The 122,877-nt window shown below is 50.3% G+C and overlaps 1 protein-coding gene across 3 annotated transcripts; it reads left to right on the forward strand.

The window, feature by feature from the left end:
* Positions 1-12,001: 12,001 nt before the first annotated feature.
* Positions 12,002-120,387, forward strand: LOC135177483 (serine/threonine-protein kinase TNNI3K). 3 transcript variants are annotated; one of them, XM_064147509.1, is made up of 27 exons: positions 12,002-12,154; positions 12,255-12,422; positions 12,779-12,871; positions 27,244-27,352; positions 33,120-33,205; positions 36,062-36,159; positions 37,618-37,728; positions 53,502-53,600; positions 56,626-56,764; positions 63,473-63,617; positions 63,710-63,814; positions 66,194-66,288; positions 67,050-67,199; positions 69,232-69,318; positions 70,894-70,950; positions 73,430-73,522; positions 73,603-73,660; positions 75,252-75,446; positions 76,093-76,197; positions 95,046-95,098; positions 96,215-96,267; positions 97,155-97,287; positions 99,837-99,946; positions 107,739-107,798; positions 110,659-110,828; positions 119,229-119,308; positions 120,090-120,387. In XM_064147509.1, the coding sequence occupies exons 1-27, from the start codon at positions 12,076-12,078 to the stop codon at positions 120,164-120,166; spliced, it is 2,808 nt and encodes a 935-aa protein (XP_064003579.1). In that variant the 5' UTR covers positions 12,002-12,075; the 3' UTR covers positions 120,167-120,387. The 3 variants fall into 3 exon arrangements, with proteins under 3 accessions (XP_064003579.1, XP_064003578.1, XP_064003580.1); XM_064147510.1 differs by lacking the exons at positions 12,002-12,154; positions 12,255-12,422; positions 12,779-12,871 and adding an exon at positions 25,499-25,557; XM_064147508.1 differs by lacking the exons at positions 27,244-27,352; positions 33,120-33,205; positions 36,062-36,159; ... (19 more) ...; positions 119,229-119,308; positions 120,090-120,387 and adding an exon at positions 15,074-17,027 and having other exon boundaries at positions 12,041-12,154.
* The last annotated feature ends 2,490 nt before the right edge of the window (positions 120,388-122,877 follow it).

A 122,877-nucleotide genomic window follows, 5' to 3' on the forward strand; every position in this document is an offset into this window, starting at 1 on the left:
CTGCAGCCCAGCACACAGTTGCTGTCTGGGCTGCACTCACACTGCCAGCTCATGTTGAGCTTTTCATCACCCCAGACCCCCAGGGCCTTTTCCTCAGGGCTGCTCTCAGCCGTTCCCCACCCAGCCTGGAGTTGTGCTTGGGATTGTGTCCACCCAGGTGCAGGACCTTACACCTGGCCTTGTTAAATGTCATGAGGTTGGCTGTTGAATGTCATGAGGTTGGCCTGGACCCACCCCTGCAGCCTGTCCAGGTCCCTGTGGATGGATCCCTGCCCTCCAGCAAGTCACCCGTGCCACACAGCTTGGTGCCATCTGCACACTTGCTGAGGCTGCACTCAATTCCTCTGTCCATGTTGCTGAGAAAGATGTTAAGCAGCACTGGACCCAGCACTGACTCCTGAGACACTTGGCACTGGTCTGTAGGTGGACATTGTGCTCTTGATCACCACTCTCTGTGTGTGACCAGCAGAATGGTCTGGGTTGGAGGGCACCTCCATAGGTCATCTAATCTAAATCCCTCTGCAGTAGGCAGGGGCATCCTCAGATACACCGGGTTGCCCAGAGCCCTGTTGAAAATCACCTTGGATATCTCCAGGATGATGGGATTGAGAGCAGCCCTTTAGGTTTATTGGAAAGCTGGGTTTGTTAGTGGTGGAGCATCAGCCATTCTAAATTAATTTAACCCAGGTATTCCTTGGTCTAATGCAGAGATGGATTTAAACCTCTCACAAATGAGAAAAACAAGCTTGTTGTTTATAAAAAGATGTATTTTGTCCTGAAAGCTTCAACTCTGGGCTATTACAAAAACAAGTTTAATCCAATGAAGCTCTGTCTGGAGGAGATCTTGACCTTTTCAAGGAAACCCTGGACAGCCCCAGTGAATATTCAGAATAAATGTGTAATTTGTACAACCTATCTGCAGTACTTCAAAAAGATTGACAAAACATTATCTGCAGAGGACTTCAATTTAACTTCATAATGGAACAGCTTTCAGGCCATTATGGAGGCAGGAGGTGTCCTCGGAAATATGGCAATAAAGACCTGTAAAAGGCAGCAGCATGGAGAACAAAAGCGTTCAAGGTCCTGGTGTTGAGCAGCTCTCAGCTTCAGAGCACTGCTGGGTTAGGGATAGCAGCTGCTGGCTGACAGCCATCAGGGCATTGGCACCCTCTCCCTTCTCTGCTGAACCACGAGAGGACAATCCCACCCAGATCCTCCTTGGAACAATGGCAGCACGCACAGAGCCTCCCAGCTAAGCGTGAAAGCAGGGCAGCAGTGTTCTCCTTCCACAGCCACACACACCTCAGGGGTGCTGATAAACCACCCTCTAAGCGTGCTCTGCGCCCAGCTGCCTCGGGGCTGGAGCTGTTCTTCCACCCTGCCCAGCCCTGTCTCCTGCTGCTGGTTCCACCACCCTGACATGCTCTCTAATTCCTCTCCCCTGCCTCTCTGAGGAGAAAAGGCTGAGAGCCCTGGGGCTGTTGAGCCTCTAGAAGAGAAGCCTGAGAGGGGATCTGATCGATGCTCAGCAAGAGATAAAGGACCTGTGGGAGGCAAGAGGCTGGGGACAGACGCTTTTCAGTGGTGTCCAGGGACAGCACAAGGGGCAATGGGCACAGAGTGGGATCCAGGAGGTTTCACCTGAACAGGAGGAGAAACTTTGGTGTGAGGATGCTGAAGCCGTGGAGCAGGCTGCCCAGAAAGGTTGTGGAGTTTCCTCTGGAAAGATTCCAAATCCACTTGGCTATTGTGATCTTGGACAAGCTGCTGTGGGTGCCTCTGCTTTAGCAGGGGGGTTGGACTGGATGATCTCCAGAGGTCACTTCCAGCCCTGCCATGCTGAGATTCTGGGATTCTTCCTTACCCTCCTCTCACCTCCATCATTCTTCTGCTTCCTCTCCTGACTGTGTCCTCCAGAGCTTCTCCAGCACCTCCCACTAATTCAACACACACTGCCAGGTGGGGTGAAGGGACACTGTGCTGTAACCAAGGTGCCAGGCTTGCCCTGCCACCTCTACCACATGCTACTCATCCTACATGAGGATGAGTAAGGGGATGGTCAGTTCAGGAGTTGCTCTGGGCAAGCTCACCCCAGAGCACACCACTGAGAGTGACCTCCCAACAACCCCTAGCTTAGAGGGCTGCTCTGATGTCACAGTGCCACTGGAAATCAACACTAACTTTGCACCCTGCTTGTCGCTGGCAGTGGTGGTATCTGCTCCTCATTGCTAACCATGAGTTATAAAAACCACAGACTGTTGTTTTCCAAGATTGTTTTGTAGAACCATAGAATACTTTGGGCTGGAAAGCACCTTGAAGATAATCTACTTCCAACTCCCCTGCCATGGGCAGGAACACCTCCCAGTAGAACAGGCTGCTCAAAGCCTCACCCAACCTGGCCTTGAACACCTCCAGGGAGGAAGCTGATTTGAAGTTACCATAACCCAAGGATTATCCAGAGGAGGCCATGAAGATGATCAGAGGGCTGGAGCACCTCACCTATGGGGACAGGCTGAGAGAATTGGGACTGTTCTGCTTGCAGAAGAGCAGACTCCAGGGAGACCTTAGAGCAATCTCCCAGTACCTGAAGGGGGCTACAGGAGAGCTGGGGAGGGACTTTTCACAAGAGCTTGTAGTGACAGGATGAGAGGCAATGGCTTTAAGTTGGAAGACTGGAGATTAAGAAGCAATTCTTTACATTGAGGGTGGTGAGACAGTGGAACAGGTTGCCCAAGAAGGTCATGGATGCCCCCTTCCTAAAGGTGTTCAAGCCCAGGTGAGCTGAGGCTTCAAGCAGCCTGGTCTCATGGGAGGTGCTCCTGCCCATGGCAACAGGTTGGAACTGGATGAATCTTTAAGGTGCCTTCCAACCCAAACCAGATTATACAGAGTAACAAGCAAACCAGGCAGCCTGCTGCAGAGGACCAGAACATCCTGAAGGTACTATCTCTCCATTTTAACACTTCTTCCCCTCAGACACCCAGAAGAGGCTTTTAGGAGCTGCAGCAGTTAGTGAAGTAGCGAGGTGGCCTGCCTCTGCTAACAAAGACTGCCGCTCCTCAGATACTGTGCATCAAAGAGCATGAGCAAAGCCCCTTCCCACCACTTCAAATGCAGCTTCTGAGACACCAAAGGAAGCTGGCGAGGTTCCCCAGGTACCCACATCGGTGCTCTCATCGCAGCATGAAGGCTCACAGCCACCTCCAGCAGCTCTCCCCTGGGCTGCACGCTGCTCTGCATACCCACAGCAGCGCTCTGCCCAGGCTGCTGTTAATTAGGGAGCTGGAGTGAGAAAATGTCACTCTCCCAGAGGAAAAAACTGATCTTTCACAAGAATACAAGACACTGTCACTCCTCACAAGCTTCATACCTCAAGCAACTGACACTGGGGCACAGCTGTGTTTTGTTTTTTTCCTCTGTTTTACTTATGCACTAAGTAAACCCAGACCAAAGTATTCCTGAAACAAACAGAAACAGGAAGGATCAACAGGCAGAAAAATATACAGTGCTCCTAAGGAATAGTCACACAACAGAAAGACAAATCCACATTGCTTTTGCATCTTCACACAGTGTTGTTCTTTCCCTGGTGTGTGGAGCCTCCAGCACACCACCAAGGGGGTCAATGCTCACAAGGGAACTGGTACAGAGGAGAGCCAATTCAAGTGAGAAAGGAATCATGGAATCATAGAATGGCTTGGGTTGGAAGGGACCTTAGAGATCATCCACTCCAACCCCCTGCCATGGGCAGACACCTCTCAACTAGACTTGGTTGCTCAAGGCTTCATCCAGCCTGTCTTCGAACACCTCCAGGGAGAAGGCATTCACAACCTCCCTGGGCAACCTGTTCCAGTGTCTCACCACACTCATACTGAAGGACTTCTTCCTAAGATCCAGTCTAAACCTACTCTCCCTCAGATTGAAGCCATCTCCCCCTGTCTTATTGATAGACACCCTCATGAAAAGTCTCTGCAGCCTTCCTGCAGGTTCCCTCCAGGTATTGGAAGGCAGCTGTAAGGTCTCCCTGGAGTCTTCTCTTTCCCAGGCTGGACACCTCCAGCTCCCTCAGCCTGTCCTCCTGTGACGGTTTGGGTGTTTCCCACCCCCCCACACTTCAGAAATCACCCAGACTAGACTCAGCCAGCTCTGGAAATATGAATGAAGTGTTTATTTAGAGCAGCACAATATACAAGCAGATATTTACAGTATATACAGTTATAGACAGAAATAGACAAGGTAAAAGGTAATACAGAAACACAACTCCCTTCCCAGAAACCTGAGTTCCCAGGAGGGGCTCTCAACCACCCCTGCACCTTCCCCCTGCCCCTCTCAACCTTACCCCAGTCCTAAAGAAGAAAGGAGGTTCGGCCAAGAGGTTATGAAGCAAAGTGGGTTAGGCCAAATGGAAGGTGAGGTTAGGAAGTAAGATGTTGCTCAGCCAGCAGCCCGAGCCAGAGTGAGAGAAAATGGTGAGATGTTATCTAATGTTTTCATTTCTTCTTCCCAAACTCCTTAGCGAGACTCTGAGGGAAGCAGACATCACCACTGTTTTCTTTTCACAGCCTGTAATCTACTTCTTCTCACCCAAACATTCTACCCTGCTGCAAACCAGCACACCTCAGAGCAGAGGTGCTCCAGCCTTTGGATCACCCTTGTAGCCCTCCTCTGGACCTTCTCCAGCAGCTCCATGCCCTTCTTCTGCTGGGGACACCAGAACTGGGGGCAGCATTCGAGATGGGTGCTCACATGAGCAGAACGCTGCAATGCCCCACATTCGCTAGACGCAGGACTGTGACCTGGCCACACTCTGCAACCAGGTCCCCTAACTTCTTTACCTCAGGCTTTGGGCAAAGATTTGTTGACATTCAAGCATCAGCATTTTGGAAACAGAAAGAAGATGCTCAAGGGTTACCTTCCTCATGATAACCTCCCCTCTTTGATTCCTCCCTCAGAGACCCACCAAAAGGAGAATACAAAGGCTATGTGCAAGGCTATGCACTCAGCTTTAGAATGAGAACTTCAGATAACCAAAGAGAAGATTCAGAGCCTTGTTATAACACTAGTTATTAAATACTGTACATCCACAGGGGAGGAAAAATGCCACTGGCACTATTTTTTTTCAAGTAATACATACTGATGTGCCTGAAAGAGAGCTGGGGAGGGACTTTCTACCGGGGCTTGTAGTGACAGGATGAGGGACAATGGCTGTGAGCTGGAAGAGGGGAGAGTTAGACTGGAGATTAAGAAGAAATTATTTACAGTGAGACATTGTACTCAGCTTGAGTCCTGTGTCCAGTTCTGGGTCCCTCAGTTTAAGAAAGATGCTGATATGCTTGAAGGTGTCCAAAGAAGGACACCAAGGCTGGGGAGGGGACTGGAGCATAGCCCTGTGAGAAGAGGCTGGAGGAGCTGGGGGTGTGCAGCCTGCAGAAGAGAAGGCTGAGGATAGACCTCATTGCTCTCTACAGCTACCTGAAAGGAGATTGTAGCCAGGTGGGGTTGGTCTCTTCTGCCAGGCACCAAGGGACAGAAAAAGGGGACACAGCCTCAAACTGTGCCAGGGCAGGCTCAGGCTGGATGTTAGGAAGAAGTTCTTCACAGCAATTGGCATTGGAATGGGCTTCCTGGGGAGGTTGTGGAGTCACCATCCCTGGAGGTGTTTAAAAGGAGGCTGGATGGGGTACTTAGTGCCATGGGTTAGTTAATTAGAAGGGTTAGGTGATAGGTTGTAGTCAATGATCCTAAAGGTCTTTTCCAGCCTGGGTAATTCTGTGATTCTGTGATTGTAGAGATGCTGCTGCTGGGCTCTTTTCACAGGTAATTAAGAGACAGAACAAGGGGGAATAGCCTCAAGCTGAGACTGGGCAGGTTTAGATTAGGCATTAGGAAAAAAAATGTTTTCATGGAGAAAGTGGTCAGGGACTGGAATGAGCTGCCCAGGGAGATCGTGGAGTCACCCACCCTGGAATGTGTTTAAGGGTGGTTTGGATGTGGTGCTCAGGGCTATGGTTTAAGGTGACTCTTGTAGAGTAGGGTTCTAGGTTGAACTTGGTGATCCTGAGGGGCTTTGCCAAGCTGCATTTTTCTGTAATTCTGTGGTGAGACACTGGAAGAGGTTGCCCATGGTGCTTGTGGATGTCCCCTCCCTGGAAGTGTTCAAGGCTAGGCTAGACAGAGGCTTGAGCAGCATCAGCTAGTGGGAGGTGTCCCAGCAATGGTGCAAGGCTGGAAGTGGATGATCTTTTGAGGTCACTTCCAACCCAAACCATTCTACAAATCTATGAATATTCTGGTGCATCCCTCAGCCTGGCAGAAAACAGGTAACTTGGTAGTTTGCCACCAATTCTTTAGAAAATAAGGGAAATTCTGCAGCTGAATCCTGTTTTTGGGATCCCCCAGGAGTACTGGAGTGTAGAGACAGTTTGGATGAGGCCTTCATCAGCTTGGTCTAGTGGGAGGTGCTCAGAGCAGGGGGGTTGGAAATAGATGATCTTTAAGGTCCTTTCCAACCCAAACTAGTCCATGAATCTCCATTTCACATGAAATGAATCTCTATTTCACATGAAATGCTGTGTTCCAAAGGGTCACAGAAAGGAACTGACTGACTACCACCAGGATTCCACAATGCTCCCAGTTTGTTTCTCCATCACAGGTTCTCACACAAGCCCAATCAGCTGTATACTGATCCACGTTCTCCAGCTGACACAGAGAGGGGCTGCAGACCCAGCCTGGATACTCAGTTTGTCACCCCCCAGATGCTGAGGGATGGGAAAGATCAGCATAATCAGCTGGGAGGTGAGGAGCATACAGCAACAGACAACAGTTTCCTGCTGGTTTGTAGCCACAATTTCCCTAGAAAAACCAAATCTGGGGACTGAGATTTCAGTGAAACACCAGTGCAAATAGCTCTGCTGTTGCAAAAGCTCTGCTGGGACTCTCTGCTAAGCACAGTGAACACCTCTGCTTCCATCAGGCACCAAAATGCCTCTCCTGGAGCAGTTCACTGACTCTGCCTCTGAATCTCATGAATCACCAACATTGTTTCATCTGTTATTTGAAATTCTGAGGGACAGGTCAGACAAAAACCCATTATTTCCAGGAATTACCAGGTTAAATGATTCTAAAGCCCTACTATCAAGAGTATGAATAACCACCCAACTGAAATAACTGTAAAAGAAATTATTACCATGAGTAGCTGCATCCAATAATTACTCTCGACTTTGATTATCTCAGAGAGGGCAAACAGAACTGCATGCATTAGGATGTCTGACTAATGATGAACAGTTCAAAACACAAATTCTGTTGCACTGCAGCAATCCTTCATTGCCAGCATCAGGGCCCCAATTACAGCTTCAAAGGCTCGCTGCAGTTAAAAAGAAATTAGTATTATTGTCAGTAAACCATTAATTACTTTGTATCTCTAGTCGTTCCCTAAATGACTTGTAAATTATCATGCATTTTTAATCACCCTGTGAAAACTGTGTCACTGCTGAGTGAAAAAGACGTGAGCCATAAAAGATACCTCTCCCAAACTGCATTTATTATTCATAGATGCATAGATTCACAGAACGGGTTGGGTTGGAAGGGACTTTGAAGATGATCTAGTTTCAACCCTCCTGCCATGGGCTTTGACACCTCCCACTAGCCCAGGTTGCTCAAGACCTCATCCAACTTGGCCTTGAACACCTCCAGGGAGAGGGCACCCCACAACCTCCCAGGGAAGCCCGTTCCAGTGTCTCACCACCCTCACTGGAAAGAACTTCTTCCTAATATTTCTAATATTGTATTGCATGCATTGGGTTAGGGCACACAAGTCAGAGTGAAATTAGAAGAGCACAGTGACTTAAGGGGAAATCTACCACAGCAAAAAACAAAGATTTGCCAATTTCATAGAATCACAGAATGTCAGGGGCTGGAAGGGACCTCCAAAGCTCATCTGGTCCAGCTTCTCTGCCAGAGCAGGATCACCTAGAGCAGATCACACTGGAATAGCAGTTCTTGAATATCTCCAGAGAGGAAGACTCCACAACCTCCCTGGGCAGCCTGTTCCAGTACTCTTTCACCCTCACATCAAAAAAATTCCTCCTCAGGTTCACATGGAACCTCCTATGCCTCAACGTTCACCCACTGCCCCTTGTCCTGGCACTAGGCATCACCAAGAAGAGGCTGGCTCCAGCCTCCTGACACTCACCCCCTACATATTTATAAACAATAATGAGATCACCTCTTAGTCGTCTCCTCTCCAAGCTCCTTTTTTCTCCAACTCAGAAAGCCAGGAATTCTTCCTTATAGATAAACGACTCAGCAGGGCTGGGGCACAGAAGAGAGTGCCAGTTCCCAGCTTGCTGAAGTACCACTCATTCTCCTGACTTAGAAAATGTTTGCATAGGTCCAGAGCGTTTCTGATGTAAAGAGAATGCTGCAGTTTCTAACCAGGCTCATGAAACAGTCAGTGGATCTGTATCACAAACCCCACCTCAGCCAGGAGGCAGGTAAGGGGGAAACAGCCTTAAGAGCCCTGTAGGAAGCAGTGACCCTTCACCTGCTGCCACTGAACCTTCCAGCTTTACATCTGGACTAGGGATCCAGGGACTTTCTCTGATAGAGGTCAGCAGAGCTGCTGTCAACAATGAAATCTCGACACAAAAGCAATGAGCAAAAGCAGAGCTCCAACCAGACAGAGTCTGCTCCTCGCTGGAGTGACTGGAGACCAGAAGGAAGGATCAAAGGGGTCTTTGTGGTGTACATCACTCTGATTAAGGCTGTTATCACTTGCATCACAGAAAAGCCCCAAACTGATAAAGCAGCAGTGAAGTATTAATCTTTTTTTCCCTTTAATCTCCTCTGTCAGCAGTTTACAATCACGAAAAACTCTGGATTTGTTGCAACTTTTTTCTGTTTGAAACTTGCTAAATTCTCCTTTTCCGTAGCTCCCACAGTGCTCTTGCAGCTACTTTTTATTGTGAGCTCTCTGTATAATGAGATCTTATCCAGACAAATCCTCCTTTCATTTTCAGCTGTTTGTGTTTGCTATCTGGAGTCTCAGCAGACTCTCAATGCAGGAAGACAGATGAAGCCCACAGATCGAAAATCACAATATCCAGGGCAAAGAACTGCAGCAGGGAAAAACCTTCAGCTATGTGAGTACTGCTGGTAGATAACAGATAATTACAGGCAATAAAGAAAGCCCACGGTAAGCCCTGGTAGGATCAATTGACCAAATCCAAGCACTGCTCAGCTCAGAACTCAGCAGATGTACTCCAGGTGTGGCCAGGGGGTGCCCCAGCTGATGCGAGCAGGTCAGGCATGGATGAGGAAGCCTTGAGCAGGCAAATTCACATGCAATCAAGATTCCTTTCCTAATTAGATTGCTAAACCAGCAAGCTCACTCATCCTAAACCAGCAACCTCACTCATCCTACCCTTCCTGTGCCTGCCACAGAGATGTCACCTCGAAACTACGATCTGTTCCTACAGACAGCAGCCTGAATGCATCAGCCCCAGGGGACACCAGCCCTTCAGATCCTGAGCTCCACAGGGGAGCTGCATTTTGAGGCAGCACTGTATGACTGGATTTGAGCCTCTGTGTGTGCTTTCTACAAGCTGTGTAACAAAAAAAGAATGGGAAAGAGATTTCTTTCCTTAAAAATCCTTCCTTGCATTCAATGACCCAAGGGCTACGGCAGATGCACACAAGCTTTGGTTCGGTTGGCCCACGGGAGCGGAGTGCTTTCCTTTGGAACAAAACATCACTTCGGACACAAGAACTGAGAGACCAGGCACTGCTTTCCAAAAAGAGGGGGGAAAAGCATTGAGTGTTTAAGTAGTTTAAGGCCCTGGAGGTCTGGGGTGATGAAAAGCTCAACACGAGCTGGCAGACAGCAACTCTGTGCTGGGCTGCAGCAAGAGCAGTGTGGGGAGCAGGGCAAGGCAGGGGATTCTGCCCCTTTGCTCTGCTCTCCTGAGACCTCACCTGGAGTCCTGTGTGTACACAAGAAGGGCATGGAACTGTTGGAGCCAGTCCAGAGGAGGCCACGAAGATGCTCAGAGGGCTGCAGCAGCTCTGCTATGAAGACAGGCTATGAGAGCTGGGGCTCTGCAGCCTGGAGAAGAGACGGTTTTGAGGAGACCTTGGAGCAGCCTTCCAGTATCTGAAGGGGACCTACAGGAGGGCTGGGGAGGGACTACTGACAAGGTCTTGTAATGACAGGATGAGGAGGAATGGGTTTAAACTGGCAGAGGGGAGATTGAAACTGGATGTTAGGAAGAAGTTGTTTGCAGTGAGGGTGGTGAGACACTGGCACAGGTTGCCCAGCAAGGTTGTGGCTGCTCCCTCCCTGAAGGTGTTCAAGGCCAGGTTGGATGAGGCCTTGAGCAACCTATTTTAGTGGGAGGTGTCCCTGCCTATGGCAGGGGTTGGAACTGGATAGGTTTTGAGGTCCCTTCCAAGATAAACCATTCTATGATTCTGCAGTCACTACAAGCTGTTGTGAAAAGTCCCTCTCCAGCTCTCCTGTAGCCCTCTTCAGGCACTGGAAGGTTGCTCTAAGGTCTCTCTGTAGTCTGCTCTTCTGCAAGCTGAACAGCCCCAGTTCTCTGAGCCTGTCCCCATAGGTGAGGTGCTCCAGCCTTGATCAACCTGTTCTAGTGGGCAGTGTCCCTGCCTGTGGTGGGGGGTTGGAACTGGATGATCTATGAGGTCCCTTCAAACCTAAACCATTCTATGACTCTGTAACTTACACAGGAGCAGGGTAGATTTAGCTTGGGCACCAGGAGGAGGTTTATTAAAATAAGGGAGGTGAGTCTGCAGAAGAGAAGACTGAGAGGGGATTTAATCAATGTTTATCAATATCTGGAGGGCTGGAGGTCAGGAGGGGTGGGACAGGCTCTGCTCACTTGCTCCCTGGAATGGACAAGGAGCAATGGATGGAAGCTACAGCACAGGAGGTTCCAGCTCAACACAAGGGGGAACTTCTTGACTGAAATGGTCTCAGAGCAGTGGCACAGGCTGCCCAGAGAGGTTGTGGAGTCTCCTTCTGTGGAGCCTTTGAAGGCCTGTCTGGATGTGTTCCTGTGTGACCTGAGCTCGACTGTATGCTCCTGCTGTGGCAGGGGGGCTGGACTGGCCGATCTCTTTGGGTCCCTTCCAACCGCTGCCATCCTGTGAGCCTGTGAAATGCTGGAAGAGGTTAGCTGGAGAGGTGCGTGGGGTCCCATCCCTGGAGACATTCGAGGTCAAACCATGTGGCCCTCAGCAGCCTGCTCCAGGTGGAGGTGTCCCCTCTGACTGCAGGGGGGATGGACAAGATGACCTTCGCGGGTCCCTCCCAGCCAGACACGATCTGCGGCGCTGTGAATCTGTCCTTGTGATTTGCTTCGGCCTGGCAGAGTGCTGCCTGGGGACTGTGGTTGGAAGTAACCCATGTTTTGGGTAGCTTCTGAGGGGTTTTTTTTGGTTGGTTGGGGGTTTGCTTGGTGCTTATTATTTGTTGTTGTTGGGGCTGGGGGGGTGAAGGTCCGGGTTTTGTTTGGGTTTTTTTGTTTGTTTGTTAGGGGCTTTTTGTGAGGGTTTTTTTTTTGGGGGGGGGTTGGTTGGTTGGGTTTTGGTTGGTGTTGGTTAGTTGGGGCAGGGGGGGTGTGGATGTATCTCTGACAGTTATAACCCTTCCAGCAAATCCTGCTAAAACTGTGTCCTCAGCTTCCTGATCGGCTCCTTGAATTCCTGACAGGCCACCGCCTTCTCGTCTCCAGACTGAACAACCTCAAGTCTCCCAGCCTGGCCCTTCAGCAGAGCGCTCCCAGCCTTCCCGTCACGGCTGTCGCCTCCTCTGCCCCCGCTCCAGCGGGCGCTATTCTCCCGAGCTGGCCCCAGCACTGCAGGCGGAGGTCTCAGCAGAGCGCAGCAGAGGGGCAGAATCCCCTCCCTGCCCCTGCTGCCCAGGGATCACCTTGCTGGGGACCAGCCCAGGACACGGCTACCTCCGGGCCGCTCCCACCACGGCCCCGGGAGCGGACCCGCCCCGGCCGAGCTCGGCGCCGGCGCCAGGCTCCGCTTCCGGGTCGGTGTCCGGGCCCGGCCATGCCGGCGGCAGGGAAGCGCAGCCAGGCCAGGCGGGAGGCCACGGCCCGGCGGCTGCAGCGCTTCTCGGCGCTGCGAGGTGAGGCGGAGCTGGGAGGGCCGGGGCGGGGGGGAACCCATCCCGGGGAGGCCACGGCGATCCCCGCCCGAGCTCTGAGGCAGCCTCGCTGCACCCACAGGGGCGGCGGCTCAGCCCGGCGAGTTCTGGGACGTGGTGGTGGTGACGGCGGCGGACGCGGAGCAGGAGCGGGCTTACCGGGAGCAGCTGGCCGAGAAGCTGCGGAGGAAGGAGCTGCCCCTGGGGACGCGGTACCATGTCTGCACGGATCCTCCCGGGCCCAAAATCGGTGCGCAGATGTGGGCGGTTGTGCCCTGGGCGGTGGCAGGCTGTGTGTGGTAGAATCCCGGTCTGGTGTGGGTGGGAAAGGACCTTAAAGGTCATCCAGTCCAACCCCCCTGCGCACAGCAGGGACATGTACAACTAGAGCAGGTTGCTCAGAGCCCCGTACAACCTGACCTGGAATGATTCCAGAGATGGGACATCTCTCTGGGCAATCTGGACAACCTCTTACCACCCTCCGTGCCAATCATGTCTTCCTTCTCTCCAGTCTCGGTCTCCCTCTTTGAATCATAGCATTATGTTACCAGAACCGTGTGTTGCTGATGTGTCTTTGCAACAGAGACTAAAATACTTCATCTTCAGGAAATGGGGGATCAACACTTCACACTCTGCAGTGCTTGGAAGAGCTCTATGGTGATAAATGGACTTCTTTTACTGTGCTGCTAATTCATTCTGGTGAGTTCTGGGTTCTATTTCACACTCTCGGATTGTATGGCTCTTTACTTTTTATTTCCTAAAAATAACCTGTTGGCAAAGGAGCTGGAACTCTGAAAAGGCAGTTCCCTCAGCAAAGCAATCCCAAGTGTGTCTGATCAGATCGCTTGAATTTAGAGTGATGCTTAGGAGGTGTTGCTGGCACTTAAGCATTTCTTTCCAGCACTTAAGCTGATCAAACAGTGGAGAAAGAAATGTAATTCGGAGGATCTGAGTTAAGGTTCTCCCTTCAGATACCCATTGAAGGGTCTCTTCTCTCTATGGGGACTGAGGGTTTCTCATGGCTACAGGCAGGCTGGATAATTGCCACGTTCTCCATTCAGAGCACCATCAAAAGGAGCATCAATTCCACCTTCCTGGGAGGTGGTGGAGTCACTGGCCCTGGAGGGGTTCAAGAAATGTGTGGACATGGCACCTGGGAACTTCGTTTAATGGTTGTGGCAGTGTTTAGTTGATAGTTTGACTCCATGATCTTAGAGGGCTTTTCCAACCCAAACACTTTTGTGATTCAGTGAAGAAACCAGGTTATCACAGGGGCTTGTAGTGACAGGACAAGAGGAAAAGGCTCTGAGCTGGAGGAGAAGAGATTTAGACTAGAGATGAGGAAGAAATTCTTTCCAGTGAGAGTGGAACAGGTAGCCTAGAGAAGTTGTTGATGCCCCCTTCCCGGAGGAGGTCAGTGCCAGGCTGAAAGAGTAACCTGGTCTAGTGGAAGATGTCTCTGCTTACAGCAGGAGAGTTTGGAACTAGATGGATCCTTAAGGTCCCTTCCAACCCAAACCATTCAATGAACTTACGAAGTGTTCTGATCAAGCCAGTACTTATTTGATTTATTCCTGACAAGAGTGTGAGAATAGTCCTCTTTTTAAGCAAAAAGCAGGTGTCACTTGTTTTCTTCAGCAGTGGTGAGTGCTGCATATTCCAGCTCTGTGGCACACTGAAGGTGCTGAAATCAAGCATAGTTTTTAGAGAAACTGTTTGAGGCCTGTGGAGTTTTGCACATGGGGTCAGATCTGCTTTGAGAACTGTTTGGGGAGAGTGATCATTTTTTAGGGGTTTTTGAGAAATAATTAGCAGATGCTCAAAGTGGGTGGTGTTTTTTATCCCTTTGTGTGTATGTAAACAGCCATTTGGGTTTATTATTCCTTGCATTTGTGCAGTGTCCCTGAGTAAAGATGTCACAGAACCATAGAATTGTTTTGGTTGGAAGAGACCTCTAAGATCCTCCAGTCCAGCTGTCAACCCAGCACCACCATGGCCACTCAACTGTGTCCCAGAGTGCCATGTCTGCATATTTCTTGAACACCTCCAGGAACAGTGGGGAAAATCTAATTAAAATTGCTAGACTGGAATAATAAAGTGTTTAGACAGTTTTAATGACAAATATGTAATTTATGGTGCTTTATAAAGCCTCAAGTCCAGCCATCAACCCAACACCACCGAGGCCATTAAACCGTCTTCCCAAGTGCCATGTCCACACATTTGTTAAACACCTCACACAGAATCACACAGCAACAGGCAGGTTGGCAAAGCCCCTCAGGATCACCAAGTCCAACCTAGAACCCTACTCTACAAGAGTCACCTTAAACCATAGCCCTGAGTACCACATCCAAAACATCCTTAAACACATCCAGGGTGGGTGACTCCACCACCTCCCTGGGCAGCTCATTCCACTCCCTGACCACTCTCTTCATGAAAAACTTCTTCTTAATGTCCAATCTAAACCTCCCCAGCCTCAGCTTGAGGCCATTCCCCCTTGTTCTGTCTCTTAACTACCTGTGAGAAGAGCCCAGCAGCAGCCTCTCCATAATGTCCCTTAGAGTAGTTGTAGACAGTAAAGTCACTGTCCCACCTCCACAGACAGTGACTCCCCCACCTCCCTTGTCAGCCTGTTCCAACGCCTGACCACTTTTGCAGGAAGGAAATGGTTCCTCATGTCATAGAGTCAGAATCATAGAATCAGTCAGAGTTGGAAGGGACCACAAGGATCATCTAGTTCCAACCCCCCTGCCATGGGCATGGTCACCCTACCCTAGATCAGGCTGGACAGAGCCTCACAGAATCGACTCATAGAATCATAGAAACATGTCCAGCCTACCCCTCCCCTAGCACAGTTGCAGGCCATTTCCTCTCATTCTGCCACCTGATGTCCTTCTTTTCCAGGTGGCTACAGCCAACGCCTACCAAGCGCTAGTGCCCTGGGGAAGATTTTCACAGCAGTGCCCCTGGGGGATCCTGTTTACCAGATGCTGGAGCTGAAGCTGGCCATGTACATTGACTTCCCCAGGCAGATGGCCCCAGGAGTTCTGGTCACCTGCTCGGATGACATCGAGCTGTACAGCACTGGCGGGGCAGAGCCCCTCACTTTCGATCAGCCAGGCTTCACCGCCTTGGCCCATCCATCTGAGCTGGTGGTGGGCACCACCCATGGGGTGTTTGTGTTGGATCCATCCCATGTCTCAGGGAGGGGAGGGCTGCTGTCCCTGCCATGCCAGCGCTTCCTGCACAAGCCTGATGTGGGGATGATGCGGCAGTGCGGCGCAGTGCTGCCGAGGCCTAGCTGTGCTGGGCCCTGCTCCTCTGGAGACCGCAGTGACCTGGGGACAAACTCCGAGTGTGTGTATACAGACAGTGTGTTTTACATCCACCACAGCACTGCCAAGGAGCTGCTGGCCTTTTACAAGCAGATAGGCTCTCTGAGCTGTGAGATAGATGCTTATGGGGACTTCCTGCAGGCCCTGGGACCTGGAGCCACTCCGGATTACACCACAAACACCAGTAATGTCACTAAAGAGGAGTCCCAGCTGGTGGAGGTGCGGCAGAAGCTGTACTCCCTTCTGAAGGGAACTGCACTGAACGTTCTAGTCTTGAACAACTCCAAGTTCTACCACATTGGAACCACTCAAGAGTATCTGTCTCACTTTGCATCAGACAGCAAACTGAAATTTGAGCTTGACTTGCTGCCTGTCGTCTTCAGCATCTCCTCTGGCACCTTGGATCCATCAGCCAGTGTCATCCAGAGCGTGCTGGAGCCAGGATGTGTTATTGGGCCTGGGTGTGTTATTGAATACTCCAGAATTGGGCCTGAGGTCTCAGTAGGGAAGAGCAGCATCATTAGTGGGTCACACATAGATGTGAAGGTAAATGTACCCTCAAACTGCCTCCTAAGCTCACTGAGTGTCAGAATGAACAGCCAGGTGAAGTATGTCAGCATGGTGTTCAGTGTGGAGGACGACCTGAAAAAGAGTGTGAAGGCCTTGTCAGACATCCACTCACTCCAGTTCTTTGGAGTCAGCTTGCTGGAGTGCTTGGACCTTTGGGGTGTGAAGGTTTCCCACCAGCTCTTCTCTGGTGACAACACACGTTTGGGGTTGTGGGCTGCCAGGATCTTCCCAGTTTGCTCTACTTTGAGAGAATCTGTCAGAATGGCCTTAGAAATGCTGAGCTCTGTGCAGCACAGATCAGCCTTTGAACTGGGCAGCCATGAATGCTTGTCTGTGGAGGAAATGCTCACCTACAAGGATGCAGAAGACATGCTCAAGTTCAGGAAGCAAATTTATGATGAAATGCATCTGCAGAGAGAAAAAGAAAAGCCTGATGTGTTGGGTGAGCTGTACTTGAACTAATTTCCTCTTTCCAGTGGGGGATGATGGATGGCTCCCAGCTTGTACAGCTCCTCAGCAGACAGCACACAGATCCCTGCTCTGATTCCACTGGAGCAGAAATAATGAAACTGCAGCAGCAGTGTGGCTGTTGTGCAACATCAATAATGCAGCAAATGCAGATAAACTCCTTCTGATGAAAGAAGTGGTGAAATAGATCTCTGAAAACACTAATGAGGGGCTTCTCTTGGGGTGCACATGATGATGTTAGTGGACTTGATGATCTTAAAGGTCCCTTCCAACTAGAACAATTATCTGATTCTTTGTCAGTAAGGATATGAAACAGAACAAATTGACTGAAAACGGTTTTAAAAGTTCTCCACAGTGGACATCAGTTCCAGAAACGGGGCAGTAATTTGTGTCTCTCTTCTTATGCTGCCTTTTTGCAGTGGTGCTCAAACAGATGGAGATTAATCCATGAAAAGTACTTTTGGAATAAAAGCATTTAAACATTCCTCATTTTCTTCTTCTTAATTTAGGGCAGTTTTGTATTTGGTTTTCATCAGTGAGGGCAGAAAGAAAGTGCTTGAGGGTTCATTCTTTCCTGTGTGACTGATAGTGTTAGGGTCAAAAACTGGCATCAGGTCGCACTGAGTTACTTATTTTGGTTTACTGTCAGTCATTTGGAAGCTGCTGGCTTGACCAGCAGACCTTTTATGTCTTTCCAAATGTATTGGTTAAATTTTGTGTTCTTTTGAACTAACTGTGAACCAACTTGGAGTAATAACTTGATCCTCAGGCAGACCAGAGAAGCAGAGAGACTTGTGCAAGGCTGCACAGGAAAACTTAACAGGAAGATCATGGTGACCATGGGACTGCTGTATCACATTCTGAAACAAGACATCCTGGCAGAGGCATTTCCTCCAGTCTGAGCAATAAAGGATGGGATGCTGAAAAAGGGCTACAAAGATGCTGAGGGGACCAGAACATTTCTCTTTTGAGGAGAGACTGAGGGAATTGGGACTTTTTAAGTCTGGAGAAGAGCAGACTGAGGGGCAATCTTATCAATGCTGATCAATCATAGAATCAGTCAGGATTGGAAGTGACCACAAGGATCATCCAGTTCCAACACCCCTGCCATGGACAGGGACGCCTCACACTAGATCAGGCTGGCCAGAGCCTCATCCAGCCTGGCCTTAAACACCTCCAGGGATGGGGCTTCCACCACCTCCCTCAGCAGTCTCTTCCAGGGTCTCACCACCCTCATGCTGAAGAACTTCCTAAGATCCAGTCTGAATCTACCCATTTCTAGCTTTGTTCCATCCCCCCTAGTCCTATCACTGCCTGCTTCAAGCTGGTTTTCAGGAGGATAGGATCAGGCTTTTTGCTGTGGTGCACGGTGTCAGGAGGTGGGGGCATGGGCACAAACTGGAACATAAGTTTGTCTAAATATGAAGAGGAACTTCTTTACTTTGAGGAGTGTAGGACACTGGAGTAGGCTGCCCAGAACGGCAGTGGAGATATTGGAAACCCCCCTGGAAGTGTTCCTGTATGACCTTCTCTAGGTAACCCTGCCTTGGCAGGGAGTTTTGGCTTGGTGATCTCCAGAGGTCCCTTCCAACCTCTACCATTCTGTGATACTGTGCAAATGCTGGTCAGGTAGGACCTTCTAAGGACAGGAACCATCTACTGGAATGGGGAGTTGGCTTTGTCTGAGGCTTACAGAGTTTTCCCAGAAGGATTTGGCCTCTGGCTCATCTCCCCTTAAAGGCAGCTGGGGCTGGTGCAGTCCCAGCTGAAGCCCAGTGAGTGTCTGATGATTTTACTCATGTTAACTTGCTTTAGTTAATTAGTTGTGCTGTGTAGTGCAATAATGGGGCTCGTAAGGACCAGGGTGGTAATGACTTCTCTGCATGCCTGCGGAGCTCTGCCGTAATGAGCTGAGGTTTAGCTGCGCATCTCACTGGGTGCCACCACGAAACCTGAGAAAGCAGGATTAGGGCAGCAGCCTTCTGGGCAGCAACCTTTTGGAAAGCTGAGAAATTGGGTGCTTAACACAAGGGAAGGCAGCTGAAATAAAAAGGAGCAGCTGGAAGGTCTCTGTGCCAGGAGGATTTGGGGAACTAACTGAAGAAGGTGAGCAAGCTCCAACAAGTCTGCCTGGAAATACTTTTGGCTTGGATGCAGAGTTTGTCCTGGAGCTCAGTGGTTCCACCTTCCTCACATTCTTGAAGCTCTGATGCAACAGCTTCATTTTCTGCTCTCTGAACACATGGAGAGTTAATCCCTGTGCTATTGTGAGAGCAGAAACAGCAGCACTGTCCTGGGCACAGCTGCTCACCCACTGCCACCAAAGGGCCTCTGTGCTCACCCCTTCCCTCACATGGCCTCCAGAGCTCCAGTGCTACTTCACTTCAAAATACATTTCCCATTAACCCCTGCTTCATTTGCTGTGACATATCCAGCTGTCACCAGGGTGGTGCTGGAACCTACAGGTGCAGCTTGCAGTAACTGATAGACATGGGTCTGTTCTAGTCAATTTGAAATAGCATGGATTCATAGATGGGGTTGGCTTGGAAGGGACCTTAAAGATTATCTAATTCCAGCTCCCCTGCTGTGAGCACCTCCCACTAGACCAGGCTGCTCAACGTCTCATCCAAACTGTCTCAACACTGCCAGGCTCAGAGCCTCCACAACTCTGGGCAACCTGTTCCAGTGCCTCACCATCCTCATGGGAAAGAATTCCTTCCTAGTGTCTCCTCTAAATCCAGCTTCTTCCAATTTGGAGCCACCATCCCTCATCCTGCCATGCCTTTGTCAAAAGCCTCTCCAGCTGTCCTGTAGCCTCCTTCACATACTGAAAGTTTACTCTAAGGTCTCCATGGAGCCTTTCCCAGACTGAACAACCCAACTCTCAGCCTGGCCTCACAGGTCTTCCAGCTCAAACAGGTCCCTGTCTCTGCTGTGCAGAGGACTCCAGAGATGGCCCAAATACTGCAGGTGGGGCTCAGCAGACTGCAGCAGAGGGGTAAAGTCCCCTCCCTGCCCCTGCTGCCCACTCTGCCGGGGATCAGCCCAGGACAGGGCTGGCAGTGCATGATGCCAGCTCAGGTCCAGCTTTTCACCCACCAGCTTGCACAATTCCTTCTCCACCCATTATCCACCCAGCATGGATTTGTGTTGTCTCAAATATTTTCTCAATTATCAATAGCAGTTGTGGAGCCAAGAGTCTGTGGCCAGACACTTCTCAGTGGTGCCCAGGGACAGCACAAAGGGCAATGGGCTCAAACTGAAACCCAGGAGGTTCCATCTGAACAGAAGGAGAAGCTTCTCTGGTGTGAGGATGCTGGAGCCCTGGAGCAGGCTGCCCAGAGAGGTTATGGAGTCTCCTTCTCTGGAGAGCTTCCAAACTCAGCTGGGCATTGTGCTGCTGGGCAAGCTGCTGTGGGTGCCCCTGCTCTAACGGGGTTGGAGTCAATAATCTCAGAGGTCTCTTCCAACCCCCACCATGCTCAAATTCTGGGATGTTGTCATGAAGTAGATTGTACCAGAATGTTCATCGTGTGCAGGATATTTCCTTCTTTCAAAGCCAATGGCCTTGCCACCCTCTCCTGACAGATACTCTACAAAGCTGTTGCATTAAAATACACTCTTTGTGCAGAAGTGAACAGAAAATGGCTTGGGCTGTTTGGGAAGGTGTGAGCTGACCTGAGTATTCTCTGCAGTCCCTCTGGCCCTGGGACTCCCCAGCAGGTGGGATATGTGACCCAAACCCTTCTCTGGGGCTGCATTTCAGACGCCTGAAGAAAACCAAAGTGCATTCAGCTGCCAAAAGCTGTGATTGAGGGAAGACCAGACCCTCCTGGGCGCCGACTTTCCAGCTCTCCCAGTTGCCTGGCAACTGGCAGTGGAGTACCAGCACTGGGGCTGGGGCCTTTCTGCAAATATTTGGTGGCATATCACAGGGTGTGTTGTCACAGCAGCTCAGAGCCTTCCAAACACATCCTCGGGGCTGTGTGTAACTCAGAACAAAGAGATGGGTGAGCTGATGCTTGGCAGGAGCTGCCACAGGAGCACCTGGGTGCTTACAAAGGGGTGCAGCTGCTGGACATCTCACCCGTGCTGTGTCTACAGCTCCTCTTGCCTGAGATCCTGAGCTGGGGGAACAAAGGACCTAGCAGCTTGCAAGGGCAGGCAACATTTTGAATATATAACTATGTGTATCACAAGCTCACAGGATGTCAGGGGTTGGAAGGGACCCAAAGAGATCATTGAGTCCAACCCCCCTGCCACAGCAGGAGCATACAATCGAGCACAGGTCACACAGGAACTGTGTGCTTTGGGAACCTTACAGTGAAGAAGTTCCCCCTTGTGTTGAGCTGGAACCTCCTGTGCTGCAGCTTCCATCCATTGCTCCTTGTCCTATCCCAGGGAGCAAGTGAGTCCCAGGGAGCAAGTGAGCAGAGCCTGTCCCCCTCTCCTGACCCCCAGCCCTCAGGTATTGATAAACATTGATTAAATCCCCTCTCAGTCTTCTCTTCTCCAGACTAAACAGCCCCAGGTCCCTCAGCCTCTCCTCCTCAGGCAGTGCTCCAGTCCCCTAATCGTCCTCGTAGCCCTCCACTGGACCTTCTCCAGCAGATCCCTGTCCCTCTTAAACTGGGCAGCCCAAAAGGTATGTTGATATGTTGTACAAAATTACAAAGACATCTATGTGCATGTTCACATATTTTATAAATGTGTGTGTATAAACATCTGTGTGTATGTAGAGAACCACAGACTTGTTTTAGTAGTTGGAACAGACCTTTGAGATCAATCAAGTCATTTTCTAGCTACCAAGGCTGGTGCTGAACCATGTCCCTCAGCACCACGTCTCTGGCTCTTTGAAACACCTCCAGGGATGGGGATTCAACCACCTCCCTGGGCAGCCTGTGCCAGTGGTTGAGAACCCTTTTGGTCAAGAACTTCCTTGTGATGTCCAACCTAAGCCTCACCTGGGGCAACTTGGAGCTATTTCCTCTTGTTCTGTCACTTGCTTCTTGGGAGAAGAGACCAACCCCCGCTTGGACCCAACCTCCTTTCAGGGAGTTACAGAGAGCCAGAAGGTTTCCCTTCAGCCTCCTTCAGAAATGTTTATCCCCATGTGTGTGGATACCAAATACATTTAAAACAATCAAAGGAGGGACAGAGCACAGAGAACCCAAGACTCCCATAGCTGGCTGGGACAATATCCTAGAACCACAGACCACTCTGAGTTGAATGATGGTTAAGCTCAATGATCTTAAGGATCTTCTCCAACCAGAACAATTCTATGATTCCATGAATGTGAACAAAACAATTTCATTGTGTCCTCTCTTCTTTCTGGAAAAATCTTCCCTAGAGCAGGCAATAGCACCACACCCTGAGGTGTGTCCTCCCTTCACTGTGAGTCTGTTATGGTGACATGCCCAGGTCCCTCCAGGTCACAGAAAAACAGCAACATGCAGGTTGGCAAAGCCCCTCAGGATCACCAAGCCCTACCTAGAACCCTACTCTACAAGAGACACCTTAAACCATAGCCCTGAGCACCACATCCAAACCACCCTTAAACACATCCAGGCTGGGTGACTCCACCACCTCCCTGGGCAGCTCATTCCAGCCCCTGACCATTCTCTCCATGAAAAACTTTTCCTAATGTCCAATCTAAACCTCCCCAGCCTCATCTTGAGGCCGTTCCCCCTTGTTCTGTCTCCAGTTAGCTGTAAGAAGAGCCCAGCAGCAGCCTCTCCACAATGTCCCTTCAGGCAGCTGTAGACAGCAATGAGGTCTCCTGTCAGCCTCCTCTTCTTCACACTAACCATCCCCAGCTTCCTCAGTTGCTCCTCATCACATCTATTCTTCAGGCCCTTCCCCAGCTTTGTTGTCCTCTGGACCTGCTCCAGCACCTCCACATCTCTCTTGTATTGTGGTGCCCAAAGCTGAACACAGCACCAAAGCCAAGTCCAAGGGGACAATCACCTCCCTGCTCCTGCTGGCCACAGCATTTTTAATCCCAGCTAGGATGCCATTGGCCTTCTTGGCTGCCTGGGCACACTGCTGGCTCCTATTCAGCTACCTGGGCACACTGCTGGCTCCTATTCAGCTGCCTGGGCACACTGCTAGCTCATTATCAGCTCCTGTCTATTACAATCTCCAGATCCCTTTCTGCCAGGCAGCTCTCCAGCCACACTCCCCCAAGCCTGTAGTGTTGCTTGGGGTTTTTGTGACCCAAGTGCAGGACTGGCATTTGGCCTTTTTGAAACTCATCCCATCACATCCTCCCTTCACATCTGCAAGGGAGACTCATCACAGTGGAGGGTCTGAAGGAACACAGAGTGAACATGCTGAGCTCTGAGAGCCAGCTCATGTCCTCCTCTAGCTCAGCAGAACTCCTGTGTCATCACCACATGTACAGATGTCAGCAAACCCAACGAGTCAGCCACTCCCTGGCACCACACCACTTGCACTTCCTATGCACCCATCTGCTTCAATGCCAGCCCCTGTGTTAGGACAATTTCACGTCAGGAGTTGATATCATCTTCATCTTCTCCAAACTGAGGACCTGCAGCACTTTGTGGGGATACTGAAAACCAGAATTCAGCTGCTTTTTTATTTTATTTACAGAATTGCTGGCAAACTGCCAAATCACCTACTTCACACCAGCCTGAGCTGTTCACAGGAATGTTTATAGGTAGGCTTGGAGAGAAACTTAAAGATCATCTGGTTCCAACCTCCTGCCATTGGCAGGGACACCTTCTACTAGCTCTGGTTGCTCAGCCTGGCCTTGAACACTGCCAGGGAGAGAGCATTCACAGCCTCCCTGGATGACCTGTTCCAGTGTCTCACCATCCTCACTGTTGCAGATGGGGTATTCTGCTGCCTTGCCTGATTTGGCGGAGGGGAGAAATTAATGGGGACGAGATAATTTTATATAAAAATATAGATTTATTAAACTCAGTATTTTGGACTCTTGCCACCCCCACCCCCTGTGTATTAATATTAAAGGATTCTTTACACGGTTATGAAAACATTCTAGGATAAATTATGTACAGGAACTTATTAATCAACTAGCAAACATTCAAACTATAAACAGAGAGAGGAGTTTTCCCCCCGTGGCAAATACCTTTTGGGGTCTATATGCTATTTGCCCAGCAGTGGGCTGAAAAATGATTCTGGTCTACGGCAGAGGCAACAGATATTACAGAGGTATTAAAGCTTTTACTCACAACTATAATTAATCAATGATCACCCTCTGGGGCTATGTCAGCCTATGCCAGTGTCCAAACTTCAGGGAATCTCTACCCATGGACTTTGAGGCTGGAATCCTCCCAGCTTGAGGGGAAAGGATGAATCTTCCCAGCTTCTAGGGAAATGGTGGTCTCTGACCTTGTTTCCTGGTGAAGATGCAATCTCTGCCTTTGTGCTGTTGGCTCCTTCTGGATGCTGTGTCCAAGGACTTCAGAGCTGGCAGGATCTCAGGTACAGGAGGAGAATATCATGCTGTCTCTGGCATGGTTCTTCACGGCCAATGGGCCAATGGTGTGTGCGTGCAGACAACCCAGAGTCTGCTTCCTGGTTATCTCAGCAGCAGTGGCGCTTACCAGGCAATGATAGGCAGCAGGCATGCAGGGTGTGCTCCGTAGGCAAAGGCAATACAGGATCTGGTCCTGATAACACAGTAGCGTGCAGATGTGCACAACTGGCTGGAGACTATAGGCTCCACATATACACACACACATATATATATATATATAGGCAGGCTTACATGAGCTCTGCAAGAAAGGTACGCAGACAGGTGAGCTGCGAGTGAGGCTCCGAGTGCGAGCAATGGCATCTGAGCCTGGGGGTCTGAGCGGCTGAGCTATCAAGGTAGCATCTGAGCGTCTGAGCTGCAAGTGAGGGTCAGAGATGAGCACGTTGTTTACCTGTGCACCCCTACTTATTGAATGTGGGCCGAGATTAATGGGCCCTTGGGCACTAGAGTGACCAATCAGGTTGGCAGTCAGCCAAACCTTACCATAGTAGGCAGAAGCTACTTGCCTGGACTTCCCCAAATATGGGGATCGCATGGGCTTACCCCAGGGAGACACAAGCTGGGTGTGTGGGGGCTTACACAACCTGTTTACAACCAGGGGTCCTGGCAGAAAAACATGTCCAGGCAAGCATAGGCATAAATAAGCCTCTTTTTGGGCCTAGAGGCTCTCTATGGCACTCACTGGAAAGAATTTCTTCCCAACCTCCTGTCTAAGTCTCCCCTCTTCCATCTCAGAGCCATTGCCCCTCATCTTATCACTGCAAGCCCTTGTCTGAAGTCCCTCCCAGCTCCCCTGTAGCTGTCTTCAGGTACCAGAAGGCTGCTCTACCTGGAGCCTTCTCTTTTTCAAGCAGAACAGCCCTGACTCTCTCAGCCTGTCCCCACGGGTGAGGTGCCCCAGCCCTCTGATCATTTTCATGGCCTCCTCTGGACCCGCTCCAGCAGTTCCATGTCCCTCTTATGCTGAGGGCCCCAGAACTGAATGCAGTGCTCCAAGTGGCATCTCAGCAGAGCAGAGGAGCACAATCACCTCCCTTGTCCTGCTGGTCACTACAATTCACCAGCATGAGGTGTTCCCCAGCTGAAGGTGACCTGAGCTGAGCTGTGACCTGAGCTAGATTCTGTAGTCCTGCTGTGGCAGGGGGGGTTGGACTCAATCTGTTTGGGTGCCTTCCAACCCATGACATCCTGTGAGCCTGTGAGCCTGTGAAGGGAGCATTTCTGTGGACACAGGCAGTAGATCAGCCAGCTGAGGAGGTGCCTTGGTGATGTTTTCGCAGCTGACAGCACAGCCTTGCTCCATGCCATTGTTGCATGACATTCCCTTTGGCACAGGAGCTATTTTTAGCCAGAGGCTATCACAAGTATTTTTCAGGAGGGCTGTTGCTGCTCCCCAGCAGAGCGTCAGATTACTGCGAGAACTCTGCTGAAACGAAGAGGATCCGTTGGACAAATGGGGAATTACAAGTCTAGACCTACCCAAACCTGCACTGGTAATTAATGCTGCTTCTTTTCATTGCCATTTTCCATCCATCCAGCTGCAGGGAGCAGACGCTTTGTGGGGAATGACTGCTGGCAGGTTGAGCTGGAGGAGAAGGTGTTGTGTTGGCCTTGCCTGACAAGAACTGTGATTTAGCATAGTCTGGGAAAGGCAACAAGCTCCTAAACTGATTTTGTCTGTGCAGTGGTGGATTTAACTGGCACTTCAAGACTTAAACTGGCACCTAGCTGGCACCTCAGACCTTTAACCTGCCAGCCATGTTGTGCTAGGCACCTGTGCCGAGGCTTAGGAAATAAGAGCTTAAAAAGAATGCAGCCTCATGTCACAGCTTTCTCTTGCTGGAGTTAAAAGCAAGGCTTTCTGATGAGGATTTGTTTGCCTTGGCTGGCCGCGGGATCAGGATACATGCTGGTATCTATGGGATCCATATGTAGCAGCACAGCTGTGTCCTTGCTGCTTGCAGAAAGAGCAGGTTGACAGCTGTAATAGTTTAGACCTTCCTTGTTGGTGCTGGAACATGTCCAGAGAAGGGCAACAAAGCTGGTGAAGGGCCTGGAACACAAACCCTATGAGGAGAGGCTGAGGGAGCTGGGCCTGTTTAGCCTGGGGAAGAGGAGGCTCAGGGGTGATCTTATTACTGTCTACAACTACCTGAAGGGGCATTGTAGCCAGGTGGGGGGTGGCCTCTTCTCCCAGGTAACCAGCAACAGAACAAGGGGACAGAGTCTCAAGTTGTGCCGGGGTAGGTCTAGGCTGGATGTTAGGAAGAAGTTCTTCACAGAGAGAGTGATTGGCATTGGAATGGGCTGCCCAGGGAGGTGGTGGAGGCACTGTCCCTGGAGGTGTTCAAGAAAAGCCTGGATGAGGCACTTAGTGCCATGGTCTAGTTGACTGGATAGGGCTGGGGGATAGGTTGGACTGGATGATCTTGGAGGTCTCTTCCAACCTGGTTGATTCTATTCTATGATTCTATTCTATTCCATGATTCTAAGACTGAGAGAAGCAGCCTGCAACTAGGTGTTTAAAAATCAAGTGTCTGGCTACTGGGACATAATGGTTTGAGTTCCTGGATTTTCTGTGTTTTGAGGTGTTTTGTGGGCCTTCTCCTCCACCTTTACTCTGCCCTCATCTTGAGTACTGCCTTCAGTTTTGGGCTCCCCAGTTTAAGAGGGACAGGGATCTGCTGGAGAAGGTCCAGTGGAGGGTTACGAGGACAATTAGGGGACTGGAGCACTGCCTGATGAGGAGAGGCTGAGGGACCTGGGGCTGCTTAGTCTGGAGAGGAGAAGACTGAGAGGGGATTTAATCAATGTTTATCAATACCTGAGGGCTGGGGGTCAGGAGAGGGGGGACAGGCTCTGCTCACTTGCTCCCTGGGAGAGGACAAGGAGCAATGGATGGAAGCTGCAGCACAGGAGGTTCCAGCTCAACACAAGGGGGAACTTCTTGACTGAAATGGTCTCAGAGCACTGGCACAGGCTGCCCAGAGAGGTTGTGGAGTCTCCTTCTGTGCAGCCTTTCAAAGCCTGTCTGGATGTGTTCCTGTGTGACCTGAGCTCAATTGTATGCTCCTGCTGTGGCAGAGGGGTTGGACTCAATGATCTCTTTGGGTCTCTTCTAACCCCTCACATCCTGTGAGCCTGTGAATGCTTTATTTTTTTGTTGTTGTTGTTGTCAGATGAATGGAAGAAGAAAGTCAGTGAGTCGTACGCCATCATCATAGAGCGCCTAGAGGATGACCTGCAGATCAAAGAGAAGGAGCTGGCAGAGCTGCAGCATGTTTTTAGGTAAAATGGTCTGGAAAGCTGTTTGTGAATTTCTTTCACGAGTGTTTGAGTTTAGTTCCTGATGTTTTATTCCAGATGTTTTATTGCAGGAGGAGGTTCTCACATCGGGAATGTGTGCTCCTCAATGTCTATTTTCGGCACTGCCATTTCTGCCCTGGGCCAGAGCCCCACAGCACAGCAGGACCAAAATTATTCATAGATTCAGGGAATGGGTTGGGCTGGAAAGGACCTCAAAGATTGTATGTGGTGCTTAGGGCTATGCTTTAAAGTGAATCTTGCAGAGTAAGGTTCTAGGTTGGACTTGGTGATCCTGAGGGGCTTTGCCTGCCTGCATCTTTCTCTGACTCTGTGATCATCTACTTCCAACCCCTGTGCCATGGGCAGGAACACATTCCACAAGACCAGATTTCTCAAGCCCTCCTCCAACCTGGCCTTGAACACTTCCAGGGAGGGGGCATCCACAACTTGTTTGGGGACCCTCACTGGAAAGAATTTATTCCTGATCTCCAGTCTAAATCTCCACTCTCCCAGCTCAGAGCTGTGTCTGACCAACTTGCTAACCTTCTGTGAGGATGTAACCAGGTGGACAGGTGATGGAAGAGCAGTGGATGTACTTTACCTTGATTTCAGTGGAGCATTTGACACTGTCTCCCACAGCATCCTTATAGCCAAACTGAGGAGGTGTGGTCTGGGTGATGGAGTAATGAGGTGGATTGGGAACTGGTTAAAGAAGTCAGAGAGTTGTGGTCAATGGGACAGAGTCCAGCTGGAGGCCTGTAACTAGTGGAGTCCCTCAGGGTCACTACTGGAACCAGTATTATTCAGTGTGTTCATCAGTGAGCTGGATGAGGGCACAGAGTGCACTGTCAGCAAGTTTGCTGGGGACACCAAGCTGGGTGGAGTGGCTGCCACAGCAGAGAGTTGTGCTGCCATTCAGAGAGACTTAGGCTGTGAGTTGGGCAGGGACACATTGAATGAAGTTCAACAGGGACAAGGGCAGAGTCTGGCATCTAGGAAGGAACAACCCCAGGGATCAGTATAAGTTGGGGACTGAGCTGCTGGAGAGCAATGAAGGGGAGAAGGACTTGGGAGTTGTGGTGGCTGGAAGGATGGCCATGAGCCAGCAGTGTGCTCTGGTGGCCAGGAGGGGCAATGTCATTCCGGGGTGCATTAGAAGGGCTGTGGTTAGTAGGTCAAGAGAGGTTCTCCTGCCCCTCTACTCTGCTCTGGTGAGGCTGCACCTGGAGTACTGTGTCCAGTTCTGGGGCCTCCAGCTCAGGACAGGGAGCTGCTTGAGAGAGTCCAGCACAGAGCCACAAAAATGATAGAAGAAGTTAAACATCTTCCTTATGAGGAGAGCCTGAGGGAGCTGGGGCTGTGCTGCTTGGAGAGGAGGAGACTAAGGGGTGACCTCATTCATGTTTCTAAATATGTAAGGGGTGAGTGCCAGGAGGCTGCAGCCAGGCTCTGCTGGGTGATGCCCAGTGACAGGACAAGGGGCAATGGGTGGCAGCTGAGGCATAAGAGGTTTTTTTCCCTGTGAGGGTGACAGAGCACTGGAACAGGCTGCCCAGGGTGGTTGTGGAGTCTCCTCTCTGGAGATATTGAAAACCTGCCTGGATGTGTTCCTGTGTGATGTGGTTTAGGAGATCCTGCTCTGGCAGGGGGGCTGGACCAGATGAGCTTTGGAGGTCCCTTCCAGCCCCTGACATGCTGTGATTCTATGGTTGCTCCTCATCCTATTGCTACGAGAGCCTTCTCTTCTCCAGGCTGAACAACCCCAACTCTCACAGCCTAGTGGCTGCTAATTACTAATGACATTATTTCCCAGCAAACACCTATGTGCTTTTGTAAATTAAACAGCCCTAAGGGGATGTCTGCTCTTGGTGTGTTCTTTTCAGGGTTGCTCATGTGCACCTGCAGGCAGGGATGATGCTGAAGTCACAGGTTTTTAACAAAGACAGAAGCAGATTATCTGCTGCCAGTGGATTTCAAGTTCATAATCCAAGCCACTTTCTCAGGACAGCACAGACCAGCAGCCAGGTTCACCCAACCAGGCAATACCTTCTCTGACAAGCTCATTGACTGTAGGCAAGTAAGAAAATCATCAGGTAAATAACTGCAGGCATCAAAACCACTTGAAATAAAAAAATAGAGGATTCTAATCAAAAATACATCACAAGCTCAGGAAAGCCAAACCAGTCATAAAAAGCATTCCTTGTGCTCGCTTTCAGCTAGGAGAGGTAGCTGTGCTTGAGCCTATTAGGTGAAGGAGGGCACTGGGCTGTCACTGTGGTACACTGAGCACACTGGCCATGATGCAATGAAGTGCTTCAGTACTTGGCTCATTCTAAACTTCCTCAGAAGTTAAACTGTCTTAAATTATTTGAGATGAGGAAGACAAGTGAATTCAGCCCCTGGAATGAGCTGCCCAGGCAGGTGGTGGATGTGTTTAAACACCCTGGATGTGTTTAAAGGTCATTTGGATTGTGGTGCTTGGGGATATGATTTGAGGTGAATCTTGTAGAGTAGGGTTCTAGGTTGGACTTGGTGATCCTGAAGGGCTTTGCTAACCTGCATCTCTCTGTGATTCTGTGATATGGTGAAAGTGCTCAATTCCTACTCTAGGCAGAAGACCAAATGTGGAATTGAGATGTTCAAGAAACATGTGGCCATGGCACACTGGGACACGGTTTAAGGGCCATGGTGGGGTTGGGTTGCTGGTTGAACTCCATGATCAGTCTGGAGAGGAGAAGGCTCTGAGATGACATTCTTGTGGCCTTTCAGTATCTAAAGGGGTCCAAAAGGAAAGCTGGGGAGGGACTTTTTAGGATGTCAGGCAGTGACAGGACTGGGGGGAATGGAACAAAACTAGAAATGGGTAGATTCAGACTGGATGTTAGGAAGAAGTTCTTCAGCATGAGGGTGGTGGGGCCCTGGAAGAGGTTGCTCAGGGAGGTGGTGGAAGCCTCAATCCTGGAGGTGTTTAAAGCCAGGCTGGATGAGGCTCTGGACAGCCTGGTCTAGTGTGAGGTGTCCCAGCCCATGGCAGGGGAGTTGGAACTGGATGATCTCTGTGGGCCCTTCCAACCCTGACTGATTCTATGATTCTATGATCTTGGAGGTCTCTTCCAACCCAAACAGCTCTACGATTCTATGAGAATTGGCTGCCAGGTTAGCAGAGCTTTGTCAGCTTAGCTCACCAGCTGAGCTTACTGTTGGTGTCCCCCTTGATAAACCAAAGTCTCCTCCTGAGACGAAGAGCAGTGCTCCTTCCATGGAAGGGGTGGGAATTGAGATGCTGGGAACCTTGCACTGGAAAGGTGAAATTTTTTGTCAGGCTTGGGGAAGCAGCAAGTGATCTGTCAGCCTGTCAGTCTCTGAGGGCTGCCTCCCTCATGGGTGAGGTAACCTGTCAGGCTAGTGAGCATCTCAAACCCAGATCATGCCCGGGTGAAAATCAGTCTGGACTGCACAAAATACTTTCCTACAGCAGCAGTGGTTGTTTCCAGAAAACTTCTTATCTCTGGCTTTGAGCAACCTGAGCTAATGGAAGGTGTTGTTTTGGACCTTAGGAAAAAGTTTTTCACAATGAGAGTGGGCAGGGACTGGAATGAGCTGCCCAGGGACGTGGTGGAGTCACTAACCCTGCAGGTGCTAAAGGGTGGTTTGGATGTGGTGCTAAGGGCTATGGTGTAAGGTGAATCTTGCAGAGCAGGGTTCTAGGTTGGCCTTGGTGATCCTGAGGGGCTTTGCCAACCTGCCTGTTTCTGTGACTCTGTGATTCTCTTTCCTAAACCATTTTGCAATGCTGTCCTTAAAAGACTACCCTAACAAAAATTGAGAAGTCCAGATTTTACTTCCTTAAAACCTGCAGTTATGGCAGCAGAAAGGCATCAGGAAGACACTCAGACAAGCCTGGCTGTTGCACAGGCATTGGAGCCAGTTGTCATGGTCAGTGTCAGCCTTTTAATTGCAGCTTTTAATACAGAAAACTTTCTTTGCAGTGTTTTCCCACAAACCCATTAAATTCTGCTAGTTTACAAGAACTCAAGCTGTAGTGAAATTGATTATCAGCCAGAAAACAAACTGAAAGCTTTCATTACTATTTTTCAGGCTGAGAAAGGAGGAAAATTTCACTCCCTGGCTATAAATGGTAAACCCTGGATTCTTAAGCACACATTGAGGGCTGGGCATGTGAATTTTTAACACAGTTTAAAGATGGAAATTGAAGCAGGAGATGTGACCCAAAGGCATGATGATGTTCTGTGCTTTGGGACTTGCAGACTTCAGCCTTTGACTACAGCCAGGTGGGCACTGCTGGGCATCAGTGCATAAAGGGTGCAGCAAAGATAAGAGAACCCAAAGGATCTTTTGAGGCATTGTAACACGGGGGTCTTCATCTCTGGACACATTCCAAACCTGCTTGGGCATGTTCCTGAGTAACCTTCTCTAGGTAGGGTGGGTGGACTGGATGATCACAGGCTCACAGGATGTCAGGGGTTGGAAGGGACCCAAAGAGATCATCAAGTCCAGCCCCTCTGCCACAGCAGGACCAAACAATCTAGCTCAGGTCACACAGGAACACATCCAGACAGGCCTTCAAAGGCTCCACAGAAGGAGACTCCACAACCACTCTGGGCAGCCTGTGCCAGTGCTCTGGGACCCTTCTGGTAAAGACATCCCCCCTTGTGTTGAGCTAGAACCTCCTGTGCTGCAGCTTCCATCCGTTGCTCCTTGTCCTATCCCAGGGAGCAAGTGAGCAGAGCCTGTCCCCCCTCTCCTGACCCCCAGCCCTCAGGTATTGATAAACATTGATTAAATCCCCTCTCAGTCTTCTCCAGACTAAACAGCCCCAGGTCCCTCAGCCTCTCCTCATCAGGCAGTGCTCCAGTCCCCTCATCATCCTCACAGCCCTCTGCTGGACCTTCTCCAGCAGGTCCCTGCCCCTCTTAAACTGGGCAGCCCAAAACTGAAGGCAGAAAATCTCCAGAGGTCACTTCAAACCCCCACCAGTCTGTGTGATTCAGTGCATATGGTCTAGTGGTCATGGAGATGTTGGGTAGAAGATTGCACCTGAAGATGCACTTGAAGATCTTAAAGGCCTTTTCCAACCTTAGTGATTCTCCAATTTTAAGATCTTGTTTCCCAGAACCTGGAATTCATTTACCCTCAGCTGACCCCAAGAGAAAGCCTGAGGAATGGCTGCGCCTCCTATCGCTGTCATTAATCACAGCTTGTCAGAGAGGAGCTGCACAAAGATAAAACACATCTGAGGAAAGAGAGTTTATTTTTTTACTGAGTAAAACATTTTCCACGTCAGTACAGTGGAAGTGGTAGACAAGGGACTGGCACCAAGCAGAGGGAATGTGATTGGAATGTGTGAAAAAAAAAACGTTCCACGCACAGCAATTTACATTTAGGACATAAAAATCAGCTTCCTTAGAGTCTGGCTCCCATCTTCTACACAGCCACGTAAAAATTAATCTCTGTTTGGGCAAAATAAGTCCAATTTTGTCTCTAGTTTAGCTAAGTTTAGGATGTATAGACTGAGACTGAATAGCAGGCGCGCTCAGAAGACAATAAATCTGCCTGCTCGCTTGAGATCAGTGAAGTATCTCTCCACTTAGAGTGTAAAGTGGGCATAAATTTAGCCTTGTGTCTCCAAAAAGCTATGCTGGGATTTCTCTTTCAAATGTTTTCCAAATGAAAGAAGCTGTGCTAAAGGATGACAACAGTAATCAACTGTAAAATCTCTTTTTTTCAGCTCTGATGAAGCCTTCTGCAAAGTCAATTTAAATTACCGCACGGAAAATGGACTCTCTCTCCTTCATCTCTGCTGCATCTGTGGGGGTATGTGCTTGATGCTCTTCAAACCTACTCTTTGCATGGCTTCTGATTCCTACTGGATGTTAGGAAGAGGTTCTTCACCATGAGGGTGGTGAGACCCTGAAACAGGTTGCTCAGGGAGGTTGTGGATGTCCCCTCCCTGGAGTATCTGAAGGGAGCCTACAGGAAAGCTGGGGAGGGACTTTTTAGGCTGTCAGGTAGTGTTAGGACGGGGGGGAATGGAACCAAGCTAGAAATGGGTAGGTTCAGACTGGATGTGAGGAAGAAGTTCTTCAGCATGAGGGTGGCGAGAGCCTGGGAGGTGTCCATGCCCATGGCAGGGGGGTTGGAACTGAATGGTCCTTGTGGTCCCTTCCAACCATGACTGGTTCTATGATTCTATGATTCTAGCTGGGAGTTGCCAGCAAGGGTCTATCTCCTGTGGGTTTCCACCTGTGTTTGCTGACAGCTGGATAAACATCTGTAAGCTTTACTCTAGGCTCTGCTGATAGGAGCATGAGTCAAGTTCCACCAAACCCCGTTGGAGGTGACTCTGTAGACCAAGGGTTGTGGTTGATGGTGCAGAAGAGCAGCCTGAGAGGGGATCTGATCAATGTTCAGCAAGAGATAAAGGACACGTTGGGGGCAAGAGGATGGGGCCAGACTCCTGTCAGTGGTATTCACTGACAGGACAAGGGGCAGTGAGCACAAACTGAAACCCAGAATCACAGAATGACAGAATGCCAGGGGCTGGAAGAGACCTCCAAAACTCTTCCAGTCCAACCCCCCTGCCAGAGCAGGATCTCCTAGAGCATATCACACAGAAACACATCCAGCTTCCTTGGTGTGGGGGTGCTGGAGCCCTGGAGCAGGCTTTCCACAGAGGTTGTGGAGTCTCCTTCTGTGGAGAGCTTCCAAACCCATGTGGTCATTGTGCTCCTGGGCAGCTGCTGTGGGTTCCCCTGCCTCAGCAGTTCTGTTGGACTGGGTGATCTCCAGAGGTCCCTTACAAGCCATACCATGTAGGACATCTCAGTGCTGAATTCTGCACATGCTGTGGGCTCCAGGAGAAGGACCCTTGGACAGACTGAGGGCTGGGCACATGAGGTTCAACAAGGCCAAGTGCAGAGTCCTGCACCTGGGGAGGAATAATAAACTGCATCAGTACAGGCTGGGAGGTGATCTGCTGGAGAGCAGCCCTGTGGAGAGGCATCGGGGAGTGCTGCTGGATAACAGCCATGGCACAGCAGTGTGCCCTTGTGGCCAAGAGAGCCAATGGGATCCTGGGGTGCCTTAAGAAGAGTGTGTCCAGCAGACCAAGGGAGGTTATCTTCCCCCTCTGCTCTGCCCTGCTGAGACCTCAGCTTGAGTACTGCCTTCAGTTTTGTCCTCCTCTTTTTAAGAGGGACAGGGATCTGCTGGAGAAGGTCCAGCAGAGGGCTGTGAGGATGATGAGGGGACTGGAGCACTACCTGAGGAGGAGAGGCTGAGGGACCTGGGGCTGTTTAGTCTGGAGAAGAGAAGGCTGAGAAGGGATTTAATCAATATTTATAACTATCTGAGGGCTGGGGGTCAGGAGAGGGGGGACAGGCTCTGCTCACTTGCTCCCTGGGATAGGACAAGGAGCAATGGATGGAAGCTGCAACACAAGGAGGTTCCAGCTCAACACAGGGGGGAACTTCTTGACTGGAAGGGTGTCAGAGCACTGGCACAGGCTGCCCAGAGAGGTTGTGGAGTCTCCTTCTGTGGAGCCTTTGAAGGCCTGTCTGGATGTGCTCCTGTGTGACCTCAGATAGACTGTATGCTCCTGCTGTGGGAGGGGGGTTGGACTTAATGATCTCTTTGGGTCCCTTCCAACCCCTGACATCCTGTGAGCCTGTGACCCAGCTTGAGCAGGCTTTTGCCAAGCACACACCACCTTTATCTCCAGAGCTCTGGAAATGCCTGGGGTCTATTTCATGGTAATTAAAAGAAAAATAGCTCAAATGCTTTAGTGAAAAACATCATCTGAGTGCATTTTTGCAATAGAAAATCAGGGTATGCAAGAGATGATATCTTCTGGGATGCTCAAAGAGACAGTGATAGTGGAATTTTCCACTCAGATCCACACTGCTGCTCAGTGTTCCTCACAGGCTCCCCTGGCTCAGGAAGAGGCTCTGTGATGCCATTGCCAGCAGGAATGGGCTGAGCAGCACAGAGAGGCTTCAGCTGTGTAGAGTGCTCATTGCTAGCACACACCAACCCTCTGCTCCATTTCACTTAGATGCCATCATGGAGGAGGGCCTGATCCTGCGCCGCTGAGAGCCAGGTGGATCTTTGCTCTTGATTTCCAAAGAGGACAAAGTTCTTCATAGTAGGAGTGCTGAGACACTGGAACAGGTTGCCCAAGAATGTGGTTGAGGCCCCGTCCCTGGGCACATTCAAGGTCAAACTTGGTGTGGCCCCGAGCAACCTGCTGTAGTTGGAGGTGTCCCTGCTGACTACAGGGGGTTTGGAGAAGAAGTTTTTCACCATGAGGGCAGTGAGACTCTGAAACAGATTGCCCAGGGAGGTGGTGGAAGCCCCATCCCTGGATGTGTTTAAGACCAGGCTGGATGAGGCTCTGTACAGCCTGACCTAGTGCGAGGTGCCCATGGCAGGGGGGTTGGAACTGGGTGATCCTTGTGGTCCCTTCCAACCCTGACTGATTCTGTGATTCTATGATACTATGACCTTTGAGGCTTCCTTCCAACTCAATGCAATCTGTGAAGCTGTGATCTGTGTTTTAAGTCAGCAGATGAGCTCCCTGTTTCTCTTTGCTTTCAAACCCACATTGAAGCTTCTTCCTTCCCCTGCTGGTTCTTTCCTGTCTGTAACTGCTTTCTAACCCTCTTTCTGAAGGTACCAAGTCCCACATAAGAACCCTGATGCTGAAAGGGCTGCGCCCATCCCGGCTCACCAGGAATGGATTCACAGCTCTTCACCTGGCTGCTTACAAGGTGAATTATTCTGAATGGAGCTGAGGGAAAGAAACCAGAGCTGAGCAGCTCGTTTGCCTGAGCTCTCTGGCTGCTAATTCAGGTGAAAACAGAAATTTCACATTTAGGGTGAACAGGAAGGTGACCAGCACAGGAGGAACCCAGCACAGGAAACCAGTGTGGGGCTTCAAAATGTCACCCTGGAGGGGGCAGTGCTGCTTTGGAAAGGTTGATCAGATTGAGCAGTGATGCTCAGGGTGGAAGAGAGTCCTTTTTACTCTTATAGATATTAATAGAAACAATCTCAAAGCAATTGATTTTATAATTTTGTTCTTTTTTGTTGTTGCCTCTCCTCAAGTCCCACATGATGGTAGCACTCAATCTTAGAGGTCTTTTCCAGCTGAGACAATTCTATGATTCCATGGTTCAGCTTCAGGATGAATTGTCTTCACTGTTATATTTATCCTTTAAGGCTACAAATAAAAAGACTGCAAATAAAAAGACTGTTAAAACCAGGGGCAAGGATTAAAGGGGACCAAGACAGCATTTTCCTAAGGAATATCTCCTAGGAACTCCTCAAATGACCATTTTTCCTGTGATATTGGGGAAGTGGTAGAGTCATTGCCTCTGGAAGTCTCTTTTCCCAAGGAGCAAACAATAGCAGAAAGGGAAACATCCTTGAGTTCCACCCTGAAAGATTTAAGCTGAACATGAGGAACACTTTCTTTCCCTTGAGGGTTGTCAATGCCTGGTCCAGGCTGCCCAGAGGTGTGGTGGAGTCCTCATCCCTGGAGGGGTTTCAAAGCCACGGAGATGTGGTGATGAGGGTCATGCTTTAGTGCTGATCTGATGGTTGAACTTGATGAGCTCAAAAGTCTCTTCCAGCCAAGATGATGCTGTGGTTCTGTGTTTCTGTGATTCCATGTTGTGACTTGTAACACAGTTTGGTGAGCACTTGGAGACTGAGAGGTTTTGAAAGGCAAATTAAATCAGACCAGAGACTATTTTAAAAGACACAGACTTTGGTAGAGCAAACAGGAGAATGCTAGTGCCCAGGACAAGTCTTCCCTCTGCTCCTGGTCTTGTGCTCTTGTGCTCCTGAGGTCATGGTTGGGCTCTTCTCCTGAAAAATACCCTCACAGGAAATTCTTTCCAGTGAGAGTGGTGAGACACTGGCACAGGTTGCCCAGGGAGGCTGTGGATGCCCCCTCCCTGGAGGTGTTCAAGGCCAAGTTGGATGAGTCCTTGAGCAACCTGTTCTAGTGGGAGGTGTCCCTGCCCATGGCAGGAGGATTGGAACTAGAATGAAGTTGAAGGTCCCTTCCAACACAACCCATTCTGTGATGAGTCTGTGAATCTCTGAAAGGCAGCTCTGTGATGGCAGTAGAGGTGCAGACAGCCCCAGCTGTCTCTGGGTCCCTGCCTCCCACGGTCCCAACTCTGTCCTGGGAATAACAGATGTCAAATGTGTGCCTTTAGGACAATGTGGAGCTGCTGACAGCACTGCTGCATGGGGGAGCTGACATCCAGCAGGTTGGGTACGGAGCCTTGACTGCCCTTCACATCGCCACCATCGCTGGGCACCACAAGGTATGGCTCTCCTCTCAGAGGTTCTCTTAGCAGCTTCTTCAGACTGGTGCCATGCAAGAGGAAACTGAGCAGGGGTGCAGGAGGAGGTGTTTCATTTTCGTAAGTTTTGGGAAAACCACTTCTGTGCACAGATCTGACTCTGAAACACCACGCACAAAGGGCATGGATGTGTTGGCACAAGTCTTGCCTCTAAGGCCACAGCAATGCTAGGAGGGTTGGAAGCCCTATGCTGGGAGGCCAGGCTGAGAGTTGGAGTTGTTCATCGTGGAGAAGAGAAAGCTCCAGGGAGACAATCTGGTAACCTTCCAGTGCTTATAAGTGCCTCCAAGAAAGCTGGGGACAGACTTTTAAGCAGAGCCTGTTGTGACAGGACAAGGAGTAATGATTTGAACTAAAAGAGACTGAGACTGGAGAGAAGGGAGAAATGTTTGACACTGCGGATGGTGAGAGCCTAGCCCAGGTTGCCCAGAGAGGCAGGAGATTCTCCATCCCTGTAACAATTGCAGTTCATGTTATTTGGGGCTCTGAGCAGCCTGCTCTGTTTGCAGATGTCCCTGCTGACTGCACGGGGGTTGGACTGGATGGACACCTTGAAAGGTCTCTTTCAAACCAGTCTGTGGTTCTGTGATTCCATGGCTCTGTAATTCTATAGAACTGTCCTTAAAGACTTAGCAATAAAGGGCAGAGATGTTTTCCAGGCACCAGACCTGCTAACCACCAGGAACATGCTGGAATTCAGTCACCCACACATGTCAGGACTTCTGAACATGAAGTGAGGCTTCCAATTGCTGCTGTTCTGCCTGGGGAAGAAGCAGAGCAGAAGACTTCAACTCCCTCTCCTAGGTGTCATGGGCTCTGTTTCACAGCCCCACGCTTCTCACATCAGAGCCAGAGGTTCTCATAGAGCTATTTGATGCTGTGGATTAGTACAGAGCAAACTTGTCAGGGGAAGGCTAGCATGACCCTCAAGCATCAATCTTGACGAGTCTCCTGTGGGCTGGAGAGTGATGGCTGTGGGGAGCAGGGGAGGGAAGGGAGGGATAAGGTTCCCCAGCCGCCTGCAGTCAGGCCCTTCCCTTCTAGACACACTGTCAGTCATGGATCTGTTTTCTTATCATTTGCCAGCCCAGCTCAGTCATTTCACACCTCATCTCGTTTCTGTCACCTTGGCAACGGCTCACTCGGGGAAGTTATTTATTTTTTTAATCTCTTGAAGCAGTGGGCGTGCAGAATTAACTCGCTCCTGGGGGGCTGCCGACGGCAGCTCTGCCTGTGGGTGCTTCACCTGTTATCTCCTTTGCATTCATTAAGCAAGCAAAGACTTTGTCCCTTGCTTGAGTAGAAGTTTTAAAGACAGAGTGCTGGGCTAATTATCATAGAATCAGTCACGGTTGCAAGGGTCATCCAGTTCCAACCCCTCTGCCATGGGCAGGGACACCTCACACTAGATCAGGCTGTCCAGAGCCTCATCCAGCCTGGCCTTAAACACCTCCAGGGATGAGGCTTCCACCACCTCCCTGGACAACCCCTTCCAGGCTCTCACCACCTTCCTGCTGAAGAACTTCTTCCTAACATCCATTCTGAATCTACCCATTTCCAGCTTTGTTCCATTCCCCCCAGTCCTGTCACTGCCTGACAACCTAAAAAGTCCCTCCCCAGCTTTTTTGTAGGCTCCCTTAAGATACTGAAGGGCCACAATAAGGTCACCTGGAAGCCTTCTCTTCTCCAGACTGAGCAGCCCTAGTTCCTTTCATCTCTCCTCATAGCAGAGGTACTCCAGCCCTCTGATCGTCCTTTTGGCTCTTCTCTGGACACCTTCCACCACATCCATATCCCTCTTGTAATATGGGCTCCAGAGATGGATGCAGTACTCCAGGTGGAGTCTCAGCAGTCCCTCACCCTGCAGCCCACACTTCTCCTGATGGATCCTGAAGCAGCAGAATCCTTTAAAGGGAGATGATCAACAAGAAACACAAGAAACCACCTCAGTGTAAAGAAAGGCATGCAGGTGACTCTGACCTTTACACCATGCAGCTTGGACTTGGGCGTTCACCTGAGGTAGAAGAGCTTGGCTGGATGCCTGGAATGAAGCTGGCATGCAGTTTGCAGCAGAGGGGGAGAACCTCTCTGTGTGTCCATGGCAAGAAATGGAAAGATTTAGACAGGAGATTAGGAAAGAAATTCCTTACAGTGAGAGTGGTGAGATACTGGTAAAGGGTGTCCAGGAAGGTTGTGGATACCCTCTCTATGGTTGAACAGAGCCTTGAGCCTCCCTACTCTAGGGAAGGTGCCCCTGTACATGGCAGGGAGATTGGAACTAGATGATCTTTAAAGTGCCTTCCAACCCAAGCCAATCTATGATGCTGTAGAAAAGACCTTTAAGTAATTTAGTCCAACCATCAAACTACCACCACTATGGCCATTAAACTCTGTCCCAAAGTGCCATGTCTACATGGTTTTTAACACCTCCAGGGATGATGGCTCCCCCACCTCACATTCAGTGATCCCTTCTGAGCATTCCATCTTGTTCATTAACTGCAGGTAGACACAGAGCCAGAGCCTCATGTCTCAAGGGACATGGCAAGGCTCAGAAGTCTCTTTGGAGTTGCACTGGTGGAAATATTGATACCAGTGGGAAAGAAGTCATCAGTGAGGAGAAAGAAGTCACACTGGAAGTACAGCTCCAAGCTGCACGAGGGATGCACATTCACTAGGGATGCGCAGTTCTTTCTTACACTCACAAAACAGAGCTGTGCATCCCCAAAATCACAGGATCACAGCATGTTAGGGGTTGGAAGGGACCCAACAAGATCATCGAGCCCAACCCCCCTGCTGGAGCAGGACAATATACTACCAACACAGATCACAGAGGAACACATCCAGGCAGGTCTTGAAAGGCTCCAGAGAAGGAGACTCCACAACCTCTCTGGGGAGCCTGTGCCAGTGCTCTGGGACCCTTACAGTAAAGAAGTTCCCCCTTGTGTTGAGGCAGAACCTATTTTGCTGCAAATTATACCCATTGCTCCTTGTCCTATCCCAGGGAGCAAGAGAGCAGAGCCTGACCCCCGCTCCTGGTCAGCCCTCGGATACTTATAAATATTTACCAAATCCCCTCTCAGTCTTCTCCTCTCCAGACTAAACAGCCCCAGGTCGCTCAGCCTCTCCTCATCAGCCATGCCCTCCTGTCCCCTCATCATCCTCACAGCCCTCTGCTGGACCCTCTCCAGCAGATCCCTGTCCCTCTTAAACTGAGGAGCCCAAAACTGAACACAGTATTCAAGATGAGGTCTCACCTATAGCTTGGCTGTGAGAGGCTGTGAGAGTGAAGGTGGCAGAGATCTGCTGCAGCAATGGTTCTAGAGCCAGCTGGTGTCATAAGCACAGGGTAAGACCCACAGGATCACAGAAGCGTAGGGTGGGATCTCTGAAGCTCCTGCAGTCAGCAGGGCATACCCAACAAGAGCAGGTTGCTCAGAGCCTCAAACAACCAGACCTGGAATGGTTACAGGGGTGGGATACTTCCTATCTCTCTAGGCAACCTGAGTCAGGGTCTCGTCACCCTCAGAGTCAGACATTTCTTCCTTCTCTCCAGTCTAAAGCTCCCTCTTTTATTTTGAACCATCACCCCTTGTCCTGTCACAAGAGGCCCTGCTCAAAGGCAGGAGAGAAGCTGTGCCTGGGAAGAGCTGTTCCAGTTCCACTGAAGATCCATGTTGTGCTCTTCCACCCTCAAGAGCTGTGTGCGCAGCCTGTCTGGAGATGCAGGAGCAGAGGTGCAGATGTAGATGGCTCTGTGTGTGGATGGCTGCATGTAGATGGCTGCATGTGGATGGCTGCATACACAGGGAGGTGGTGGAGTTGCCATCCCTGGGGGTGCTCAAGAAACATGTGGACATGGCACTTTGGGACATGGTTTACTGGCCATGGTGGTGGTGGGTTGATGGTTGGACTCCATGGTCATAGAGGGCTTTTTCCAACCCAACCAATTCTGTGACTCTATGTCTATCTCTATAGATGTGTATGTATACTTTGCTGGAGACCCTTCCCAGGCTTGTGTGACTCCACAGAATCATAGAATGGTTTAGGTTGGAAGGGACCTCAAAGCTCATCCAGTTCCAATCCCCCACCATAGGCAGGGACACCTCCCACTAGAACAGGTCACTCAAGACCTCATCCAGCCTGGTCCTGAACACCTCTATGGAGGTTGTGATCCACAACCTCCCTGGGCAACCTCCGTCACTGGAAAGAACTTCTTCCTAACATCCAGTTTAAATCTCCCCTCTGCCAATTTAAACTCATTCTTCCTTGCCCTGTCATTACAAGTCCCTGTCAATAGTCCCTCCCCAGGCCCTTCAGATACTGGAAGGCCACTCCAAGGTCTCCTCGAAGCCTTCTCTTCTCCAGGCTGCAGAGCCCAAACTCTCTTGCCCTGTCCTCATAGCAGAGCTGCTGCAGCCCTCTGAGCATCTTGGTGGCCTCCTCTGGGCTCCCTCCAGGGGCAACCAAGGACATTTGTGAAGTTACCTTCACCTTGCAGCCCCCAAAATGTTTTCAAAATGATTTCAACCCAACAAGTATGTTTGTGCTGCTTGTTAAAGACAGTATGGATAAAGTCCCAGCTGGTGACAGCCTTGTGCTGCCTTGGGAGTCTGCATGTGTGGAGAAGGTTAAGCTGCCAGAAGGTTAAACCAATTTACAGGTGGTCACACCAAGGAACTCAATTAAAAAGCTGTTAACCTTCAGGGTTGCAGTCAGCAGCTCCAGCAGTGATCAAGGGACAGATCCATCTGCAGCATCTTTTTTCAGTGGGTGTGAGAGGAAGCCTGTGAGCAGGGCAGGCTTACTTGTGATGGTCTGAAGGTCAGCACTCAGGGTGAGGGAAGGAGGCTCTGAGGTGTGTTTGAGACCAAGGATGAGTAGGGTTGGGGTTGTTTGTGTCGGAGCATTGAGTCCCTGAGCTCACACAGCATCATATCATTCCTCTGCTGCACACACAGCTCCTGTCATCAGCTTACTGGGAATCATAGAGTCATAAAATCATAAATTACAGAACTATCTGGGCTGGAAAAGCCCTCTAAAATCATAGACCCCAACCATCAACCCAACACCACCATCTGGTTAGATCTGCTTAGGAAAACCAAGGCAGAGTTGGAGTTGAATCTAGCCAGGGAGGTCAAAGGGAACACCAAGAATTTCTACAGGTACATTAATGGTAAAAAGAAGCCTAGGGAAGGTGTGGGCCCCCTCAGAAAGGAAACAGGTGAAGTGGTCACAAGTGACATGGAAAAGGCTGAGGTTCTCCACGACTTCTTTAACAGCCACACTGCTGGAGCCATGAAAGAGAATGGAAGAGTTGAGGCTGTTCAGTCTGGAGAAGAGGAGGCTGCGAGGTGAACTGCTTGTGGCCCTCCAGTATCTGAAGGGGGGTTACAAAAAAGCTGGGGAGGGACTTCTTAGGCTATCAGGTAGTGACAGGACTGGGGGGAATGGAGCAAAGCTGAAGGTGGGGAGATTGAGACTGGATGTGAGGAGGAAGCTCTTCACCATGAGAGTGGTGAGAGCCTGGAATGAGTTGCCAAGGGAGGTGGTTGAGGCCCCATCCCTGGAGGTGTTTAAGGCCAGGCTGGATGAGGCTCTAGACAGCCTGATCTAGGGTAAGATGTCCCTGCCCATGGCAGGGGGGTTGGAACTGGATGATCCTTGTGGTCCCTTCCAACCCTGACTCATTCTATGATTCCATGATTAGGAAAAAGCTTTTGGAGAATAGAAAAAAGTTTTTGAACATTAAGAAAAAGGTTTTGGACATTAGGAAAAAAAAAGTTCACAGAGAGAGCAGTCAGGCACTGGAGTGAGCTGCCCAAAGAGTCTCCTACCCTGGATGTGTTTAAGGGTCCTATGGATGTGGTGCTTAGGGCTGTGGTTTAAGGTGAACCTTGTAGAGTAGGGTTCTAGGTTGGACTTGGTGATCCTGAGGAGATTTGCCAACCTGCATGTTGCTGTGTGATTCTGAGAGGTGTTAGAATCACAGAGAAGACTTTGGGGATCATCAAGTCCTACCCTTAACCTAGCACTGCCAGGTCACCACCAAACCTTGTCCCTCAGCACCACATCTCCATATCTTTGCAACACGTTCAGGGATGGGCACTGTGGTGGTTTGGGTGTTCCCACACACACACACACTTTAGAAATCACCCAGACTAGACTCAGCCAGCTCTGGAAATTGAATGAAGCTGTTTATTTACAGTTTAGCTCAATATACAAGCAGATATTTACAGTACATACAGTTATAGACAGAAATAGACAAGGTAAAAGGTAATACAGAAACACAACTCCCCTCCCAGAAACCTGAGTCCCCAGGAGGGGCTCCCAACTGCCCTTACACCTTCTCCCACCTCTCTCTACCTTACCCCAGATGTTGCCTTGTGCCCGAGGAAGAATGGAGAGTCAGCCAGGGGGGTGAGGAAGCAGGTGGAACAACCAGAGAGACAGCAGGTTAGGTTAGAGAGAGACATGCAGCTCAAAGGCCAGGCAGTGACTGAATGTCTTATCTATATTTACATTCTTGTTCTTATACCTCTCAGCAAGCCTATGAGTGGAGTAGACATCACAATTGTTTCCCTTTCACAGCCTGTAATCTAGTTCTTCTCACCAAAACATTCTAGCCTGCTTCAAACTAGCACAGGGACTCCACCCCTGCCCCAGGCAGCCGGGAGAGTCTGAACTCTTTAATGACCTGCACCTGGGTGGGCACAATCCCAAGCACAATTCCAGGCTGGGAGGGGAATGGCTGAGAGAAACCCTGAGGAAAAGGCCCTGGGGGTCTGGGGTGATGAAAAGCTGAACATGAGCTGGCAGTGTGAGTGCAGCCCAGACAGCAACTGTGTGCTGGGCTGCAGCAAGAGCAGTGTGGGCAGCAGGGCAAGGGAGGGGATTCTGCCCCTTTGCTCTGCTCTCCTGAGACCCCACCTGGAGTCCTGTGTGCAGTTCTGGAGCCCCCAGCACAAGAAGGACATGGAAATGTTGGAGCTGGTCAGAGGATGCCACCAAGATGCTCAGAGGGCTCTAGCAGCTCTGCTATGAGGACAGGCTGAGAGAGTTGGTGTTCTGCAGCCTGGAGAAGAGTAGGCTTCAAGGAGACCTTGGAGTGGCCTTCCAGTATCGAAAGGGGACTTACAGGAGGGCTGGGGAGAAATTACTGACAAGGTCTGGTAATGACAGGATGAGGAGGAATGGGTTTAAACTGGCAGAGGGGAGATTGAAACTGGATGTTAGGAAGAAGTTCTTTCCAGGGCAAGCTTTTTCTCTCCTTTATATAGCTTTGAAATCTTCAGTCAGCTTAGAAGCTCCTCTGATAGATTAAATATCTTATTTTGTCCACAGTTTTATTAATATTCATGGAAATATGAAATAGTATTTTCAGCCTCCTTTAAAAAGAATTAAGAAGAGTAAATCTAGGAAAGAGAAAATAGATTTTTTTTTGTCATCTTCTTAATTCTAATAAGATAAATTCTTATTTATGCCACTAAATAAATAAATGGCAGAGGTATGCACACCAGGCTCTGCAACATCCACATTTACATTTCTAGTGTGGCTGGTGAGACACTGGAATAAGCTGCCCAGGGAGGTTGTGGATGTCCCCTCCATGGAGATGTTCAAGGCCAGGTTGGATGTAGCTCTTTAGCCTGGAGAAGAGAAGGCTTCCAGGAGACCTTGGAGCAGCCTTCCAGTATCTGAAGTGGGCTACAAAAGGGTTGTGGAGGGACTATTGACAAGGGCTTGTAATGACAGGATGAGGAGGAATGGGTTTAAACTGGCAGAGAGGAGATTGAAACTGGATGTTAGGAAGAAGTTCTTTGCGGTGAGGGTGGTGAGACACTGGCACAGGTTGCCCAGGGAGGTTGTGGATCACAAAATCACCCTGGAGGTGTTCAGAACCAGGATGGATGAGGCTTTGAGAGACCTGTTCTAGTGGGAGGTGTCCCTGCCTATGGTGGGGGTTTGGAACTGGATAAGCTTTGATGTCTCTCCTAACCTAAACCTTTCTGTGATTCTATAACTTCTCAGACCTTTCCAGAGCCACCTTAGAGCCAGGCCTGCAGCAAACCTGTCCCCATGCATTGCTATTGTGGCTGTGCAAGTTACAAGATGATGGAGAATTGTAAACCCTCAGACCCAGCCAATGGTTGGACCTGCTGATCACAGAATCATAGCACAGAAGGGACCATGAAGATCATTCCAACTGCCCCACTACTAGACCATGTCACTTAAGGTCACATCCAACCTGCCTTTGTGTATTTTCAGGCTTGGTGCCTCCACAGCTTCTCTGGCAACCTGTTACAATGCCTCACCACCCTAATGGGTGAGGAATTTATTCCTCATGACTGATCTAAATCCAGCTTCTTCCAGGGTGAAGCCATCACCCCTTACCCCATTACTCCATGTCTCTGGAACAAAACTGTCCCCAGTTCTCTTCTTGCCCCCTTCATGGTCTGGAAGGCTGCTCTGAGGTCTCCCCGGAGCCTTCTCTTCTTCAGGCTGAATGAGTATAAACAATACTCCATTCTTTGGCCCCCTGTAGCAGAAGCAATGCTGGGGAGAGTCTTGTGTTAGGAGAAACCAGTACCTGCCCCTCATTCATGATTTATCAGTGCCCTCTGTCACATCAGCTAAGAGAGAAGAACACGCAAAAGCTAACTGCTGCTCTGCTGTCTACACCTACCTGCAGGGAGGCTGTAGCCAGGTGGGGTTGGGCTCTTCTCCCAGACAACCAGCAATAGAACAAGAGGACACAGTCTCAAGCTGTGCCAGGGGAGGTCTAGGCTGGATGTTAGGAGGAAGTTCTTCCCAAAGAGAGTGATTGGCATTGGAATGGGCTGCCCAGGATGGTGGTGGAGTCACCATCCCTGGAGGTGTTCAAGAAAAAACTGGACGAGGCACTTAGTGCCATGGTCTGGTTGACTGGATAGGGCTGAGGGCTAGGTTGGACTGGATGATCTTGGAGGTCACTTCCAACCTGTTTGATTCTATGATTCTGTGTCCCTCCTCCTTTCTCACAGAAGAGCACATCTGAAGTATTTCAGTAGGTTAGTTTCCTAAGGAGGACAATTACTTGCACATTCATCAGCAAGTTGTGCTCAAAATGCTCCAAACCTCTTTAGCAGTTCTCCAGCTCAGTCTGATGGAATTTGTTGTAAAGTTCTAGCAGATACAGAGAGGGTTGGGAGCTGCAGTAATTTAGTGCAGACACCTTGCAGGACACGACTGACCTTACCTACGTTTGCCAAACTGGAGGGAATTAGGCAAATGGTTGCCAATAATCACATTTTTATTTTACTGCCTTAAGGAACTCTGAATATCTTCACAAAGTCTTTGGCTCTTTTAGTGTAAGGCTGTGCTGGGGCTTGCTGTGGTGCAAGGGCCTGACTTGCTGAAGCTGTTTCCTCATTTAAATTTTACCTGCTAAAAAGTCAATAAGCATTGATCTGATTTTCCTAGAGGAGTTTTTATCCTCTGCCCTTGTCCAAAAGACAAAGTCCTTACTTAGTCTGTCTTGTGTTTGATTTTGTTGACTCCTCCTGACCTTCAGAGTAGTTTAATTAATTGTCTTTGAAGTGAACATAATTGACTTGAATGTTCAAAAAGCTTCTGAAAAACTCTTTCATAGGAGAATTTTGGGTTCAAAATAAAACACAGTGAGATGCCCCAAGTATCACTTCGAAATAGAAAGTGGTTATGGGAGGAAAAGGGGAGAAGTTGTGTCCTGGTTTGCCTGGGCTGTAATTCTTGGCCAACCATGGTCTGCAGGCTGTTAGCAGCTTGACTGTGAGCCAGGAGCTTCAGCCAAGGCAGCTGTCCCAGGCTGGCTCCAGGTGTATCCCATGAGCATCACGCTCAGTATAAAGGGGAAGGCAGCTGAGAGCAAGGGTTTGTTGTGCTCCTGTGCCATCCCTGGAGAGGCTTGCTCATCTTTCTCTTCCTGAGGGGTGCACTGGTGGTGGGTATCACTTATTCTCTTTATGTTGATTTTAATGTCAGTTTTACCTTCTCGTTAAACCTATAGGTCTCCTCTCCCTGATCCTCCTTGGCTGGGGAGGGGTTGTCAGGTGATAGAGGAGCTGCTGTAGTTTATCCCCCAGAGACAGGCTAAATGGACACAAATTGTTTACCTCCTTCTCCTGTCTGTGCCAATGCAAGCCCAGCCTAGGAAGCTGCTGGCTCACCTCCAGCCTGCTGTGAACCAGACTCCTGGGATTCTTCCCAGCAGAGCTGCTCCCCAGCCAGGGCTGGTGCAGTAAGGGGGATGTGTTTGTGGTTGAATTTCATATGGGTTGTGTTTTTCCAGTCCCCCCAGCCTGTCTGGGTCCCTCTGGACAGCAGCCCCACCCTTGGGTGTACTGATGACATAGAATCATTCAGGTTGGAAGAGACCTCCAAGATCATCCAGTTCAACCTAGCACCCAGCCTTGTCCAGTCAATGAGACCATGGCACTAAGTGCCCCATCTAGTCTCTTCTTGGACACCTCCAAGGATGATGGTGACTCCACCACCTCCCTGGGCAGCCCATTCCAATGCCAGTCACTCTCTTTGGGAAGAACTTCCTCCTAACATCCAGCCTATGTCTGCCCTGGCACAACTTGAGACTATGTCCTCATTTTCTGTTGCGGGTTGCCTGGCAGAAGAGATCGACCCCACCTGGCTACAGCCTCCCTTCAGGTAGTTGTAGAGAGCAATGAGGTCTGCCCTGAGCTTCCTCTTCTGCAGGCTGCACACCCCCAGCTCCTTCAGCCTCTCCTCACAGGGCTGTGCTCCAGCCCCTTCACCAGCCTTGGTGCCATTCTCTGGACATGTTCCAGTACCTCAGCATCTCTCTTGAATTGAGGGGCCCAGAATTTGACACAGGACTCAAGGTGTGGCCTGACCAGTGCTGAGTATGGGTAGAATAGCCTCCCTTGTCCTGCTGGCCACACTATTCCTGATCCAGGCCAGGATGCCATTGGCTCTCTTGGCCACCTGGGCACACTGCTGGCATAATCTGATGTCCTCTGCTAACAGCACAAAAATGCACTCCATTGCTGCCTTTGGGACCATTGTTGAAGCTATGAAAAGGACAGGCCCCAGTGCAGAGCCCTGTAGTGATGAGCTTGATACCAGCCTGGAGACCTCTTCGACCACCACCCTCCAAGCCCACATCTAACCACTCTTTCACCCACCAGTTTTGCACCCACGCAGACTCTAAGATGTCAGTTTGCTGCAAGAATATGAGCAAGGAGCAATGGATGGAAGCTGCAGCACAGGAGGTTCCAGCTCAACACAAGGGGGAACTTCTTTACTGTAAGGGTCTCAGAGCACTGGCACAGGCTGCCCAGAGAGGCTGTGGAGTCTCCTTCTGTGGAGCCTTTCAAGGCCTGTCTGGATGCATTCCTGTGTGACCTGAGGTAGATTGGTCCTGCTGTGGCAGGGGAGTTGGACTCGATGATTTCTTTGGGTCCCTTTGAACCCCTGACATCCTGTGAGCCTGTGAGATGCTGTTAAAGACCACGTTGAAGTCAGTGGCAGCCACTATTCTCCCCATGCCCCCTAACCCAGGACACTCAGGCTGCTCAGGCCAGACTTAGGTTGGTGAATCTGTGACCAGCTGTACCTGATGACATCGAGGCACTGAGAGCTGCCTTCTCTGCAGCACAAAGATGTCCCTGGGTTGTGAGCTGCACTGCTGGCTATAGTCTGTCTCCTGAGAACACAAATCTATTTTGGGCCTTTTTTATGAGAATTTAAAGGTCTCCTTTTTTTTGCACCAGAAATGTTCCCCCTGGCTTTCTGCAGTGATTTCTCTCTCCAGCACACCCACCTACTTGTGATGCCTGTGACAGCTTCCAGTGTTTCCTAAGATTCTTTTCTTCTTTCTTAGAAAGATAGTTTGTCTGTGAAGCCATCAGGATTGTCTCTGTGCCTCTCTCATCATCTACAGCTGAGTGGATCTTGCTTAATATGGCTCTCAACCCCTTTTTTAGCCAGAGATCATAAAGTAGCTGGTGTGGTTGCCATTTCTGCAGCCTGGGAAAAAAGGTGTCAGAATTCATCTGGTATTAGAGTCCTCATCAGAGGCACCATCCACGTTGCTCAGCACAGCTTTTTCATCTTGAAGATCCACCATGAGGCTTGTAGGTGAATCTGTGTGCTTAATTCTAGCTTCCAAAGAGAGTGAGGAGAATTGGAGCTATGGTCACATCCCTGAGGCTGTTGTAGCCTCACTGTTGCATACCTAAGCTAAAATTAAGCTGATCCAAAGAACTTCCAACTATGCTCTTCTACAAGCTAGAGGTCCAAACATCTCTTTTCAGAACCAACAGCTGCAACTTCAGTTTTATGATAATACTTTGCTGATAAATGTCTGAAATTAATCTCTCAGAAGCCACCAAGCCACTAAATCACAGATCAACTGGCTCAGTGCGGATGTGGCACTCCAGGACACCATGGTGGTGTTAGGTCAATAGTTGGACTCAATTTCAGAGGTCTATTCCAACCCAGACAGTTCTGTGATTCCCCACCTCTGTTTCACCAAGCTGCTAGTGCATTGAGAAGTGCCTGGTTATGGGATGCTAAACAGGTTGATACAACTAACACCCAACTGAGTGTGTTCCTTAGTGACTACCTGAAGATGTTAACACTTAGCTGGCAAATGCATGTGCCAAGGTTGTTGCCAGGTGCCCTTCTGCTGGCACCAGGATCAGCAGCTCCTCTAAAGATCTCAGGGGTTCATTCATAAGGTTGGGGTTTTGTATTCAGGCAAACTCTTCAAGACCCCTGACAAAAACGCACAGGAGGTTTTAATGCCCTTTGAAATCATAGAATTGTAGAATCAGTCAGGGTTGGAAGAGACCACAAGAATCATCTAGTTCCAACCCCCCTGCCATGGACAGGGACACCTCACACTAGATCAGGCTGTCCAGAGCCTCATCCAGCCTGGACTTAAACACCTCCAGAGATGAGGCTTCCACCACCTCCCTGAGCAACCTCTTCCAGGCTCTCACCACCCTCATGCTGAAGAGCTTCTTCCCAACATTCAGTCTGAATCTACCCATTTCTAGCTTGATTCCATTGCCCCAGTCCTAGCACTACCTGACATCTAAAACGTCCCTTCCCAGCTTTCTTGTAGGCTTCTTAAGATATTGAAAGGCCACAATAAGGTCATCTGGGAGCCTTCTCCTCTCCAGACTGAGCAGCTCCAACTCCCTCAGTCTCTCCTCATAGCAGAGGTGCCCCAGCCCTCTGATCATCCTCGTAGCCCTTCTCTGGACATGCTTATGGAAATGGTTAAAACTAGTGGGAAATGAGCACATCTGGATCCACCAGGGAGTGGACCTTCCAGAGATGATGTGTACAGGCACTCCTGTGGGAAAAGTGCATACCCATTTAAACTGTGTGAAGAAATGGTCACTACGCCTGCATGCTTCATGGTAACAGAGCTGTGTTCTTAGGGTGCTTGAGAGTGACACGGGGTTAAATGGTGGCCCCAGAGTTGCCTGTCTGAAGTGACCTGGTGCTCCCAGTTTAGCTAGCAGCTGCCTCAGATGTGCATCGTCACAGCTTCTGTTCACTTGGCATCACCAGTGGCAGTCTCAGTGGGGAAGAGCAGGGAGAAACATCATCCTGTGGTCATATCCCCTTCATTGTCCCTTCTCCTGATGGCCAGGGAAGTGTTTCCCAGCCATGACTTACAATCCAGCATCTTTGTGTCCAGTTCTGTGCTTGAGAGAGTCCAGCACAGAGCCACACAAATTATTAAGGAAGTGAAACATCTTCCTTATGAGGAAAGCCTGAGAGAGCTGGGGCTGTGCTGCTTGGAGAGGAGGAGGCTGAGAGGTGACCTGATTAATGGTTATAAAGATGTAAGAGGTAAGTGCCAGGAGGCTGGAGCCAGGCTCTGCTGGGTGGTGCCCAGTGACAGGACAAGGGGCAATGGGTGGAAGCTGAGGCGTAGGAGGTTCCATGTGAACCTGAGGAAGATTTTTTTTCCCTGTGAGGGTGACAGCACTGGAACAGGCTGCCCAGAGGGGTTGTGGAATCTCCCTCTTTGGAGATATCTCAAACCCCCCCTGGATGTATTCCAGTGTGATCTGCTCTAGGTGATTCTGCTCTGGCAGGGGGGCTGGACCAGATGAGCTTTGGAGGTCCCCTCCAGCCCCTGACATGATTCTATGGTTTTGTGATTTCACCATCATTAGATTAAGCAATTAACATTCAGTGTAGAACTACTCAAGCAATCCATGGTACAAGCCCCTTGACATGCCCAGAGGCTCCCCTGGGCTGCACAAAACCCATCAGCCTTGGGGCTGTGATGTAGGATCCAAAGTGGTTTCATTCAGGCTTCTATTTTGACAGGTTATTCACGAAGCAAATATTTGATAATTCATAGCTGTCCAGGAGAACGTGGAAAGCTGAAAGAAAACACTTTGGGATATTTATTGAAGCCAAAGGGCTATTATCTTCTAAAACACAAAGGAATCTTTACACGCCGAGGGAATTATGCTTGAGCATTTACCTTCACACATTTACATTTAAAAGGGCCTTTCATTTGGGTGGGTTGGTGGTGGTTTGGGTTTTTTTCTTTTCCCCACTTCTAAAAACTCTGATATGTTTACTGCTCTGTGTTCATAATGCTTAAAAGAAAATTAAAGGTTATTCTGAGAAAATCCAGACTGTCATTTCTGTGCCTCGTACTACTGAAATGAGGCTTTTCTCCTGCAAACAGGCTTTGAGGCTGATTTATAAAGCATCAGTGACATTCAGTGTTCAGCTCAAGAACTGTAAGCTAATTGCTTGCACATGTTGTGCTCAGCTCCTCACCTTCAAGGCTTGGCAGAGGGGGCTGGATGAGCTGGGTCGATGTGTTGAGTTCAACAGGATGAGATTCAACAAGGTTCAGCTCTGGAGCCCCCCAGCACAGGAAGGACATGGAACTGTTGCAGCCAGTCCAGGGGAGGCCACCAAGATGCTGAGAGGGCTGCAGCAGCTCTGCTATGAAGGCAGGACAAGAAAATTTGGGCTCTGCAGCCTGGAGAAGAGAAGGCTTCCAGGAGACCTTGTAGCAGCCTTCCAGTGTCTGAAGGGGGCTACAGGAGGGCTGGGGAGGGACTACTGACAAAGTCTTGTCATGACAGGATGAGCAGTAATGGGTTTAAACTGGCAGAGGGGAGATTGAAACTGGATGTTAGGAAGAAGTTCTTTCCAGGGCAAGCTTTTCCTCTCCTTTATGTAGCTTAAGGGTCTCTTCCCAACAAAACCAGATATGGTTACAAGAGTGGGGGCTCTTCAGCCTGGAGAGGAGAAGGCTTTGAGGAGACCTTGGAGTGGCCTTCCAGTACCTGAAGGGGGCTACAGGAGGTCTGGGGAGGGACTACTTACAAGGTCTTGTAATGACAGGATGAGGAGGAATGGGTTTGAACAGGCAGAGGGGAGATTGAAACTGGCTGTTAGGAAGAAGTTGTTTGCAGTGAGGGTGGTGAGACACTGGCACAGGTTGCCCAGGGAGGTTGTGGATCACAGAATGAGGCCTTTGATCCACATCTTCTCCGGAAGTGCTCAGGACCAGGCTGGATGAGGCCTTGAGCGACCTGTCCTAGTGGGAGGTGTCCCTGCCTATGGCAGGGGTTGGAACTGGATGATCTTTGAGATCCCTTCCAACCTAAACCATTGTATGATTCTATCTGTAGATCAGCTTACCCACTCTCTGCAGTGTTTCTAACAGGACTGCTCTGCTTGTGCCCTCCCAGGCCGTGGATGTTCTGCTGCAGCACGGAGCGTACGCCAACGTTCAGGACGCTGTTTTCTTCACCCCCCTGCATATTGCTGCCTATTATGGCCATGAGCAGGTAACTGCACAGGAGCTTTGGGAAGCTGAGGAGTCAGCACCAGGGCAACTGTAGCTTTAGTGTGGGATATCAGAGAACCACACAATGGTTTGGGTAGATCACCTGGTTCCAAACCCTCAACCATGGGCAGGGACACCTTCCACTAGCCCAGGTTGCTCAAAGCCTCATCCCAGCTAGCCTTGAACACCTCCAGAGAAGGGGGCATCCACCATCCCCCTGGGCAACCTGCTGCAGTGCCTCACCACCCTCGCTGCGAGGGTTGGATCTGGTGATCCTGAATTAATGACCAGTCATTCAGAGCATGATTTGGGTTGGAAGGGAACTTAAAGATCATCCAGTTCCAGCCTCCTGCCATGGGCAGGGACAGCTTCCACTAGACCAGGTTGCTCAAGGCCTCATCCAGCCTGGCCTTGAACACCTTCAGGGAGGGGACATCCACAGCCTCCCAGGGGAACCTGTGCCTATGTCTCACCACCCTTGCTGTGAAGAATTTGAGTATGAGTGTGGTGAGACTCTGGAATAGGCTGTCGAGGGAGGTTGTGGATGCCTTTTCCATGGAGGTATTCAAGGCCCAGTTAGATGAGGCCTCGAGCAGCCAAGGCTGGTTGAGAGGCATCTCTGCCCATGGTGGGGAGGTTGGAGCAGGTATCTCTAAAGTCCCTTCCAACCTAAGCCATGAAGCAAATTTCTTCCTAATGTCTCATCTAAACCCAGCTTCTCCAAGTTCCAATTCACCAGCCCCCATCCTGTCACTCCATGCCTTTGTACAAAGTCCCTCTCCAGCCATCAAACTCCACTTGGAAAGTTCCTACATGTAACATAAAAGTGACCATTTAGAGAGCAAGGTTTTCCATGGGGCACCTGTGTGCACATGACCGTGCAGCTGTGCTTGTGTGATGGAAGTTACCTGGCCCCCAACACATATGAAACCACCCAGGCTAGACTCAGCCATCTGGAAGGTAAGGAATGAAGCTTTCTATTTACAGCTTAGCACAATGTACAAGCAGGTATTTACCATACATTAGAAATAGATACAGCTACATACAGAAATATACAAGTTAAAAGTAATGCAGAAACACAATGCCCCTCCCAGAAATCAGACTGCCAGGAGGCTCCCGACCCAAACCTCCTCCCAGGAATCAGAGTCCCCAGGAGGGGCTCCCAACCACCCTTCCCCCTCACGCTGATATCCCAGGATCTGCCTTACATGCAAGGTGAGTTTGGAGGATCAGCAAGGGGGGTTAGAAGCAGAATGGTTAGTTGGGTTACACAGAGCAGCAGAAGTCCCAGGAGAAAAACACAGACATTGACTCTGACAGGTAGAGACACTCACTGTCTTGTCTATGTTTGTATCCTCATTTTTAATGCATCTCAGCAAGCCTGTCAGTGAAGTAGACATCACCACTGTTTCCTTTTCACAGCCTATAATCTAATTTCTCTCATTAAAATATTCCAATTAGCCTCAGACTAGCACAGCTTGCTTCAGCCACACAGACCAGGGGCTCAGTGAAACTGGGGTCCTGACCAGAGCTGGCACTGAACCTCCCAACTCTGCTTCTGAAGTACAGCTGGCAGATGGCTCAGTCTCACAGTGCAGCCATTTGCCCTGTGCAGCCCTTTGATGTGAAATGGGATGATGGCTCCATTCTCACTCACACAGGTCATTCCCTGTACCTTTCTTGGGCTAAAAGCCTATCTTCTTCTATTTTCAAGTTTCAAAGGATGACCTCTTGATGGAGTGTATTTTTTTTCATTCCAGAGACAGGCTGCTTCAAGTTGATTGAGGAGTTGTTAGAATAGCTTTGGAAAGAACTGCATCCAGATGCTTCTATAGCTGGCTGACAGTGAGAGTGGGAGCCACAGAGATGCTCCTGAGATGCTGCTTTCCACACACGTGCACTTCATGCAATAACATTAAGAGACTCCTGGTGTGTAGGGCTGAGGGATTCATTTGCTTGTTTGCCATAAGCCAGCACTGAGCAAATACAATCATGGAATGATTTGGGTCAGAAGGAGCCTTAAAGATCATCTAGTTCCACTCACCTGCCATGGGCAAGGACACCTCTCACTAGAAGATGATCAAATGGATCCCTCTGTACCTGAAATAGGCATCAGTCCAGGTTGGGGCTGATCTATTGGAGAGCACCTCTGGGCAAAAGGACCTGAGGGTCCTGGTGGATAAGAGGATGACCACGAGCCAGCACAATGCCCTCGTGGAGAGTCTCATGAAATGATGCTGAAAGCTCACATAGTGCCTTCTGATGGTTAGGCCACACCTCAAGTCCTGTGTCCAGTTCTGGGCCCCTCAGTTTAAGAAAGATGTTGAGGTGCTTGGAACCTGTCCAGAGGAGGGCACTAAAGCTGGTCAGGGGGCTGGAGCACAGCCCTGTGAGGAAAGGTTGAGGGAGCTGGGGGTGTGCAGCCTGGAGAAGAGGAGGCTCAGGGCAGACCTCATTTCTATCTACAACTACCTGAAGGGAGGTTGTAGCCAGGTGGGTAAGCTGTGCCAGGGAAAGTTTGGGTTGGATGTTAGGAAGAAATTCTTCACAGCAAGAGTGATTGGCATTGGAATGGGCTGCCTGGGGAGGCTGTGGGGTCACCATCCCTGGAGGTGTTTAAAAGGAGGCTGCATGAGGCACTTAGTGCCAGGGTTTAGTTAATTAGAAGGGTTAGGTGATAGGTTGGACTCGAGATCTTAGAGGTCTTTTCCAAACTGTTTAATTCTGTGATTCTGTGATTGGGAGGGCAGGTGCAGCTCTGGCAGTATGGGCTTTGAGGGCATTTGCTGGTGGTCAGTTTGGAGTGCTGTGTCTTGCATCCAGCCTTTCACCAGAGATCACGCCTGGGGATGAAGGACAATTGGAGCATTTCTAGAAATATGGTACCTTAAAACTCAGCTTTCTGTTGAGTCTCCCTGTCTGGACCTTAAAGAAGTGCTCACATCCACTATTACTCAGTGTAACATTCCATCTGACTTTGTCTGCTCTGTTTGCATCTGATGTGTTCACCCTAATGGAACCTTTAGGTAACCCACCTCTTACTGAAGTTTGGAGCTGATGTGAATGCCAGTGGTGAAGTTGGAGACAGACCACTCCACCTGGCTGCTGCCAAAGGCTTCCTCAACATTACAAAGCTCTTGATGGAAGAGGGGAGCAAAGCTGATGGTGAGAAAAGTTTTGTGGTTCTTTTTTAAACCCATTTTAACATTTAGAGGGGACAGCCTCAAACTGTGCCAGGGCAGGTTCAGGCTGGATGTTAGGCAGAAGTTCTTCACGGCAAGAGTGATTGGCATTGGAATGGGCTGCCTGGGGAGGTGGTGGAGTCTCCATCCCTGGAGCTGTTTAAGAGGAGGCTGCATGAGGCACTTAGTGCCATGGTTTAGTTAACTAGAAGGGTTAGGTGATAGGTTGGACTGAATGACCTGAGAGGTCTTTTCCAACCTGATTGATTCTGTGATTTTATTTTATCTTAGAGTCAGGCCTTGAATCTTGATTTTAGCTTCCTAGCATATCCTGTGCTTTCATCAATCGTCTCTGGGCAACTGAAAAAGAAAATAGCAGTTGGAAAACTTTCTTCAGCTCTTAAGAGTGCTTGGCTTGTCATCCCATGTGCATTCTTTCTGTTAAGTTAGAGGTGAAAAACAGTGGCAGAAAACAGGGGGATTGTGGATGCCCCCTCCCTGGAGATGTTCAAGGCCAGGCTGGGTGGAGCTCTGAGCACCCTGGTCTAGTGGGAGGTGTCCCTGCCCACGGCAGGAGATTGGAACTAGATGATCTTTAAGGTTCCCTCCAACCCAAGCTATTCTGTGAATGCCCTTTGCTAGGTTTTACCAGCACAGATTTACCATGTGCTCTGCGAATCTCACCTCCAGCACACATCCTGCTCAGGCAGGAACAAGTGTGGAGGCAAAGAGCACATCTCAGAACTGTGAGTGCTTTTTCCAGCAGTGAGCTCTTGATGTGTCAGTTGTGGCATGCACAGAACTGAGGTAATTATAATGAAAAGGGGGGGAAGAGGAGATGTTCACTCACCACATCAAGGCAGGAGGAGGTTCACAGCCAGTTTATTCCATAAGGAAAAGAATCTGGGACACCATTTCAGATTCTTCTCTTTAAAATCAGAATCTTCAGCACTGGAAAAAGAAAGAAAAAGGCAACTGGAAGCAGGAAGTCTTCTGCTCAAAGCAGCATGCTTTGAAACTTGGTATAAATACAGCAGAGGAGAAACGACTCTCTAAATGGCCAGGAATGGAAGTAATTGGTGAAATAAGCTGAAGAGATGTTGGCAGTGCTCTGTGCTGAACAGTAATTGGTGTCATAAACCTGAGCTGGTTATTTGAACATCACCTGACTGACTCATGGACGAGCTCTGGGGCCATGGCAACTGCAGGGAAACAGAAGATACCAAATCAGCCTGAAGAGGTCAGAACCCTGGTGGAACACTGCAGCATTTGCAGGCTGACACCAGGCAAAGTCTCCAACCCAGCCACAAGATATGTGAGAAAAACATCTCAATTGTGTTGTCCATGTCTCCATCAACTCCAATAATCAGTTTGCACAGGCAAGTGCACAAAACCAGCATGTTCCAATGTGCTCCAGATGCTGACCTCATCATTTAGTTGAACATACAGAAAATCAGATGTGACCTCATTGCTGTCTACAACTACCTGAAGGGAGGCTGTAGCCAGGTGGGGTTGGGCTCTGCTCCCAGGCAACCAGCAACAGAACAAGGGGACCCAGTCTCAAGTTGTGCCAGGGCAGGTCTAGGCTGGATGTTAGGAGGAAGTTCTTGCCAGAGAGAGTGATTGGCATTGGAATGGGCTGCCCAGGGAGGTGGTGGAGTCACCATCCCTGGAGGTGTTCAAGCAAAGCCTGGATAGGGCACTTAGTGCCATGGTCTGGTTGATTGGATAGGGCTGGGTGCTAGGTTGGTCTAGATGATCTTGGAGGTCTCTTCCAACCTGGTTGATTCTGTGGTTCTATTCTATGATTCTAAGAAATTAGGACATTCTGCAAGTAAATTCTCTCTGTTTTCAGAAACCATAGAAGGCCTCTGAAGTGCATTTCTTGAGGTGAGGGCAGTGGTGGAGTCCCCATCCCTGGAGCAGTTTCAAAGCCGTGGAGATGTGGTGCTGAGGGATATGGTTTAGTGATGAACTGGCAGTGCTGGGCTTAAGGGTTGGGCCTGATGATCTTAAAGGTCTTTTCCAACCTGAACAACTCTCTGATCAGATCCCTTGGAGCTCCAAATTCACATTGAAATCATTAATACATCCCAAAGACTAGCAGCTGTAACTCAATTTGCCTTAACTACCTGAGGTCTTTGCAGACTGAATTTCTCATTTCTGTTTTGAACAACTTCTACCTCCTTCTCTTTTTTTTTTTCTTTATATTTTTTACACCTTCCAAACTTCTCAACATATTCTTTGCATTACTGAGTCAAGATGATTATCAACTTGCGTTATTTATTCTGTCAGGAAATTCGGTTTCCTAGTTTAGAATATCCAAGTGATAGAATGCAGCAATAACTGGGGTGCAAAGTATCACTTCAGAATTCTTGATTCATTCCTGCAGGCTGGTAGACTTGTGATGTTTTTTTCCTAGGATAATTGTGATAAAGAAAATTGAGGAGAGGGAGTTTTCTTCTTAAAGTAAGAAAGGGAGTTCACAACAGTGAGAAATCATCAGTGCTGCTAAACAGCCACTCTCTTACCTTGCTTCATCGGGCTGACTTCCTTTTCCTGGATCATAGAATGGTTTGGAAGTGACCTTAAAGATCATCCAGTTCCAACCCCCTGACCATGGACAGGGACACCTCCCACTAGACCAGGTCTCATCGAGCCTGCCCTTGAAAACCTCCAGGAAGGGGGCATCCACCACCTCCCTGGGTGACCTATTCCAGTGTCTCACCACCTTCACTGGAAAGAATTTCTTCATAATTTCCAGCTTCAATCCATTCCTGCTCATCCTCTGACCTGAAGTCCTTTTGTCTCCTCCTTGCTTCTGTTGTAGATCTGCTATACTCATGCCCATAGCCCACATTTCTCTATGTAGTTTCAGAAAATGAATGTTAGATCCAGGTGACTCCACAGAATGTCAGAGACTAGAAGGGACCTCAAAAGCTCATCCAGTCCAACACACCCCCCCCCGCCCGCCCCGCCTGAGCAGGATCTCCTAAACCAGATCACACAGGAACACTGCCAGGAGGGGTTTGAATATCTCCAGAGGGAGACTCCATGACTCCCCTGGGCAGCCTGTTCCAGTGCTCTGTCACTCTCACAGGGAAAAAAATGCTCCTATTTACATGGAACTTCCTATGGCTCAGCTTCCACCCAGTGCCCCTTGTCCTATCATCAGGCATCAGACAGCAGAGCCTGGCTCCAGCCTCCTGCCACTCACTCTGCACATCTTTATAACCACTGATGAGGTTTTAGCAGTTGCCTGACTGTGGTCTTGACATGGTCTAGCCTTGAGCTCTGTGGTAAAGGGTTGGACTTGATGATCTGTGAGGTCTCTTCCAACCCTGATGATACTGTGATACTGTGTGCAGTCAAGCTGTGAGCCATTTAGGTGGTCAGAAGGGTCCATGCCTGGGTCTTAGGAGGGCTGGCTTCTAGGCCTAAGTCCAGCTCATCTAATGTCTTGCTGTTTCTCAATCCCACCTACTGCTTGCATGGAGGAAGGCAAACTTGATGATTGGAACTAAAGAGCTGTGGCTATCTCCTCTTGTTTTGTTTACCTGCTGGTGTGGCCACACTTCTGCTGGTGTCCCAGTGCTCAAGCATTAAAATGAATGGGTGATGCAGAGGTGAGCTCTGAGAAGCAATAACAACTCAGAATTGTTAGAGATGTTCTGGCTCTTCTTATTTTTTTTCATGTTTCTTTAAAATCAGAGAGGTCCTGAAAATAATTGCATTTCAAATGCTTCAATGTAGAAGTAGGACTTCTGATGTAGATGTCTGCATGAACTTCAAAACCTGTTCCTTTCAAAATGAAAGAAAAGAGAGGTCATATGTGAAAAGCTGGTTTAGGGCCTGATAGGGTAGCTTGGGCAGAACATCTACAAACAGAGCTGGTTGGTGGCTGGGAAACAAACATTTCCTCTGCTTCACATGAGCCAAATGCTATTTCTTACTGTTCTTCCAACTGGTGGTCCTGGAGGTTTCTTTCAGGCACCATGTGACACAAAATTAGTTCTTTCTCTTTATCATTCCTGTGGTCTCTTAATAAGTTTTGTTTGCTCTCAGGACAGCTCAGCTGCCCAGAGATGTAGGTCCTGGGGTTTTCTGGAGGGGCAGCTTTGCAAATGGCTGTTACCTCTGCCAAAAACAAGCTCTTTCACATTGACAACCAGAGTTTGCCAGAGCTGGGGAGGGACTATTGACAAGGTCTTGTAATGACAGGATGAGGAGGAATGGGTTTGAACTGGCAGAGGGGAGATTCAAACTAGATGTTAGCAAAGGGTTCTTTGCAGTGAGGGTGGTGAGACGCTGGCACAGGTTGCCCAGGGAGGTTGTGGCCGCTCTCTGCCTGCAGGTGTTCAAGACCAGGTTGGATGAGGCCTGGAGTGACATCTCATAGTGGGAGGTGTCCCTGCCTATGGCACGGGTTGGAACTGGACGAGCTTTGAGGTCCCTTCCAACCTAACCCATTCTGTGAGTCTGTGAGTCCAAGTTTTCAGTTTTCAGCTGCTGACTGCCATGCCAGCTGCACTCTCTGTCCTCCATGTAACATAAAAAATACTTTAAATCCTCATCCTGAAGAGGTCTCCTGGGCTCTTCCTTAGTTGTTCCTGCTTCAATGGGATGTCCTTCTTGCTGTATCTCTCCTCCAGAGTACTTCTCGTGGATTTTTTGGTTCAATTCTGAACTGTTCCTTCATTTCAGGGCTCCACTTCACCCCTTGTGTTTCATGTACAGATCAAGAAGCCCACACTTAAAGCAAAGCCCATCATCCTGTGCTGTAGTTGCACATCCTTCCAGAGGTGAGGGAAATGGATTGGAGTACCTGACAGCACTTCCAGCTTGCACAAACAAGGGAGAAGATATATGTTTCCTTCCATGCTCCTTGCACCTTACACCCTGTTGTGCTGTGGAAGCTGGTGGCCCTGAGGCCCCTGACGTCCTTCAGGCCATCCCATGGGCACACATCCTAAAACACTGACATTTATTATAATAAAACGTTGACATTTAGTCCCCTCTTATTTATTGCACTGCAGAATGAATCTGTGTCTGGTGCTGCATCATAATGAAAAGTAAAGGCTAATGTGTCACATCAATCCATAAGCTGGAGAATTATTTTAGAATGGAGGAATAAAACTGTTTACTTTTCCTTTCTGCTTTTAATATAAGGCTTATGTTAGGCTCCTACTGACCTAGGAAGGTAAGTGAGAGCAGTTAATGAAATTTGCAGGCCACAGAATACAGAAATTCCTTCTTTTTCTTTTGCTTTTTGGTTCTCATCCTGATACAAAATTCCCTTCTGGGGCTGTCTCTAGACTCTGGTGAAGTTTTAAGTTCACCTTTAAAGGGCTGAGTCTCGAAGCATTTGGCTTTACCTGAGAGAGGTTTTAAAGCACAGGTTTACTTTCATTTCCATTGCTCTTTATACTCATAGGAAATCAAAAGACAGAACCTCGGAATGTGTTGATTTAGCCTTTGTCCTTGGGACAGAAGGGAATCTCAAGGACATCAGCTACAGAAGGGAATCATTCCTGAGAGATGCTTGTCAAGGTTGTGCTGGAAAGTCTGTGTAGTACAAGTCTGGGCACCTGTAATGACTAATTATTCCTTAGTCGCCTGTTAATTGCTTGTAAATTGTCTCAAAGACCTGGTGCTAGACAGAAGTGAGAACAAAGTGTCCTGTGGAGGAGCTGGGTCTGTCACTTCTAGCAGCTGTGGCACCAGCCAGTGGTGGCTGTTCTGTCTTTAAATGCAGAAATACAGCAAGAGCCACAGAAGTACTTGGTCTGCTTTACATGTAGATAAAGACCTTTTTAGGGGTGCAAAAACAGTATTTGGACGTTTCTCTATCGGTGGACAGCTCAGTCTAGAGCCTTGTCCAACCTCTCCTTTGCTTCTTGCTGACCAGGTTAAGGAGGAGTCATAGAATCATAGAATCACAGAATGTCAGGGGCTGGAAGGGACCTCCAAAGCTCATCCAGTCCAGCCCCCTGCCAGAGCAGGATCTCCTAAACCAGATCACACAGCAATGCATCCAGGCAGGTTTTGAATATCTCCAGAGAGGGAGACTCCACAACCCCCCTGGGCAGCCTGTTCCAGAGCTCTGTCACCCTCACAGGGAAAAAATTCTTCCTCGTGTTTACATGAAACTTCCTATGCCTCAGCTGCCACCTATTGCCCCTTGTCCTGGCACTGGGCGTCACCCAGCAGTGCCTGGCTCCAGCCTCCTGCCACTCATCCCTTACATATTTAGAAACATGAATGAAGTCTCCCCTTGGTCTCCTCCTCCAAGCAGCACAGCCCCAGCTGCCTCAGGCTCTCCTCAGAAGGAAGATGTGGGAAGTGTAAGGAGCCCATGGGAAGTGTAACCAGACCCATTCCAGTCATGGCTGAAACAGTTCCTAGGTGCTGGAATGCATCTTCCTGCCCCCTAAACAGGCACAATCACATTCTGGGATTCTGTGATCCACAACCTCCCTGGAGGTGTTCAAAGCCAGGTTGGATGGGGCCTTGAGCGACCTGTTCTTGTATGAGGTCCCCCTGCCTATGGCAGGGGATTGGAACTGAGTGAGCTTTGAGGTCCCTTCCAACCTAAACCGTTCTGTCATTCTATGGTGACTCCGACACTGCCCTGGGCAGACCATCCAGAGGAGCTGTGCAGCAAATTCTTCTTTGGTCTTTTCCCATGCAGTGAACGCCCAGGACAACGAAGATCATGTTCCACTGCACTTCTGCTCTCGTTTTGGCCACCATGAAATTGTGAAGTTCTTACTGCAGAGCAGCTTCGAGGTCCAGCCGCACGTGGTGAACATCTATGGAGACACTCCTTTACACCTGTGAGTGCTCAGGGCAGCTCTGCCTGACGGGGGCTGGGCCTGCAGGGTGAAGCTGCTGTTGCTGATGGCCTCTCTGTTGACTTCACCTCCAGGGCATGTTACAATGGGAAGTTTGAAGTCGCCAAGGAGATAATTCAGCTGTCGGGCACAGAAAGTCTCACCAAAGAGAACATATTCAGTGAAACAGCCTTCCACAGGTGAGAGGTTTGGAACCCCTTATCCTCAGAATTCCTCCTTTATGTGTCTCCAACAGCCAGGTGAGGAACTAAGCAAGCAGTGAGCTCACCACAAGTGCTAAGGTTGTAGTTTGAGATATAGAATCACAGAATAGTTTAGGTTGGGATAGACTTCAAAGATCATTTAGTTCTGACCCCTCACCCTGTAGGCAGGGACACCTCCCACTAGAAGAAGTCACTCCAGGCCTCATCCAACCTGGTCCTGAACACCTCCCTGGGCAACCTGTGCCAGTGTCTCACCACCCTCAGGAGTTCCTATGTTTCCTTAGAAACTCCTTCCTAACATCCAGTTTAAATCTCCCCTCTGCCAGTTTAAACCTCCGCGTCCTGTCATGACAAGACCTTGTCAGTAGTCCCTCCCCAGCCCTCCTGTAGCCCTGGAAGGCCATTTCAAGGTCTCCTGGAAGCCTTCTCTTCTCCAGGCTGCACAGCCCCAACTCTCTCTCAGCCTGTCCTCAGAGCAGAGCTGCTGCAGCCCTCTGAGCATCTTGCTGGCCTCCTCTGGACTGGTTCAAACAGTTCCATGTCCTTCTTGTGTTTGGCTCCAGAACTGCACACAAATGAGGTAGAATCAAGGAATGCCAGAGTGCCAGGTTGGAAGGGACCCCAAGGATCACCTCACCCATTCTTTCTAGGTGATAGTGCAGTTGCAATGAGCAGGCCCAGCACCCTGTCAAACTGAGTCTTAGGACCACTTGATGCAGGGCAATCCATTCATTGGAGGTGATTCCAATGTCCACTTGTTCGCATGGGGAAAGATTTTCTTCTGAAATCCCATGGGAGTCTCCCCAGCAGTAGCTTGTACCCATCACCCCTTTTCTCTTCCATGAGACTCCTTGTCAAAAGAGAGCCTCCATCCTCACAATAGCCAGCCTTTAGATACTTGTCTATGGTGATATGGTCTCCTCTGAGCCTTCTCTTCTCATGGCTGAACAAACCCAGCTCTCTCAGCTACCAGAACCAGGCAGTGAACAGGGAGTGTGCCAGTAAGTGACAGGTAGGAAGGGCATCAGGCTCAGCATCTGCATGGATGATGGTTACCTCATTCTGTCCCATTGGGAAGCTGAGCTCAGAGCCTGTCCCGCCAAGGAAGCTGATGGAGTCTTGTCAGTGCAAACTGGAAATGAGGTGGCAGAGCACAGCCTGGGCACGATGCTGCAGGGCTGTCAGGTGCTACTGCAGAGGCACTTTGCAAACCAGACTCAGTTAACTGCACATAGCTGTGCAAAAGCTGTTTCTGCAACAGTAATTGGGGTGTTTCTGAAATGCTCACAGGGAGCACTCCTGAGTGGATTAACCACGCAGGACTCTAAAGTGCACTGAGTGCATTCAGAGTGCACTGTCAGCAGGTTTGCTGATGACACCAAACTGGGTGCAGTGGCTGCCCCCCCAGAAGGCTGTGCTGCCATTCAGAGAGACTTGGCCAGGCTGGAGGGGTGGGCAGGGCAAAAATGAATGAAATTCAACAAGGGCAAGTGTGCAGTCTTGCACCTGGGAGAGCACAAGCCCAGGGATCAGTGTAGGTTGGGGACTGAGCTGTTGGAAGGCAGCAAAGGGGAAAAGGATCTGGGGGTCCTAGTGGATGGGAGGGTGACCATGAATGAGCAATGTGCTCTGGTGGCCAGGAGGGGCAATGCTGTTCTGGGGTGGATTAGAAGGGCTGTGGTTAGTAGGTCGAGAGAGGTTCTCCTGCCCCTCTACTCTGCCCTGTTGAGGCCACATCTGGAGTACTGTGTCCAGTTCTGGGCCCCCCAGTTCAAGAGTGACATAGAACTGCTGGAGAGTGTCCATCAGAGCCACAAAGATGATGAAGAAATGGAACATCTCTGTTAGGAGGAGAGCCTGAGGCAGCTGGGGCTGTGCTGCTTGGAGAAGAGGAGCCTGAGAGGTGACCTCATCAGTGGTTATAAAGATGTGCAGGGTGAGTGGCAGGAGGCTGGAGCCAGGCTCTGCTGGGTGGTGCCCAGTGACAGGACAAGGGGCAATGGGTGGCAGCTGAGGCATAGGAAGTTTCATGTAAACACGAGGAGGAATTTTTCCCTGTGAGGGTGACAGAGCACTGGGACAGGCTGCCCAGGGGGGCTGTGGAGTCTCCCTCTGGAGATATTCCAAACCCTCCTGGATGTGTTCCTGTGTGATCTGGTCTAGGAGACCCTGCTCTGGCAGGAGGGTTGGACTGGATGAGCTTTCAAGGTCCCTTCCAGCCCCTGACATTCTGTGATTCTGTGGTTCTAAAAATCTGTTATTACACTTTTATCTAGTCCAAATCATATTTCTGGCTACCCAAAGTGTTTGTCCTTTTCTGGACTGTAGTATTCACTTTTCCCTTGATGTTTGCAGTGCTTGCACCTACGGGAAGAACATAGAACTCGTAAAATATCTTCTTGACCAGAATGTTGTAAGCATCAACCACCAAGGAAGAGATGGACACACAGGTAACATCACCCTCCTCATTGGGTGTGAATACTTATCCCAGCACTGGAAAATGGGGAAGCCCTGCAAAATCAAGATTGCTAGGGGAGTTCCCAGGGTAACCTGATGATCAGCATCCAGTTACCCTCAGACAAGTCTGATCTTTTTTGGAGATATGTTTGCAGGCAGGTGTCAAGGTTATAAGAGCTGAGTGAGGTGCCAGGCTCATTAGCTCGTATTTGAGTAATAAAACCAGATGTAAAACAGTTCTCAATACTAGTAAGAATTAGGCCCAAGGAGGGTGGTGGAACACTGGAACAGCTTGCTTAGGGAGGTGGTGGAGGCCCCATCCCTTGAGACATTCAAGGTTATGCCTGATGGGGCTCTGAGCAATCTGATCTAGGTGGAGATGTTGCTGCTCACTGCAGGGGGTTTGGATTAGATGACCTTTAAAGGTCCCTTCCAACCCAGTGTGTTCTATGATTGTTCTGCTGAGGCTGGGCATGGAGGACACTGTCTGGAGGGCTGCACAACTTCCTTGTGCCACAGCTAAAAGCTTTTAGTTTGCTTCCCTTGCTTTTGCTTGCATACAGAGCTGTGAAATGTGATTTGCAGGTGGTGGAGCCGCAATAGATGGGTCCTTGAGGCATTAGGTAGGAGTTTATTGTCACCTCTTGCCTGGGCTGTTTTTTAGACTCTCTGTTCCTTATTGATGGTCTCAAGGTGCTGAGTGCTGTGTTGATGCTGTGGCAGCTGTGCTGACCTCACTGCTCTGATCTTCTAGGGCTGCACTGTGCCTGCTATCACGGCCACATTCGACTGGTGCAGTTTCTGCTAGATAACGGAGCTGACATGAATCTGGTAGCTTGTGATCCCAGCAGGTCCAGTGGAGAAAAAGATGAGCAGACCTGTTTGATGTGGGCTTATGAGAAAGGTATTTCCATTTTCTGCTTTCTGCTGCAAAATAACCTCTGAGTCCCTGCAGACTGAGCTGTCACCATCAGCTCTCCAGCTCCTGGCACCTAGGGTTGTAAAAAAGCAGCTTTTTTACTGATCCTCTCAGGTGGGATCAGGTTAATTTGATGCAAACTCAACGACAGATGGCCTGGCCTATATCAGGAATATTGTGGCCAGCAGGACCAGGGAAGTCCTTCTGCCCCTGTACTCAGCACTGGTTAGGTCACATCTTGAGTCCTGTGTCCAGTTCTGGGCCCCTCAACTTAGGAAAGATGTTGAGGTGCTTGAATGTGTCCAGAGAAGGGCACCAAGGCTGGGGAGGGGCCTGGAGCACAGCCCTGTGAGGAGAGACTGAGGGAGCTGGGGGTGTGCAGCCTGGAGAGGCTCAGGGGTGACCATGTTGCTGTCTACAACTGCCTGAAGTGAGGCTGCAGCCAGGTGGGATTGGGCTCTTCTGCCAGGCAACCAGAAATAGAACAAGGGAGCACAGTCTCAGGTTGTGCTGGGGGAAGTACAGGCTGGATGTTAGGAGGAAATTCTTGCCAGAGAGAGTGATTGGCATTGGAATGGGCTGCCCAAGGAGGTGGTGGAGTCACCACCTGGGGGTGTTGAAGCAAAGCCTGGATGAGGCACTTAGTTCCATGGTCTAGTTGACTGGATAGGGCTGGGTGCTAGGTTGGACTGGATGAGCTTGGAGGTCTCTTCTAACCTGGTTGATTCTATTCTGTTCTATTCTAATACACTCCAGGATCCCACTGGCCCTCTTGGCCACAAGGGCACATTGCTATGCCATGGATGTTATCCTGCAGCACTCCCAGGTCCCTCTCCACAGGGCTGCTCTCCAGCAGATCACCTCCCAGCCTGTACTGGTGCAGTTTATTATTCCTCCCCAGGTGCAGGACTCTGCACTTGTCCTTGTTGAACCTCATTTGGTTCCTCTGTGCCCAGCTCTGCAGTTTGTGCATGTCTCACTGGATGGCTGCACAGCCTTCAGCTGAAGTTCCAGACCACGTCCTCCCAGGAGGGGTTAACCCTTAACAATTGCCAAGCAGAACTTTGCACACTAAACATCTTCTGGTGGGGTGGAAGAAGGAGCAGCTGAGCCCACAGCAGCACAGTGCTGTTCAGTCTGGGGCACCAAAACTGAGATGTTCTCAGGCACTGATTTTCCTTATCAGGCCTATTGGTGGCTGTTGTCAGCTTCCATTCCAGGATTTCTTGCAGCAGTGCTTTTCTGTTGCTATGTACCACACTTTTAGGGTTGGATGGACTCAGGAGAACAACGTGTCTGGATTTTTTGGCAGTTAAGATCCATTTGTGTTTCAGATTAGTGCTGCTCTGGCTTTCTTTTGTGTGTTTTCTTAAGTGCCCTGCTATTGTAAGAATCATCCCCCTGTACTCAGCACTGCTCAGACCACACCCTGAGTACTGTGTTCAGTTCGGGGTCCTTCACTTTAAGAAGGAAATTGAGGTGTTGGAGACTGTCCTGAGAATGGCAACAAAGCTGGTGAAGGCCTGTGAGGAATGTCTGAGGGAGCTGGGGGTGTTCAGTATGGAGAAGAGGAAGATGAGAAGAGACCTCTTTGCTCTCTAAAACTACCTGAAGGGAGGTTGGAGTGAGGAGGGTGCAGCCTTTTCAGCTTGATGCCAAGTGACAGGACAAGAGAAAATGGATACAGGCTGCACCAGGGGAGGTTCAGGATGGATGTTAGGAAATATTTCTTCACTGAAAGTGTGCTCAAACACTGGAATGGTCTGCCCAGGGCAGTGGTGGAGTCACTATCCCTGGAGGTGTTCAAGCAGTGTGTGGACCTGGCACTTAGGGCCAGGATTTAGTGTTGACCTAAACATGTGCTGGGTCACACATGTTTAGGTCATGTGCTGGGTCAAGGGTTGGCCTGGATGACTGTTAAGGTCTCTTCCAGACAGATATATTCTGTGATTCTGTGAATTTAAAAACACCTTTTTAGCTCCCCTGCAAACCTTTACTTTTCCTCTTCTTTTCTCAGGCCATGATGCCATTGTGACCCTCCTGAAGCACTACAAGAGGCCCCAGGATGACTCACCATGTAATGAATACTCACAGCCTGGAGGAGGTATGGTCTGAGCAACCACCTCCTGCTGTTCCCAACCAGCCTGATCCAGGGGCTGCAGGAATTCCTGGGAACGTTCTGCCAAAGTGGGGTCTGTTTGTCACAGAATTAGTGTCCTGAGAGTCACCATTTTCCAAGTTATGCCAAAAGTCTTCCTCTGTCTTGAAAGAGAGTCGTCACTTTGTGTTACTCAGTAGGAAGGAAAGCTGAAAGCTGTGAGACAGAGATCAATCCCTGTCTGTCATTACTCACACCTACCTTCCTCAACCAGTCCCTGTGAGGTTGCTCTGCTGACATCTGGTGTATTGCAATATTCAGACTCCCTCATGTTTTGGGGATCTACAGCAATACTCATTTGTGCTGGCAACAGCCAAGAAAAAGGCTGGTACCAGTGGTTGGATAAGCAGAACATTGTGCAGTGTGTTGGGAACGCTGCCTACAGAGGAGGTGAGCATCTTCCATGCTGGCACTTGTCCAGGCCCTGGTTCCTTTTGCTGTGGAACCAGGAGGAACCCTACAGTCATCAGCTGCTCAGTCTACCTCCTATACAGTGTGACCACTCCCAGGTTTAGGTTCAGCACATCTCAGGTGTATGCAGATCCATAGGGGACTGAGCTTATGCAGGTGTTGGAAATTTATTAGGGGGAGCAATTAACACATCCAGATAGATGCTTTAATACTGGTTGTTCAACAGAGATCAGCTCCCAGATGAGGAGGACAACAAGAGGTGACATTTCTGGAACCTGGAGAAAGCTGAGGTCTTCCAGAAGATGTAGGGGGTGAAGAGCACAGCGTGATGTGTTCACAGCCTGGACAGCAGGGCTTGTGAATCTGGTCTGAGCTCCGGCGCTAAGTCCAGCTGATACAAACAGCTCCCTGCAAGGAGGTTGGAGTGAGGTGGCTGGAAAACTGCTCAGCAGAAAAGGACCTGGGGGTGCTGGTTGATATTACCTCAGTGTGTGCCAAGCATGTGGCCAAGAAGACCACCAGCATCCTGTTCTGGACCAGCAATGGTGTGGCCAGCAGGAGTAGAGAAGTGATTGTGCCCCTGTGCCAGGCACTGGAGGTGGCCACACCTTGAATCCTGGGTTCAATTTTGGGCCCCTTAGCCCAATGAGGACAATGAGGGGCTGGAGCAGGACCAGAGAAGTACAATGAAGTTGATGAAGGGTCTGGAGAACAGGTCTGATGAGAAGCAGCTGAGAGAACTGGGGTTGTTCAGCCTGGAGAAAAGGAGGCTGAAGGGAGACCTTCTGGTTCTCTACAACTCTCTGAAAGGAGGTTGAAGCCAGTTGGGAGTTGGTCTTTTCTCCCAAGTATCAGGTGATATGAGAGAAGAAATGGCCTGAAATTGTGCCAGGAGAGGTTTAGGTTGGACATGAGGAACAATTTCTTTCCTGCAAGAGTGGTCAGGCATTGAAATAGGCTGCCCAGGGAGGTGGTGGAGTCACCATCCCTGGAGGTGTTTGAGAAACCCAGGGGACATGGTCTGATGGCCATGGTGGTGTTGGGTTGACAGTTGGACTCAGTGATTTTTTCCAATGACTCTATGCACCTTGATCTGTCCTTGTCTTTCAGATGGCTCCTATGTGTCTGTCCCATCCCCTCTGGGAAAGATCAAAAGCATGACTAAAGGTACTGTTGGGGGCAAAGAGAAAATGGAGCTTTTATTGTCTTTTTAGCCAAAGTATTAGCCAAGGTATTTGTCAGCCTGAACATGCTATAGGAGATCTAACACCTCTGGAATTCCTTGTTCATCAATGTAACCACGGGGACAAGCAGCAGTTGTACCTCCCTAGGATCCTCTGGGAAACAACATCCTTAGCTCTGTGGCACAGCAGCATGATCATTCTGTGTGGCTCAGCATCATGATCATTTATCTTGCTTTAAAACATTTATCGTCTTTAAAACAGATGTATTTTTATTTCTTTGGAGCAAAGGATGTGATTATGAGTTAGTGTGAAAGAAATCACTGAAGATCCATGCATTCAAACAAATATGGTACTGAATTCCCTGAATTCCACTGTAAAATGCCTGGATTACCTTTACTAGAAAGATTCTGTCCTAGAGCACCTTGAGTTAACCTGAATCACATTTAGCTCAAACATTCAGGTGAACATTTGTACTTTGAAATATGCAAATATTTGTGCCTTCAGCTTCCCCCTTCAAATAGTCACTCTGGGTAGGGGTGCCCAGGGAGGTGGTGGAGTTGCCATCCCTGGAGGTGTTCAAGAAAAGACTGGATGGGACACTCAGTGCCATGGTCTGGTTGACTGGACAGGGCTGGATGATCTGGAAGGTCTCTTCCAACCTGGTTGACTCTGATTCTATGATCCCTAACACAGACTAACATGATGCATTTGGGGAAATTCTGATGAACTTCGTAGCAATAAGTCAAAAAGATCCACGAGGTAGAGCCGTTTGACAACTAAATTAAGTGGCAAAACTTAGACCCAGCAGGTCAGTGAAGAGCAGGTTAGATCTGCAGTAGCATCCCCACATGAGTCATGAACACACTAAAAAAGGGAAGGGAATTTTTTATCCATATAACAAATGTTACCTGATGTGGGCAGAAGGGTTGGTGTTCACCAGTGACAAGATTTTCATCCAAGGGAACCAAGGAAATGGCAGCAGTGCCAGTGTCTGTGACTGGGGTATATCTCAATAGCAATGCAGGCTGGGGAATGATGTCGACAGGTGCCCACAGAAGAGGATTTGGGGGTGCTGGTGGACATGAGGCAGCAATCTGCACTTGCAGCCCAAAAGGCCAATGGCACCTGGGCTGCATCAAATGAAGTGTGGCCAGCAGATTGAGAGGGGAGATTCTGCCCTTCTGCTCTTGTGAGACCTCACTTGGAGTGCTGTGTCCAGGTCCAGGACTTGCAATACAAGAAGGATATGGACCTTCTGGAACAGGCCCAGAGGAGGCCATAAGATGATTAGAGGGCTGGAGCACCTCCCCTATGAGGACATTCTGAGTTGGTGATGTTCATCCTGGAGAAGGGAAGGCTCCAAGAAGACCTAAGAGCTGTTTTTCAGTAACTGAAGGAAGCCTACAGGAGAGCTGGGGGTGGGAACTGTTGAGAAGGGCCTCTGGTGATAGGATGAGGGGCAATGGTTTGAAACTGGAGCAGGGGAGAATTAGGTTGGACATCAGGAGGAAGTTCTTCACAATGAGGATGATGAAATACTGGAACACAGAATTACAGAAACATCCAGGTTGGAAAAGTCCCTCAGGATAATCCTACTCTACAAGATTCACCTTAAAGCATATCCCTAAGCACCACATCCAAATGGTGGTGGATTAAACACATCCAGGATGGGTGACTCGACCACCAGGCTGCCTAGAGATGTGGTTGTGGCCCCATCATCATTTGGAGCGAGTCCAGAGGAAGCCTTGAAGATGCTCAGAGGGCTGCAGCAGCTCTGCTATGAAGACAGGCTATGAGAGTTGGGGCTCTTCAGCTTGGAGAAGAGAAGGCTTCAAGAAGACCTTGCAGTGTCCTTCCAGTATTTGATGAGGACCTGCAGGAGGGCTGGGGATGGACTATTTGCAAAGTCTTGTAATGACAAGATGAGGAGTAATGGGTTTAAACTGGCAGAGGGGAGATTTAAACTGGGTGTTAGTAAGAAGTTCTTGACAGTGAGAGGTGTGAGACACTGGCACAGGTTGCCCAGGGAGGCTGTGGATGCTTCCTCCCTGGAGATGTTCAAGGCCAGGCTAGAAGAGTCCTTGAGTGACCTGTTCTAGTGGGAAGTGTCCCTGCCTGTAGCAAGGGATTGGAACTGGATGAGCTTTGAGGTGCCTTCCAACCTAAACAATTCTGTGATTCTATGATCAGGCTTGATGTGGCCCTGGGCAGCCTGCTCTGGTTGGCACTGTCCCTGCTGCAGGGGGGTTGGACACAATCACCTTTGAGGTTTCCTTCCGAGCTGAGGCAATCCGTGAATGTGTGGGGTTCCTGTGGTTACTAAAAGCAGCAGGAATGGGATTCCCAGTTGCCAGTTGAGAGGAGGCAGGTCAGCTGTTGCTGTGCAGCATTGCTGTGCAGTGAGAAACGCTGTCTGCCCTCCCCACCCAACGTGTCCCCGACAGAAGTGCTTTCTGTTGCAGAGAAGGCTGACGTTCTCCTCCTGCGAGCCGGGCTGCCCTCCCACTTCCACCTGCAGCTCTCCCAGCTGGAGTTCCACGAGATCATCGGCTCAGGTACCAGCAAGGCAAACACATCCCTTTGGCATGCTGGTGCTCGCAATAACCATTTCTGTGCTTGTTTTGAACCCTTTTAGGGTCCTTTGGGAAAGTATACAAGGGGCGGTACAGGAATCAAATCGTTGCGATCAAGCGGTGAGTCGATCAGACCTTCCCATCTTCCTTGGTCAAGGGCATCATTTGAGCAGAGCCACAGCCTGGTTTGGGTTGGATTCACAGAATGCTTTGGGGTGGAAGGGACCTTAGAAGTCATCTAGTTCCATGCCCCCTGCCATGGGCAGAGGCATCTTTCACTGGACTGAATTACTGAAGACCTCATCCACTCTGGCTTTGAACACCTCCAGGGAGGGAGCAAGATCATCCAGTCCAACCTCCCTGCAGCCAGCAGGGACATCTGCAACTAGAGCAGGTTGCTTAGAGCCCCACATAACCTGATCTGGAATGTTTTTCACACTACTTTGAAGGAGAGGGATGATGGCTTCAAGCTGGAAGAAGCTCAGTTTAGGCGAGGCATTAGGAAGAAATTCTTTACAGCGAGAGAGGTGAGACACTGCAACAGGCTGCCTAGAGAAGCTGTGGAAGTGTTCAAAGCCAGGTTGGATGAGGCCTTGAGCAACCCACTATAGCAGGAGGTGTCCCTGCCTATAGTAGAGGTGTTGGAGCTGGATCCCTCAGGGATAGGTCCTGGGACCAGTCTCATTTAACATCTTTGTCAGTGCCATGGACAGTGGCACTGAGTGCACCCTCAGCAAGTTTGCAGACAACACCAAGCTGTGTGGTGCTGCTGACAGCCAGAGGGAGGGATCCATCCACAGGGACATGGATAGCCATGGGCCCAAGCCAACCTCATGAAGTTCAACCAAGTGCAAGGTCCTGCAGCTGAGGCAAAGCAATCCCAAATGCCAATATAGGCTGGGCAGTGCCTGGCTTGAGAGCAGCCCTGAGGAGAGGGTCCTGGGGGGCCTGGTGGATGAGAAGCTTGACATGAGCCAGCAGTGTGCTCTGGCAGCCCAGAGAGAAACCAGAGCCTGGGCTGCAGCAAGAGAAGTGTGGGCAGCAGGGCCAGGGAAGTGATCCTCTCCCTCTGCTCTGCACTGAGGAGACCCCACCTGGAGGACTGCATCCAGTTCTGGAGCCTCTGGGACAAGAGGGATATGGAGATGCTGGAAGGTGTCCAGAGAAGGGCCATGAGGATGATCAGAGGTCTGGAGCTGCTCTGCTCTGAGGAGAGACTGAGGGAGTTGGGGCTGTTCAGTCTGCAGAGGAGAAGGCTCCCAGGTGACCTTATTGTGGCCTTTCAGTATCTGAAAGGGGCCTAGAAGAAGGCTGGGGAGGGACTTTTCAGGCTGTCAGGCAGTGATAGGACTGGGGGGAATGGAACAAAGCTAGAAATGGGTAGATTCAGAGTGGATGTTAGGAAGAAGTTTTTCAGCATGAGGCTGGTGAGAGCCTGGAAGGGGTTGCCCAGAGAGGTGGTGGAAGTCCCATCCCTGGAGGTGTTTAAGTCCAGGCTGGATGAGGCTCTGGACAGCCTGATCTAGTGTGAGGTGTCGCTGCCCATGGCAGGGGGGTTGGAACTGGATGATCCAACTCTGACTGATTCTATGATTCTGTGGATGACCTGTAAGGTCCCTTCCAACCCAAACCCGTCTCTGATTCAAAGATAAGTGTTATCCCTCTGATAATTGATGGTATTTTTGCCCTTTCTTTGCCTGTGAATGGGAAGCTACCGAGCCAACACCTACTGCTCCAAGTCTGACGTGGACATGTTCTGCCGCGAAGTTTCCATCCTGTGCCGCCTGAACCACCCCTGCGTCATTCAGTTCGTGGGAGCTTGCTTGGATGACCCCAGTCAGTTTGCCATTGTCACCCAGTACATTTCTGGAGGGTCTCTCTTCTCCCTGCTCCACGAACAGAAGAGGTATTCCACCCATTCCTTCCATGGACTCATGGGGCAGAGTTTGGAAGACCTGCTGCTGTGAAAGCTCATTTCGGTAAAAAGGCAGAAGAGGAAGGGGCAGAGCAGAAAAATCAGAGCTTTGCATCACGTCTTTGGGCAGACAAGGGGAATTAACAAATAACTACAACATTACTGCCACTCCTTTACACTACACACATCTACATACTTTATGGCTTCAGCACCTGAAGGGATCCTGCAGGAAGGCTGGAGAGGGACAGAAAGGGACTTCTCACAAGGGGAAGTGGCTTTAAGTCGAGGGAGAATAGGTTCAGACTGGATCTTAGGACAAAGTCCTTCAGTATGAGGGTGGTGAGACACTGGAATAGGCTGCCCAGGATGCTTGTGGATGACTTCTCTGTGGGGCTGTTCAAGCCAGGTTGAATGTGGGCTTGAGCAGCCAAGTCTAGTTGTGAGGCATCCCTGCCCATGGCAGTGAGATTGAAGTCGATGATCTCTGAGGTCTCTTCCAGCCTAAGCCCTTCTATGATTTTGTGTGCAAAACAACTCCAATGGTTCTGTGAATTACAGATATGATAAATTTACAGGTATTTTTTTTCTCTTTTAATTCAATTTGAGTCATTTTTCTTCGCTCTTTCCCAAAATGCAGAACTCTGGACCTGCAGTCTAAGCTGATCATTGCAGTGGATGTTGCTAAAGGCATGGAGTACCTCCACAACCTCACCCAGCCAATCATCCATCGTGATCTGAACAGGTAGGCTGGTTTCTTTATCACAGCAACATGCAGGTTGGCAAAGCCACTCAGGGTCACCAAGTCCAACCTTGAACCCTACTCTGCAAGAGTCACCTTAAACCATAGCCCTGAGCACCACATCCAAACCAGCCTTAAACAAATCCAGGCTGGGTGACTCCACCACCTCCCTGGGCAGCTCATTCCACTCCCTGACCACTCTCTCCATAAAAAACTTTTTCCTAATGTCCAATCTAAACCTGCCCAGCCTCAGCTTGAGGCCATTCTCCCTTGTTCTGTCTCCAGTTAGCTGTAAGAAGAGCCCAGCAGCAGCCTCTCCACAATGTCCCTTCAGGTAGTTGTAGACAGCAACGAGGTCTCCCCTCAGCCTCCTCTTCCTCACACTAACCATCCCCAGCTCCCTCAGTTGATCCTCATAACATTTATTCTCCAGGCCCTTCCCCAGCTTCGTTGCCCTCTGGACCTGCTCCAGCACCTCCACATCTCTCTTGTATTGTGGTGCCCAAAATTGAACTCAATATCAAAGCCAAGTCCAAGGGGACAATCACCTCTTGCTGGCCACAGCATATTTAATCCAAACCAAGATGCCATTGACCTTCTGGGCTGCCTGGGCTCCCTGCTGGCTCCTATTCAGCTGCCTGGGCACACTGCTGGCTCATATTCAGCTGCCTGTCTATTTATCCTACAAATTCAACTGCCGCCAAAGGATGCAGCTGCTCACACTTAGCATTTCCTCCCACCTGACCCATCAATGGTCAGCCTTTGCTTCTGAGTGGAAGTACCACTCTGCTTGGTGTGTGCAGAGAACAATCTGCTCATACTGTCCCAGCTGGGAAAAGTCTCCTGGTGTGCATGGGTCAGTACAGGGTGGAGAAATGCCCACCCTGCTCACTGAATGGAGAGATGTTAGGTCAGAATCAGAATTAATCAAGTTTGGAAGAACTTCAAGATCATCAAGTCCAACCTATCACCAAACACCTTCTAATTAGCTAACCCATGGCACTAAGTGCCTCATGCAGCCTCCTCTTAAACACCTCCAGGGATGGGGAATCCACCACCTCCCTGGGAAGCCCATTCCAATGCCAATCACTCTTGCTGTGAAGAACTTCCTCCTAACATCCAGCCTGAACCTGCCCTGGCACAGCTTGAGGCTGTGTCCTCTTCTTCTGTCCCTGGGTGCCTGGCAGAAGAAACCAACCCCACCTGGCTACAGCCTCCCTTCAGGTAGTTCTAGAGAGCAATGAGGTCTCCCCAGAGCCTCCTCTTCTCCAGGCTAAACACCCCCAGCTCCCTCAGCCTCTCCTCACAGAGTTGTGCTCTAGGCCCCTCACCAGTCTTGGTGCATTTCTCTGGACACATTCAAGCACCTCAACATCTTCCTTAAGTTGAGGGGCCCAGAGCTAGCCTGTGTGTGGCCTGACCAGTGCTGAGTACAGAGTTAGAAGGACTGTCCTGGTCCTGCTGGCCACACTGTTCCTGATAGAGGCCAGGATGCCACTGGCTCTCCTGGCCACCTGGGCACACTGCTGGCTCATGTTCAGTCTTCTATCAACCAGCATCCCCAGGTACCTCTCTGCCTGGCTGCTCTCCAGCCACTCTGTTCCCAGTCCTATCACTGCCTGACAGCCTGAAAAGTCCCTCCCCAGCTTTCTTCTAGGCCCCTTTCCGATACTGAAAGGCCACAATAAGGTCACCTGGGAGCCTTCTCCTCTGCAGACTGAACAGCCCCAACTCCCTCAGTCTCTTCTCACAGTAGAGGTGCTCCAGCCCTCTGATCACCCTTGTGGCCCTTCTCTGGACACCTTCCAGCACCTCCATATCCCTCTTGTACCAGAGGCTCCAGAACTGGATGCAGTACTCCAGGTGGGGTCTCCCCAGTGCAGAGCAGAGGGGGTGGATCACTTCCCTGGCCCTGCTGCCCACACTTCTCTTGCTGCTTGCTCTGCTTGCTCTCTGGGCTGCCCGAGCACACTGCTGGCTCATATTGGGCTTCTTGTCCACCAGCACCCCCAAGTGGTGCATCCCTTCAAAGGTTCCTTTCAGGCCATCAGCATGTGGAGCTCAGAGGGAGATGCTCCTTAGAAGCTGCAGCTTGTGACTCAGGCATATGGCAAGTCAAGAGAAACAGACCTGGATGCTGTGGGGCTGGTTTGGGTCAGCAAAGATCGAGATGTGAAGTTCAGCTCCATGCCTTGTCCCTGCTGCTGGCTGGTAGATTCTGCACTAGAGGATCTTAAATGATGCTTTCCACAAAAGAAAACCCTAGACAAGATCTTGCTAGAGAGATGCAAATCTTGCAGCCTTGCCTTAGAGGACTTTTGTGAGGGTCAGAAGACAATCAGACCTTTTGTGAGGGTCAGAAGAGAAGACTAAGAGAGGATTAAATAAATGTTTATGAGTATCTGAGGGTTGGGGGTCAGCAGAGGGGGGACAGGCTCTGCTCACTTGATCCCTGGGATAAGACAAGAGGCAGTGGATGGAAGCTGCAGCACAGGAGGTTCCCCCTTAACGCAAGAGAGAACTTCTTTACTGTAAGGATCCCAGAGCACTGGCACAGGCTCCCCAGAGAGGTTGTGAAGTCTCCTTCTCTGGAGACTTTCAAGGCCTGTCTGGATGCATTCCTGTGCAACCTGAGCTAGATTGTATGGTCCTGGTCTGGCAGGGCAGTTGGACTCAATGATCTCTTTGGGTCCCTTCCAGCCCTTGGCATCCTGTGAGGCTGTGATGTGCTGTGAGGACATCAGTCCCCTGATCAGTGGTGCCGACAGCAGCTTCACTCCTGAAGGTTTGCCATGTGCCAGCAGAAGCCATGCTTTCAGCACGAGCCCCAATTACCAGATGAAAATCTTTATGACAGCTCAAGAGAAAGACCAGGAGTGATATTCTGTGTTAAGTTTTGCCAGAGGCTTCGCAGGAGCCTCACATTTTTTACCCTCAGTTTCCACGCAGCTCGTAACCCTCTTTGTGAGTCCTGCAGCCCAACGCCACGCACATAAATGCATGAAGTAAAGCTGCAGTGTGGCTCTGCAGAACACAGGCCAGAATGACTCTTTCATGTCTCTCCCCTGGAAAAGGGGTTATCCTTCCTTTCTGGGGATAATTGGGAGTTTTATTTTGCTTTCTAGTTCAGGAAAAAGAAGTTCTGACAGCTCTCAGCTATAGTGGCACGTATCAGCTTATTGCTACTGAGCCAGGGATTGTAGCCACAATGATTATAGCACTTGAATAAAAGAGACACCATTTTAGTATCAATTTAATTTAAGCCATAACAGCTGAACATGGTGGGACCAAGCCTTTGAGCAACTAACCTTTATTTGATGGCTCTAACTAGCTGTAAAAGTTTGAGCTCTGGCTTAGCTAGGAAGATGAAAGAGGGGCTGGAAGCCTGGTGGTAATGGGGATGGTGTCTGCAACTCCTCTTTGTTACAGAATCCCTTGTGAAGTCCCAAAATAGCAGTTGCCTTTCATTAAACACACAGCGTGCTAAAGGCACAAGGCTCCTTTAATGGCCCTCTTCTCCTGGAAGGGTTGGGCACTGAATGTGCTCTGCCTGGCTCCTGCCCCGGTGGCTGCAGACCTGTGGAACTGCCTGCTGCTGTTAAAGCCTGGATGATCACACACTTCAGAGCCTTTTTTCCTCTTTGTCCTTCCATGGCTTCATGAAGAGACTGATGTTTGGCCTCTGCGATTCAAACTGTGTGTGGCCTCAGCAGAAGACAATTAATTTCTGATCTGCTGAACTCATTATTCACCTTCTGCCAGATCAGATCAGATTTCCCTTGCTGCATTTCTCAAAACAGGGGCTTAAGAGTTCCTTTCTCATTTGCAAATTTCCAAGTGCCATTGAGAGAGTAACAGAGTTTTTGAGCTGCACCTTCCAGGCCTTATTTCTGTGGGTTATATATATTTTTTTTACCTTAGAAAAGAAGAGTTAAGTGCAGTGTTTGCTGATGGTACCAGACTAGCAAAGCCCTTCCAGAGACTGTCTCCTGCTTTCAGATAGGTCCTCAGCACCAAGAGTGAGCATCTGGGTGCTGTTTTGTCAGAAACACTTGCACACATCATGCACAGAAGGGACTGTCTGAGTTCTCAGCTCCTCCCCAAATGCTGTCAGCCCAGGTCATGGCCATGTATATCATCAAGTGGGGTTTGAGGCACACAAGGTTCTTGAGCAGACTGAAGCTGAAGCTCCACACACTTTACTTACATTGTGAGACTCTGCTCATTTTTGTACCTACTGACAGAGGTCAAATCATAGGATCACAGCTCACAGCATGTCAGGGGTTAGAAGGGGCCCAAGGAGATCATCGAGTCCACCCCCCCTGCCACAGCAGGACCATACAATCTAGCTCGGGTCACACAGGAACACATCCAGACAGGCCTTCAAAGGCTTCACAGAAGGAGACTCCACAACCACTCTGGGGAACCTGTGCCAGTGCTCTGGGACCCTTCCAGTCAAGAAGTTCCCCTTTGTGTTGAGCTGGAACCTCCTGTGCTGCAGCTTCCATCCATTGCCCCTCATCCTATTGCAGGGAGCAAGTGAGCAGAGCCTGTCCCCCCTCTCCTGAGCCCCAGCCCTCAGATATTTATAGACATTGATTAAATCCCCTCTCAGTCTTCTCTTCTCCAGACTTAGCAGCCCCAGGTCTCTCAGCCTCTGAATCTGAACCAAGACCACAGAAAAGCCTCTGATTTTTTATGATCTCTGTACCCACAGGGCACAGCCTGTGGGAGTCCCTCTGGTTATCCTTCTGTTTGAACAGTGTTTTCACCTGCCATGCTGGGGGTCTCAGAACAGCTCCACGTGTCGTGCTCAATCACTTCCTTATTTTGATGGGTAATGCATAGGGGAGCTAAAATCCAGCTACATACAAACTCAGAATCGTGGCTGTGCTCTATGAACCCACCACACTTCTGTGATTGCATTCATCATCCCAGGGTTTGGGCTGAAGCTAGAAATCTTGAGGACAGTGATGTGTGGGAGCCCTGGTTGGGAGAGCTTGACTTTTTTTTTTCCCCTAAAAACTATTATCTGATAAAATTTGTGTTCCTCACTTGAATGTTCTTGCTCCTATCTGCAGCTCTTCTGCCTCTTTGCTGAGGCCATCAATATTGCTTTCATTTTCCATTCATCATGTAAGCCACTGCCAACTTTCTCATTTCTTTTTTCATATTCTCCTCACTCTCCTGAATGCTCTGGGAGCAGCCAACACTGTGCTAAAAAGCATGTGAGGGTCGTTGTGTCCACATCTGTACACTTTTCACTTAGCCCTTTGTAAATAGACATATGCTGTGAAGGCAAAATGACTGGTGTGTGAAAAAACTGCTCTTCAGAATCACTGGAGGCTTTTGACCTAGCTGAAGTGTTCTTCTGCCCCTCTACTCTGCCCTGCTGAGGCCACATCTGCAGTACTGTCTCCAGTTGTGGGACCCCCAGTTCAAGAGGGACATAGAACTGCTTGAGAGAGTCCAGCACAGAGCAACAAAGATGCTGAAGGGAATGGAACATCTCTGTCAGGAGGAGAGCCTGAGGGAGCTGGGGCTGTGCTGCTTGGAGAGGAGGAGACTAAGGGGTGACCTCATCAGTGGTTATACAGATGTGCAGGGTGAGTGGCAGGAGGCTGGAGCCAGGCTCTGCTGGGTGATGCCCAGTGACAGGACAAGGGGCAATGGGTGGAAGTTGAGGCATAGGAAGTTTCATGTAAACATGAGTTGGATTTTTTTTCCCTGTGAGGGTGACAAAGCACTGGAGCTGGCTGCCATGGGGGGTTGTGGAGTCTCCCTCTTTGGAGATACTCGAAACCTGCCTGGACATGTTCCTGTGTGATCATTCTGTGAATCTCTCTCCACACTCCTGTTTCAAAACCTGTTTGCAATAGCCCTGCCTTGATTCCTTGCATGCAGCTGCTGTCTTCCTGCTTCCCCTTGTGAGGAATTGCAGAATGGCTTGAGTTGGAAGGGACCTTAAAGACCATGGAATCATAGAATGGTTTAGGTTGGAAGGGACCTCAGAGATCATCCAGTTCCAATCCCCCACCATAGGCAGGGACACCTCCCACTGGAATAGGTTGCTCAAGCCCTCATCCAACCTGACCTTGAACACCTCCGGGGAGGGGGCATCTACAGCCTCCTTGGGCAACCTGTTCTAGTGCTTCACCACCCTCACGTGGAAGATTTTCTTCCATGTGTCTTATCAAAATCCAGCTTCTTTCAGACTGAAGCCATTACACCTCATCCTGTCACTCCATGCCTTTATAACAAATTCCTCTCCAGCTCTCCTGTAGCCTCCTTCCAATCCTGAAGGTTGTTCCATCCTATCACCTAGCACCTTCTAATTAACTAAACCATGGCATCAAGTGCCTCATCTAGCCTCCTCTTAAACACCTCCAGGAATGGTGACTCCACCAGCTCCCTGGGCAGCCAGGAATGGTGATAGGCTGAATATCTCCAGCTCTCCAGCCTGTCCCCATGGAGGAAGATCTTCCATCTGACTGATCATCTTTGTGGCCTCTTCTGGACCTGCTCCAACTGCTCCATGTCCCACTTGTGTTGGTGGTTCCAAAACTGAACCCACTAATCCAGAGGAGGTCTCACCAGAGTAAAGCAAAGGGGGGGAATGCCCTCCCTCAGCTGTCTGTCCACAGCACTTCTTTGCTGAAAACAAAATCAGTTGCAACAGCTTTCCCAAATCAGCAAACCAGTTGCCCATGGATCCTGCATACCCTTCTCCTGCTAGATGACCTTTTGAACGGCTAGGAGATCATAGAATCACAGAATATCAGGGGCTGCAAGGGACCTCCAAAGCTCATCTGGTCCAGCCCCCCTGCCAGAGCAGGATCTCCTATACCAGATCACACAGGAATGCATCCAGATGGTTCTTGAATATTTCCAAAGAGACTTCACAACCTCCTCGAGTAGTCTGTTCCAGTGCTCTGTCACCCTCACAGAACCTCACCCTCCTCAGGTTCACATGGCTCAGCTGCCACCCATTGCCCCTTGTCCTGTCACTGGGCATCACCCAGCAGAGCCTGGCTTCATCCTCCTGCCACTCACCCCTTACATAGTTACAGCCATTGATTAGGTCACTCTTTAGTCTCCTCCTCTCCAAGCAGCACAGCCCCAGCTCCCTTAGGCTCTCCTCATAAGGAAGATGTTCAACTTCCTTCATCATTTTTGTGGCTCTGTGCTGGACTCTCTCAAGCAGCTCCCTCTCCTGACCTGGCAGGGGCAGAACTCGACCAAATACTCCAGATGAGGCCTCACCAGGACACAGCATTGCCAGCGTGGGCATGGTCTGCACTCTGTGCTGCATGGTGCACACAGTACCTGTCTTTCACTGGCAAGTATTTTATTAAAGGGTTTGCTTTTGTCCCTCCCCTTGGCCCTGCCCAGCTTTTATAGAGCTGTGAAAGCTTGCCCATGTGGCAACAGCTTACCCACGTCAGAGGGCTCCCCTCTCACCAGGTTTCTGTACCAGGTACAGAGCCTCCAGTAAATGTGACAGCAGTGAAACAGCATCAGGCTGTTCCAACCAGACCCAGCTAAGTGCAGACTTGGGGAGATGTTCCAGCTCCTGTCAGCTTTTCTAGTTGCATCTATAGCAGATGTCTTCCCCCCTGCAGCAAAACTCATTTGCATTCTGTGATAGTAACGCAGTGGTTCAACAAAACCCACAAATTAGTGTGCAGAAGTGATGGATTTCTCATTTTCTCCCACAAAAAGTGATGCTCACCACACTTCAGCCTACTCCTGAGCTGCCTGGGAAAGTGCAGCTCACTGCTGACCTGTTAGGATAAAGACCAACGTGGTCACAGCCTGCAGAGTGCAAGGGACCACGTCTCTGTGCAGGGCTGATCCTGCCCCAAGCTAAACGGTGCTGGCAGCAGCAGCAGCAGCTCAGGTGCCTGCCTCTCACTACTCCCCTAACCCCGCTCCTTCAGAGATGCTTTACCTCCTTTGGGGCACATGGATCCTTCCCTGCTGATTGGAGTGGCACAGGCCCCAGGACCCCAGCATGGTGAAGGTTGGAAGGGACCTCTAGAAATCTTCCACTCCAACCCCCCTGAATCCAGCACTGGGTTGTCCTACATTTTGGCTTGTCTGACCAATGCCTACAGCAAGTACTTACAGGATCACAGAATGGTGGAGCTTGGAAGGGACCTCTGGAGATCACCCAGTCCGACTCACCTGCTGAGGCAGGGGCACCCACAGCAGCTTGCCCCGGAGCACAATGCCCAGGTGGATTTGGAAGCTCTCCAGACAAGGAGACTCCACAACCTCTGTGGGCAGCCTCCAGCACCCTCATGCTAAGGAATTTTCTCCTTCTGTTCAGATGGAGCCCCCTGTGCCCACTGCCCCTCATCCTGTCACTGGGCACCACTGAGGAGAGTCTGGTCCCCAGCCTTTATCTCTTGCTGAGCACTGATCAGATCCCCTCTCAGGCTGCTCTTCTGCAGACTCAACAGCTCCAGGGCTCTCCTCACAGAGATGCTCCAGGCCTCTCAGCATCTTTGTAGCTCCTACTGGTCTCTGTTTCTCTTGAACTGGGAAACCCGGAACTGAACTTAGAACTCCAGCTGTGGCCCCACCAGGGCAGAGCAGAGGGAGAGGAGGACCTCCCTTGACCTGCTGGCCACACTCTTCCTCAGTGCCTTCTCAAGAGCGCTGGTTCATCATGCGTGGCACCGCATCACTCAGTGCTGCTGACTGCACAAAGAGCTGACCCTTCCCAGCTGCTCTTTCCACACTGGGGCCGTCTGCGCCTGTGCTTAGAACGCAGACGCTCGCTTCCTTGCTTCGCCTGCTGCTGGCTGTGCTTCATCTTGATCAAACACAGAAACAAAGGAAAAGAAATAACCAAAGCTGCAGTTTTGTTAATTCCTGGATTCTGTTCCTCACAAGTTTGCCTTCCATTTTCCATTCTGTGTCCTCACTACAAAGTCTCTCCCAGGAAAGCGAGATCCATAGAGCGCCTTCAAAGTTGGGAGGAAAAGCTCACATCTCCAGACATCCCCCTGGCATAATAATGAATGCTGATCCCTTGTTACTGATCTGTCACAGTCAATGGATTTCACTGAGCTCTTGTAGAGAGACCAGAAATGAATGTCAGCTCTCCTGCACACGCTGAGCTGCCACCAACTCCCTCTTCACCCACCAACTCCCTCTTCACCCACCACCCCTTTCCTTCTTTCAGTGGTCACTGACAGAGAGCTGCTGGCTCTGCCTTTGCACTGGGTGGTTTAGGACCACAAATTCACCAGGCACACCTCCCACCACTGGTCTGCTTCAGCTTCCATCACCTGGGGAAATCAGTTGTCAAACTGTCATCTGGTAATTTAAGACCTGCCTTCATCCCTCACAGCCTGCATTCTTGGAGACTCTCCAGCCACCAGCCTGGCCAGACCATACCATGTCCTCTCTCCAGATACCCTGTGTCTCCCTGCCCCACGTAGGAAGCATTGTGGTAATAAGTTTCAGAGCAGGGCATAGCTTCCCCCATGGACCTTCCTGCCAGGGCAGTGCCAAATCAGCCACTTCCTCTGTCTCGAGTCCTAAGCACAGCTGAGGAACCACCACTCAGCTCAGGCCAGGGTGTCCCAACTCAGCCACATCCTCTGTCTTGAGTCTCACATAGAGCTGAGGAGCCATCACCTGGCTCAGGCCTGCCTCTGCATCCTGAGACATCATCACATGTACGTCTATGGTGCACCAATCTTCTGAGCTTTCTGATTCTGTAAGCAGGAGAGAGAGCAGGGAATCACAGCAAAGGTTTGAAGTCAGAGATGTCCCTGCTCAAGTTGACCTTTGAGGATCCCTTCCAACCCGGTGCAAGCTGTGAGTCTGTGAATCTGTATTAAGCCATTGAAGCTGCACCTCAGCAAGCCCCATGGTTGCTCAAAGCCTCATCCAACCTTCAGCCCCTCCAGGGAAGGGACACCCACTGCCTCCCTGAGCAACCTGTTCCAATGTCTCACCACCCAGACGTGTTCAGCTGCTGTGAAAGCCAGGCTCTCCAGTGTGCAGAGTGCTCTGCTCACCTGTATATGATGTCAGTATTGGAAGAAAAGTGATCTGGTCCCTGATGCAATCAGCAAGTGCTGTGGCCTACACCAGAAGCTGAGGTACAATCACCCCCCTGGGGGATTTGATGCCCATTGCAGGACACAATCGTTTATAACTGATGCTCCACCATCCTCTGTGAGAATAAAGGACCTGGATGCAGTAGATGGTGAAGTGTCTCAGATCACTTTTCAGTCTCTCTAGCAGCTCTCCTGACTGAAAACTGATTTCTTGCAACTCACTGCCCTTGGACCACACTTTTCCAAACTCTTGTATCTCACAGTCCTTTTCTAAAACCCCTCCAACACAGGGGGTGTCATGTTGAGCAGGGAATGAGTCTGAAATCATTCTGGAGACTGGAAAACAAACTTTTGATTCATAACAGTCCTCTTCTACCCAGGCAGGAATGAAGACACATCACTTTTCTCCTCTGGGGGCATCTTTCAGGCATTGTGCTTAAGCTCTTGGTCAGCATGCTCCACAGATAATAGAACCAAACCTGATGGTTGTCAGCACTGCCTAGCTGAGCACTGTGTGATGATGTGTGAGACAGTATAGACAGTCCTCTGCTGCTAGAACCAACCTTTTCAGGCTCTGGCATGTACAGTGTGGGCCAGAGCTTTGGGTGATCAGTGCATGTGTTTCAGATGGAACACCACAAGCTGTTCAAGACATTAAGAAACAGCTTAACCAGAACAAGAGGAAATGACTGAAATTGTGTCAGGGGAGGTTTAGGTTAGATATTGGAACGATTCTGGGCTGAAAGAGCAGTCAAGCACTGGGAACAGGTTGTCCCAGGAGATAGTGGAGTCATCATGCTGGAAGTGTTCCAAGAAACATGTGGACATGGCACTTGGGAACATGGTTTAATGGCCATGGTGGTGCTGGGTCGATGGTTGGACACTATGATCTTGGAGGCCTTTTCCAACCCATATGATTACATCCATCTTTCCATAGCTCACCCTCTCTGTAAAAATTGCAGATGCCCGAGGTCCACCAACACCCCTTAGCTGGACTCTCAACTTCTCTTGGCTTATCACAGGACTGACTTTCATTTTCTTGATACAAAGTAGATGGGGGGGGAAGGAGAGATTCTTTTGTCCCCTCTCACAATCTTTTGCACTCTTCCCAAACCACTTTGTTCTCTCTCTTTAGACAAGCTTTGTGCCTTTTCTCAGGCTCACAGGATGCTAGGGGTTAGAAGGGACCCAAAGAGATCATCGAGTCCAACCCCCCTGCTGGAGCAGGACCGTACAGTCTAGCTCAGATCACACAAGAACACATTGAGACAGGCCTTGAAAGGCTCCACAGAAGGAGACTCCACAGCCTCTCTGGGGAGTCTGTGCCAGTGCTCTGAGACCATTTCAGTCAAGAAGTTCCCCCTTGTGTTGAGCTGGAACCTCCTGTGCAGCAGCTTCCATCCATTGCTCCTTGTCCAATCCCAGAGAGCAAGTGAGCAGAGCCTGTCCCCATCTCCGGACCCCCAGCCCTCAGATATTGATAAACATTGATTAAATCCCCTCTCAATCTTCTCTTCTCCAGACTAAACAGCCCCAGGTCCCTCAGTCTCTCCTCCTCAGCCAGTGCTCCAGTCACGTAATCATCCTCACAGCCCTCTGCTGGACCTTCTCCAGCAGATCCCTGTCCCTCTTAAAATGGGGAGCCCAAAACTGAAGGCAGTACTCAAGATGAGGTTTCACCAGGGCAGACTGTGGCAGGATGAGAATCTAGTAATGACAACCTCAACCCTCAGATTTGATTTTAGCCACTGTAAACCCTATCTGCAATTAGAAGTCACACAGTTCTCTGAGTATGGCTCCTGTTCTTGCTCCACAGTGACTTCAGGTTTGTTGTGTTAAATCAGTGTGATGTGTTGCACTTGGGTCACAGCAACCCCAAGCAACACTACAGGATTGGAGCAGTGTGGCTGGAGAGCTGCCTGGCAGAAAGGGATCTGGGAGTTTTAACAGACAAGAGCTGAATATGAGCCAGCAGTGTGCCCAGGCAGCTGAATAGGAGCCAGCAGTGTGCCCAGGTGGCCAAGAAGGCCAATGGCATCCTAGCTGGGATTAAAAATGCTGTGGCCAGCAGGAGCAGGGAGGTGACTGTCCCCTTGGAGTTGGCTTCGGTGTTGTGTTCAGTTTGGGGCACTGCAATACAAGAGAGATGTGGAGGTGCTGGAGCAGGTCCAGAGGGCAACGAAGCTGGGGAAGGGCCTGAAGAACAGATGTGATGAGGAGCAACTGAGGAAGCTGGGGATGGTTAGTGTGAGGAAGAGGAGGCTGAGGGGAGACCTCGTTGCTGTCTACAAAAACCTGAGGGAACATTGTGGAGAGGCTGCTGCTGGGCTCTTCCCACAGGTAACTGGAGACAGGACAAGGGGGAATGGCCTCAAGCTGAGGCTGGGCAGGTTTAGATTGGACATTAGGAAAAGTTTTTTATGGAGAGAGTGTTCAGGGAGTGGAATGAGCTGCCCAGGGAGGTGGTGGAGTCACCCACCCTGGAGGTGTTTAAGGCTGGTTTGGATGTGGTGCTCAGGGCTATGGTTTAAGGTGACTCTTGCAGAGTAGGGTTCTAGGTTGGACTTGGTGATCCTGAGGGGCTTTGCCAACCTGCCTGTTGCTGTGGTTCTGCAACTCTGTGTGTTTGCATTCGGCTTCCCAAGCCTTGTGCACAAGGGTTGCCCCAGCAGCTTTCCCCCAGTGGCAGCCCTGTACTGAGGTGGCTGGCAGCGTTGAAAGGGCTGCTCTCTGGAGAGCACAACTGTCTGCCTTTGTGCTGCAGTGGGACGCTGTGGCTGTTGGCTGTCTCCAGCAGATGTGCACAGGGTGCAGCAAGATTCTTATCCTCTCCATTTTGAGAAAGACATCTGAGACCTAGAGGAAGGCTACAGAGAGGCTGTTTGGAATGGCCTGTGGTGACTGGACAAAGGGCAGTGGCTCAAAGCTGGAGCAGTGGAGATTTAGGCTGGACATTAGGAGGAAGTTCTTTACAGTGAGAGTGGTGAAATACTTGAACAGGTTGCCCAAGGAGGTGCTGAAGGCGCCTTCCCTGCAGACATTCAAGGTCAGACTCCATGTGGGCAGCCTGATTTAGTTGGAGGTGTGGCTGCTGACTGCCGGGGGGCTTGGGCAGGATCACCTCTGAGGGTCCCTTCCAACTCAATGCAATCTGTGAGGTCACTGTCCTGGCACTACCAGCCTGCAGAAGCAAGAGAGATTCTGGTTCTTTGTTGTAGGGTATCCAGCTCCTGCAGAGCTGCTCAGATCTGCTGGCGTGAAGTCTTTCTCTCACCAGGGCTGAGCATGAGTGGCTAAAATTCATCAGCGTGTGGAGCAGGGACACTGCAGTTCTGCCAGCTGCATGCTGTCGGGTATGTCAGCATCGCAGTAGAATGGCACATGGGCTTGTACACTCAGCATGAAGAAGAGGGGCAGGAAATGAGAGCCTATGAAAGGCATTTATGGCTCCAGAGAAGCAAAGCCCATATGTGTATAAATATGCAGATAGGTGTTCACTCAGTGCTTGGGGAATGAACGAATTCCTTATATCTCCTGTACTCTATTGCATAAAGAGCTGCTGGAGTGCTGAGAGGCTGGAGGGAGCCTGCTGGAAAGCTCTGGTTAATAGCATCACAGAATAGCTAAGTTGGGAATGACCTCCAAGATCATACAGTCCAAAACCTTCCCCAAAGCCGGACAGACTTCAAAATGAAATGTCAGAGTGAAATCGAGTAACGGGACACAAAGCTGGCCCCAAGCCTCATCTCTGGCAGAGCATCTCATTTCATATGGCAAAACTTGCCAGAAGATTAGACTGAGCCCCTGACAGAACACAGAAAACATCTTGGACTAGACTCAATTTTGGTCATTTTGATTGACAGAGCTTCAAACCTTCTCTTCTCTATCCCTCCACAAAGAAGTACCGCAGGAGGTAAGAGCTGCTGCCGGCAGCTTTGATTTCAAGTTCCACAGTACAGTCCAAGTCCATGGAACAGGGACTGGTGTTAGGAGAAAGGTATATGGTCAAGGTTAAGGTTTGGAAGAGGCACTGAGCCATATCTGCAGTCTCACAATGCTCATGAAACCAGTACTGTCTCCTAAACCAGCAGGGAATGTGTCTGTCTTCGGGAGAGGTAACACAAACGTCAGAGGGACTGAGCTGATAGGGGATTAAAGGGTAGTGGAGTCATCATCCCTGGAGGTGTTCAAGAAACATGTGGACATGGCACTTTGGGACATGGATTAGTGGCCATGGTGGTGTTGTTAGGCTGAAAGTTTGACACAGTGATTGTGGAAGTCTTTTCCAATCAAAACAGTTCTGTGATTCTGTGACTGCCAGAGTGGGGAAAGGAATCTCTGGGGCTGTTTAGTGTGAGGAAGAGGAGGCTGAGGGGAGACCTCGTTGCTGTCTACAAAAACCTGAGGGAACATTGTGGAGAGGCTGCTGCTGAGCTCATCTCACAGCTAATTGGAGGCAGAACAAAGGGGAATGGCCTCAAGCTGAGCCTGGGGGGGTTTAGATTGGACATTAGGAAAAAGTTTTCATGCAGAGAGTGTTCAGGGAGTGGAATGAGCTGCCCAGGGAGGTGGTGGAGTCCCCCAGCCTGGATGTGTTTAAGGCTGGTTTGGATGTGGTGCTCAGGGCTATGGTTTAAGGTGACTCTTGCAGAGTAGGGTTCTAGGTAGGGCTTGGTGACCCTGAGGGGCTTTGCCAGCCTGCCTGTTTCTGTGATTCTGTGTTCTCTCCTTTTTTCTTTTTTGCTCTCCTTCTTATTCCTTTTTCCCAGTCCATTAGGGACTGGACACACACAAAATAACATTCCACGAGGATGTGTATCCAATGAAGCCTCAGTTACACCCATCACAGGGTTTAGCTGCACAACACATCGACAAGCACAACATGCAAAGCTCTTGCAGCTTGTAGCCCTCTGTAAGATAAGAGGCTTGGCAACAAGGAGGAATTCTCTCCGGCAGCATTTCCAGTGCTTTGTAACGGTTCGCTCTTCTCTGTACTTCTGGCCAAGTGAACATAATTTGAATTCTCTCTCCAGCATAAGATGTGCATGTAAGCCACGGCGAGTGTTACCAAAGGTCCTTCATTCCTGCCGGAGAGTCCCAGGGCGGCAGAAGGTTGCGAGATGAGATGCTCCCAACTCGCGCACTGCATCCCCATCTAGTGACCTCTCTGCGCATAGCCTGCCAGGGCTGGTGGAAACTTCCCATCTCTGCCACAGAATCGCGGGATCGCAGAACATTAGGGGTTGGAAGGATCACCCAGCCCAACCCCCCTGCCAGGGCAGGATCACCTAGAGTTGGTCACACAGGAAGGTTTTGAACGTCTCCAGAGAGGGAGACTCCACACCCTCTCTGGGCAGCCTGTTCCGTATTCTGCCACCCCCACAGGGAAAAAGTTTTTCCTTCTGTTCACAGGGAACCTTCTGTGCTCCAGCTTGCATCCATTGCCCCCCTTGTCCCTTGACATCTCTGAGAAGAGCCTGGCTCCTGACACTCACCCTTCACACATTAATGAGGTCACCTTTCAGTCTACTCTTCTCTAAGCTGTCAGAGAAGTTACGGTTGGGTTTGGTTTTCTGGAAGGCAGGAAGTCCATGGAGGTTCTCCCTGGGGTTGTCAGCACTGTTCAATAGACTCCTGAGATTTCCTGTCACTCACAGCTAAAGACCAGCTTGGAAGATAGACTTAGAATGGAACACTCAGGTTATTAAGTTACCAGTAGGGAGAAAAAGGTCTCTTCTTTGCACAGCACATTGGGAAGTGCCTGCTTTTGGTCTTAATCCAAAGCAAAATGAAAAGTTGCACTCTTGAAACTTTCTGGAAGTACCTGGACTTATTCTTGGGTTGGGTTTGGTTAGATTTGGTTGGGTTGTGGGCTTGGTGTGCAGCTCTTAATTTTGTTGGGTTAGTTTGCTTGAGTTAGGTTAGTTAGGCTGGGTTTGATTTGGCTTGGGTTTAGTTAGATTTGTTTGGGTTGTGGTTTTGGTGTGCAGCTCTTCATTTGGTTGACTTGTTTGGGTTGGGTTTGGTTAGATTTGTTTGGGTTGTGGTTTTGGTGTGCAGCTCTTCATTTGGTTGACTTGTTTGGGTTGGGTTTGGTTAGATTTGTTTGGGTTGTGGTTTTGGTGTGCAGCTCTTCATTTGGTTGACTTGTTTGGGTTGGGTTTGGTTAGATTTGTTTGGGTTGTGGTTTTGGTGTGCAGCTCTTCATTTGGTTGACTTGTTTGGGTTGGGTTTGGTTAGATTTGTTTGGGTTGTGGTTTTGGTGTGCAGCTCTTCATTTGGTTGGGTTGGTTTGCTTGAGTTTGGTTAGTTGGCTTGGGTTTGGTGGGCTTGGGTTTGAGCTGGGTTGGGTTTGGTTGTACTTGGCTGGGTTGTGGCTTCAGAGTGCAGGTCTCCTGGTTACCTGCTCACAAGAGGACCCTTTTATAGAGTGGACAAGAAATGTTTGTAGTCCTATGTGCAAATCTCTTTTGTGATTATCCTGTTCATACCTGGAAGCTGATTTTGTAAAGTCCTTTAGTTAATGGAAAGGACACAGACATGGGGGTGCGAGATCCTCCTGAATACCTCACTGCCTTTGCACAAATACTATGTAAATGAAGCTGGATTTTCCTCACACCACCTTCAATCAGTGAGTTTGAGCAACCACACAAATCTCCTCATTCACCTCATTGGTCCTAGTAGTCTTAGGACAAATCTCGTAGATGCAACTTTAAGCCTCCAAATGTCTCTGCTGACAGCCTAGGGTAAAGTTCTGGTTCCCTGAGCCTCTCCATCCCCTGCAGCCTGCAGTTGCCATGGTTTCCAAGATTCCCCAGGAAGCACAACACTTTAATAAGTGTCAGTACAAGTAATTATCTCTGATAAATGATTGCTCTCAGCTCTGGATGCCCTGGCAGAGATTGTCCCAGGCATCTGCTGACCAAATAAGAATTTTCTTGTGTTTGTTCCTTTCTTCCTAGCTCTAGAAAGTGTCTGGGGCAAAGATTTATGGGGAAATAAAACCCTGGCATAAATGCCTCAAGTGGACATCTCATTTTCCTGGGATTTATCACTGCAGTGCAGTAAGAAGGGATGAACATGAGTCCTAGCCTTCAGCCCTGTACATCAACCTAGGGCATTGCCCATGGTCCAAGGGGCAGCCTGGGGTGAGAAGGGGCAAGGGCAGCTCAGCTCCACAGCCCTCACACAGTATGTCCTGTGTTCCCATCAGCAAAACCACCACTGGCCTGAGCAGCACAGGCACTGCTCTTTGCAGGGCACCAGCCATCACCCCAAACCCTTCCTTGCTGCAATCACCAGTCTCCAGAGATGTTGGTTTAGATTCACAGAGGTGTTTTGCTTGGAAGAGCCCTCCAAGATCATCATGTCTAACCATTAACCCAGCACTGCCAGGGCACCACTAAAACATGTCCCTCAGCACCACATCCCCATGGCTTTGAAACCCCTCCAGGCACAGTGACTCCACCATAGAATCATAGAATCAGTCAGGGTTGCAAGGGACCACAAGGATCATCTAGTTCCACCCCCCCTGCCATGGGCAGGGACACCCTACCCCAGATCAGGCTGGCCAGAGCCCCATCCAGCCTGGCCTTAAACACCTCCAGGGATGGGGCCTCAGCCACCTCCCTGGGCAACCCACTCCAGGGTCTCACCACTCTCATGGTGAAGAACTTCCTCCTCCCCATCGCCCTGGCAGCCTGGGCCAGGCATTGACAACCCTTTGGAGAAGAAATTGTTCCTCATGTCCAACCTACACCTCCCCTGGTGCAACTTGAGGACATTTCCTCTTGTTCTGTCACTTGCTCTTTGGGAGAAGAGACCAGCCCCCACCTAGCCCCAGCCTCCTTTCAGGGAGCTGTAGAGAGTTAGAGCTGAGTCTCCCCTCAGCCTCCTTTTCTCTAGACTCAATAACCCCAGCTCCCTCAGCACCTCTGCTCTCTTCTCCAGACCCCTCACCAGCTTCATCATTCTTCTCTGGACCTGCTCCAACCCCTCAATATCTTTCTTGAAGTGAGTGACCCAAAACTGAACCCAGTACTCAAGATGTGGCCTCACCAGTGCCCATTCCAGGGGGACAATCACTGCCCTGGTCCTGCTGATCACTCTATTCCTGATCCCAGCCAGGGTGCTGGTGGCCTTCTTGGCCATCTGGGCACACCCTGGCTCATCTTCAGCCAGCTGTTGACCGACAGCCCCAGCAAGTGCCATTGTGCCATCACTTTTTTTTCCTCCCAGCTCAGGGGATTTCTTACAGCTTCTGGTGGCTTCTAGTCTATCCTGTACTGACTTTTCAGATCTGTTTCTCCCCTTCCATAAATCAGGAATCAGCACCATAGGTATACATCAAGGTGAGCCTTAACAGAGAAAAGGATCAGTCCATGTCACTTCATTCAAAGCCCATGGCTGGGTTTCTATCCAAACATCTTCTCTTTCTCCTCCTCGCTGAGCTTCAGGGCACACACTGAATGAAACTGTGACACTTGATCTGCAGACACCTGCAGGCATTGGTTTGCTCCAGGATTGGTTAGGAGCTGACATTCCCATTTATGGAGCTGATGGGTTTGCCTACTTGGAGCTAAGGTGGACTTTCTAACATTAAATAGGAGGTGTAGCTCAAAGGAGTTTATCTGCAGGTATCTCTCTACTTAAGCAGGGGATTGGAGCTCCTCAGGGGTTTAGCTACTAACAAAACCTCTCACATTTTTCACCAGCTTTAAGACTCTATTAAACTATTACCTATAATAATGTTTTTCTCCTCCCCCACCCCAGCCACAATATTCTGCTGTATGAGGATGGCCACGCAGTTGTTGCTGATTTTGGAGGTAAGGAGTTTGAATGAAACATCTATAAAGTAACCTTAAATTCTCTATAACTAAACATGCTCCAAATAAGTAATTGCTGAGGAGGTTGATCTTCATTCCATTGTTATGAGAAGACACAAAAGCTTTTGGAGATGAGGATATCCCTGGGTTTTTGTCTCACCTAAGTTAGCAGGTGCTGTGGAACAGCCCATGGTTTATGGAGCTCCTATTACAAGAGGGATATGGAGGTGCTGGAAGCTGTCCAGAGAAGGGCCACAAGGATGATCAGAGGGCTGGAGCTGCTCTGATGTGAGGAGAGACTGAGAGAGTTGGGGCTGTTCAGTCTGCAGAGGAGAAGACTCCCAGGTGGCCTTATTGTGGCCTTCCAGTGTTTGAAGTGGGATACAAGAAAGCTGGGGAGGGACTTTCTAGTCTGTCAAGTACTGATAGGACTGGGGGGAATGGAACAAAGCTAGAAATGGGTAGATTCAGAGTGGATGTGAGGAAGAAGTTCTTCAACATGAGGGTGGTGAGAGCCTGGAAGGGGTTTCCCAGAGAGGTGGTGGAAGCCTCATCCCTGGAGGTGTTTAAGGCCAGGCTGAACGAGGCTCTGGACAGCCTGATCTAGTGTGAGGTGTCCTTGCCCATGGCAGGGGAGTAGGAGCTGGATGATCCTTGTGGTCCCTTCCAACCCTGACTGATTCTACAATTCTATGATTCTATCTGAGAAGGAAGCAGTCAGGGTTCAGAAGCCTCATTGTCTGTGCACATCCATGTTGACAAAGAGCTATCACAGTTCTCCTCCACTCCCATTACCCCAAAGTTATTTAAACCTACCTTATTTTTTCACCAAGCTCTGTGAATCATACAATCATAGAATCAACCAGGTTGGAAGAGACCTCCAAGATCATCCAGTCCAACCTAGCACCCAGCCCTATCCAGTCAACTAGACCATGGCACTAAGTGCCTCATCCAGGCTTTTCTTGAAGACCCCCAGGGACGGTGCCTCCACCACCTCCCTGGGCAGCCCATTCCAATGGGAAATCACTCTCTCTGGGAAGAACTTCTTCCTAGAATACCAAGGTGGATATCTGTGTTGCTTTGACAGTCACTTTGTTTCTGTTCTCTGTGCTTCAGAGTCTAGGTTTCTGCAGTCCCTGGATGAAGACAACATGACAAAACAACCTGGGGTTTGTTTCCTGCTCTGTTTCACATCATTATCACAACACATCTAGGCAAGTTCAGGTTAGGAGGAAACAGCCTTAGAAAGGTTTGCTTGGAAAGAGGAAGTGCTGCAGGATTTTCTGTCTCCTAACAGTTCCTGGGGAGCTGGTTTGTTTCCTTTAAGCCTCATTTATAGCAGAGATGTGTGGAGGCTGAGAGGAGACCTCGTTGCTGCCTACAACTACCTGAACATTGTGGAGAGGCTGCTGCTGGGCTCTTCTCACAGCTAATTGGAGACAGAACAAGGGGGAATGGCCTCAAGCTGAGGCTGGGCAGGTTTAGATTGGGCATTAGGAAAAAGTTTTTCGTGGAGAGAGTGTTCAGGGAGTGCAATGAGCTGCCCAGGGAGGTGGTGGAGTCCCCCAGCCTGGATGTGTTTAAGGCTGGTTTGGATGTGGTGCTCAGGGCTATGGTTTAAGGTGACTCTTGCAGAGTAGGGTTCAAGGTTGGACTTGGTGACCCTGAGGGGCTTTGCCAACCTCCATGTTGCTGTGATTCTGAGTGTATATCTGCTGCAGAAACTAATTCTTCCTGGCATTGACCTTGGAGCCCTCTGGCCCCCAGATCCTCTGTAGAAGTGTCAGCACTTTAACCCTTCCCTGCTCTGGTGACTGAAGCTTTGATCAGCCTGGCTTTATGGGGCTGAGCCAGTCACCACACTGACACTGTTAGGTGTAAGGGCTAGACGGTGTGAGCTGGATTAACATCTTCCTGGAGAACATGGCAGTTACTCTTTGGAGCAGTGAGGGGATAAAGAAATAAGAGAGGGAAACAAGCACAGAACCCCAGGAAAAGCTGCATACAGGAGGAAGGGGACAGTGCTGATGTCTTGCTCGTGTCCCCTGCTGCACAGAACCTACGCTGGATGGCCCCCGAGGTGTTCACCCAATGCACCAGGTACACTGTGAAGGCTGATGTCTTCAGCTATGCTTTGTGCCTCTGGGAGCTGCTCACTGGGGAGATTCCATTTGCTCACCTGAAGCCAGGTAAGATGCTCTCAAGGTATTTAGGTACCCCAGATTGTGCCACCCTCTCCATGGCCGTGCAAGACCTTGCACTGTTAGGTGGGCTGCTCCACTGGCAGCTTCTGGGGGGCTGCATTTTCACAGAAGGTTGTCCCAATGTGCATTCAGATGCAGCTGCATCACTCAGTACTAATAACCAGGAGGTCACAGACTCTTCAGGGCAAAAGGAAACAGCCTCAGGTTGAATTCTCTGAAGCACAGAAGCAGCTGTACTGTAACACAAACCAGTATTTTGCTGGTGTTTGTCAGTCAGTCACCAGGGTTTAATGGCCATGGTGGAGTTAGGTCAATGGCTGGAGTCAATAATCTCAGAGGTCTTTTCCAACCAAAGCAATTCTGTGACTTTATGCCTTCAGTGAGGAGCACAGGGCTGTCCCACCACAATCACATACACCACTCACTGCAGAGCCACACAACTTCAGATTCCCTCCCTACTGCTAGGAGCAGGGAGAAGGCACTCCAGTTTTAGGCCTTTTGCTTCCCTGTTGGAATTAGGATTGTATGCCAAGTTATTCCTTGGCATATCATAGAATCAGAGAATGACAGGGGCTGGATATGTCCTCCACGAGCACGTTCTTGTGGAACTTAAGGAAGAAAAATCAAACTGTTTGCTCCTCTTGTCTACACAGAGCTCCAATATCCCAGGATTTATCTGATATTGAGCTTCTGAAATGTTGCTGTGCAGAAAAAAGCTTCAGTGAGGGCAGAGAGTGGCTGAAATTAATCTGTTCTTACAATGAGTGCTGCAATGAGATATGGATGCGGTTAAAAACATGAGCCCCCCCCCTTGTTGCAGTCTCCTGGCTGCTGTCTGGCAGCTCCCTGCATAGCCCCTGTGTCCCCATCACATCGATTTGGAGTGTCAGGCAAACAAAGGCTTTTACTTAGCTTTTGATATGAAATCCAAAATGCATTTCTTTTGAATTGGCATCATTTCTCTTGAAAGGAACAAGAGGAATTAACCCTGTGTTTGGATCCACTGAAAGCACACAGCCAATCAGGGGAATGGTTTGGCAGCCCTGTGCTGGTCAGTGGTGACTTGCAGTGCACTCACTCCATTTCTGCTCAGAAAACACTTCAGGCTGGGGTTGGGTTTTTTTCCCTTAGCCGTAACACAACTATCCATGGGTTATTTTAAGAGGTGTGAGTTCATACCATTTTATCTGCAGCTGGACTAAACCTGTCACTTAGTCTTAATAAGGAACACAATCTTTGTTAAGTGGCTTGAAGGTTAAATCCCACGTCCCAGGGGAGGCCACTGACAAGCAGAGTCCCTCAGGGATCAGCCCTGGGACCGGTCTCGTTTAACATCTTTGTCAGCACCTTGAACAGTGGCACCGAGTGCACCCTCAGCAAGTTTGCTGATGACACCAAGCTGTGTGGTGCTGCTGGCAGACGGAGGGAAGGATCCATCCAGAGGGACCTGAACAGGCTGGAGAGGTGGGCACAAGCCAACCTCATGAAGTCCAACAAGACCAAGTGCAAGGTCCTGCATCTGGGTTGAGGCAATCCCAAGCGCCAATATAGGCAGGGCAGTGGCTGGCTGGAGAGCAGCCCTGAGGAGAGGGACTTAGGGGTGCTGGGGGATGAGAAGCTCAATCTGAGCTGTCAGTGTGCTCTTGCAGCCCAGAGAGCAACCTGTGGGCAGCAGGGCTAGGGAAGTGATCCTCCCCCTCTGCTCTGCACTGGGGAGACCCCACCTGGAGTACTGCATCCAGTTCTGGAGCCTCTGGGACAAGAGGGATATGGAGGTGCTGGAAGGTGTCCAGAGAAGAGTCACGAGGGTGATCAGAGGGCTGGAGCTGCTCTGCTGTCAGGAGCAATTGAGGGAGTTGGGGCTGTTCAGTCTGGAGAGGAGAAGGCTTCAAGGCGACTTTATTGTGGCCTTTCAGTATCTTAAGGAGGCTACAAGAAAGCTGGGGAGGGACTTTTTAGGCTCTCAGATAGTGCTAGGACTGGGGGGAATGGAACAAAGCTAGAAATGGGTAGATTCAGACTGGAGGTTAGGAAGAAGCTCTTCAGCATGAGGGTGGTGAGAACTTGGAAGGGGTTTCCCAGGGAGGTGGTGGAAGCCTCATTCCTGGAGGTGTTTAAGGCCAGGCTGGATGAGGCTCTGGACAGCCTGATCTAGTGTGAGGTGTCCGTGACCATGGCAGGGGGGTTGGAACTGGATGATCCCTGTGGTCCCTTCCAACCCTGACTGATTCTATGACTCTTAATAAGGAACACAATGATTTTTTTATTCAGTGGTTTGAAGGTAAAGTAATTTTTTCCCAAAAAAGGCCTTTTTTTTGAGGATTGAACCCTAGGTTACCTTCACCCACGCTCAGCATTAGCCACGATGTGTTTCCTCTCACAGCTGTCTTAGCTGTCTTTGCACACAAGGTCTTTAGGCTCTGAGCCTTTCCCTGCAGGCTCAGCCCTTCTGCCCCTGCCAGGGTGCCTGCAGTGGAGAAGGGGCTGCTTTCCTGGGCGCTGCAGGACACTGACAGCTCTCTGTTGGGTTGCAGCGGCGGCGGCTGCAGACATGGCGTACCACCACATCCGCCCGCCCATCGGCTACTCCATCCCCAAGCCCATCTCTGCTCTGCTGATGAGGGGCTGGAACGCCTGTCCTGAGGTGAGTGTCCCCCAACCAGCCCAAAACCAGGAGTTTCTGCTCCAGCCAGCCTCTTCCTGGCTTTGCCTGGCTGCCCCAAAGCCCCTGCACCCAAGGCTGGTGCCACTTCAGAAAGCCCTGAGTTGGGCAACGGGGCACGTCAAGAAATGTCCAGCTGCTGTAGAGGGTCTGGAGGAGGCTACCAAGATGATCTGAGAGCTGGAGAACCTCCCTATGGGGGCAGGCTGAAAGTGTTGGGGCTGTTCAGCCTGGAGAAGGCCCAAAGGAAACCTTAGAGCAGCGTTCCAGGAGTTGAAGGAGGCTACAGAAGAGCTGGGGAGGGACTTTTTACAAGCGCTTGCAATGCAACAAGGAGCAGTGGCTTAGAGCTGGAAGAGAGGAGATTGAGACTGGAGTACAGGAAGAGAGTGAAGGTGGTGAGTCACTGGAACAGGTTGCCCAGGGAGGTTGTGGATATCACCTCCCTGGAGGTGTTCAAGGCCAGGTTGGATGAGGTCATGGCAGGGAGTTGTAGCAGGATGACCTTTAAGGTCCCTTCCAACCCAACTCATTTTATGAGTCTATGAGACTGAGTTGGTGGATTGAGGAGGGCAGTAAAATACATTCAGCCATTCAACAACACTTTAAGTGGTTATGGCTCTTTGATGATGCTGATTTGTTACTGGCTCAGTAGAAAATCACTTGCTGCTCTCAAACGTCTGTAGGTGTTTTCTGCGAATCCTTGTTTTCCTCCATGTGAAAAACCAACTCCCTGCCACCCATGCCAAAGGGGAGCCAAGTCAGCCTGCAAGTGCATTGAGGCCCCATCCTCTTTAACATCTTCATAGATGATCTGGATGAGGGCATGGAGTCAGTCATCAGCAAGTTTGCAGATGACACTAAGCTGGGGGCAGATGTGACTGGGTTGGAGGGCAGAAGGGCTCTGCAGTGAGACCTTGACCACCTGGACAGATGGGCAGAGTCCAATGGGATGGGGTTCAATAGCTCCAAGTGCAGGGTGCTGCACTTTGGCCACAACAACCCCATGCAGAGATACAGGCTGGGGTCGGAGTGGCTGGAGAGCAGCCAGACAGAGAGGGATCTGGGGGTGCTGATTGATACCCGCCTGAACATGAGCCAGCAGTGTGCCCAGGTGGCCAAGAGAGCCAGTGGCATCCTGGCCTGCATCAGGAATGGTGTGGCCAGCAGGAGCAGGGAGGTCATTCTGCCCCTGTACTCTGCACTGGTTAGACCACACCTTGAGTCCTGTGTTCAGTTCTGGGCCCCCCAGTTTAGGAGGGACATAGAGATGCTTGAGCGTGTCCAGAGAAGGGCGACGAGGCTGGGGAGAGGCCTTGAGCACAGCCCTACGAGGAGAGGCTGAGGGAGCTGGGATTGGTTAGCCTGGAGAAGAGGAGGCTCAGGGGTGACCTTATTGCTGTCTACAACTACCTGAAGGGAGGTTGTAGCCAGGTGGGGTTGGTCTCTGCTCCCAAGCAACCAGCAACAGAACAAGGGGACACAGTCTCAAGTTGTGCCAGGGCAGGTCTAGGCTGGATGTTAGGAGGCAGTTCTTGCCAGAGAGAGTGATTGGCATTGGAATGGGCTGCCCAGGGAGGTGGTGGAGTTGCCATCCCTGGAGGTGTTCAAGAAAAGCCTGGATGAGGCACTTAGTGCCATGGTCTAGATGACTGGCTAGGGCTGGGTGCTAGGTTGGACTGGATGAGCTTGGAGGTCTCTTCCAACTCGGTTGATTCTATGATTCTGTGACCTTCTCCAGATGCTGATGCATTCTAGACAGCCATGTGTGAGCACAGTTTGGTTCACTTACAGTCCAGGCCGCTGAGGCCCCTCCAACCCAATGCATTCTGTGACTGTGTAGACCTCACCAAGCTTCACACTCACAATGAGCTATCACTAAGGCATCTCTGCTCCTCGCAGGGCTGTTGGCAACAGCTGGGCTCCAAGACCGAGTTGGAGCTGTCCCTGCTGATGGTAAGAAGGTTGGCAAGATGACCTCCAAGGGTGCCTTCCAACCCAGTGCATTCCATGAAGATGGGCTGTCAGATTGTGGTATGGTATAGGTGATCCTGCTCTATCAGGGAGGTTTGATTAGATGATCTTTTGAGGTCCTTTCCAGCCCCTGACATTCTGTGATTCTATTTGCTCCTGCAGCCCTTGTCCATGCACAAACTATGTCCATCCTCTCTGAGCTGCAGAGCTCATGAGAGATCTCAGCCTCTAGTGGCTTGGCTGCAGGCAGTGGTGTGGCTGCAGGGAGGCCTTTCAGCTGTGAGATGAGAGTGTTCAAGGGTGGCTTTTGGCAGTTGTACAGCACCAAGGATCAGCAGACAGGAACAAGTGTTCCTGCACTTCAGCAGGAGAGGGAAATGTAGGTGACAAGTGTGAAGTGTTACATGTAGTTTGAGGAGAGAAAACACCACAGCCACCTCAAGAAAAGAAAGGATGTGACAGTGACAGCCACACAGACAGTCTAGGGTGTCACATTTGGACCAGCACTGACTACCCACTGCTGGCTCAGGTGTCCACATCACTGACTGGGCTGTCACACTGAGCTCTGAGCAGGGATCTCTGCCAGGACCCCAGTCCTTTGCCTTCATCCCATAGGGTCATCCCATCTCCTGGAACAGTCCCTGTTGTATGGGGTGCAGAAGATCCTCCAAATACTTCTGGCTTGTGGTAAGCATCCCATAAGGGACATGTAAGGTGTTAGTTGTGCAGGAGCAGCTGGAAAAGAGAAACATGGACATGATGTACAAGTGGCAGAAATATTCTCTGCAGCCCAGCAATGCCTGCAGGAGAGGACTCTGATTCAACAAGGAGCTGGTGCAGTAAGGTGGCTCCTACAGCACCTTTCCCACCTGCTACTGGTTGGCAATGACTGGAAAGTCCATCTGGTGATCCCAATTAACTCAATGCCAACAGCATTAAGGAAGAGGAGGTACACAAGGGTTTTCTGCTGGGAGTGTAAAGTGGTGCTTAGAGAAACACTGCTTCATCTTGGCTTTTGTCATCCTTGGACTCATGGCTTTTAGGGTGGCAGCAGAATTTAAGACCATCTACAGATTTAATGGTGCTTGAGACCATCCATGGTGGAGGGACAATAGCAGCTCTCCCCTAACAAGTCTTTGTATCCCTGCTCTTGTCAAATCTTCCCAACCAGAGTTGATAACTGGCACTTCACTGAGGCCATGTCCCAGCTGTATCTTCTGACTGGGTGGATTTTACACAGCTCTGGGCATCTGCACATCAAAGTCAAGCAGATGTTGGAGTGTGTGGGCCCCTGTGCTGGCTCAGAAGAGTTGGGGCTGTTTTAGTGAGTGACACTCTTCTGACATTCATGCAGCATGAGAATGAAGGGTTTGTTCCTAACTTCTGGGCTTTGACAGTGATGGAAGATAGAAAGCAGCCAGATGAATGTCATCGCTCTGAAGCATTTCCAACCTCACACAGGACTGCAGAGACCCTTAATACACAGGCAACACATCCCAGCAGCTCCTGGGAGCTGTCCAATGCCACTTCTGCATCTGCTGCTGTGGCAGTTTCATGGCTGCTTTTGCATGTGGCTCTAACCTGTCTGAAAGTCAAGAAACATCCCCCAGAGACTGGAAATTTAAGAAAGATGTTGAGGTGCTTGAATGTATCCAGAGAAGGGCACCAAGGCTGAGGAGGGGGCTGGAGCACAACCCTGTGAGGAGAGGCTGAGGGAGCTGGGGGTGTGCAGCCTGGAGAAGATGCTCAGGGCAAACCTCATTGCTCTCCACAGCTACCTGAAGGGAGGCTGTAGCCAGCTGGGGTTGGTCTCTTCTGCCAGGCACCCAGGGACACAACAAAAAGACACAGCCTCAAGCTGTGCCAGGGCAGGCTGGATGTTAAGAAGAAGTTCTTCACAGCAAAAGTGATTGGCATTGGGATGGGCTGCCTGGGGAGGTGGTGGAGTCTCTGTCCCTGGAGGTGTTTGAGAGGAGGCTGCATGAGGCACTTAGTGCCAGGATTTAGTTAATTAGAAGGTGTTAGGTGCTAGGTTGGACTCGATGATCTCAAAGGTCTTTTCCAACCTGATTAATTCTGTGATTCCCTGTGAAATCCTGCATGCTTGGAAAATGTTCCACCAAGGGGGTTAGCTGCTTTAGGAGCCACAGGGCAGGGCAGGCCTTGGAAATTTCGTTTGACTGGTTGCTTTTCTTGGTGCTCTTCTGGCATTTTGAGGTCTGATCAACATGGACATTTCATTTTTGATGAATGGGAGTGGATTTGGGAACCTGTGTGAGTGTTCTGGTGTTACAGGAGGGCTCATTTTGTGTCATAGCTTTGTGCTAGTAAACCACTGTGCAGGTTTGGGAGGTACCCACACACCCCACCCCCAAAGGTTAGGAATTCACCCAGACTAACCTCAGCCAGTTGGAAGTTAAGGAATGAAGCTATATTTATAGCTTTGCACAATTTACAAGCAGATATTTACAAAACAGACATTTGCAGCCATACACCCTTTTAAAGTAATACAGAGACACAAAAACCCTCCTAGCAGCAGAGCTGCCCAGGGAGGCTTTCAAACCCACTCCCTACCTTCCTCCTACTTTCCACCTCCCCCTCCCTTATCTCAAGGTCCCACTTACATGCAGATTGAGCTGGGAAAGGGTGGCAAGAAGTGTTAGAAGAGGATTGATTAGTTCAGGTTATGGAGATTCAGGCAGAGGAGTTAATACAGCAAGCAGGCACCCACAGACTGACCCTATCTTTGTGTGTGTCTTTGTTTTCACATGTCTCAGCAGAATGAAGGGGTGAAATGGCCATCACTGTGGTTTTCTTTTCACAGCCAATGAACTCATTTCCCTCATGAAAGTACTCCAATTTGTCTCAAACCAGCACAACCACATACTCTGAATTTCCTACTGGAAATAGGGTCCTGGATTTGAGTCCCATTTCCAGTTAGCTCAGCTTAGAGAGAGAAGTTATCACGTGCATAAGCCTGTCCTTGTCCAGGATAGCTGAGAGCTTTCTTACCTGCTTTGGTGAGCTGAAGCACATGCTCAAGTGCTCTGCTGAAGGAAGGGGAAGAGGCCTTGGGCAACTTGGTCTAGTAGGCGACGTCTCTGCCCATGGCAGGGAGGTTGGAATTAGATTCTCTACAAGTTTCCTTCCAACCCAAACTGTTCCATGATTGGATGAAAACGTAGCTGATGACTTTGTCTTGTGTTTAATGCATCAGTCATACCTGCTGCCTCCTTCAGTAGCTTTACTGCAGTTCTGCTCCCCTCTCTAGGAAGAACATGATGGTCACAGGCTCACAGGATGTCAGGGGTTGGAAGGGACCCAAAGAGATCATCGAGTCCAACCCCCCCTGCCAGAGCAGGACCATACAATCGAGCTCAGGTTATACAGGAACACATCCAGACAGGCCTCCTTGAAAGGCTCCAGAGAAGGAGATTCCACTGCCTCTCTGGGGAGCCTGTGCTTGTCCTCTGTGACCCTTACAGTAAAGAAGTTCCCCCTCAAGCTCAAGGGGCTTGAGGCAGCAATGGACTGCCAGGATCTTTGCCCCCATACCGGCTATGTGTGTGACACCCTGGGGCACAGCCTGTCTGCAATGCAGGGCTGCTTGATTTCATTGTGGTTTTTTTTTTTTTTTGCTGGTTCTGGAATATGCTTTTGTCCTCAGGGAGGTTTGTTAGGGCTGGGGGGTGTTTGGTTTCTGTGCAACTATGAAGCAGCTGCTAATAATCATCAGCATGGAACTCACACTCTGTTTAAATTTATTAATAAGATGTCATTTTAAAGTGTTGACTTAAGCACTCTGTAATGGATATAGGCACTCTATCTTGTTAGCATTTCCACAGCTCGTTTAGCCCCAAAGAGAGGAAACCATCTTTGCAGCATCCTAATGCACTTTGGTGCTCACCACTCCAGCATCTCTCCAGCCCATTTCAGGGCTGCAGGGCAGAACCACAAGGCAGTTGGTGGCTCAGGAGGGCAGTGGATGGCCTGAATTTTGTACAAGATGGGGGCAAAAGCTTATTAAAATTATGTTTCTTGAAGATGCTTGGCTTTTGTTCTCAGTAACCGGAGTTTAGAATTGCTTCTGGGGCCCTTGGAAGAGACCCAGGAGGGCCGTGGGGCAAGGAAGAGTGAAGGGAAGGCAATGCATGTCCTGAAGCAGCCGATGCACATCCACAGCACTGCTGAAAGCTCCCTACAGAGGTTCACAGCCATTCTTTTCCAGGGTCTTGTCGTGCAAGAACCCTTGTGCAGTGATGCCTCCTGAGGAGACATCTCCAGAGCAGGAACCAAAGTTGTGTTAGTGAGATGCTAGAGCAAGCAAGACATTCAGCAGCTGAAAAGCATCATCATATCCATGTCCATTTTACAGCACCCCACTGCAAATGCATAAACAAAGACATCTGCTTACAAAAGGGGAGTTTTGTTGGGGGAAAATGGTGAATTTTGGGGTCCAGCAAGTGTTCACAGGTCAGAATTTGCAAGAGGTTTGCTTAGTTTAAAACCAAAACAGGCAGAAAATGGAATCTCTTTCTGTGTGGGTTTACTTGATGTCAGAGTGCCTCCAAATTTGCACATCCCCCCCTTTACTTGTCTTTAACTTCACTCAGGCTTCATCCCAGCTGAAAACCAGTTCCCTTGTCTCATGTCACTGGTACTGTTCACCAGGCACTTGAACATCTGTTCTCCAGAAGCTTCTGTCGGTGGCTGTTTCCAAAGGCAAGCTGGTGACTGGCAAATGAGGCAGTGTCTCTTAAGCAGAATTTTTTTTTTCATTAGCTGCCTTAATTTGCAAGCTTTAATTAGAGTGAAAGCATTTGCAATAGTACCTGGGGCTTAGTTCTGCAAAGACAATAAACACTGGGTTGGTTTTAGTAAGTGCGACTCTAATGTCACTGTCAGCTCTTCTGTAGTCTTCCAGAGCAGTGTTGTGGAGGAAGATGGGAATGAGGAGCTTGTCTAGCAGTTAATTAAGGAATTCCCAGCCCTCCCCTGTCAAACATTATGGCATACACCACTTTAGTGAAGGCTGAACTGCTCTGGGAGAGCTCTGCTGTGAGCTGGAACAGGGTATTGATCAGCAGAAACAGGAGGAGGTGCATTTGTCACTGCTCCTGTCCCCGACATGGCTGCTACACAAAGCACACAGAGATGGGGACATGTCCTGGGCAGGTAGTGGGGAGCAGCTGTGGAGATGGTGCACCTGGAGTGGTGTGAATACACCAAGGCAGGGAGCAGGGTGGCCCTAAGGGAACAGGTCAGGAGCTTGTCCACTGCTCTTCACAGCTGTTGCTATGCCAAAGCCTTGCTCATCAGCAAAAAAAAAGGTGCACCTTAAGTTCCAGCAAAGCCAGGATTTTATTGCTAGTGGATTTGGAACCATGGTCTAGTCGATAATAGCTCACATCTAATTGTTCACAGAAGAGAAGAAGAATGCAATTCAAATTGTTAACCATTTCATGGCCCAGTTCTGATCCTGCAGCTCCAAGCTGCGCCCAAGCAGGCTGAAAGCAAAGTCATTAAATGGTTGTGGATGTCCCCTCCCCCGAGGTGTTTAAAGCTAGATTGGATAAGGCCTTAAGCAATCTGGGCTAGTGGAAGGTGTCCCTCCCCATAGCAGGGGATGATCTTCAAGGTCTCTTCCAACCCAAACCACTCTAGGAATCTGTGAAGTTCAGAGGAGAGACAGAGAGTGAGCCGAGTGTGATTCACCACCTATCCATCAGACAGTTCAACTACAGGAGATGTGTTCCCCTTCTCTTTTTAACACAGCTTTGCTCTTTTGTTTTGTTCCCAGGGGAGACCAGAGTTTTCTGAAGTAGTTGCAAAACTAGAAGAATGTCTGTGCAACATCGAGGTAAGGACTTGATTCCCACTGTCTTGAGTGTGCTGCATGCTTGGGAGTTCAAGGGGAGAGCAGCAGCAGCTGAGGGAAGCAGTGGTTGTGGAGCTTCATCCTGTGACCAGCCAAGACACTGATTTTTGAAGGGACATGATGAATAGCGGTCGATCAGGTGCCAGGAGAAGGAGGCTGGGACCAGATGTTGCTGTGAGTGCCAGGAGCTGCTGAGAGAGGTTCACTGAAGAAGATTGTAGCCAGGTGGGGTTGGTCTCCTCTCCCAGGCAACCAGCAACAGAACAAGGGGACAGAGTCTCAAGCTGTGCCAGGGCAGGTTCAAGCTGGATGTTAGGAGTAAGTTCTTCCCAGAGAGAGTGATTGGCACTGGAATGGGCTGCCTGGGGAGGTGGTGGAGTCACCATCCCTGGAGGTGTTCAAGAACAGACTGGGTGGGGCAGTTAGTGCCATGGTCTAGTTGACTGGATAGGGCTGGGTGCTAGGTTGGACTGGATGATCTTGGAGATCTCTACCAACCTGGTTGATTCTGATTCTAAGACAGTGTGAACGGTGCTTTGGAAATGCATTTCACGGTGGTCTTGGGCAGAGGGGTTTATCCCCATTTGTCCCATTCAAAGCTGCTTGATTTAAAAGGAGAACTGGCCAGCTGGCGTGGGGCCTGAAAGAAAGGTGAGAAAAGAGAGCAGAGGAACCTGCAAACTGTTCCAGCTTTGGGCTGTGGCTCTCACACAGCCAGATGTGTACCTTCAGCCCGCTGTCAGACCTGCAATCAGGCAGAAAGATCCAGGGCTGCAGCTCTTGGAACAGTGTTTTCTCTGTGTGGTTGTGTGTGTGTGTGTGTGAAAGAGCTTAAAAGATGAATAAAATGGAATATCCTTTTAAAATGGATCGCTGCTCTTGAGCTTAAGGGTCAGAAAAGACACCCCTAATCCACTGCCCTCGCTGCAGCTGCAGCCAGAGCTGTTTGCTCTGCACGTGGGTGGAAGCTTTTAAGTGTGGAATAGAAGTGAAGCACTGCATCGGGTGGAGCTGGGTCACCTCTGACCTGCCTGCTGAGATACAGGCAGTGGTGATGCAGGAGGAGATCTGGAGCCAGAGCTTGTAGACAGAAAGAGGGAAGAGGAGAGTTGTTTAGCTGGGGAGTCAGACCCAAGTTCCCTGTGCCCAGAGCAGAGCTGTGTCTGGAGGAGCCTGAAGGAACCAGCTCTCTAGTAAAGTTAAGCACTGCAGCTGGTGGAGGATGAAGGTGGAGCATTTGCTCTCTCTACCTCCCTCTCTTTTTTCTCTTTCTCAGCAAACCATTTCTGCTCATTTTCAGTATCCCTGACACCAGCAGTGGCAGAGACCATCTGTGGACCCTGCTGCTGTCAGTGCTGTGTTGTGTGGTCAGTCCATAGGAGCAAATACACACGTGGCTGTGCTACCTCTGTTTGCATTGCCCTATCAGTGTGAATGCCTATCCTGGGACACCTGGACCCTGTGGCCAGGCAGCTCTGCCACTGTGCCATCACAGAGTGGGAGGCCTCAGCAATGGGTGCTACTAATGGAGCAGGGATGCCTCCTAGCCACACAGTGGATGCTCACACACCCAGTAAGGCTTGGCTGAACTGGAGTGGTAAGATGAGGGAATGGGCTTAAGGTGCACAAGAGGAGGTTTAGATTGGACATGAGGAACAATGTCTTCCCTGCAAGAGTGGTCAGGCATTGGAACAGGCTGACAAGGGAGGTGGGGGAGTCACTGACCCTGGAGGTTTCAAGAAACCTGTGGATCTGGTGCTCAGGATAGTTTAGTGGTCATGGTAGCTGGTTATGGTTGGACTTGATGACCTCATAGGTCTTTACCAACCTTCATGATTCTATTATTCTACAATTCTGGGACCACTTAGCATCAGCTTGAGAGGCCTAGGCCAGGAGGAACTGCCGGCTCTGTCTGGCAGGCAGCAGCCAGCCCTCAGCTGAACAGAGCAGGAGGCACCACACTGTGCAGGAGTTAGAATCACAGAATGTCAGAGGCTGGAAGGGCAGGATCTCCTATACCAGATCACACAGGAACACATCCAGGTGGGTTTTGAATGTCTCCAGAGAGGGAGACTCCACAGCCCTGTGCTAGTTTGAGCCTAGCTAGAATGTTTTGGTGAGAAGAATTAGATCACAGGCTGTGAAAGGAGAACAATGGTGATGTCTACTTCCCTCATAGGCTTGCTGAGATGTATATAAATAAAAGCAAAACATAGATAACACACTCAGCACTTCTCTTCTGCTGGGGCACTGGCTGAGCTGCATCTTACTCTCTAACCTCACCCTCCATTTTTGTTTTTGGCTAATCCACTTGGCTCCCTAACCCTCTGGCTGAACCTCCATTCTTCCTTGGGACTGGGGTAAGGTTTAGAGGGGTGGGGGGGAAGGTGAAGGGGTGGTTGAGAGCCCCTCCTGGGGACTCAGGTTTCTGGGAGGGGAGTTGTGTTTCTGTGTTACTTTTTACCTTGTATATTGTGCTAGCTGTAAATAAATAGCTTCATTCATATGTCCAGAGCCAGCTGAGTCTAGTCTGGGTGATTTCTAAAGTGGGGGGGGGCAGGGAACACCCAAACCATCACAAACCCCCCTGGGCAGCCTGTTCCAGTGCTCTGTTACCCTCACAGGGAAAAAAATCCTCCTCATGTTTAAATGAAACTTCCTGTGGCTCAGCTTCCACCCAGTGCCCCTTGTCCTGTCATTGGGCATCACCCAGCAGAGCCTGGCTCCAGCCTCCTGCCACTCACCTTTACATCTTTGTAAACAACTGGGACAAAAGTGCTGAGGAGCTGAGGGAAGGCTCCGAACAGATAACCATGGTGCTTGCTTTGGTTCCCATATGCAGCTGATGTCTCCAGCCTCCAGCAACAGCAGCGGGTCACTGTCCCCCTCCTCATCCTCGGACTGCCTGGCAGCACGCGGGGGCCCTGGCCGCAGCCACGTGGCAGCCCTGCGGAGCCGCTTCGAGCTGGAGTATGCCCTGAACACGCGTGCCCATGGCGGCTGGGCACACAGGTACGTCCCACCAGGGCGGGCAGGGGGCACCTTCCCCTGATGGGCACAGGAACCATCACAGGATCACAGGCTCACGGGATGTCAGGGGTTGGGAAGGACCCAAAGAGGTCATCATGTCCAACCTCCCTGCCACAGCAGGACCATACAATTGAGCTGAGGTCACACAGGAACACATCCAGACAGGCCTTCAAAGGCTCTGGAGAAAGAGACTCCACAACCACTCTGGGGAGCCTGTGCCAGTGCTCTGTGCAAGAAGTTCCTCCTTGTGTTGAGGTTGAACATCCTGTGCAGCAGCTTCAATCCATTACTCCTTGGCCTATCCCAGGCAGCAAGTGAGCAGAGCCTGCCCCCCTCCTCCTGACCCCTAGCCCTCAGATATTGATAAACATTGATTAAATCTCCTCTCAGTCTTCTCCAGACTAAACAGCCCCAGGTCCCTCAGCCTCTTCTCATCAGGCAGTGCTCCAGTCCCCTCATCATCCTGTCCTGCTGGACAGGGTCCAGCAGATCCCTGTTCCTGTCGCTCTTAATCTGGGGAACCCAAAATGAATGCAATACTCAAGATGCATTATGAAGTGCACTGCCTCCTAGAGAGGATCTGGACACGGTAGGAGGAGTGAGGTATTTGACCCACACTTGCTGTTGAGATTTATCAAAGCTGCATGAGGTTTAGTTTGGGTATTAGCCACAATTTCTTTCCTGCAAGTGGTCAGGCACTGGAGCAGGCTGCCCAGGGAGATGGTGGTGCCAACATCCCTGGAGGTGTTCAAAAAAGACTGCAGACATGGCACTTCAGGATGTAGTTTAGTGGTCATGGTAGCTGGGTTACGGTTAGGCTCAATGCTGTTGGAGGGCTTTTCCAACCTTAATGAGCGTGGTGAGAGCCTGGAAGGGGTTGACCAAGGAGGTGGTGGAAGCCTCATTCCTGGAGGTATCACAGTATCACAGTATCATCAAGGTTGTAAGAGACCTCACAGATCATCAAGTCCAACCCTTTACCACAGAGCTCAAGGCTAGACCATGGCACCAAGTGCCATGTCCAACCTTGCCTTGAACAGCTCCAGGGACAGCGACTCCACCACCTCCCCGGGCAGCCCATTCCAGTGTCCAGTGACTCTCTCAGTGAAGAACTTTCTCCTCACCTCCAGCCTAAATCTCCCCTGGTGCAGCCTGAGGCTGTGTCCTCTCGTTCTGGTGCTGGCCACCTGAGAGAAGAGAGCAACCTCCTCCTGGCCACAACCTCCCCTCAGGTAGTTGTAGACAGCAATAAGGTCACCCCTGAGCCTCCTCTTCTCCAGGCTAAACAATCCCAGCTCCCTCAGCCTCTCCTCGTAGGGCTGTGCTCAAGGCCTCTCACCAGCCTCGTCGCCCTTCTCTGGACACGCTCAAGCATCTCAATGGCCCTCCTAAACTGGGGGGCCCAGAACTGAACACAGGACTCAAGGTGTGGTCTAAGCAGTGCAGAGTACAGGGGCAGAATGACCTCCCTGCTCCTGCTGACCACACCATTCCTGATGCAGGCCAGGATGCCACTGGCTCTCTTGGCCACCTGGGCACACTGCTGGCTCATGTTCAGGTGGGTATCAATCAGCACCCCCAGATCCCTCTCTGTCTGGCTGCTCTCCAGCCACTCCGACCCCAGCCTGTATCTCTGCATGGGGTTGTTGTGGCCAAAGTGCAGCACCCTGCACTTGGAGCTATTGAACCCCATCCCATTGGACTCTGCCCATCTGTCCAGGTGGTCAAGGTCTCACTGCAGAGCCCTTCTGCCCTCCAACCCAGTCACATCTGCCCCCAGCTTGGTGTCATCTGCAGACTTTCTGATGACTGACTCGTGTTTAAGGTGTTTAAGGTGTTTAAGGCCAGGCTGGATGACACTCTGGACAGCCTGATCTAGTGTGAGGTGTCCCTGCCCAAGGCAGAGGGGTTGGAACTGGATGATCCTTGTGGTCCCTTCCAACTCTGACTGATTCTATGATTCTAAAACTAAGTGATCACCTCCCTGAAATGGGGGTGTCCTGCAGCAGGGTTGTGCCTGAGGAGGGGACCTGGCTGCGTGGGAAGCCAGCCATAGAGACACACTTCAGAGGTGATGCGCTGCTGGGGCAGCCAGGGAAAGGATTCCTGCAGCCTTGCCTTCTCCTGTAACTGCAGCACAGGGTGTTTGGGTTCTCTGGACATGGTGTGAGCTGTCCTGCTGCCTAGAGCACAGCTAAGTCTTTGCAATTCTCACTGTGAGGAACACGAAACTTGTAGAAAATTACGTCCAGCTTGGTATGGGTGCCAGGTGCACAGCCCTGCTGTGTCACATGGAACACAAGGCCAGTGACTGCCCTTCCAAAGGGATGGAGATGGCCAGCAGATGGCTGTGCCCTCACTGCCTGCCCACAGCTCTGGGAGTGATGGTGTTTGTATCACCATATGAAACATCACACCAAAGAGAAGCTAAAGGACATGTGTCACCAGTGAGCAGCTGACAAACCCAGGCTAGACCAGGGGCAGCATTTTGGTACCACATGATGTGGCTGGAGGCATCACCTGGCACAGAGCCACCAGCCTCTTTCACAGCAAGGGCACCACTCACATCTCAGAGTACCAGCCACAAAGTCACCTCTGTAAAGCAAAGCCATTGCCAGAACCCTTCTGAGCTGACAGTTTGCTGTACTGGTGGCAGCCCAACCACAGCCAGTGTTGTGCTGAAAGTGGCATCAGAGAGATGAGGACAAGAGTCACCCCTCAGCAGCAGCCCAGCCCTGCAGACAGGTGCCAATTCTGACTGGGATCACCAGCACAGCTTGCCACCTCTGCCAGAGGAGAAGGCAACTGCATCCTTCTGATGAGGAGGTTAGGGCAGGCCTGGGGACAGCCAGCTGAAACCCCAAGAAATGGGCAGGTTTGGGTAAGAAGATCACACTGAAATGCCATCAGGATTGCTGTGTATGAGGACATTTCGTTCCTGTTACAGTCTCGTGGACGTCCTCAAGCACAGAGCTCACAGCTTGTGAGCACACAGCTTGTGGCTGACACCTCTCTGAAGGCTATTTCCTGGCATGCCCTCATTTCTGTCAGACTGTTGGTGGATGTGAAGGGTTAGGAACCTTGCCCCCATACTAGTGACATTTACCAGACTAGATCAGATGGCTTGGAAGTAAGAGGAAGCTCTCTTTACAGCAAAGCAAAATTTACAAGCATATATACACAATATATTTACAAGTATTTACAGTTCTATACAAATTAGAAAGCCCATGAATCAGTATGGGTTGGGGAGTAAGCTGCTGGAGAGCAGTGAAGGGGAGAAGGACTTGGGAGTCCTGGTGGATGGAAGGATGGCCATGAGCCAGCAGTGTGCTCTGGTGGCCAGGAGGGCCAATGCCATTCTGGAGTATATTAGAAGGGCTGTGGGTCGAGGGAGGTTCCCCTGCCTCTCTACTCTGCCCTGGTGAGGCCACATCTGGAGTATTGTGTCCAGTTCTGGGCCCCCTAGCTCAGGAGAGGGAACTACTTGAGAGAGTCCAGCACAGAGCCACAAAGATGATTCAGGAAGTTGAACATCTTCCTTATGAGGAGAGGCTGAGGCAGCTGAGACTGTGCTGCTTGGAGAGGAGACTGAGGGGAGACCTCATTCATCTTTATAAAGATGTGCAGGGTGAGTGGCAGGAGGCTGGAGCCAGGCTCTGCTGGGTGATGCTCAGTGACAGGACAAGGGGCAATGGCTGGAAGGTGAGCCACAGGAGGTTCCATGCAAACCTGAGGAAGACTTTTTCCCTGTGAGGGTGACACAGCTCTGGAACAGACTGCCATGGGGGGCTGTAGAGTCTCCCTCTCTGGAGATATTGAAAACCTGTCTGGATATGTTCCTGTGTGATCTGGTATAGGAGACTCTGCTCTGGCTGGGGGGTTGGACTGGATGAGCTTTCAAGGTCCCTTCCAGCCCCTGACATCCTGTCATTCTGTGGTTCTATGTTTCTAGAAATAATACAGAAATCCAAACTCCCTCCTGGAGAAAGGAAAGTGCCAGAAGGGGCTCAGAGCTATGCCCTCCTTCTCCCTCCACTTTCCCAGACAGACAAACAAACCCAACCAGAACAGCTTATGTTATTATTTGTTAGTGGAGAGATTAGAGGGGAGTGAAGAGGAAGCAAATAGAAGCAACATCACAGAATGGAGTGGTACAAACTGCTGACACTTTGGCTTTTTATCCCTCTCAGCAAACCAGTAAATGATACAGAGTTCATCATTTTCTTTTCACACCAGATGATATAATTTCTTTCATTAAAATATTCCAATTAGCCTCAAACCAGCACAGTGGAGTTTATTGGATGAGAGGAACTTTTATGGGCAGGTGGAACACCCAGTGCCCTGCCCACAGAGCCTCTGATGAAGGTAGAAGATGGGGAGAGATGATAATGACCCAGGAAGCAGCTCTGGGAGGGAAGTGAAGTAACTGAACAAGTTTTCTGATGTTCTGTTTCTCACTCTGGGGCTTCATTTTGGTTTTTTCTCAACTAGATCTGAAATTGTGCCATGATTCAGTGAATGAAGTGGACTGTGGCAGTGGAAGGTGGTGTGATAGCACCAGCACAGATTGCTGCTGTCACCTGCTCAGGCACAGATCCCAGGCTGCTGCCAGGGAGAGCAGAGATGAAGGTGTCTGTGCTGAGAAGGGCAGGAACAGACAAACAGACATCCATCATGCTCTCCCAGCAGGTGCAGAGGCAGGAGACTCAAATGCCAAGTCCCTTTTGCTTAAGGCAAAGGAAAAGGATCTCAGAGCCACAGAAAGCTGCAGGAGCTGACGTTGCAGACCTGATCCTGCTGCAGTGCATCCTAAAACACTGTTTTCTTGTTCTATTAATGGCCACGAAGGACAAGAGCACATCATCAGATGATGTGTTCCCACATGTGTGGTCTCTGTATCACTGTGCCGTTGGGTGAGCACCCGAGGCAGTGCCCCCACTCCTCGGGACAAGCGGCTCTGAGGGCACGTTCAGCAGCTTCCTGCCCCACAGGGAGGGGGGTGATGAGAAGATGAGATGCGAAATGTGCCTTCAAAGCCTGTAAAGAAGCGCTGGGCTTGGTCTAAACGCGACCCTTTAGCACCGCTTAGCAGCCAGAAACAGCAACAGCAGAGCCCTGGTGAGACGTCCCAGTTAGCTGGGATGGGGAGCAGACACAGCAGCTGAACTGGGACAGAGGAGCAGAGCTCCTTGCCTTCTCAGAGCTACCTGAGGCAAACACCTGCAGGAGACGCTGCCATCCTGTGCAGGAAAGCACAGCCCAGACCCAAACCTTCACCTGGAAGATGGGCATTTGCTAAACTGCTTTGTCCTGTGCTGCTAGAGCAGGACTTGCAGTGACAGTGGCTCCCCAGTTTAAGAGGAACAGGGCTGCCCCAGCAGCACATCAATCTGAAGTGTGTTTCTATGGCTGGCTCCCCACGCAGCCAGATCCCCTCCTCAGGCATAACCCTGCTGCAGGACAAGCCCATAATGCATCTTGAGTACTGCATTCATTTTGGGCTCCCCAGTTTAAGAGGGACAGGAACAGGGATCTTCTGGATAGGGTGCAGCACAGGGCTGTGAGGATGATTGGGAGACTGGAGCACTGCCTGATGAGGAGAGGCTGAGGGACCTGGGGCTGTTTAGTCTGGAGAAGAGAAGGCTGAGAGGGGATTTAATCAATGTTTATCAATACCTGAGGGCTGGGGATCAGGAGAGGGGGACAGGCTCTGCTCACTTGCTCCTTGGGATAGGACAAGGAGCAATGGATGGAAGCTGCTGCACAGGAGGTTCCAGCTCAACACAAGGGGGAACTTCTTTGACTGTAAGGGTGACAGAGCACTGGCACAGGCTGCCCAGAGAGGTTGTGGAGTCTCCTTCTCTGGAGCCTTTGAAGGCCTGTCTGGATGTGTTCCTGTGTGATCTGAGCTCGACTGTATGCTCCTGCTGTGGCAGGGGAGTTGGACTTGATGATCTCTCTGGGTCCTTTCCAACCCCTGACATCCTGTGAGCCTGTGACATTGAGGTCAGGATAAAGGCAACACCAGCCAGACCTTTGTTTGCCATGCAGAGACAGGTTTTGCTTGCTTGAAAGAAGTGAAAATGTGACACATCCAGACTGTGGCAGACATGAAAGGGAGAGAAAGGGCACTCTGGGAGCCAGTGCAGCACTGTGGCTCACCAGCTGCTAGCATGGACTGCTCTGTGCCATGGTGCTCATTTAAAATTGGAGGCCCCTGTCAAGCACTCTGCCACACAATCCCTCAGTGTTCAAACCACCCAGAGCTACCACATGCCACAAAGAGGGGACAGCTTCCAGAGACTCAGTATCTGTGACCATACAGCACACCCAGATGATTAATCACAGAATGATTATGCTTAGAAAAGACCTCTATGATCATCAAGTCAAATGTTCTGCCCAACATCTCCATTACCACTAGACCATGTCCCAAAATATTTGTTCTTTGAACGCCTCCAGGGATAGGGACTCCACCACCTCCCTGGACAGCTTGTTCCAATGCCTGATCACTCTTGCAGGACAGAAATTTTTCCTCATGTCCAACCTAAACCTCCCCTGATGCAGCTTAAGGTCAATGCCTCTTGTCCTGTCATCAGTTACTCGGGAGAAGAGACCAAGAGTGGCCTCGCTCCACAGCATCACAGAATTAACCAAGTTGGAAAAGATCTCTAGGATCTGAGTCCAACCTATCACCTAACCCTTCTAATTAACTAATCCCTGTCTCATTCGGCCTCCTCTTAAGCATGTCCAGGGATGGGGACTCCACCACCTCCCTAGGCAGCCTATTCCAATGCCAATCTCTCTTGCTGTGAAGAACTTCTTCACAACATCCAGCCTCAACCTGCCCTGCACAGCTTGAGGCTGTGTTCTCTTGTTCTGTCCTTGGGTGCCTGACAGAAGAGACCAACCCCACTTGTCTGTGACCTCCTTTCAGGTAGTTGTAGAGAGCAATGAGGTCTGCCTGAGCCTCCTTCTCTGCAGGCTGCACACCCTCAGCTCCCTCAGCCCCTCCCCAGCCTTGGTGCCCTTCTCTGGATATATTCAAGCACTTTAACATCTTTCTTAAATTTGCAGTCTCTGGGGGATGTGACAAATCCCTGCCTGGCTACAACCTCCTTTCAGGTAGCTGTAGAGAGCCAGAAGGTTGTCTCTCAGCTGCTGCTTCTCCAGGCTAAACCACTCCAGCTCCCTCAGCCTCTTCCCATAAGCCCTGCCCTCCAGACCCCTCACCAGCTTTGTTGCCCCTCTCTGTAGCCCCTCTCTGTACCTGCTCCCGATGACAGCTGTTTCATTTTCAGGAAGGGGGCATGATGGGGTGTTCCCACCTGCTCTGCTTCTTGGGATGCCTCCTGTTTCCAGCACCTCTGATGAATCTGTGTCTTATGAAACATGCAGCTCCTCACCACAGCTCAGACAACTCATCTGGTGACATCTCCACATGCTACACATAGTGTCACACAGATGTGGCACCAAAGTGTTTTGGGCTTTGCCCTGTCATCTCAGTGCCTGTTTGGTGGCTTGCCCTTGGCACAGTGGGATGCAGAAGGCTCCCAATGAGTTGGCTGCAATAGCAGTGCACTTTAACTGTCCATCTGACAGGCCAGCTGAACATGTCAATTCACCACGGAGAGAAGCTCTCACTGATGCTTTTCCAGTTCTTTACACCTTCAGCATTTCCCACAGAGTGAGTACACTGCAATGCAAGAGAGATGTGGAGGTGCTGGAGCAGGTCCAGAGACGGCAGCAAAGCTCCCTTCCAGGGAAAGGCCTGGAGAATAAATCTTAGGAGGAGCAACTGAGGGAGTTTGGGATGGTTAGTGTGAGGAAGAGGAGGATGACGGGAGTTGCTGTCTACAGCCACCTGAAAAGACATTGTAGAGAGGCTGCTGCTGGGCTCTTCTCACAGATAACTGGACACAGAACAAGGGGGGATGGCCTCATGCAGGCCTGGGCAGGTTTAGATTGGACATTAGGAAAAAGTTTTTCATGCAGAGAGTGGTCAGGGAGTGCAATGAGCTGCCCAGGGAGGTGGTGGAGTCACCCAGCCTGGATGTGTTTAAGGCTGTTTTGGATGTGGTGCTCAGGGCTATGGTTTAAGGTGACTCTTGTAGAGTAGGGTTCTAGGTTGGACTTGGTGACCCTGAGGGGCTTTGCCAACCTCCACGTTTCTGTGATTCTGTGAGGATCTACAAGAGTCTTTTCTGTTAAGCAGCTCCCAGCCAACCCAAGTCAGAAGCATCTGGGGGTGTCCTTTTGTTGTATCTTTGCAGGGCATGATTGCCTTTACCTTCCAATTGCAGCAACAGTCCTTCTGGTCTGGAGATGTACCTTATCCTAAATACACAAACTGGTATGAACTGACACCTCCTGCTTCATTTGCAGTGCTGGACACCACCCTTCTCAGGGTCTGACTTTGGATGACATGAGAAGAAACTTCCAGTGCCCACCAGTTGACCAAAACGGTGAGTTAATGCAGAGTACTGCTCTGACCACCTTGGTGTGGCTACCCAGGGGCAGCTGCAGTCTCCTGAGCTACCAAAAAGTCTCAGGAAAAACTCACCTGTCACAAAAATGGATTTTGGTGTAGAGGATCCTGGGCCCTGCCTTCTCGCCCTTCTCCCACTCCACCTAATGCCCCAGACAGTTTTCATCTTCCAGTGCCTGTGCTCTCCTGTTTCCATCTGGCTGTCTCTGTGCAATGCCAGGCTAGCAAGAGCTTTGTGCTGGCTCCATTGGGTTCGTCACCTTAGCACAGTGACCAGTGACACCTGCAAGGGTGAGGACAAGCCAGTGCCTTTAGCACCACTGGAGCAGCTCCCTGACAGCACAGCAGCTGCTGCTTTCTGATGTGCAGCCTCAAGAATGTAGCTGTTTTAAGGACACTTCCCAGAATGCTGAGTTTGAGCCCTTCAAGGCTCCAGTCGCAAGGGCAGAGGTTGTTGGTTCCTTTCCATGGCAAAGCCCCACAGTGTTGTTTACACTTCGATGTCAGTCACCAAAGCTTCTTTGTGCCCCAGTACCATGGGTTCCTTGGGTGATGTTGACTTCCCATTGCCACTTCCCCTTTCCGCTTCTCCTCAGCAGGTGGCATCAGAGGGAGGCCTGCAGCCAGCACAGGGCATCAGTAGGCTCTGAGCCTGTGCAGCCCAAACTGGTTTTGTCGACATCATCACTGTGGGGAAACTGGGAGGCAGCATTGCTGCTGTGCTGAGCTGCACCTGAACTTCTCTCTGCCTCTTGCAGGCTACGTGTCAGATCCCATGGGCACCATGAGGTTCCACTCCTGCAGCAGCAGCGGCACCTATGAAGGAAGCAGCTGAGGGCAGGAACTGTCCAGCTCCAGACACTCGGCGTCGAGCAGCAGCACCACTCCTCACCGTGTCAGCCTGACCCTCAGCTACAAACTGAACAGTTTGACTTGGTGGTGCTGGCAAATGTCGTTGTCCTGAGCGCTGCTCTGGTGTCCCTCTCTGCTGGCCCCCTCGAGGGTGTCAGGTTTTGGTGGTGTGCATCCATTCTTCAACAAAGTCAGTGCCCACAAGGAATGCTGTGCTTTCATCTTCACCTTTAGGAACGTGGCAAGATGAAAGGAAAAATGCATCTGTGGTAGGTTCAGAGAGGGTTTTTTGTCCTAAGGAGCTTAAGCTTCCCTTCAGACTTTTCTTTACCAAAAGCAACCTGGGAGCTGCAAACGCGACTTGAAACCAGGTGGAAACCCTGCTAAATAGGACAGTCCTAATGCAGAGCAGACTGCCACTTCTGACCCAGGGCAAAGCTGCTTCTCAAGGCAAAACATGTCTAGTATAGAAAGCTCTTCCCAACACCAACTGCCTGCAGATAGTGTTGCTAGTAATTACAATGACTGGCTGTGGTGCTGGGACCGCAGCAGCAGGAGCTGCTGGCTCAGCAGGCTGGGCAGGGGCTACAGGAGCAGCTGCCATCTGTGGTACAACTGGAACAGAAGCTGCAGCTGGTGCTGGCTGTGGAGCTGCAGGTGGAGGAGCTGGAACTGCAGGAGTCGCTGGGCAGCCGCAGCACCATCCGCTGGTGCTGCACCAGGTCCAGTGGGTTGTGCGGGAACAGGTGGCCGCACTGCAGCACCAGCTGGCTGTGCTGCACCTGCTGGCGTAGCACCTGCCCCACTCAGAGGTGACTGTCCAGCAACTCACAAGGCATATCTCGGCCTCGCAACCTGATCAGCAGCATCTGCTGGTTGGGCAGGAAGCTGGAGGGGCCTGTGCACTCCGTGGCTGATGTAGGGGATGCCGAGCACCTGTCCCCACATTGACGCTGGCACGCTCATCCTCCTCTGGACTCAGTTCCTCAAGGTGTCTCCTCCACTCTCTACCCTTTCTCTTAGCTGCTGCCACCTCGACCCTTTCGGTGCTGGCTACCTCGGCACAAGCGGGCCCTGCCAGGGCACTGCCATTTGCCATGACGGCTGTCACACGGCTACTGCCACTTCACACCGTGCCGGCACGCAGCGAGCTCTGCCGCTGCGCCCCGGTGTGAGACTGGCACTAGGGGCACACTTGCCAGAGCAAGCCTCAGCAGCTGTCGCCACCTCTGCCGCCGCTTGCCTAGGCACACCGGCAGCTGCGGGCGGCAGAGCGGAGCCGGCGCTCTCTCGGGCGTCGCCCGAGCCCGTGTTACGTCGGCAGCTGCCGCGACCGCACCCCCGGCCGCGCTTCTTCCTACGGCTGTCGCGCCCCCCGCCGCCGCGCCCTGGCTCGAAACGGCCGGAGTCGAAGGCGCCGCCGCCGCCTGCCGCCGCGCCGCGGCCAAGAGTGCTCCTCCACCGCTCCCACCCCAGCTGAGCCGGCAGGAGCCGCCGCGCCGCACCCTCACCCCGCACCGCCTTTGCCGCGTCGCTGCGAGGAAGGGGACTGGCGTGGAGCCCAACTACCCGAGTGAGCCCGGCGGCGGCGGCGGCGACAAGCTACTGCGAATGCACAGGCTGAGCATGTGAAAAGTGTATTTAGGCGTATTAACCAATTAATATCTGTGGTGCTCCTGGAATAAACACATGTCGAGTGAACAGCCCATCAGCACAGGGATGCAGCGGTTGCAGGACATGGTGCTGAAGAAGCTTGCCGGAGAGTTTCTTCCCCATGCCGAGGCTGTTCTGAGGGCACAGTTGTGCCTTCGTGTACAACAGCCTAGGAAACAACCAGAAAACTTTAGCTTTGCAGAACACTCTGCTGAGCTGTGATGCCTTTCCTACAAGCAGATGCCAGGCCTCAGAGAAGCTAAGTGCTGCCATCCACCCCAGGCTCCCCTACTGCCACTGCTACAAGAGGACACTGGGTGCTGGGAGCTGCTTTCTCCAACTGCAGAGGGAGCACAGCAAAGCCCTGCAACAACAGTTTGGGAAGAAGAGAGAATGCTGAAGCTGCCACCCAAAGGGATCCATCACTCCTCAGTGCAGCTATCAGCAGCAGATCATAAGGGAAGGGTCAGAACTGGGACAAGCTGGTGGAGAGAAGTCTCCAGGCTCTTAGAGCTGCACAGCCAGCCACGTTTCATCCACCACCCCCTCCCCAGAAGGCCTCTCCTTCCCTCTTTCCAGAGCACAGTCCAGTGACCCCTCCATCCCGGCTGCCAACTCCCCTGGGGCTGCTGTTCCATCCCTGACCTCCTCTCCATCTCCTGCTTCTACTCTGCTTGTCTCCACCACCCCTCCAACAGATGTTTCTCCCGTTGCACTCTGCTATGCTGCCTAGAGATGGCTTTCTGCTAAATAGTGCTTCTGCTGAGCCCTCCTCCTCCTCTCTTCTCATGGTCTCTTCCAAGTGACATGACCCTTCACTCATGGGATTCCCTCCAGCATCCACCAGTGCCTCTAATCCAGATTCCACTTGCAGCACGGGGCCCTTGCCAAGCACTGCATCCTCTGCTCTGAGGAGAAAGCTCCCTTCTACCACCAGTTCCTGAGACATGGCTGCTCCTGGGGCAGTTTTCTCCACCTCCAGCCACTCTTCCCCTGAAGCTTTCAGGTGGAAAAACTCATTTTGCTGTACAAAGTTTTCTA

This window comes from Pogoniulus pusillus, chromosome 8, assembly GCF_015220805.1.
Source record: "Pogoniulus pusillus isolate bPogPus1 chromosome 8, bPogPus1.pri, whole genome shotgun sequence".
NCBI classification, from domain to species: Eukaryota; Metazoa; Chordata; class Aves; order Piciformes; family Lybiidae; genus Pogoniulus; species Pogoniulus pusillus.

Excerpts from the sequence above, each read along its gene's own strand:
- LOC135177483 (XM_064147509.1), top strand. The coding sequence starts at position 12,076 with ATGCCGGCGGCAGGGAAGCGCAGCCAGGCCAGGCGGGAGGCCACGGCC. Across the intron at positions 63,618-63,709 it reads GGAGACACTCCTTTACACCT|GGCATGTTACAATGGGAAGT; the intron begins GTGAGTGCTCAG and ends CTTCACCTCCAG. Across the intron at positions 95,099-96,214 it reads AGTTGTTGCTGATTTTGGAG|AGTCTAGGTTTCTGCAGTCC; the intron begins GTAAGGAGTTTG and ends TCTGTGCTTCAG.